The 130,783-nt window shown below is 40.3% G+C and overlaps 1 protein-coding gene across 1 annotated transcript; it reads right to left on the bottom strand.

Moving 5' to 3' along the window:
- Window positions 1-26,481: 26,481 nt before the first annotated feature.
- On the bottom strand, window positions 26,482-106,597 carry LOC145400108 (visual pigment-like receptor peropsin). Its single transcript, XM_080272618.1, has 7 exons — window positions 106,458-106,597; window positions 75,554-75,719; window positions 49,391-49,518; window positions 40,501-40,597; window positions 35,042-35,264; window positions 33,357-33,488; window positions 26,482-26,860 (listed from the first exon to the last, which is right to left on the bottom strand). Exons 1-7 carry the CDS (start codon window positions 106,594-106,596, stop codon window positions 26,711-26,713), a joined length of 1,035 nt encoding a protein of 344 aa, XP_080128744.1. The 5' UTR covers window position 106,597; the 3' UTR covers window positions 26,482-26,710.
- Between the last annotated feature and the right edge of the window lie 24,186 nt (window positions 106,598-130,783).

Genomic DNA, 130,783 nt, shown 5'->3' with positions numbered 1-130,783 from the left:
ATTTGGAAATTTGCGCTGTACATTTGACTTTAGGTAATTTTTGTGGTACTTACTCTCATCACCCTGCCTTAGGGTGGGAAAGGAGGTCCAGATGATGATGATGACCTACTCTCATGTTAATTTCTTCTGTATGATGTTTGTAGGTACACTGTATCTACCATCTGATGTCATTTCAGTTTTGAGGATAGAAACATTCTTCAATAACCCCTTCCATTCCAGATGTGTCATCCTAAGCTAAATAATTGTTTAGCAGTAACAACAGTGAAATATAATAGGGTCATCATGGTGAAGAGGTTAAAATAGGAAAATATGATTAACAAACTTAAACTGCTCATGCCACTGCTCAAATTATTACAGTGCTATACAACATGATGATAAATGGAGGTAGGAGGCAAATCAGATGGGAGTTTGGTGGCTTTAACCCAGTGATGGCTAGTACAGTACAGTATTTTCTTCTACTGAACAAAATTGTCTAGTGTTAGCTGAAATACTGCATAGCTAATTATTAGGTGTACCAGCAGCAAAGAAGGGGTTACTCTATACAACTTTCAATGTCTTTGGTTACTAGGATTTTTCTGGGTTGAACAAAATTGTATTATGGTAGCCTGAGTAAAATATGTTCATCAACCTCAGCAACAGGGTTAATGATTTGGGAGCAATGCAAGAGTCTTAATTTTTTTTTTTTTTTTTTTTTTCTCCAGACCTACTTTCCCACCCTAGGGCAGGGTGAGGAGTAGCAATATCCAGACAGCCCAAGTCTGCCCAGTCCAGTGGGCCATACTTCCATTCACTCATCATTCAATCCCTTGGAATCCGGGCTTTATCTGATACGCCAAAAAACTTTCACCACAATCTGTATCTAGCTATCTATCTATTGCCAGACGCCACAATCCCGTAAGGGGTGGCCATTTGACTTTGAGTTATTTGTTTTACAGGGAGGGGCACTAACCCTCCACCAACCCACTTGTTGACACGTAGGGAGCACGTATGGTTTAGTTATATGGTTACCACCCATAAATGGTTTCTTGGCTTACAGGAAACAATTTGGCTTGTCACAATGTAAAGCCACCTGTAAAGGAGAGAAAAGCATTAAGAAGTGACAGGAAAGATGGAAGAAAAAGGAAGAGAGGAGAGCAGGCACAGAAAAAGGAAGAGAGGAGAGCAGGCACAGAAAAAGAATGATAAAGGCTAAGGAAGAAGTAGGCAGCACTACATCAAATGAGTGGATGATGGTCACCACCACCTACCACTATAGCTTCACATAAATGTATCTGTAAATTACACAAAAAGTTGTAATTCCGTTGCTGCCTCTTAAGCTAACTTGTAATTATTCCAAGTTTATAACACCGTGCCAATTGTGCAGAAAATGTTCCGATGCTTTGGACCACCTCAGTGACATATAACATGGACTATCTGTAGTGCATCAGCTTGGCAAAACTGATGATAAGGTTAGGAGAGAGGATTTCAGGGGAGAAGAGTGACTGGAGGACCTTGAAAGTAATCCATCTGTTATCTGGACATCCATTACCCAGGCAGACCATTACCTGGATGTGATCTGGCTGTTCAAAACTATTATTTGTATGTTTTTTCCATTTTATCTGTACAAAATGCATTGGAAATTATGGTCGCGTGAACATTTTTGCCATGCTGGGCGGGAATATCCCAGTGGTGCTCCCCTGTCTGGCTGGGTAGTTAACCCAGTGTCCACTTGAGACCTCAATCGTTCTCAGTTCCCACGTGGTGACGATGTAGTGAACAGCTCCTCTCAGACAAATGTTACAGCAGTGCACGTGGTGGCTTTGGTTGTTCCCTAACTGCATCATTCCTTGCATGTTCTGTGTGTGATGATGGCCCCTCCACCAGGGAAAAGGAAGAAGGTAGTGCTGACTCTGGAGAAACAAAAGATCCTGGGTAAATTGAAGTAGGATGGTTGAATTTGGAGTGTTGATGTTAATTTTATTCTTGCTTACTGTGCTATACAGTACAGTACTATGATTTTATTCTATTTTATCATGATTTTATTTCATATTACCATGATGCTTTGTGTGCCTGCTGCAGTTTTCTTGTGTAGCTTTTTTTTTTTTTTAAATATGTTTTTTTCATGTCACTGCAGGGTATCGCCCTGTAGTGGTGATTGCTTGTCTATGGTTGATGGGTCTGCTTGACCATTTTATGCTCAGCTGTGGTTTACAGGTCTGCTTAACCAGATAGAGTAGTGTTAGACAACAGGAACAAGTGTTGTAAGGTGTACTGTAGTGACCTTTTACACTGGCTTTCACAGTTAGATATGTCCGAAGGGGGACCAGTGGAGAAGTCCATTATTCGGATGGAGCCATTACCCGGACATATATCTTTGGCTCTATTGCATCGGATAATCAAGGGGTTACTGTATTCTGAAGGCTAGGATAGTTAGTTTTGAGGTATATGAGAATACCGCGTGAGTGAGTTTCCACCGGTGCTTTCATAATGTAAGTTAAAGATTGTACTGTGAGTGACAGAACTTTGTAGTTTGAAGGAAAAAAAATATTCTTTTCTCAGAAAAGTTGCAGGCAAACAGCAGAATCTAGGGAGGGCAGTAAAACTGGAGGAACGTGTTGCAGGTGTTGTGTGTTACAGGCGGCCGATAATCAGAGATAAAGAGAATAAATTATATTGGAGTAAACAGCTAGGATACTTTTCAACTACAGTATTTGCTTATGCACAAGGTGGTGGGGGGGGGAGGGATCCCAAAACCGGGTATATACTTAAAGTATCTCATCATAGTTATTGTGAATGCAATGCAGTATACTTTTATGTCGGGCTTTTATTTGCACATGAACGGTTAACGTAAGCTATCTTGTAACTTGTAAGCAACGTTATTTGGCAAATTTGTGAGAGCTTCAGGCTCTCTGCTTACGTAAAAACATGTTCTGACAGTGGACTGCAATTATGTAACTACAACAACTGTATACATATCTATCAGCAATCAATATGCAAAAATGAATACAGCATATAATGAATACGGAAGCTTTTACGTGGGGAATTTTTCAATAGTTACTCTAGTATCATAGTTTACTAATTCTTGTTTTCTATCGTGACGATGCTGTAGAAAACGAATGATTTTGTGTAAACTATACTAATTATCTAATGAATGTTCCTGTACATATCAGATGGACTATTTATAGTTAGTTGTTTTCATTTAAGAAAATTGGTCCACTCCGATAGCTTTAATACTTAGTCGAGATTGCATGACACAACGAGCATTGGTTATGAGGTCCTTGGTTACTAATCAAATCCCCTCCAGTTTGGCCATCAGTGGGAGAATATGTAAGAAATGGAATTTAAAGGTGAATGCTGGAAAGAGTAAAGTTGTGGTCTTCGAGAGAAATGAAATCACATAATGCACATTGAGGAAATGGAAAATGTAAATGTATTTATGTACTTGGATAGTATTATGAGCAAGAATGCAAGCTGAGAGGATGAAGTGCTCGAAAAGGTACGTGATGATGATGATGATGATGATTGTGGTTAAAAAAAAAAAAAAAAAAAAAAAGGTAACTGAACACTCTTGTATTGCTCTCAAATCATTAACCCTGTTGTTGAGGTTGATGAACATATTTTATTCAGACTACCATAATACAATTCTGTTCAACCCAGAGAAATCCTAGCAACCAGAGTCATCAAAAGTTGTACTGTACAGAGTAACCACATATGTCGCACAGGCAGCAGCGAAAGCCAGCAGTAGACTTGGAGTCATCAAAAGAAACTTCACCGCCCTGAGTAAGGAAGTCTTTGTACCACTTATCTCTCTCTGATGCGTTCTGTTCTTGACTATGGGGAGCAGTGCTGGTCGCCATATTTAGTGAAAGATATCCAGACGCTGGAGAGAGTGCAGCGGCGAGCGGCGAAGCTGGTTCCAGGCCTGGAGGGATGACCATACGAGGAGAGATGCAGGCAGCTCGGACTTTCAGACGTTAAGTAAATGAAGGAAGAGAGGGGATATGATCGACAAGCTTATCCATGGATATGAAGACATTCCTTTCTCTAAGTTCTTCGGACTCAACACAAACCAGCTGAGAGGACACTCCTTGAAACTCTCAAAGTCCGACCACTGGAGAACGACCCTAAAAGGCAACTGGTTTGCAGTAAGAGTGATTGATGATTGGAACTCACCGAGAATATAGTCACAGCACCCACAATAGTCACATTCAAGTCCCGTTAGGACAAATACATCTGTACATGTATTAGAGGTGGGACCATACAAGAAATCCACTTAATTCCCACTAGTTATTCATAGGTAAAAGCAGAAAGGTTGCTGGTTCACTGAAAGCAGTGATAAGAAACAGGGAAGTGATCATGGGTGTAAAAAAGTTGCTGCATGTTAGTATTGTGATACTCACTCCATAACATACTGAAGCGAAGCTTGGTCCTTTCGAAGGACGCAAGTCAAGAGTGAGAGCAGTAGAAATGAGTTACTTGAGAGGAGCATATGGGAATTATATGGAGAGACAGGGTGACAATTAAGGAAGTGAAGGAGCGTTGTGGTGTGGATGTGGATGCGATAGAAAGCTTTGCGAGAAGTACATTGAGGTGGTGTGGCCATGTGGAGAGGATGGAGTGAGAGAATAACGAGGAGAATGCTTTTGAGTGAGGTGGAGGGGGGGAGTGAGAGGGGGAGACCGTGGATATGATGGAGGGATGGGGTAGAGAGGTATATGAGGGAGAAGGGGAGTACAAGTTGGGGGAGGGCAGCATTGGCAGGGGACAGGGAGACATGGAGGCGATTTGTTTGTGGTCACCCATTACAGGATTATGTTGTCTGGCTATAGATAGAATTAAGCTGAAAAGGGGTTTGTGGTCTCTGTAATGACGTGTCCACTTGACAATGATGCCAATTACCTTCGATAGTTCCACTATTTGTATCAAGAAGAAAATAAGAGCTGCGTATGAAAACTTATCGCAGAGAAGGAAAAACCCTAATTTTTAACGATTATTTCTGTATGCATATCTAGAATGTAATGAATACCAAATCGGTGTGTAGCCTAAGTGGGAATGTTAGCAACTAAGAAGGTATACAGCTTGGTGAGATGAAGACACCCATAGAGCAGTTGAGGAAAAGAGGAAGTGACTATAGGGTGAATTTAGGAAATAGGTTCAATGAAAGAAGAGAATATATACTACTCTGAGATTAAGAAGCATGAGAAGAGATTAGTGCAGAGGGAAAAGGAGGTAAACGATGACCCTTGAACAAAAATGAATGTAAATTACTCAGGAAGAGGGGCGAAAATGTAGAAATGAAAATGGAAAAGTGTGAAAGTGTGATACATGAAAGTGGATGAATACTAATCAGTGGAAGTGAAATGGAAATAATTTTTTGAAGGGTTGTAAACATGGCTGGTTTTGGTGGTATGTGCAGAGGAATGCAGAGCCGGGAAATGTGATAATATTAGCAGAAGTGAAGATGATGTAAAATGGCTGAAGAATGGGAAGGCAGCAGGCGTTGTTATGTGTATGCAAAGATGATTAAATGTAGTGGAGAGAATGAAGTGAAGTACTTGTTAGAGATATGTAAGAAAATTTGAATGGGTGATTATGCCACTAGAATGGAAAAAGGCTGTGATTGTATCCCTGTACAAGAATAAAGGTGAGTGATGTAAGTGCAAAAATTATCGTGGCATCAGTCTCGTGAGTGTTGTAGGAAACATATATGAAAAAATTATCATAGAACAAGTGAGGGATATATCAGAATGTTTGGTGAGTGGCGAGCAGGGTGGCTTAGGAATGGTCGAGGATGTGCGGATCAAATATTTGCAATTACACAGATAACAGAGAAAACTTGTGAGAAGGATTGGATCGTAAGTATCTGATATTTATGGATCTGGGAAAGCTTACAAGATAAACAGAGAGTAATTATGAGAAGTTCTGCGTATGCATGGTGTAGGCTAACAGGTAAGGTGCTGAGTGTCGTAGTTTTTATGATGGTAGTAAATATGCATAATGGATGGTGGGCATCTAAGTGATTGAATGGTTTAATATCAGAAATGGTGTGAAACAAGACTGGGTGACGTCTCCATGGATGTTCAGTACTTACACGTAGCCTATATATGCAGACACGGATTTGGGGGTGGGGGGTGGCGGACCGTGGACGTAAGCCTCTCTAACTTTCGGTAGACCAGTGGCTGTTTACAATTCAAGAACAATGTAATCTGCCTAAGTATATCCAATGAGTATCTTACATGCATCACAGTTATTTTATAGACCTGGTAATAACTATGAAAGGTCTCCCCTGAGGCTAATAATAATAATAATAATAATAATAGTAAAAAATAATGAAAAAGAAAATAAAACTCGTCAGGTGGTGGCAATAACCATATGAAGTTTACGCCACTCTGGTTGAACGGGTTAACATATCCTGTCGTCAGGTGGCCGAACACAGGTCAAAATTTACACCCAAATGATGCAATAACGAGACCAGAGGGGCTTGATTAGACCAGAGTTGGGGGAAGTTGATTGACAAACTTTAATTACTGTACCTGCCTAATGATAGGATGGTAGTAGGCTCACTGGGAAGATAGAAAAACGTCCTCATTAAGGCGGCTTTTAATGACTGGTTACATCATCATTGTCATCATCATTTTTTGTCATCTGGTAAATGAGTGTTGTAATTTAGTTTCAGATCCAAAGCCTACCAAATGAAGACAGAGAGAGAGAGAGAGAGAGAGAGAGAGAGAGAGAGAGAGAGAGAGAGAATGGATATGCGGAGATGTAGGACTGAAAAGAGTGTGTGGGGGGGGTGGAGGGGGGGGTGCGCGCGAACTGATTGACAGAGAAATGAGATATTCTGAACTAACATGGAATTATACTTGGATAGTTTCAGCCGCAGGGAGAGCATGAATTCTAATGGGTGACCTGAATACGAGAGCGAGTAATGAATAAGCTCACGTGGCGAGTGAATGCAGGATGCCAGGAATAACTGGGAACGGGACTGCATTGGTGATATTTGTTTAGCAGGAGAATTATGCATCACTAATAGGTTCCATCGTACACAGATTCACAGACTTCATCACATTAAAAAGTTTCCCTATATTTCCTTTCCGGCTGTGGCTATGGAAGTGTTACATGGGAAAAAAATGATAAGTCAAGCTGAAGCAAAAAACAAAACATTGTGAGATGGACGAATATTCTTTTCTTTTTTGGAGGAATGAGAAATACAGAGGGCAGGACACAAGACTGGCTAGGGATTGTTGGTGAACTTTGGCTACTCATTGTACAGTCGAAGTCAGCGTTTTCTTCACACACCCTCAAATCTAAGTCCTAACCTAATGGGAGCTGGCTAAATTAATCAACAATAATAACTTACTGGAGTCTTGCTACATTGGTCCGGAGCCACAGAGGTTTCAACGATGTCAAAACCTAACTAGATTTTGTTACAATAATCATTTGAGGGTTCTGAGAGCCAATGATTCATTGTGTGTGTGTGTGTGTGTGTGTGTGTGTGTGTGTGTGTGTGTGTGTGTGTGTGTGTGTGTTTCAGTCTCTGTCTGTCTGTGTCTGTCTCTGTCTGTCTGTCTGTCTGTCTGTCTGTCTCTCTCTCTCTCTCTCTCTCTCTCTCTTGATGGCGACTGTAGAGTACATATGAATATCCCTCTTATGATTGGAACAGCTATAGCGTTTTGTCCCAGCTAACACACGATAATTTTGTTCAGTTGAAAGAAAGCCACATGTGCCTATGCGTTACTGTTCTCTTGCATGTTCATTAAATTCTTCCACAACTGACACAGTTTCGGTAAATTGCACCAATGAGAATATTAGCATACAAATTCTGATGAATTTTTAATGCTATCTTTAGACGATTTTTTTTGGCTCATGCAAGAGTTTTGAGACTTGGATGGATTAAATTACATCCTTCTCTGGCCTCTTTTCTGCTTGAGGGCTTCCTAAGCTGAATGAAATAGTCAGGTAGAAACAACGACAAGACAGATAATACGTCACCTAACTGTCGTGGTCAAGAAGAGGTTCAGTCATATGCAAAAGTTCACTGACCGTCCTCTGCCAGCACCGTTTTGCCCTCCCTATTTCTCATTCCATCCCAAACGACAGGGTGGATCTTTCTTCTTGATAATCATTTTTTGTGTTTCCTATTGCTATCACCTTATCGGTGAATGAGTGGTTGATATCGCTGACTACGAAGCTGCCAGCCAGTTAGAGACAGGGTTCAAATCCCGGTGCAGGCAGCTGGCGTCACTCCACTCGGGTGTACATCCACCCTTTGTGAGTTGATAGGTATAATGATTATCTAGGGCAACCTGTAGGGGAGGTAACTGGTGACCTGGATGAAGCAGTGAACGTGTATCAAAGGATATTGTGTGAATAATCCAGCATAAGCTCAAAGGCCTATGTTATGGAGATAAGCACAGCTGCTAAGCGCCACATGGCGTCCTGCCCCACCTTTACCTTTGCTTGGAGGAAGATTTTCGTTTTTTATCAGCCTGTTTTCCGTAGTTCTATGGCAGAATGTGTGTGCTATGGCCCTGCATCCTTTCCAGGGCACTATTTCGTGAGCAGCAACATTTTCTAGTATCAGTCCCCTATCGTATTTTAGCACTCAAGACCTAGTTAAAGTAAAAAGAGTATAGTTTATATAACACCTTCGACTGACACGAACGGCAAAGAAGTGTCGGCGAACTTCTGCTCATGGCTGTACAGGAGGGTCTTTCAGCCCACGAGAGCAGAGCCCCTAGGTAACCAGAAATGAGGGGTCACTAATCTAGTCTGACCTACTCTAACCTAATTTGATCTAAGCCTTTGGGGGTCCGGAGGAAAAATGGGGTCTGGAAGTTTTTTTTTTTCTTCGTGTGTTTTCCTTGCCGGTGAGAAGAGGAAAAAAGTGTAGATATACAGATAGACTGACAGACAGACAGACAGACAGACAAAGACAGATAGATAGACAGATAGATAGATAGATAGTTAGACATATATAGACAGACATTGAAGGATTTGAGATGCGAATGACATTGATAAGTAGATAAACGAAGAGGCAAAGAGGAAAGAAAAAATGCAGCTATATATGAAACCAGATAGATTTCGCGTAATAGTTGTGTGTGTGTGTGTGTGTGTGTGTGTGTGTGTGTGTGTGTGTGTGTGTGTGTGTGTGTATTTTTCCTGACATACCAAGTGTACATTAACAGAGGACCATTATATCAAAGACCTGGGTTATATACTACTTTTATTTTCAGCTGATCTAAATTTACCCCCACTCAACTTGAGTGCTGAGTTATAACGTGATATTGACACGAGTATGATGCTAGTCACGAAGCAGTGGTATCTGGATATTCTGTAGATCGTTTTTTGCCGCTGAACTACGTAAAATAAACTGCAAACGACGAAAATCTAGGCCAAGTTAAGGTGAAAAGAATATAGCATTTATTTATCCAATTATTATTGTGTAGAATGTACGATAATACCCAGGAACGAGAACAGTGATGGTCTGGATGATGAGTGCTGGGAGATATTGGTCATTTTTAGATGCTGGATCATCTCTTAGTGCAGCCTAGTCAGTCATTCAGGATTTTCACACTCAAGGTTCTTGACTATTCACTCCTGTAGACCTTACCAACACCCTTAATGCGGTTCCAGTGGTCCTGTATCTGTTTGGGTACTTTTGCATTTGTTAGGGATCATTTTGAATATAGTTCTGCTGCTTTTATGCTCTCCATTTCCTGTATCTGGATCCCTGTTTATAAATCTAATTTCCCACTTCAGTTTGGGATATATATACTGATGATCTTGTTGGCGAAAATCGTCTCCCTTATAATTCACCCATAAGATCACCAGTAATTATATCTCCGCAATAGTTAAGATATGGACACAAGGACACATGGTCAAATATTATTTATTTAAAGATGGCTCATTTATAATTTTCCAAAGTAATGCTTTTTCCTCCCAGGACACGTGACACCCATTATATACTGGAGAGAGAGAGAGAGAGAGAGAGAGAGAGAGAGAGAGAGAGAGAGAGAGAGAGAGAGAGAGAGAGAATCAGTAACATGCAAGTAATTTCTGTATTATAATGTTCGTTGGAACGTGCTGGTCGAAGTATAAATCTTTTTAGAAACCTGTTACCGTGAACGCAGGCAACACTCTGTTATATGATTCGGGTGATCTGCCGAACTACAAATTCCCCGAAACGTCAATATAAACATCCCCGCGCACGCCCACTCAGTACTGATGGGTAAGGTGGTGGTTATGGCGTTATAGCTAGATATGATTTTCGATGGAATATTATCGAAGATTTTATATAACGTATGTCAGAGTTATACACAAAAATTAATACCCCCACCCTTAACTAGGAATATATATTTATCACTCGAGACAGTTTTCGAAGTGCTAAGGTTCAGCACTAAATAGAAGAATCCTACGATAGCAATCATCCCAAAATGCAGAAATATATATATATATATATATATATATATATATATATATATATATATATATATATATATGTATGTATGTATGTATATACTCGTATATATAAACCAAAGAGTTCACAAGTGCTCGTCAGTCTGACACAATTTCCCTTCACTATCCGAGTTTGCTTACATTAGGGTGTCATTAAGGCCAAGTGAACATAATTACTTCCTTATCACGAGTCCCACAGGCCCGTCTCCTGATGTATGACCCTCCTCCTAATCACCTCTGACACTAATGGCACCCAGAAGCCTCACTGTCTGGGTCACTACGTGGTATTCTCGTCAAGCTTATGCTCCATTCCAACCCCTTCATGTTGTAGTGTTTTACAGTTCGACTACCGACTTTGTAATCATAGGATTTTTTTTTTTACAATTCTTAGGCATTTTGCCAATTCTTATGTATTTTCATACCTTTGGGGATTTTGCCGATTCATTAGGTTCTTGTTTATTCGTGGGCATATGTGCTTTTTGCAAGAGTTTGTTAACGTAATTTACCACTTGATTTTTTCTTACTTATTGGTTGTGTCCATTTCGAGAGGATGTGTTGGAAAAAAGAGGTGTGTGCGGTTATAACTAAGATACATACAATAGAGAGCACACACACACACACACACACACACACACACACACACACACACACACACACACACACACACACACACACACACACACACACACATTTATGTACACAAACAGGGGGAAAACCAACCAACAATATTTAAACAAAAAACGTGATACATACACAAGTAAAAAAAAAAGGATAGTATTATGCCATTTTATATATATATATATATATATATATATATATATATATATATATATATATATATATATATATATATATATATATATATACAACGTTGCAGTATCACTTGAAACTCTCTCTCCTACCTTTGTGAATAGTTTTATAATTTTCTCTCAAAAACTTTTACTGATAAGGGCGAATCTGGTAGACTGTTTCAAAATTTCCCCCAAATGAATGAATAACCAAATAAGTAAATACATAAATACTTCCCGATACTTGCACAAACGCCTCCACTTTCGATTCTTTGACAGTTCAGAAAACACTCATTTATAAATACGCCATCCTTTAATATTTCAACTTACGGACGCATATCCAAGTGAGAAACATATAATGACTCGCTACAAAAATAAATATCGAGACTAAAATGCACATAATATAAAATACACACGCTAAAATCACGAACTCTGAAACAAAGGGTGGGGAAAATTGTGGATGACTCGAACGCCTACTGACAAAGACTTCACGCTTTGTTCATCATAATCACCAACATCCTGACTCTCACTTTAACGAGGAGACAAGAAGAATATATTTTATGAGACTAGCCTCAGGGTAAAATTATTTCGCAATGAGCGTGGAGGAAAGAAAACTTTTTGCTATGACTCGTTGGGCGGGAGATTAATGCTTGGGTGCCTGTAGTTGGGTGCAGAGCTGGAAGCCTTCATGAAAGATTCTCTTTTGTTATTTTCCTGTTCTTGGAAAATATTTAGTAAAAGAATGGTCACATACGGCTGATAAGTGTATGTATTTACTTTTTTTTTTGTTTTCCCCATGAGGAGAGTAGGAGTCTGAGGCTAAACATTTCAACCCTGATGTACAAGGCAAGGGTGACCGGTCTCGCTTGCCGGAGAGTGACATTATGTGAGCAATAAACCCAAACATACCTTAGATGGAAACCATTACAGGCTCCATCAACCTGGAGCGCCTTATACAACTAGAACACCAGACGTCATCTTGTTTTATGGTTGTCACCCAGCGTTGTAGCAGGTTTTCTGAGTTACAGGAAACTATTTATCTTGTCATTCTGTGTACAGTCATCTGAAGGCAGCAGTAACAACCGCCTTCTTTGTATACCAACTGATGATACTTGACCTTATCAGTTTTGCACTTGGCGAGGGAAAGGAGGTGGAAATGGCAGAACTCCCCCTCCTTCTCAGATCTTAAAACTCGTTGTGGTTATCAGACCGTTGTGCAGTGAATGGGCATGAATCCAAGCAAAATCCTATAAGAATTAAGTCCCAGGTGTGGGAGGGAGAGATGTTAGGTTTGGCTGTGATAAATTAATGGACACAGACACACAACTGGTTGGGAAAGACAAGAACCAAGCCTTGAGGATAATGACATTTTATAGTATGTCCGTTTCGCGCTACTGACAAAAATGTATTGCGTCCTTTTATACGGGAAAAGTTTCGTGATATTTACAGAAATTTATTGGTTTCCGGGCGCTCTTTATTGATCCTTTATGTGGTGGAGTGAATAAATATTTTCAACGCTGAAAAACAAAATTATCTGTCGCAAAAGCAAACCTCCGAAATGAGACACTATCATGTGTATAAACAAATATGATACACTGCATCACAGAATATAACTCCTGGTTTCATGCCTTTATGCTGCAAACGATAATGTGTGTGCTCTGAAATGTTTATATGTAAGTATTTTCCTCGGGTGCGCTGTGAATTTCTCCCTCACCCGTGACGAATTCTGAGGTAAAAATATGAGAAAAGCTCTGCGTAACTTTCGCAAAGTTATGGCTTACACTGTGGTATACCTGAAAATGTCAACCAGTTTATCAAAAATTGTTCGCACCTTTCCCGCTGCAGTGGAAATTTAGCCTGGTTTGTCATCCGATGGAAGAGGGTTCAAGCCCCAATACGTATATCATGAGAAACAAACCACCCCTGATTCATCCTAACCTAATCGTGAAAGCAGCATCTGTTGATCTGAGACTTAGCAGAACAGGGTAGTACCTTGACCTTTCATAACCTCTCTCCAGTGTAGTTGTGTGTGGTGTGGTAGTGTGAGGTGCGGCAGTAAGAGGTGTGGAGGTATAAAGTGTGATTTGTGGTGAGGCAGTGTGTGGTGTGGCAATGAGGGGCGTGGCAGTATGAGGTGTAAGGTGTGGCAATATATGGTTTGGCAGTGTGAAGTATATCATTATGAAGTGTGGAAATATAGTGTGACAGAGTGAGGCGTGGCAATGTGGGTGCAGCAGTGAGTGCTGTGGCAGTGTGTCGTGTGGCAGTGTGTTGTGGGGAATTGTTGTGTACTGCACAGCAATTTTTCCAGGAAGTTGAATAATCCTAATAAAAGCAATCCGCTTACCTTTAAAAAGCTGCAAAGAATCCCACTGCCGTGATGAATAAATGCATGGATAGCAGAGGGATCTCACAAAGAACAAGTCACTAGAACAGTGTCCACTACACGAAACATATTCCATTTTCACATTATCTGAATATGCATCTTTCCTTAATTAATGTCATCGTAGAAGTCAGTGATATTACTTAAAAAAGAATATTCCCTCAGTCACTTATTCTGAACACGTATCTCTCCTTGAAAATAGGTCATCGCAAGGGTTCATTGTATTTTGTTTATCAGTCGAATGTTATCAATATAGTATCAAGTGTAAATGACGACATAAGAACGCACACCCATCAAACACCACAACACTCAATTCTCTGTTACCGCAAGCGTACTGGCGAGGAGTTCAGGTTCAGAAGCTCTGTAGCATCATTTGAACTATTTGAGACTGTCTTTGGTGTATAGATTTTCGCTCGAATCATCTCGAGCCACACTGAAGACCGACAGTCACATCTTGATTTTAATATTGTCTTACTAAAGTTTTGAGACAGAGGGTGTATACTTGTACAAGCCCTAAATGTCTGACAGTCATCTATGGAACAGTTGTATTAGATATGTTTAGCCTGCCTGCCATTTCACAGAGCGTTTTCACCACTGAGATATACAAACTATACTTACGGTACTTTCAACATTAGTTTCACAAAACACCGTCAGACACTGGGTCTCAGTTTTGATGAACTATCTGTAAGTCTCTAGTCCCTTCCCTATGGCTAAGCATTGTTTCCTCACACCATCAGATGGCACATAGGCCATCACACGTTACCACTGGCACTAAAACCGAACCATACACACTGAAATATGCTGTTTTTGATGGTGGGTCTTTTTCAAGATCAGTAAAGTTAGTCTTAACGAGATCAAGAATTTTATATTGTTCTCTCTCTCTCTCTCTCTCTCTCTCTCTCTCTCTGTCCTAAATATACAAGGGGTATAAATGAAACACCACTTTATTTATAAAGATATATATTTGAGTATACATGAGGGCATAAAGCCACTAGTATCTTACCCACTTGGATAGAGCGCTTGTCCTGAATCCCGGGTAAACCATAAGCTAAGGCAATACTAAAACGAACAGTTACTTTTCTGGGACTACAATCACTTCCCTAGATGGCACGGAGATTTTGCTGTACCCCTTCATTTATGTATGTAGGGCGGTCCACATATTATAACCCTCCTCTTCCAATTTGCTGAGTGGTTTTTCATGTGTTCCAGGGACAGCTCAGTAAGCGACATTAATGCATATCCTACCTCACATATTCATTTCCGACTCCCGTTGCCACATCCACGCCCACACCAGCAGATTCAGCCGTCCCCTTAACACATAAGATCCCGCCAGGTGAGTTTCTAATGGGACACTATAATTACGGGCCACAGTGCAGTTTCCATCCTACATTTTGTCGTATGTAATGTGTGTCTTTTTAAAATCGACGCAGTAACTGACAAGATGATTATTAATGTGCTACGTTGTCCAAAATAAATTGCTAAGGAAGTGACGCCGCGGACTCTCCGAAACCAGCTAGAAATGCGGCCCAATAAGCAAACGCGATATAAATTTAGCGCTCCACTAATAACTCAAAAGCTAAGTGAGTGCTAATATGAGCGTTTATACTACTGAGACCATAGGAGGGAAACTGTAGTACGGACAGTGTTAGTTTAAATGACTGAGACCCTTAATGTATCAAGATAAAAATTTAAAGCTCGTCGTCATCTCAAAGAACTGATAAGGCAAGAAAAAGCTTATCTGTGAGCTTAGCTTGGAAATCAGACACTATGGCAATGCTAAAATTGGGCAACTGCCTTAACTTCTTTGAAACTGTCAGGTTAACAAAGAATTTATAAGCTGTCAAAAGTGAGAGCTTACCCAGGTTTCTGATGCTAGACGTGAGACAACATAAACAAGAATGTTGCTAAAATCAGCGTGGTCTTTAACTTCTCTGAGACCCGTAAGATTAGAATATCGACTGGGAGCTCGTCATAATCTCAAAGAACTCGTAAGTTACGAATAAGCTAAACCGAGAGCTTAAATGAAATACCATAAGCAAAGACAATAGAGAAAATGAGCGTTACATTCAGTTTTCTGAGCCTGTTAGCACATTGGATATAATTTTAGCCCTCGTTGTAACATTAAAAAAGAAAAAAAAAAAGAAAAGAAAGAAAAAGCAGAAATGAGTGTTCGACTGGGAAATCATAAACTACAAAACAGCTAAAGTATATGACAGCCACCCCTAAATTCTCTTAGGCGATAAGCTAAAAGAATAAAAACTTAGCGCTTGTCGTAATCTCAAGGAAATCCTAAAATAAGAGAGTGCTGCAGTGAGCGTTCACCTTAATAACTCCTCTGAGACCATAACAGAAATCATAAGAAAAAAATAAAGCTAAAACGAGAGTTTACGGTAACCCCTTCATTACGATTACGTCATGTCGATTATATTTTTGACAATGCCAGACTTTTACTCAGCCTAGGGGAGCACCTTTAGGAACGAGGATGCTTAGAGATATCTTTACCGGAAGCGAGTCAATGTTGGGTAGAAACTTGCATCTCCCCAGCAGAACAACTTTCCCTAAATTACTTATAATCCTGCCATTTGTATCCTCCCAGGAGCACGAGAGGTACAGCTAGGGATGAAAGTTTGGCTAACATTTTACCTTTTATTCTTGCTTTGCTGGGCCGGCTCATATTGTCTGCGAGGCTTGTATCTCTGCCCATACGTGTAAATCATGTTCTCTGCTAGCTAAAGTTCAATTTTCCCGTACAATACGACACGCAACCATCGAATTTACATTCAGTTGCCTAAAAGAAGAGAGAAACACGGAGGACGTTTTTTTTTTTTTTTTTTTTTTTTTTTTTTTAACCAGTCCGACAGGCTCTTTCATATGCTGCGAACTTTATCCCCTGATTTACCTCCTATTGCATATAAAAATGTCGTATGGTCTCAACAATGAAAGAAAAAAAAATGCATGAATCGTAGTGATGTGGTTAACTTGAGAACTCAGTATTGCAAGTAAAATAATAATAACAACAACAACAACAATAATAATAATAATAATAATAATAATAATAATATGCACTTTCTGTAGCTTTAACATCTCCTTTAGCGCTTTCAATCAGGTGAGACATATTCAAATCTTGTACTGACTAACACCTCTCGGACTAAGGGGTTTATACAAAAGTCCTGGACAGAAAGGAAGAAGATTTACACGCAGGGGGAATATCGCACTCTCCTTAGTCCATCATCGACTCAGAAGTACATTTGTAATCATGTGTACAGTCCCGATTATTAATTCCTTTACATTTTGGGGATTCCGAATTAGCGAAGGGATATTCCAACCCACCTTATCACTGGAAGAGTTGTTTGGTGCCTTGATTCCATATGTAGGTACATTTCTTCCATATAAACAGTTTACAGCGTTGTGATATCCAGACAGTTCGTTATAGTCGGTGACCTTGAAAGATTTCACTAGGTCCCCATTTCTCATACAGTTCAGGGTTTTTAACTGAAGAAGCCAGATTTCAACACATTTAACCTTCTCACTGTCGATATAACTCTGGTGTCGTGTTCCAGCTAACGCCAAATAATTTTATTCAGCCGAGAGTGAGTCGGAATGCTGAGTGCTCATAAACTTGAGACATTTTTATAGGATTAAAGAAGGTGGAAAGGAAGTAATGACAACAACTGTACACCTCAAAATGTATGTTACAGCGTTCTCCAGAGTACATTGCATATTTCAGTACATGCCATCATTCCTTTTCTCCCCATGGGCTGTACAGTGTACACTCGTGGGGTTAGGAGATTCGCTAACAGCTGTATCTTGTAAGGTTATTTCTGCATTTGGCTCGATAACGTGTGTGGTAAAATGTATTATTATTATTATTATTATTATCATTATTATTATTATTATTTTATTACCTATGAGTTTGTCAACGCAAGAGCAGCAGTCTTACTGAAGAAGTTAAAGCTCGAAATATCGATGTTAGACTGATTAAAATCGTATGGGAGTAGCAAATATATGCAAGAAAAAAAATCATACTGCAGGCCTGAGATTTTCCTCGTATGTTATTAAGGAAGAGTTACATGGGAGTGGGGGAGGGGCGGAAACATACCAGGGAGCCTCCTAACACCACGGGAATGAAGGCCTTTGACATTTCCTTCAGTGTTGTGTCAAGCCTTTCTAAGCAGCTGTAGTTTTTAGCCAGCCATCGTGTCTTAATGCTAGTTAGAGTATATCATAAAGTAGTAATACCACCCAGTTCAATCCACAATATACTCCCTAAAAAAAAAAAAGTATATAGTGCCAAGATATACTCGATACTTAAAACACTAAAAAGTATTAAAGGGACTAAAATAATACTTAAAATTAATGATACATAGGATATCAAAACATTCATCAAAGGAAGATATTTAACCCTTTCAGTACGATGGCGTCTCTTATTATTGCTTACGTGAGATGATTTTAGTGTGCTTAGGGAAGGCTATTCATTGCCAAGGAATTTAATGGGAGTATTTGTACCTCGGATCTGGGAGAGTTCGTTCCTATCATGAATCAAATAATCATGTCAGAATAAAGTTTGAAAATATACATCGTAGTGAAGGGGTCAAACACGATAACATAAGGTATATAAAAAAAATGAAAATACCAGAGATTATACGTATTGCAGAAGGGGTCAAAATAGTCAAAACATACCTGATAGATTAAAATAAAAAATACTAAAAAATACCTGAAAGCTTATACTGTACTGAAGGAGTGAAAATACCGAAGCCTGCGTGAAAACAAAATACCAGGTAACACCATGAACTTTCAGATAATATACAGCGTAGTGAGGGAGTCAGAGTACGAGAACATACAAGGAAATAAAAATATTAGAGACTTTATATAGTAGTGATAATGTCAAAACACCTAAACATACTTATAAATACCAAAAGAGAACAGAAACGAGAAAATGTATATCGAATTACGATAAAAGTATACTTTAACGTAAAAAAAGGCTATTATACAATTCGATATGACATAAAATAGACAAAATATAATATACTTAAAGTTTGTATTGGTTCAGCCCGTATAAGAGAACCACACTAATCTAACCCTCTTGCTGCCATGAATGACCCTGAATACTTTTACTGAGGCTAACCAGACGATTTTTTTCAGCTAAGAGCAACCCTTAATTCTCTCTCTCTCTCTCTCTCTCTCTCTCTCTCTCTCTCTCTCTCTCTCTCTTTCTCTTTGCTGTAAAAACACTGCATCTCTTTGGTATCATAATTCTGCTTCATTCTGACTGCCAGAAGACTAGATCAATTTGCTGAGAAAGGAAGACATCTTGGGACTAGAATTAATTTCAACTTTAAAACTGAACAAAGCCTTCTGTTGGTGGAAAGAGGATGCGAAAAAAATATTAATGATATTGAAAGGGTAAGTCGTTATATTCAGGATAATACGAAGCGACTCTGTTTACCTAGTAAAGTCCTGGCAAGTAAAGGGTTAGGACTTAGATTATACCCAGAATTACAAGTTATATTTAAGTTCACTTATAATACACTTATCCTACTCCCAGAAATGTTTTTATTTGGAATGACGGGTCGTTAGTTAGCCTACAGGGCAAGGGAAAATATATATATATATATATATATATATATATATATATATATATATATATATATATATATATATATATATATATATATATATATATATATGTGTGTGTGTGTGTGTGTGTGTGTGTTTGTGTGTCCTTCATCAATGTTATTCGTGGGATTAAACCATAACTGCTTGAATATTTGGCCACTGGAATCAAAAGATCTTTAAAAAGATTAGTCAGAACATGATCAGATATAGCTGTATTCATAGTACTTTGTAAAGTTCACTCCAACCTCGTTAGAGGAAGCCTAGTGCAATATTTAGTGAAGTACGTAAAAGATAAGCAGTTTATAGACTTATAATTATTTTGTCTCCTTATTGACTGATAGGGTTTCATAAGGTATCTTAGCAAGGGAACTGGAGACGTATTCTTGTGGGATTAAGAGGCTCGTGGCACATCTTCCTTAGCTATTTATTTATCCTATCTTATACCTTAATTTTCCCTTGTCTGTTATTTATGCAATGAAATCTACAATCTGTGTAAGTAATATTTAGGAGAAAACTCGAGTGTCATGTCATACCTTTATATATTGTTGTAATTAATTATTTTACATTACTTACACAGCAAAGGAAATGATCAGATTTCCATATACTGAACTAAATAGACGAGGAAGGTGCCAGAGAGACTCCTAAAACCACAAAACACGGCCCTTTACATTACCTTAAAAATTACTTAGGTATATCTTAAGTTAGGTCATCACCCTCATCATCACCAACTTAAAGCTATCCCATATATATTTGGTAGTAGTGGTAATAATAACACTATTCCTTAAGGCTACTATGAAAATACAATTATATATATTTCTTGCAAAATAAAAGAGGATAATATTTTGCACCTCTGATTTGCTAGTCTAGTGGATGGCATGACAGGAATGGAGTGACAGCTGGCTTACCGGGGCTGTCTGCTAAGCTCTGGGAGCTGTCTGTGGCTGTACCGGGAGTTGAAATAGGGATATTTGTTACAGTTTAGGGGGTACCTGGTTGTACGGAAGGTTGTGTTACGGTGCTGTCTGTGAGCATACTTGGAGGCTTTATGTGGGGGCTGTCTATGGCTGTGCTGCAATGATACTGTATATTCTCGGCTATCTCTTGCTGTCTGGGGCTGTCTGTCGGTGTTATAGGAGACTTGATCTTTATATGTCTGCTGGTGTACTGGAAGTCAAACTGGGACTGTCTACAATCCTACAAGAAGGCTATAACTGGGGGGACTGTCTGTGTCAATTCTGGGGGTTGTCTATAGCTGTACTGGAGCTGTTTGTGGCTGTACTTGGGGCTGTCATTAGCTGCAGTTGGAGCTGTCAGTGTCTCTGCTGCAGCTGTCTGTGGTTGTACTTTGGGCTGAGTGTGGTTGTACTTGGGGGCTATCTGGAGCTGTACTGGACTGTCTGTGGCTGTACTGGGGCTTTCTGTAGATATACGGTGGCTGCCTGTAAATGAACTTGGGTAGTGTTTGGAAGTACTGGGGTCTCTCTCTCTCTCTCTCTCTCTCTCTCTGAAGTACTATGGAGCCATAAATTACACACATTAACCCATTCTAACCTATGGCATCTTTTTAACTGTAATACTGCTACGACCAGACGATTTTATTCAGATTAGAGGAGACTTCGAACTGGTGGGGTTTGCTCTACCCTATAATAACCCCTTCAAAATAATAGATCCTTTCTTTAGATGAATAAAATCGTCTTGTGGTATCCTGACTAATACTTTCACTACGGTGACGCCATGTTTCAGTTTCTTCTCGCTATTTCTAGACGATTTTGGTAGTTCAAAGAAGACCCCTCGTAATTAAAGGAAGAATGAGGACGATAATTAACTTGTCGTGTTAAAAAAATCTCTCGCAGGCAAGTTAAAATCGTCTGGATATAAGATAATTGGAAAAGAAATGCGCCAACGTATATACTGAAGGAGTGAAAATTATAAAGATCTCATGATGGTGAAGGGATTAAGTAACTCTGAATACTTACAGTTCAGTACGTCTTATTCCCTTCACTAAAATGACGTAAATTTTGTTTCATTCATTCTTCCTCCTGACGATTTTATTTTAATTTTGGGGAAATCTTTAGCATTGGAAGGTTTTTTGAAGTCTCCATCTAGCCCCCTGAAGTTCAAAATGTTTGTTCTTGGCTGAATAAAATCATCTGGTAATAACGAGAATAAAACACAAAATTCGACATCGTAGTGAAAGTGATATTTTGTCACCCTAGACCTGTACAATATCGTAGTCACTTATTTTCTAATCTCCATCCCATTTCTAGACACTTAAATACTTACTGGAATCGAGAAAGAAGCATTATCCTACATGTATATATATTACGTCTTTATCATCATCATCATCATCATCATCACCACATTTTCCATTTATCTGAAAAACATACTTGCGGAAAAAGCTTACATTTATACAAAGTAAATTAAGAAATTAAGCTTAATTTTAGATAATACTAAGCTTATCTTGGCATATTTTTCAAAATTGAGATATTTACAAACTTCATTTTGGATACATACTTTACTAAATTCAGTTTCTATTATTAAGTCACATTTTTCACAATCCAAATATTCATAAACTTACTTTAAAATATTTACAGATTCTGGGAACAACTTTACTTTTCAATACATAACGGGAACTAACCAGAATTGTTATAGGGAGATGCTTACTTTCCAATGCATTCCGAAATCGGGTAATGTGACAGTTTTTGGATCTGAGAATTTCGAGCTAGCTTCCTTACACGCTAAAAAAATGATAGTTTATTCTTGGAAACACCAATACACTGAAGAATTTGCGTAGCTTCCATTAAAATACATTATCTCTAATAATTTAATATTAGAATAATCAACCAATTGAAAATTGATAAGTATGCTTTTAATACAATTCATATACTCGGAAATAAGCAAAAGTTTGGATACTTTAAAAAAGTTACCTTCAGATTTTAAAAAATGAGAGTTTAGTTTCAGATTCTTAACAAAAGGAGGAGCGAGCTTACTTGTAAACACTTTACAGTAAAAGAGAGACACTCTTAGATATTCTGCACAATCGAAAAATCAGTACTCTCCCATCAGCCTGTTTCCCCATTTCCAGACTCAATTAATCCACTTCTGGCTGGAACAACTTCAGTAGCGGCATTTTAACTAACATCAGACGACTTTATTAACATCAGAGCCAGTCTGACGAGCCTCAGAAAGCTAATGCTGCCACCATTAACTCTCTCATTATCGAAACAGCTCTATTATACTTTCTCAGCTAACACCAGACGAGTATATTAATCTGAAATTGAGTCACAGGATCCCTATGACAGTACTTCTTTCACCATAAACCCCATTATGGTTGGATCTCAAGGATTCTCTTCCAGGTAACGGGGGGCGATGTTATTCAACTGAGAATTAACATAAGCATTCCCTTCAACTATAATGTTGCTGAAGGTGCTTCTGCTGGTTGTGTTCTCTTTTTCCATCTCTTGATTATTTATTTTTCTCCCAAACATTTACTTTTCATAAGCTAACACAATTATTTCTTGGTCTATTCTTTTTCTCCTTGTTTTTCTTCCAGCCACTTCAGTCCCAAACACCCTACCTCATTTACAGACACTCCCCGCTGTGTAAGGGATATTTTCCATAATATCACATTTTACATACTGGTAAGAACTGAATTCTGGTGAACTGGCAAATTGACTTTATACGCAGCAGTGGAACCTCAATAGGCAGTCTGTTTGCAGTCATCCCCTATAATCGTTTTTTTTTATTTTTTTATTCATGATGCCTCCGGACAAATTTTCATCTTTCGATAGAAGTAAAAAAAAAAAAAATCGTATGAACAGATTTAAGGAACTAACAACAAAACTTATATATATATATATATATATATATATATATATATATAAAATGAGAAACTGAGTTCTTCACTTTGTCGTTCCACCACGTTGTCGGTCAACATCTCCTTTTTGACTTGTCGTACCCCTTTGGTCTACATTGCCTTCTCCTAACCATTTTAATCTCATGCACTCCCTCTTGTTGGAGTCTATTATTTTATTGTCTCAATTTGGGATTAAACTAACTACCGTCAGACGATTTCACGCAGCTAAAGGAAACTCGTTGGCGTGAGAAGGACATAAAGATTTTAAATATAATTTCTACACCTAATTATAATTAGTTCTGATTATCGAGCAGAGGCAGAGGAGAATAAATACGCTGCGTTCACCCCTTCATTACGAAAGACATCCTTCGAGCTGAATAAATTCGTCTGGAGATTGTAAGAACTAAGTTAACAAAAACGTCACCGTACTGAAGGGGTTAGTATTGCAAAAGCGAGACGACAGAAAATGATAATATGGTTATGGGTACAAAGCAAATTAACTCATGCATGGTTTGAACAGCTTTAATATTCTACTCTAGCCATGACCAGACGAGTTTGTTCAGCTGAGTGAATCACAGGAGCCTGAAAGTGTTAATACTGTTACCACAGAACATCTCAGAATCAGGACAACTCAATGTATTATTCCAGCTACCCCCAAACGATCGTATTCAGCTGAGAGTCAGTATTGTTACCTGCAAATGTTAATAAAAATACTAAAAGAAATAGTGCTACTTTATATAAATTCAAGCTGGAAAATATGTACATCCTGCGTTTCCAAAAAAACTTAAAAGACAACTAATTGTCGCTCCACAGCGGCATCTCGATTATAGAACGAAAGTATGGAACGTTAAATGTCGCATGAAAGTATCCATAAATCGTACCCACCAAACATTACACCATAGTATGTCTCCAGGATCGTACTGAACTGCCGTAACTTTAAAAATATCCTAAATAGTGTACCTTTATTTTTCGGAGCCTAAATACTTTAAAACTGCTCTTAAACATTTAATTTAATCATATTACTTTAATACCATACCAGATACTCATAGGCTATACTGAAATACCGTACCTACAATTCGTATATGATTATCGAATCCAAATCTTTCCCCTGAGGTTAATGAATATCGTACCTAACCATCCCCGACAGATAAAAATATAGTGCTTCTAGTATCGCACTTTTTAATGCCGACAGGTTCATACAGTATATCTCACCAAATTACCCAGCCTCAAATTTCTGTCAATATCCTATGTGTAATATCATACTCTCAAATACTGTAATCTATATATCATGTCTAATTACCGTGTTTTCGATAGTGTACTTCTCATCATTACATAAAACATCATACCTCTTTTCTCTCTAATCGATGTACTTTCTATTCTACTGCTTTCATGTCGTGGTTAAATAGTATGTGTAATTAGGGGAGAGAGAGAGAGAGAGAGAGAGAGAGAGAGAGAGAGAGAGAGAGAGAGAGAGAGAGAGGCGTTATATTTTCATTTCTTATTTAAAAAAAAAATCGACACACAAACAGGCAGATAAACATACTGAGACATTTCATTTACAATATCATGTATATATTTACAATGTTCTGACCTAATGCACTAAACACTGACCTAAGCTCCGATGTCTTGACCTGAGATAGAAAACATTGACCTAACCTGCCCAAATCTTTGACCTGAGTTGCAGAGTATTGATAGAATGTTGACCTAATCTTGACCCAATCTTGACTTGGGTTAGTGTTTATTGACGTAATTATGACCTGAGCTGAGGAATTTAACCTGCATTGCCGCATATTGCCTTGACTTCTAAAATATGTCTGAATCTTGACTTAAATCGTGATTTAAATATTATAATCTTGATCTGAATTGCTAAATGCTATTCTAATCTTAATCAAAGTTGCAAAATCTGAAATCTGTGCACAACTGTGACCTTATTTATGATTTTTTACGTAATCTCACACACTAAATCTTGACCTGGGCTGAGAAATCCTTAATTGAACTTCAAAATTCTGAGCTCAGTTGATAAGTTTTTACCTAAACAACAGGTATTTTGACTTGAATTGGAAAATGCTAAATAGATATAAAACTGATACCATGAAAAGCTTTCATCTTGTATGTTTATGTTTAGTTACTTTAATATATGGCAGCTTTCCCAGAATCAATAAGAAATAAAATTTTTCACATGTCAAAACAGTGCAAATTTTATACCATGGATTATTTTCATTCTTGTATAATTATTAACGTGTTTTTTCCCATTTTATAATACACCGGTAGTCTCAAGGTTTGTGTCGACATGTCTTCTTCATTATCTAAAAATCTAACAGTGACAGCCAGTGTTATAATTATTACCTTTAGGTAGACTATGATAATCGAGAACATCTTAAGAAGAGGTGACCAGCCTACGCTCTTGGTGACTTCGATAAGCTTTTTAGATCACGAGACCGCTACGTATTTTAGTTTCTCTTTATTATTTTTTCTCTAAGAGTATACTAATTTCTCTTATATTTTCTCTTTAATCCATTCAATAAGAGCAAGACCTTTTAAATTTTTTTTGTACCGGCAGAGTATGTCTAAGAGAAATCGATAATACTGAAGGGCTGAATGGATATTGTTTACCTTTCCACCACGAAGTCTCCCTTAACCTGAATGAAATGAGGCGTCATCATACTGAAGGGGTTAAAAACTTTCTGAAATTTTCTGCTTAGAAATTTCTCCCTAATAATTTTCCTCAGTTTAATCTCTCCTTAATAATAACTCCATTAATTATCAATAATACTTTTAACAGGGACTCTCTAATATTCTCTCAATAAAAATACCAAATAAAGTCTAAGTACTTTTCGTATAAGTTCTTCCTCTTAATTACTCTAACAGTTTTCAGCTGGGGTCTTCAGTCAGCTGCACCTCAAACAGTCCTACTCTCCTGAAAAATTGTCATGCAAAATGCGAAACAAAAAAGCAAGGAAGTGATTTAACCCTTCAGTACAATGACGTCTTTATAATTTCAATCTTGCTACCTGACCATTTTATTAGAAGTTTAGGCGAGACCTCTTGTAATGAAAGGGTTTAGGAGAATCTTCTAAAGTTCAGATTCAAAGACTATTCACTAATCCATCCTAAGATTATTATTTTGTTTTATATTCTGTTCATGAAGAAAGAGTCCAATAATTCAAAGGAAACAGTTCACCGTTCAGAAAGTTTTTTTTTTTTTTTTTTTTTTTTTGTATGAACGTGCATTTTAAAATTATGTATAATAATTACACGTTTGTAGATTTCTGTTCTTTCTTCAGAACGTGAGTATTTTTTCATTAAGAATCTGTTGTCTTCTTATTACGAGCATTTCTTGTAGACAGTAAATAAGAATCTTACAATTTTTTTTTTTTTCATTTTCTTAGTGTTACCTATTTTGTTGTCATGGAGCCCCACAAGAGGAGGCAGCCAGTGTTACCAACCAGGATGTCTACCCAAATACCCATCCTGATGAACCCAGTGTCTCCCAGTCACTGTAGCCAACTCACACATCTCCCACCTCGCCGTCTCTTCTTCCTCCTCTTCGCCATTGCCTGCCCATCGCGAGAGGGATATTCCTTGAGACATTCCTCCGAGCGGGCAGTGGTGGTGTTGGTGGTGGACGCGTCACTTGCTCTCCGTCATGCTCTTGGTCTCGGGCAGTTCCAGAAGCTCCGGGGGCGGGTCTCTGAAGCAGCAGGTCAGGGTGGCCATCATGCCCTTCCTCAGGCGGGGGTGCGAGTAGAAGTAGATGATAGGGTTCAGCACGGGAGATAGCTGTTGGGGAAAATGGTGGTTACATTATTATTACTACCTCCGCCAACGAAATTGGAGGAGGTTATGTATTCACCCATGTTTGTTTGTTTGTCCACACGATATCTCCAAAAGTTCTCAATGATTTTCAATGAAATTTTGTGAAAGGGTGGGCCATGGGCTAAGAGAGAATTGATTAAATTTGGGGACGGATCCCGATCCGGCATTGAAGGAGGTATGCTGTCTCTGAGTGCTTTCAAGTTATTATTATTATTATTATTATTATTATTATTATTATTTTTATTATTATTATTATTGTTATCCTTTCCTGGCAGTGTTAGCTCGTGTTGTTCGAGTTAGTCAGCTTGAAATTTTCAGTTAAATCTTCAAAATTATAGTTACCCGTTTGCATTATGCACCAGTCATGATTTGTTCATGCCAGTCCACTTACTCGATCACGTCAACATCCACTGTATACACACCAATATATGACTCCCACTTATATACCCATTCATTAGAAAAACTGAATATTTTCTCTGGGGAGGCTGTCGCTGCGACCCTTTTCCCAACATCCAAACTTACTTCCTATACCTACTTAGGTATCTATGCACAAAGCGAAATGTAATACCTTCATATCGATAATTGTGGCTGTTATCCTGGGGGGTGTAGCATGGGGATTGTGTGCTCTCCCCAAGTACCAAAGTGCAGTTGCTGTGATGCATACAGCATCATTAATCCTGTTTAATATACCCAAGCAAACCTTTCACTCTTTCATCTTAAAAACTGAATTCATTCTGACGGGTCATAACTGGGGGTCAGAGGCTATGCTCTTTCCCCGAACTCCTAGTCTTAGTTTCTTTGAACCAAACAATTACTTTCGGTTTGGTCTATGGTCACGCAAAACAAGTTTTTCTTTAACTATTTACAAATTTCGGCGGGGAGTCGGGGTAGTGAGCGATACCCACTCTCCTGTGTATGATGCTAATAGCTTTCCTTTGGGCCAAAGCTATGACAATACAAGTATTCAACACTGTAGTTAAAAAAAAAAAAAGCCATGCATAGCTGATAACAAGGACCTAAAGATGGTGGCTGAAGAGGAAAACGACGCAACACCTGAGCTTTGATACTGATGTGTGACCTTGGCCTTCAGTCGGCCTACACCAAAATCAAATCAGTTCTTCCCTTCATCACAAAGAGTCCATGTATCTGTTCTTATTTAAATCGGATCAGACATTCACAAGATAACGCCGCACCCCGGACTTTGATCCTAACCCAAGTCCTTTGACCCTGACATTTGATCGACGAGCATAAAAAATATATCACTTTTTTCAAGACTCACATACAATGCATGTACCAGTTTTGATTCGAGTAGGATCATTCAATCACTAAGCAGATAGACAGTCACTGTGAAGTTAATATTCAGAAACAAAAGCAAGGAGCCAAATAAATAAAGCGCGTGGTTTTACCCGATCTGAACATTAACGTCTCTTTCATTAGCGGAGAGGGAGGGGTGGAAAATGCAAGAAAATATTATGAGAATTGAAAAGGTGCGAGCACCAGTTAAAGTTAAGAATAACTGATACAGAGGAAGCAACAGCGGTCGTATAGCATAAAAGCTTCCAAAGTGGAGACTCAAAGTTCAAGATTCAGGACTGGCAGACCATTTCAAAAAGGATATTTAAAGTGGTTCAGCGTAATAAGAACAGACGATCCCGTTCATGATGATCTTTCGAGGAACTCAATGTAAGCAGCATAAATTAGTGGGATTCAGCATAACAGGCTCAAAATGGGGAGGCTCATAGCAGAGGAGACATTTGAAAAGGATAGTTGAGGGGGTTCAGAGAAACTGGTTTCTAAATAAAGGATTTACTGTAGAGTGATCTGCATAAGGTTCTAGGAAGGGAACTTGTAAGGATGTGAGAAGTAGGGAAGCAAAACTTTAGGGATTTTAAGGAAGACAGAAGAACATGATTAAACTTTAACACATCCGTTGAAAAACAGATGTCAAGAGCGAGAGCACTGGAAATGAGTTAACTGAGAGGAGCAGGTGGGGTTACATGGAGTTAGACAGACAAAAGAGGAAGTGAGGAAGGGTTGTTTTAATGTGAATGTGCTGAAAACCACCAGAAGTGCACCTTTAAACAGTCTCGCCATGTCGAGAGAATGGAAAATGAGAGGCTGACTATGAAAGTGTATTTGAGTGTGGAGGAAAGAGAGAGGGGGTGGGGGAAACCTAGGACAAGATGGAGAGATGGCATGGAGAGATGTATTAGTGAGGGAGTTGGAGAAAGAGCTACCTGATGGAGGAGGGTAAAATCACTTGGAGCCAATTTCTTCTTAGCCACCCCACCCAAGATTCAGGCGTCTGACTATAGACACGTAGCTTGACTGACTGCCTAAATTACTAGCAGCTGTCTTTGTAGGAAAACCGCTTAATGTTGTGCAAATTGAACTAGGAACTGTCGCACAAATTACACTAGCGGCTTCAGCATCAACTGGAGGTTCAACATGGAAGGGTCAATTTGTGGAGTTGTTGTCAAAGGGCTGAGGTGAGCCGGGTGCTTTGAGGGACGCCAAACATCATCACCGGAGTTATAACGAACTTAAACACACACACACACAGCACCATGACACTCTCGGCACACACACACACACACACACACACACACACACACACACACACACACACACACAGATCTTTTGCTTCACCCCACTTCGTACACATATATCCCTTCCTATTAACCAGACCTTTAGTTTCACCCTGCCACTTCTATCTCTTCCTGTTAATCATAATCTTTGCTTCATCCAGCTTTACTCTCCCTTTTCAAGTAATTCATGTTACCGCCAGATATTAAATTTTTCACCTTGCTTCCCCTATGCTTCACGTGGCACATCTCCCTTAACCCTCCCTTGCTACTGTCCCTGAAACTAGGTCACAAAGGGTCATGGTCTCGTGGGCTTGGTAGGCTCCCCGACACCTCTTCCTGAGTAACTAATTTCCGCAGGTCACCCCTTCAATCCGATGACATCCTTTCCAACTTCGAGCGATTTGACACAACTCAGGAAGAATTTGTAGTAATAAGGGATTATTATAGGCTGCATCTAACCCATCCAGTATGAAAATTTTGTCATAAACACCATAATAGCCTATTAACCAGCAAGACAATAATAAGAAACATATTATCGGAGTGGATGGCTTAATATTCTCTTCCGTGTTATTAACCTCTTCTCTCTCATGACGTATTCTTTATTTTAATCAGGTGGTTTTATTCAGTGATATTATTGACCTGTGACGGCGAATGCATTAAGGCTGTATCTAACGCCTTCAGTTCAAAAAGCTTCTTCTAACCTGAATAAAATCGTTTGGAGGCACTGTGTTTAAAGGGTTAATGCGGAATACATTACCATTTTAAAAACAAATACGGTACCATACATGAGAGCGTTAAGGTGTAATATCGTACGTGAATATTCTACTGTACGTTCTTATATATTGTGTATGCAAACATGTGTAAATATCATCCAAGAGGTTACTTTGATGCACTATGGCCCCTTAATCTCACTGTATGTTAGTTATGCACATTGTCCGTGTTAAAATGATACGGATGATATTAAAGAAAGTAACTGGATGTGCAATGCTTGATGAATAGTTAACTCCTTCAGTCTGATTTTTGTTGTTGTTGTTGTTGATTCTTGCACCTTTCAGATGATTATTATTTCGCTGAAACAGTTTCCTCAAGTGATATCCTCAAGCAGACTATTTTCAACCCCTGTAGGTTAAAGCAGTCCCTCCTAAAGTGAATTATATCGTCTGTAATGGCATATCAAGAACTAGTAGAAAAAGACGTCACTGGGGTGAAGAGAATGAGGAAGAGGTGTTGGAAATCACGCTGAGCAAACTAGAGAATATTGACCTCAGTTAAGTCAAAAGGCATCCGGCACCCCACCAATGTCAGGGCAGGCAGAGACGTGACCCTGAAGTAGATGTAACATGTAAAAACTTAAAATGAAGGTGGAGCCGCCTGAAGATGACGATGAGGAGATAGACCACGTGGAGGTGAGACAACGCGATGAGAGAACCTGTCGTGCACAAGAAATCGATGCTGAGTAAGGAAGGCGTTATACAACAGACAGTGTACATTGAGGATATTTAATAATCCATAATAGGGCACGATGATGAGGTGCAAAATTAGTAAGAAAAAAAAATCACGTTTCGGAGTGAAACTGATCGTTGCTAAATAAAGATAATATACAAATTGGATTCAGTAATTATGAATGTGTACGATGATGTGATCTGGGAAAAAGTACAATAATTCAGATACAGTGTAGGTATTATTTCTCCCGCTGTAAACAAACCATACGATACATCCACTGGTAATGCAGTTTACCGCACCAATAGAAGAGTAATATTTCTCTCTGTGATGTCTGTACATTTCAGTATTAAAAGAAAAAAGTAATTTAAATTCGAAATATCTCGTAGTGTGCGAGGGCCACAACTTTTGGTGTAAACACAACATATGATACATGCGCTTAAATACCAATGATCATTTTTCCCTGCAAAATATCCTGCCTTTGTGTGCAGCTAAATAAAGCCTGACAGTTTTCCTCGGGATATAAAAATCGCATACAGTCAAAGGGTAAAGCATGTTACTGAAGTCTATACGTCATTTGCATATAATATCGTACGGTAGGCTGCAAGCAAATCATGTTACAAGAGCTACTATTTCAGCAACAGTTCTCTCCTGAATACCTTTACTTTTTAATACTGAACATACTCAGTTCTTGTCCCAGTGCCTTATCTTTTTATACTCAATTAATACTGAACATACTCGGGTAAACTAATTTCAGATATAATGTACTGTACAATAGTCATTATTCCCGGTACGAGAGAGAGAGAGAGAGAGATTTCGGCAGTAGTTCTCCCGAATGCCTTTACTTTTAAATACTGAACATAGTTGGATAAACTAATTTCAGGTATCTGTCTGTCTATCTGTCTATCTATCTATCTATCTATCTGTAGCCAGAAACCATAATCCCATAAGGGGTAGACGTTTTTCTTTTAGTTGTTTTACGGGGAGGTGCACTAACTCTCCGCCATCCCAACTTGCTGACACATAGGGAACACTTATGGGTTGATTATATGGTTACCACCCAGCGCTATAAATGGTTTTCTGGCTTACAGGCAACTATCTGGCTTGTCACTGCTACAAACGGTAGCAAGAATAAACCAAGTCAAAGGACACTTTCGACAGCCACACCCACCCCAACCGTATCCACCTTGCCAACACATCCCCAAAAGTGCCGTCCGTCTTTGGATGCACCCTTAAGACACACTCTGACACACCGCAGATGCACACCACACACACCTCAGACACACCCCAGATGCTCACCACACACATACACACCTCAAACACCCCAGACCCCACCCTGTGAGTGTAATAAAAATTGTTGGAATTGAAAGTGTGACGTCTGTTACTCTACGACAGCACCTTGCCAATATCATCCTTCAAAAAGTAAAGTGACCCGGTGAGGGAGTGAGTGGCACAGTTAGGGACACACAATAGATTCGGCGACCTTCTGTGGGTGCGACAAAGAAAAAAAAATATCTGAATTCAAGGAATCAGCAACAACTTAATACTTATCCACTACTCAGTCAAGTACCACCAAAACAAATGGAACTGGAGCAAACTGTGACTATCTCAGCGAGGAGGAGGGGAAAGTGAAGATAAAATAAAAATGAAAATGCCATGATATTAAAAAAAAAAAAAAAAAAAAAAACGAAAGAACGCAGTCAACAGTGAAACACGTAAAGCAATATCCCAAACAGGAACTCCGGGGTAACACTACTGTCGCTCGGTAATAGCTGAAACGCTTGTAATTTTGGCTAGTGCTGGCAAGAACCAGGTGAGACGCGGTAATAATTAAATAGGGGAGGGAAGTTAAACACGAAGCCTTATGAAACGAGATTAAAATAATGAAATTCTATTAAATAATTTGGCGCCTGAGCTTCTGGAACATGAATAAAGCAGTACTGAAATATATACTGTATAATTCGACACGTATCATGCCATTGAAACACACGAAATAACCCGTAAAACAACAATGAAATACGAAAAAAATAACGAAACAGGTGCTAAGACAATAGGAGAGATGTAGAGAAACGCTAGTTTGGGAGAGAATTTTCTTCCTCACTACTTTTGCCAGATCATTCCTCTGGTGCAGCTCTTTGGCAAAGCGAGTCAGAACAAAGCCCTTCAATCTAATGACTAATTTCTCATTCTGTCTTGGCACCTACCGACGAGTTTATTCAGCACTGGTTACAGTTCTTACAGCAAAGGAGTACATTAAAGCCAGATCTAACCAGTCTATTAGTAATTCTCACTGGAGCTGAAAAAAGTCGCTTGGATACAGAAAGAACGCTCAAAATATACCTTATTGGGTCAAAGAGGTTGAAGGGTTTGTTTCTAATTGTGTTTATCAAAATTTCCCTCCTGTAATCAAACCTGGGTGAGACTGTGCCTACCTTAGCGAGGAGCGGGGGAAGGAGCGTGAGTATGAGGGGCACAGTGTAGGGGTGCCTGAAGACCGTCCATAGGCACACAACAGCGTAGGAGGACCAGCACAGCAGGAACGTTAAAACCAGCACCACACCCATCTGTGGGAGAGAGTGTGAAAGTGAGTGAGTGAGAGAGAGAGAGAGAGAGAGAGAGAGAGAGAGAGAGAGAGAGAGAGATGGAATTTGGAATGTCTGATGAACAATGGGAAAGGAAAAGAACGAGACAGTGTATGAAGACAGAGAGAGTGAAAAACGAGATTTTTTTAAGGGGCTGAGTAAGTTAGTGAGGGATGGAAAGCGAGAAAGAGAGAGCCAGGGAGAAAGACAATAACAATGGACGAGGAAAAAGTAAAGTTACAACGAAAACAGAATCATGAGAATACTGAGAATTTCAAAGAGAGAGAGAGAGAGAGAGAGAGATTAGTTCCTAGAAAAACTGAGAGGGAAAAACAGTAGGGGAGTTAAAATATAAATGCTCAATAAAGGAATTCCTTTCACCAAGGAAACATTCATTTTTGTTGCCCAGCATATTCACCTCCATCGTCAGTTTGATGCTGAGAGGCAGGTAGACAGTTATACAGAGAGACAGACAAATATACAAAGGGATAAATGGATAGATAGAAACACACACACACACACACACACACACACACACACACACACACACACACGCACAGTGAAAGAGAGAGAACACCCAATCGTTGCATTCAGGAGCAAACAAAAAGCAATACAGCTGCAATGAAGACTGCAGTACAGAAAACTGAAAAATGTCTTATTGTTAAAATATGAAAGAATGTTTGGGCCATTGATTCCCTGACTGAGAACGACGGACCCCAGGCCTTTCTCGACAAGATATTAGTCTTTACAGTGAGACAGCAATAGTTGGAAATTTCTTATGTAAACAACAGGAAAAACGAAACAGATAATTGAAGCTGGTTCGTCCAAATCATAGAGATGTGTTCTGAAGTAAGCTGCATATATCAGATGTACAGATTTGCAAATTAATAAGTGGGACATATTATGCTATAGAACAGAGTAATGTATTCACTTCCAACTTAATATGCGTTTTCCTTACCCCTTGATCAGAATAGTTTATTGTTCTTAATGATTTTTAAGAGGCATGCGATAGAATAAAGAGAGTCCAAGGGTTCCGATAAAAGAAAAAGGAGAGCAAAACAATGACGAACTGCAGTCACTAATTACCAGGGACCAGAGAGAGAGAGAGAGAGAGAGAGAGAAAAGAACCAAAACAACTAGAATACAAGAACACTAAGGATTGCAGAAAATATTGAGGCAGAGAATAAAATACCACCACCAAAGAATGCCTCCGTCACAACTCACTTTGTCTCAGTCTTTTCAGTACCCGAATCATGTGTAGATAGACTCCCCAGAATTCCTAGCATGGTGGAAGAACCTTGCGGCCTTGTATTAGCAACTGCACATGAGGATGGGGAGCATCAGGATGACAGACAGACAGACAGATAGGTAGAATGAGAGACAGATGTATACTAAGACAGAGAGATAGAGAGACGGATACACAGAAAAGGCAGAGAAACTAAGAATTAATTATGAGGGCAGAAGATCGCTGAACAATCAAGAAAATCTGGGGACTGGAAAGAAATCCCCTAAAATATATAATCAAAATTACTCACCTTAGTCACATTTTTCTCAGTAGCCCAGTCATACGCGTAGATGGACTCGCCAGAATCTCTCGCCTGGTGAAGGAACCTGGCCGCCTGGTAGTAGCAACTGCACATGAGGATCAGAGGCACCAGGTACACTAGGACACACACCAGCATGATGTACCACTTGTAGCCGGCGTCGTTCTGTTGCCAGTCGATTGTGCACGTCGTCACGGAAGGTTCGTAACCGTAGCTGGGGTGTGTGAGAAAGGTTGTGGTTAGGTTTTGTTAGGCATGGAGTTGGTATCATTTGGAACTGGTTAGAAAAATAAGTCTCCTTTACTCATACCCTTTAGTTTTACAATACCAAGAGCCAGATATATGTAATATGGTTAAGTTTGGTCAGACCAGATTAGGGCTGAGTAAGGCTGAGTTAGGCGAGGGTCAGCTCAGTCTGGTTAATTCAAGCTTTACAAATATGCTCTTTCATACACTTGTAAGACTCCTCGTTCTGTTGCCAATTATTCGTACACTTCTCCACAGAGGTTCCGTAGCCTACTAGCCGTAGATGGGGAAGTGAGAGAGGCTATAGTTAGGTTTCGTTAGGCTTGAGTTGATTTCACTTAGTATGGTTGGAAAAATAAATATTTGCGCGCATCGTTTCAGTTGCCCAGAGCCGGAAACACTTAACATGGACCGGTTTGGTTAGTTCAAATTAGAGTTGAGTGAGGCTGGACTAGTTTAGGATAATTTCAGAATGGTTGTCTAGTAAAAAATAAATCTTGTCCACTTTTCTTTTATACACTTGCAAGAGGCGTTGGTCTGCTGTCAATTGGTAGTCCATGTCGTCACCGAGGGTTCGAGGGGAATAAAAGGGGCTTTAGTTAGGTTTTGGTTTGGCTTTGGCTTTAGAAATATACTTGTCGTTTAGTCGCACAGTACCTAGAGCTAGGGACACTTTATATTGCTAGGTTTCTTTTGATTTGGTATGAGTAGGTTTGTCCCTTGGTTGGTACTTTCAGTGATTGGTTAGGTCGGTGGTTAAGTTTGTTTAAAAAAAAAAATGTCTTGTCCACTTGTTATTTGTACACTTTAAAAAGGCGTCGTTCATCGTAGCCGTAGCCAGAAATTATAAGCGTCAATTAGTTAGCTTAGGCAAGTTGATTTTTTTTTTTCGTAACATGTAGCCATGAATAAGAAATGAAAGAAAAATAAAAGGCAATATACAAAAGAAAACACTAAGATAGGTGTGTTGGAATGCCTCTTAATCAACCATTCCAAGAAAACATTTGTTATTTACATCAGCCTGCCATCATGATTGAATTCAACTTGGGAAGGATGTGTAATAGTGGAGAGCTTAAGGAAGGCTAGACCTCTCCAGTTCGAAATTTACCTCTTATGATGAATAAAATCATCTGATGATGGCAAAAATGAAATACAAAATACATCATTAGGTTGAAGAGGTAAAGCATACTAAAATACGGACTCAGATGAAGACAATGGTAATGATGATAACATGATTTGACGATGATGATATTGTTATTGATGCTGTTGTCGTTGTTGTTGTTGGTGGTGGTGGTGGTGGTACTGCCAGGCACACGATCCGCTCCACCAGACTCCAGGGAATTGCAACAATGATCAGCTGAGACTCACAGATGCACACTGATTCATAAAAGGGATAGCCTGTTTACGGCTCACATGGAGGTGAGGTGGTATATTTACTCATGTCGCTGTCTGTATCTGTCTATCTGTCTGTCTGTCTGTTTCCCCTCCCCCCTGTGTGTGTGTGTGTGTGTGTGTGTGTGTGTGTGTGTGTGTGTGTGTGTGTGTGTGTGTGTGTGTGTGTGTGTGTGTGTGTGAGTATGTGCACTTATCTACCTCTGTGTGTATTCAGGTCTGACTTTAATATTTGGACAGAAAGTCTGGTAGCTAGTGAATATATCTAGGTTCAGTTTGAATATGACGACCATGAGTCAAGATGAAGGTTGCTGGGGAGAATAAAAACCCATTCCAATCTGGCAGCTAGCCAATGTGTCTCGGGGGTATCTGAGTTATTTTATTTATATGGGAGGGGAAACCTAGAGCGACAATGGTGCATCCTCTGTTTAATCTATACTAGGAAAACCAATTATTTCGGGGAGATTGTTAACATGTAGGGATGGAATAAGTGCAGATACAAAATATGAAAAAGCACAGAAACAAGAGAGCATTTGGGACGGGAGGAGATTCAGAGTTCTATAGCCATTACTAGATTCTGCACTGTATTCACTGAACGTTTGTAGCTGGTTGAATGTTGTCGTGGGTTTAGACCTCAGAATCTCCTCTCTTCCCAAATGCTGTCTAGTTTCTGTGCTTTTTAGATCTCTTATATCAGTATTTTTTTTTTTTTCCATCCCAGCATGTTTACTTTTGTTTTATGAGTTTCTGATCTTTTTATGAATGTTAGCTACCAGATACATATTACTTACTGTTACTATATAAAACCGTTTCAGGCTACTCCCCATAGGTGAAACCCCCGCCTACCTGTTTCTCCTCAGGGATGTGTTCCTGCTTTGAAAATTTTTCTCCCTTGGACCTATTCTTTCCATGGACCTATTTTCCCCTTGAACCTCTTTCTCCACTGGACTTATTTTTCTCCCTTTCACGTATTTTCCTTCCTTGGACCTATAGTTCCCCATTGACATTATACCCGTGGGCCTATTCTTCCCCTTGGGTATATTTCCCCCCATGGACCTATATTCTCATACGGACATATTTCACCCATGGAGACATTTTCTTTCATGGGTATATTTTCTCCCATGAACCTAACCCATGGACTCATTTTCCCCTTTGTCCTAGTTTCCATTTACACGGTTTCCAGCCTTGATCAGTGTTCCACCATAGATCTATTTTCCCTCTTCTGGCCTCATGTAGAATGGAGCAACATTGATCCGTGGAGTCTGATATATATGAAAGACGTCCGAGTGCTGTAGAATGTTTTTCCGCTGTAACTCGTATACTGCGTCTCGAGTGCAGTTCTAAATACTTAGGAAACATCTCCCATTGTTAAGAAGCGTTTTGGTGACTAACACGCTCGTGTATGATTTTTCGTTTTGGAGGTATGGTTGAGAAAGAAAAAAAAGAAACAGAAAGCTGTGTCAATATTTTTCCGACTCGAGTTCGCGACTCCCATGAAAGTCAGCGGGACTTTGCAAGTAGCTCTGCACTTGAATAGCGAAAGTCTTTTGGTTCGTATGCATAAAGCTGGACGTCACAAGCGTTATCGTGGCTGGATCCCGATGCCTTATGAACATGATGTCACTGGAACCTGGGCCATCCCTATATGGCAAGGACTACCGAGCTTATAGATGTAAGTGACAATGTGTTCGGTTTTCGCTGGATATTTTTCAAGGGACAAAAGCAAATCCTTAATCTGTGCAAAAGATACTGGGTTTCATCTTTCAGTAATACTTTGGGGAGACGTGACAGACATAAGAGCATCAAAGTTCAGAGTCACCCTCCTTTATACGTACCATGCGAGGGATTCAGTGCCAGTCTTATATTGGATATTTTTATTTTCAAGGGTCAGTAACAAACACCTTCCTCATATGGTCCTCTAGTGCTGGAAACTTTTAAGGAACGTATAGGAATAAAACGAGCACCACTTTTCTGTTCATTTTCATTTCCATATGTGGGAGTGTGGATACTTTCAATATATAAGACCAGATATATCCTTGATTTTAGTATAAAGGATACTGTGCTTATCTTTCACTGGAATTTTTCAAGGGTGGAAAAGAGAAAGAAGCAACCATGAGTAAAAGTATGCTGACATTTCTTAATTGGCTGTGGCAATGCAAGGTGTTAAATGAAGTATCTTTACGTGATAGCAATATTTAATACACATGAAAGGAGTGCGTCAAGGAAGGAGTCTCTATCGTTCCGAGATGGAATCAGAAATGTGGTAGGCAAGAAACAATTCTGACAGAGGATTTTCGAGCAACTTTTGTCACGACCATACAAAAGAAACTGCGTTTACTGTTAAAGATTTTTCAATACCTGAAAAAAAAGAAAATCTGTCTCCTCCCCCCCTTCTCGTAGGTCCTGTAGGCGGGATACTGTGCTGCTCCATTTATAAATATTTTCAAGGGACAAAAGTAGCAATCTCTCCACTCCACCCGCCCCCCCAAAAAAGGAACAAGAAGAGGAACTGTCCACACTACAATCTTTATTTTCAAGGTCCGTCAAGAAACAAAGAAGCATCACTTCTCTCACCCAGCCTAACTTGTAAAAGGAAAACTGTGCTACCCTTTTGTCGGATCCTCTTAAGAGACAGTATCAATATCGCCTTAATTTATACAAGGAGGATTATGTTCTTGTCGTGGGTGTTTTCAAGGGAGGAGGGAAACAGCAAGGAGTATCCATTTTCTCCATAGCCTCATTTGTGCCCAGGTGCTGACGGAAGCTTCTTATATTGGCTCTTTTTATAGGCTCATTAGCTTCATCCCACGAGATCGCGGTACACTGTAGACTCTGACACACACACACACACACACACACACACACACACACACACACACACGTATTATGTCACCTTACTAAGTTCAAAGTAATTATTATGTCTACAGTAATTTACAGGATGATTGCCTATAAAAGTCGCACTGTTACCTATTAAGCTGATATGCCAGTTCCCTCCAATTTACAGCATCATTTGTATGAAAAACTGTGTGGCCCAAAAGGGGTCACATCCGCTCGGGAAGGATTATTATAGTCACTCTGGCCATACGTCTGGATCAGTATTCTAGCGCTAGTGAGGGGACGATAGGGGATTGCATGTGAGACAGACCGATAAAATGATAGATAGGAAGATAAATAAAAAGATAGATCATGGACATAAAAAAATGGTTCCTTGTACTAACCTATCGTCAGATTGCTTTCACCAGATGGAAATGGATCACTCCCACAAATAGAGCAACAGTTCTGGGATGAGCCCTAGTTATGAGATGGGTATGAGTTTTCTTGGTTCCTAGTCAGGTCGATCCACCACTCTGACCACATTTATTCATCAGCTGAACAGAGAGAAGCTATTGGTCACATTCATAAAGCGTAAATAGTGAGGGGAAAGTCATGTTTTTAGTTTTCTTAGCCTGATGCAGCTGGAGAAGATAGGAAGTGCCTGGGGATTCTGTGCTGTAGCTGACTGTTCCCTATAAAATGGGATGCAGTCAAAAAAAAAAAAAAAAATCCATTACCACAGACTACCTGGGTCTCCTCTGCTATATCTCTCTGCTCTATGTAAGGTGGGACGCAGACTGAAAATACCCAGTACCACAGACATACCATAAATGACCGTCAAAAATGTGTGTGTGTGTGTGTGTGTGTGTGTGTGTGTGTGTGTGTGTGACGGGGGGTGGGAGACGGGAGTTTGCCCTCTTCCCTGATACACTTGTTAAACAGGGACCTCTGGATCTTAGGGAGGTTGTAAATAACTTGATACAGCCTCCAGCACTTACCTAGCCCATCCGAGGAGGGGACAGACGGACCAGAAGAGAGACCACGTCCATATAAACACTATCATCTGGCAGTAGCGGCGGTAGGTCAGCTTCCCTCCTGTCGTAGAGAGATATGTTAGTACTCGTAAAAGCTGATGTGATGGGGCTATGGCGAAGTTACAAGTTAAAGAAATAGGTGTGTGTGTGTGTGTGTGTGTGTGTGTGTGTGTGTGTGTGTGTGTGTGTGTGTGTGTGTGTGTGTGTGTGTGTGTGTGTGTGTGTGTGTGTGTGTGTGTGTGTATGCGTGTGTGCGTGTGTGTGTGTGTGTGTGTGTGTGTGTGTGTGTGTGTGTGTGTGTGTGTGTGTGTGTTTTAATGTATCTGACCCAAGAAATCTATTTACTGTAACTCAACTCATGTCACCAACTTGGGTACTGACTCACGCATTACATTTCTCTAGGTTGTAAATGTCATGCAGTATAGTGTAGCAAGTACAAAAGAGTACTGAGGAGTTAAAAGGAAAGCGAGGAAAGCAAACGACAACAGACCAATTGATCCTTTCCAGGCTGTTTGTTTTAAGATAGATTATAACTACCGTAACTATTCTATGGGTAAAAGACAAGGATAGGAAAACATGAAATACACAACAAGAGTATGTTTGTGGCGTGTCATACCCTATCCATTTTAATTTGGCCTGATACTGATATCTTTCCATCTTCAATGCTGAGTTATAACTCGACATTAACGCTAAAATATGGCGCTAGTCACAAGAAAGGGATGAAGAATTGTGGTAGTGTCGCAGTATTTCTTATTCTGTCACTGAGACACGCAAAATAAACTGCAAAAAGGACAGAAATCCTCGCCAAATTAAGGAGAATGAAAATAGAAAGAAGACATTCGAAAGAACTTGCCTCTTTCTCTAACATTTCGAACCACAGAAAATCCGTCCCTACAGAGACCCAACCGGAAGAGAAAGAAAATCGGAGACTTCTGTACTGCAGGCGGACCTCATATTTCCAGAGCCAATCACGTTAATAATAGGACAAAGGTACGGTTTGCGCCACATTTAGAAATGGCCCTAATTCTCTCTCTCTCTCTCTCTCTCTCTCTTTCTATGTATGTATATATATACCGTATATATGTGGTACTAAAAGTTGGAGAAATAAAGAACTTATCCTCATTATTTCGATTTAAAAAAAAACGAAGGCTGCGATATATATCCTGCTGCGATTTTATTGCACCATGTTCTGTATATATATATAAAAAAAAAGGTTGAAATTGGGGAACTGGTTATTTCTAGCTATAAATAAATTTCTGTATTGCGGCCAGCCGTACCTTACTTAAGTCGTGTTCTGAGTAGCTGTTTTTACAGGATATAAAGTTTGAGGTAACCCACTCGATTTGTTGACAACAGCTTTCGATGGAGAGTTTCCAGAGTTTCAGTCTAATAATTCTTAAATCATTGACTAATCTCTCTCATGTCAAACGCCTTAATCCCATAGGGTTGGGGGGGAAATGTGTCACTCTTTTATAAGCCATATATACAGTATGTATACATATACATACATACACACATACATTACTTATCTATCTATCTATCTATCTATATATATATTTATATCTATATTCATATCTATATCTATCTATCTATAGATAGATAGATAGATAGACAGATGGATAGATAGATAATAAGAACAGTGTAGAGAAGCAAAGGCCTGGAAATATGCAATATATATACAATACAGTTGTGTACTAAAGTTACTGAACCCTGTCTGCCGAGAGCTATGTTCAACAAAGTTTGGATGCACTGCTCGACTTCCCTCCCCGACAACCACCTCTCGTATAATAGCGCTCTTAACCTTTTCCATTCGATGATATTTCTTATTAGCGCTGCCTATATACAGTTATATTAATCTTTTGAAACGATCTCTTGTGGTGAATTGTTTCATTAATTCAATATGAAAAGCCACCCTCCCCCGACGAGTTCGAGAAGTTTCTCCTAAGGTAAAAAAAAATATCGTCTGGAAAGCCATTAATTGTAGTAGTAGTAGTAGTAGTGGTAGTAATAGTAGTAGTAGTAGTAGTAGTAGTAGTAGTAGTAGTAGTAGTTGTTGTTGTTGTTGTTGTTGTAGTTGTTGTTGTTGTTGCAGTAATAGTAGTTGCAACACGAGGCTCATCTGAATGAGAACCCGATGGACTGCAGACTGAAGCTTCCCTTATTACTTATTCCACAGGCTACCATCCTCCTTTCGGGGAAATGAGGGAGAGGACTGAGGGACGTTTGATTTACTGGGCCGCTCCATCGCCTGACCATATCGGTGCCACCCCATGAAGGCACCACAGCGAGGAAAAAAAACAATTAAATACGTTACTGGATTTAAGCCCTTAAATAAGCAGTAGTTCGTTGTTACGGATATGAAAGCAATGCAAGACTGTACTCTACTTTGTTTTGGCCCAGATTTTCGTCCTTTTGCAGCTTATTTCACGTAGCTAAATGACAAAAATACGAAACTGCGGTTTTACATCTTCCATAGAATTTATTCTTGACTATCATCAAAGACTAGTGCTAATGTATTATTGCAACTCAGCATTCATGACGGAGAGAAGGCAGTTTTATTTATTATCGCAGACGTGCAAAAGGATTAAGTATCAAAGGAATCGTATTATTTATCTGTCAGTAGCTAAGTGTATTTATAAAGGAAAGCGTGGTCACAGTCGAATCGCATCCATTTCACTCTCTCCTCCACAATCGGGCTGTTTTATCTCCAACTCACATCTTTCTCACTTGATACTTTTCCACCCCATCCCTCCATCTCATCTTCTGTTTCCCTATCCCACTGTCCCCTTCCAAGTACTCAAATACATTCTCTACACATGCAAATATAAAAAAAAAAAATGACAAAAAAATATTGGTACGGTCTTAAATTTCTGTAACAGGAAAATTGATACTCACCCCACGTGTACTCTGCAGCGTGAAAAAGAAAATAGGTTTTTTATATTATAGAGGGATGTGTAAAATTCAAATATTTACATCACACCCATTAATGACTGTAAAGAACCCCTTCAGCTCGGTGACATGATTTCATAGTTTATTCTTGGTACTGTCAGAAAATATTAAGATTTGAAGAGAATGTTCAAACTGAAGGGGTCGGATACGGTGAGTCAAATACTGTGTAGAATTAGCCAGACCAGTGGTTCTCAACACTTTCCTTCCCTCTGAACTATCCCTTGAACTTTTTCTGCATTGGTAACATACTCCCCTCCCCCCCAAAAAAAAAAAAACATGAAGAAAATATATACGGCTTGATAACTTTATTTTAAATTACTTTTTTTTTTTTTTATGCGAGGAAGAAGGAACCAAAGGCCATGAGCCCGCAGTAACAGTTCCCTCCAAGAGAAAAACAAAATACAATATAGAGAGCCAAATTCAAGATCCGATCATTTTGAGATGCCTGGACACACTACGTTTGAAAGACTGGATATCATAGGCAGCAGGAAATATTGCTTACTAATATAGGGATGCTATTGTATGACCACTAGGTTTATAAAGTTAACGAGATGGTGGAACTTATTTCTTTGCTGCCAGTGAGTTAATCCTCGAATTGTGAAAACTGTTGCTTACCTCCATTATTCCTTCCTCGTACCCCTGGAGGTAGACTCGACCCAAGTTGAGAACCACTGAAGTAAACCCTTCAGCAGTAAAGACCCTAGCTTAAATAAATATCTTTTGGTGGCTGTTAGAAGAAACTAAAAAAAAAGTCACCGGATTGAAGGGACTGAGAATTTCGTAGGCGTGGATGGTGATTGGATTGTGGTGTGTGGCCCATTTTTGCAGGACACTATGAAGACAGTTCCTTAATTTTTGTATCTGTTTTCTCTGTCTCTACATATTGTCCGTCCCATTTCTAAAGTGGGAAATAGGGCCGGGAATTTGTTGATGCTTCGGATGATGATGATGAAGACGACGACGACGACGATGATGATGGTGAAAAATAATAGCAATAATAATATCTAAAAGTAAAAATAATAACCATGATGATGATGAATATGATAGTGATGACGATGATGATGATGATGATGATAATGATGATGAGGCAGATAATGATATATAGTGGTGATGAAAACGATAATGGTATGAAATAGTGAAGATAATACTACTGGAGAATTAATATAAAGATGATAACATGATAGTAATGTTGGAAGTTATTAAGGATTATAATACGAACCTCACAAAAATCTATTATACAAAGGACCAATTAGAAGTGCAAACAAGATCTCTTACAAACGCCCCTGACGCTTCTCTTGTCGTAGTCCCGATCGCCTCTCTGTTACCTGGGACGTTCAGACCATCTTCTAAAGTAAATACAATGGTTTGGTGGTGATAAAAGTATAGTGAAAGAAGTATCTGTATAGTAGAGATGCTAAATATATTCATAACTCCCTGAATACACACATCCCTTGATCTTTGAATATGGGTAGGTTGTGTGAGTGTGGAAAAGAGAAAAAGATGTGAAAAAGGGGAAAGAAGAGGATGTGAATGATTATGTGTGTGGGAACGTGCAGTGTGTGTGTGTGTGTTGTGTGTGTGTGTGTGTGTGTGTTGTGTGTGTGTGTGTGTGTGTGTGTGTGTGTGTGTGTGTGTGTGTGTGTGTGTGTGTGTGTGTGTGTGTGTGTGTGTGTGTGTGTGTGTGTGTGTGTGTGTGTGTGTGTGTGTGTGTGTGTGTGTGTGTGTGTGTGTGTGTGTGTGAGAGAGAGAGAGAGAGAGAGAGAGAGAGAGAACTGCAGTGTGTGTGAAGCATCCACCTATCCCTTTGCTTTGGTCAACAGAACCACCCATCTCATCCTTGAAATTCTCTTCCCTTCGCTCTCTCTCTGGCTGCTGTCCTATCTCAAAACCTGCGTATGGAGAGAGAAATGTGCCTATTTACTGTTCTGAAGGAGAGACTTATCTACTTCAATCTGACTAAAGGGAGATGAATATACCAGCCTTTGGGAAATCTGGACCTTTCCTCCTCCAGTCGTAGTCTTCACATCACCCCAATTCATCTTCTGTTTAACTCTCCCTCTTCTCTCATTCCATCCCATCCCACCTCGTAACATACATTCTCATTCTTGGTCTATTAGATCTTCTTTAACTGCAGCCCTACATTCCACCCCAGTCCACCTACTACCATACTCTTCTCTTACAGTATTGCTCCACCCCTACTCACATTTCATTTCAGTCCACCTTCTGGCGTACTATGCATCATGTTTCCTAGTTCTTGGTGAAACTCTCCGTCCCCTCACATTTCAATGTACACCACCTTCCAACCCATACCCTTCCACATCTCTCTCTCTCTCTCTCTCTCTCTCGTAGCCGACTATGGGTGTGTCACACGCCTTTGTCTCACTCATACGTTGATACTGAGCCACTCACATATACACCCATAAACTTCTAAACATGCATCGCTTCCATTAAAAAGGCAATTACAACATTCAGCACCACTTCTTCATTAGTACCATGCATACGTAAAATCTTTCATAACTCATTTCTGTCATGCTTTATTCAGGTCCGAAAATGCAATAAATAACTAAGTTCTATCATTTTTTTCTCTACTATATGCCTCACTGCAAATACTTTTAATCGCACATCTCATACACTACTAAAACGGCTGTGTTCATCCCTAACCAGGCAGTCTTCCATTTCCTTCACCCCTTTTTTCTAACGTGTTTCCTTACATTCTCATACCCTTTTCCACATTAATTCTTCAATTTCCACACCTCATCTCAGCATGGTGTCCTAATATCAGAGCAGTTTATATTAATCTTGCTCGCAGTTTCATCTTTTGGCTATGGAAATACACAAGATTATTTTAAAGTATAATATAATGTAGACAGCTTGTGAATATTCTCGTGTATTCAGCGCATACAGCCTGTGTCAGTTATAAAAACAATAACATGCTGGAATGCATGAACTTGTAAGGCATGAAAAAAATGAGAAAAGTACATGAGGTTAGGTAACATCCTAACCAAGGAAATATCCCGCTGTTCCCTTTATACAATGGCTTCATTTATGTTAATGCCAGCAAGTTAATTCCTGGAAGGGCAAATGCACCATGATCAAGATTTGCATGCCATTAGACTCTCTCTCTCTCTCTCTCTCTCTCTCTCTCTCTCTCTCTCTCTCTCTCCATACATATATATATTATTATATATACTGTACATATATAGAAAGTAAAAGATGATTATGAAGCAGACACAGTAGAAGGTGAAATGGCAAGGTGGGTGAGTCTATGAGTATTGGTGTATATAATAGAGATGGGTAGAAGGTAGGGTAGACTGAGAGCGAATTGGAGGAACGAGGGGGAAATTATGTAACTGAGGGTATTCGAAAATGATATGCTTGGGGGAAGAAGAGGCAGGCTGTGAATGAGGTGGAAAGCAAAGTGAGAAGTCTGTTAAGGAAGCGTGTGAAAGTGAAGTGGGTGAAAAGTCCAAAAGAAGTAGAATCAGCACAAAATGGAAGGACAAGATGGAGGTATCGTGTCGTGGATAGAGGTAGTTTCAGCTTCTTGAATTCGACGACGCCCATTCAATTCGATTTTGTTCGTAAACAGACGAGTTTACTCAGCTTTCAAGAACCCCTCTTACTAGAGAAATATAATAATTGCATCCCCCCCCCTCTCTCTCTCTCTCTCTCTATGTCTGTTTCTTTCTCTGTATCTCTATCTCTCTCTCTCTCTCTCTCTCTCTCTCTCTCTCTCTCTCTATGTCTGTTTCTTTCTCTGTATCTCTATCTCTCTCTCTATCTATCTGTTTATCTCTATCTGTATATCTATCTATCCATCTATCTATAGGTAGACAGATATCTAGACAGATATAGCTCGATAGATAGATAGGTAGATATAGATAGATAGATAGATAAACCTCAATTCAAAAAAGATTCCCCATAATATACTCGCACATAAAAGCGCTTACCAGTGACAGTAATAGAAAGGAATGGGACATCATCATTCTTAAAAGTTATCTGAGAAGTTATTATTGAAATAGGTACAGTATTAACACTCTCGCACTTCTGCGCTCATTTTCACCTGAGTATAATTGTCTGGTATAAAGAGAATACGAGAGATGTTCCGACACTATGTGGGTTAATTGTGGCAGGTAACTTTGAGAGACATTAATTGAGACAGGCATTATTCGAGACAGGTGTCAGTTTTGGTAGACATTATATGAGGCAGGTAATAAATGAGGGTAATATTCATTCAGGTAGGTACTAATTGAGGCAGGTATTAACTGAGCCTGGTACAAACTGAAGCAGGTATTAACTGAGGCCAGCATTGATTATATGGGTATTAACTGAAACAGGTATTAATTAAGGCAAGTATTAACTGAGACAGGTGGTAATTAAGGCAGGTATTAAATGAAACAGGTATTAATTGAGGGAGGTATTTACTGAAACAGGTATTAACTGAAACAGGTATTAATTGAGGCAGGTATGAACTGAAACAGGTATTATTGGGGCAGATATTTACTAAGGCAAGTATTAACCCTTTCGCATTAAGGCATTACACTCAGCTTGCTGCAAGGAAACTTTGTTCGACTGAAGAAAACTCTAGCAGGTCACGAGATGAAGACTGTCTCCATCACTCTTTGGAATACTGTTATTTACGTTACTTGAATATTTTTGCCTGAATTTATTGGCATTAGGTGGCTTTAACCAGGTGATGTTAATGTATTGATTTATGTTTAATTTTTTTTACTAGACTGGATTGAGTGACATAAAATTAGACTTAGCTGATGGATTAAATCGACAGGGATACAAGTTGATTCGATTTATCTAGCTGAATAAAATCAGTTAGAGTCAGTCTTGAATTTTATGCTCTCTCTCTCTCTCTCTCTCTCTCTCTCTCTCTCTCTCTCTCACGCAGATTCGCTGATTAGGTTTATTCTAATCGTGTTACCCTGACCCGCTTCACCTCCACGCCTGATCCTGCCCAAATCTCGTCTACTCAGCCTGGAATTAGGGATTAATTTGTGTGTGTGTGTGTGTGTGTGTGTGTGTGTGTGTGTGTGTGTGTGTGTGTGTGTGTGTGTGTGTGTGTGTGTGTGTGTGTGTGTGTGTGTGTGTGTGTGTGTGTGTGTAATAGAGAGAGAGAGAGAGAGAGAGAGAGAGAGAGAGAGAGATTTGGAAGAAGTGTGAGTGAATGAGTAAGGGAGCCAGTATGAGCAATTTCTAAGCTGATATATGATAACAGTATGAAAATATTAGTGTGTAATCGAATAAATGAAGATTCTTAAAGTGTGACACGTATGAGTAGTAGGTGAATGAACAAGCAGAAATCAGTATGTATGTAAGGAATCAGAATATGAGTGAACGGTGATTGAATAGTGAGTGAAATTTAGCCTATGAATGATTGAAAATTATGACTGCGTGTGGAATAAAATAGGTCTAAGTACGATACGATAAAAATACACACAAACTCTTAAGTGCATGTACAAATGACTCGATATCCCGTTCAAAATAATATTAATGAGTCAAAATCGTCATAATATGAATTAATATGGACCAAAAAATATGGATGCATGAGAAAAAGTTAGTGATCCTAGTGAACATATCCGTTCTTCAAAATCTCAGTACCTAAATTAGTTAAATCTATAAATGTCCGTAATGATGAATTAAAATGTAACAGGATCAAATGCAGAAAAAAAAGGTGAAACTAAATATTGAGTTAAACAGCTTAACCCTATTAGATGTGGATGGATATAGTTCGAAAACAGTAAGTTTAAATAAAAATGACTGACACCCATACAAACATGAGCAGATCTTGACATAGAACAAGGCAGAATAAACAAGCTTCATTCCCAGTAAGGAAAACAGAAAGAAAAATACAGCAATGAAGTGCGAGAAACATATGACTCGTAAAACTACTCACGCAGATCCTGTCGGCATGTAACAAGGTAGCGGTCTAAGGCGATCATGAGTAAGGTGGTGAGGTTCGCGATGCCCATGAGGAATCCCATGAACGCGTAGTACTGGCACCCAAAGTCACCGTAGAGCCACCTGCGGGAAAGACAGATAAAGATAGATAGATAGATAGGGAAACAGATAGAAAAACAGATAGCTAGACAGAAAGATGGATGGATGGATAGGCAGGTAAACAGGTAGATAGGAACAAATAGCCGAGGAAGGAGTAGTACTAGCACCCGAAGTCACCGTAGAGCTACCAGCGGGAATGATAGCTAAACAGACGAATAGATAGGCAGACAGAAAGGTAGACAGATAAACAGATAAACAGATGAACAAATAAACCATGAAGACGTAGTTCTGACACTCTGAGCCTTCTGAGGTGATCACAATTGAATAGTTACATTACCCCCTTCAGTCGATAGTGCATTTTTTATTTCATTCTTAATATCCTCAGGCAATTTTACTCAGCTCGAAAGGACATCTGGATATAGACAGATTAAATACAGCGTTCACTTACCACTTCACTACAGGAGGTCTGATAAAAACTGAATAAAATCGACTCGAATTAGAAGGACTAGATCAATACAACACGGAAGAGGTAAAGGGAATGACGATAACAAAGGTAAGAATAGTTAGAAAATTAATATTAAGGCACATGGGTCAAAACATAAATGCATTCACCACAATGATGTCTTTTTTGTATCGCAGAATGGGGCAAATCCGACAGCTCTTAACACATTTTTAAACGAATGTAAAAGTATAAAGCAAACATAATATATAAACAAAAAATACTAAAGATAAATATAAAAAGGAAGATTAGACATTTCTGTATATTTATCTAAAACTATTTCAAACCAGTCGGAGTTGCACCAGCGGCCGGATCTGCCTTATGTTAATGCAGTATATTCTTTCCAGTACTAGACAGCTTTAGTAAAGTTAAGGAAAGCCTACATATGTGAAGATGTAAATATTGGCTATAGCTATTCCAATTCTCCTCCTCCTAGTGCTACTTTTATTACCACTACTACTGCTATTACTACTACTGCTACTACTACTATTACTACTACACCTAAGTATCCTGAGGTGAATAAAATAACTTCTGGATAGCATAAGCGAATACGAAAATGCGTTATCAAGCTGAAGGGGTTAAAGGACAGATCGTAACTGACTCACCTACGCAAGCCAGGGAGTTGAAAACAAGAGTAATAATTCACCACCATTAGATGACTTTAAATTAGAATTGTGAAGTTTATAACAGGGCTTACCCCACCCGTCTTTTACGTTGGACTTAAAGCTGGGATGATGATGATGATGATGATGATGATGATGATGATGACAGTAGTAGTAGTAGTAGTAGCAGCAGCAGCAGTAGTAGTAGTAGTAGTAATAGTAGTAGTAGTAGTAGTAGTAGTAGTAGTAGTGTACGAGCAACAATAAAGTGATAATGATGATGAAGAGTAGGTCACACGGATCAGGTTTAAAGAGAGAGAATTACAAGCAACACAGACAGGGAGGGACAGAAATACTCCATCCTCATTAGTCGTTTGTGATTTTAAAAGTTTTCATGGCTAAACATTACTCCCGATGCTACGACAATGGTTTTTTTTAAATCTTATTGTTCCTCCCACGAATAGATATATATAATTTTTCTAGCTTATGACAGAACAAATTAGGGGTTATTATCATCTCTGTTAAATAGGTATAAAATTACCATCTCCCTGTCTTGAATATTGAGCTGTAACAAGATATTTACACTCTTATATGGCGTTAGGCAGGAAAGTGGGACTTAAAGCAACAGTCCAACATCATTATTCAATTTTAAAGCTGTTAGTAATCTAGAACGCTTTCCTAAAAAAAAAAAAGGGTTATTTTATTTGTTTTTTATCTTCGTTACTACCATATTCAGCCTATTAGAGCTGAAATCGTAAACAGGTGAGCTTAAAAACAAAAGACACTTCAACACCATTAGTGGCCTTTGATCCCCCTGCCACAACAACTCGATCGTTTCACCACCACCACCACCACCAACGTTATCGCCATCATCATCACAGCTGCCCCAATCCCCACACCCACCTCACCATACGAGTACCACTACTGTCACATCACAACAACCATCGTCACACTAACACAACCGCGTCCCCCATTCCACACTGCATCCCTTCCGTCGCAGCATCATTCCTCTCACCCTCACCCCCAGCACAGCATCACCACCATCAACACAAAAACACCACACCACCAAGACCCTTAACACTCCACATCACCACTACCAACATTATATTACCACCACCACACTCACCCCAACCGCACCACTACCGTCTCACCAGTATTATTCTCACCCTCACCCCCACCACATCACCACCACCACCACTACCACCACCACCACCACCACCATCACTCTTACCCCCACCACAACACCACACCATCACTCTTAACCCCACCACAACACCACACCATCACCACCATCACTCTTACCCCCACCATAACACCACTCCATCATCGCCCTTACTCGTCCCCATCACCATAAGTAACACCACAACACACCATCACCACTCAACCCTACCACACCACCACCACCGCAACCACCACCCCACCAACCTAACCCCCACCACAATACTACCACCACCGTCACATCACAATCATCACCCTACCACCACAACCAGCACCCCTACCACCCCATCCACTTCTCTCAGGGGAACATCTCTCTATCCAGATCTTTGTTTTTAGAATAGGTCACTCAAGGTACAGTCCCGGGCAATTATTCCTGTACACATCTATAGTCCATTCACTTCCACTCGTCAGAAATTGTCGTGCTTTTACTGCCTATTTTCCTCAAACAAGACAATACTACAGTTCTATAGCCTTCTCATAGCATTTCTTTGGCACCACATTCTAGTGTTAAGTTCTTGTTACAGCTCAGCATTCAAGATGAAAAGATCGCAATTTTACACCAAATTTAGCGAACAGGGCATAGTGTCCTTCTATACGCAACAGATGGCGTCGCACCTCATCTCGCCGCATGAGTGTACATACCTACCGTTCATACTGGATGCATCCTTGGACTATCTCTTTCAGGACTGGTGTAATGGTGTTAGTGGATGTATGGAAAACTTGGTAAGACTTCTAACCATTCAGCACGAGAAATATTTTACATTTTTGTCTAAGTAGCGCCACTGAGACAAAGATGCTAAAGAAATTCATATCAAAATAATTTACTGCACCAGTCTGAAATTGATCTCTCGTCCTTCCAATCAACAGCCCACTTCTCTACCGCTGGGCCACCACCTCCCCTGTCTATCCATCTATCTATCTAGTGAAGCGAGATTCCAGTACGCTTGATTAAAGGCAGTTCCGTGAGCACTCCGGGTAATGTGATGGGAACTATCAATTGGCTGGACTTAACAGCTTTATACCCTTTAGTCCGGCGATGTATTTTCTATTCTACTCTTCCTGCCACTGGACGATTTTATACAGCTTAGGACAGACCTCTAGTAGCGAAAGGGTTCAGTACTGTATCTATCTCTCCCAGTTAGAAAAGTCTCCCTCAAGTCTGAACATAAAAGTCTGGAAGAAGTTAGAAAAAAAAAAAAAAAGGTCAGCGGATTGAGGGGATCAGCATTTTAGTTCGGCGACGTGTTTTTTATTTTGCCATTCTCTGTGTTATTTTTCAGAAGAGAAGGAATTTTTCAAACGAAGTGTAAGATTTGGCCTTCAGTAACCCCTTTAATACGAGGGTGTTTTCTTAGATTAAAAAAAAAAAAAAATCATCTGGAGGTAGTAGCAGTAATATAAATTCTATTGTTTATACTCTAACTTGATATAAAATTGCCAACTCTACTTCAGTGTTCGGTTCTGGCAATAGATTAACACTTGAATACGATGCAGGTGACAATGAAGTGGTACTGAAAGGATGTAGGGTAGCAGTATTTTCTTATGCTACTTAGCCACGCAAAATTAGTTACAAAATGACAAAAATCTATACCAAGTAAGGATGACAGAAGTCCACAATAGACTCTCAAAAAGGAACTCTCGAACCCACCTATGAGTTACACGGTTGAAATGAAGGTGGTAAGGGACGGACTTATAACGTTGTCCTTTGACCTTAGACATGTGAAGATAGGTAGCGCGTAGGAGGGTTGGTGCGCCTTAGGGAACGAGGTGTCTTGTCGATGCCCTGAGTCGAATACGTAAAGGAAAATGGAAATTCAAATCTGTAACTACATTTCGAGTATTATGTCGGTGGCCGATTTGGAGGACTGACAACTAGAGGCGAATCTTCCCCAGTCTCATTCTCTCGGGGGGAAAAAAAAAAAAAAAAAGAAAAAAAAAAAGGAAAATTATCATACCTGTTATTTGATTCTGATGGAAAGATACAAAAAATAGAACAACAGAAACTTTCCACGTTTCTAATTCTTCCCGAAAAAAAGTCTTATTTACGAATCCAAATGAACTGTACCTGCATTTGACTAGCAACCCCGAATTCAATCAAAACTTTCTTAAGTAATATTCCTGAAGCTCCACCGACGTTTCATAACCATTCTCCCCAAACCCTCCTGGCCTCCTCCCCTCTGCTCATACCATCACACGAGTCCTGAATGAGGCAGCTCTGGCGTATCTCAGTATTGATGGCTTGGTATTAGCGCTTAAACGGTGATACAGGAGAGAGAGAGAGAGAGAGAGAGAGAGAGAGAGAGAGAGAGAGAGGAACAGACCCTAGCTTCATCAAATATTAACCACAATTACCTGGAGTCGAGTTGTTGTTGTATTAGGGTGGGTGTTGTCTCTGGGAAAACAAAGCAATAGATAGATAGAAAAAAGACAGATAGATAGATAGATACATCCATACATACATAGATGGATGGATGGGTGGATAGATGGATGGATGGATGGACATACTGACAAATGCTGGCTGAATGATGGACTGAGATGGATACACAGACGGACAGCTACTATGAAATCAACATGAGAACCAACGTTTATTTGCCCGATGCACTGAAGGTATGGAGCATGAACCCAGTAATGGAGAATCAGCAGTTACCCTCCATCTCGCTTGGCTACACACACACACACACACACACACACCCTAGACCCCCTAGCCAATATTCATCCCGGTGCCATACAGACGGTAACACTAGTCCCATCACTTTCAAGGCACATATCTCACTTTAAATAACTTTTGCGGAATGTCTGTTGTTATTATAACCCTCTACTAGATTATTTCATTTTGCATAATACAACTAATAAAAGAGTAAAGACAAATCTTCATTTACCACTCCAGTACCATTATGTTACCGGTAATATTAATGTGCTTCAGTAAAGTGTGAACACAATGGGAGGAACCTGAGGGAGTTACGACACGAGTTTCGGCGCCTCCAATTGGCGGATTATAAAATGGGAGGAGCCATGATTGTGACGTCACTTGTTGTCATGCATCCCATTGGATGGTTAGGACAGTGGGAGGAATATGACTGAAAGTGATATTATGACTGGCCTCATGAGTGTATGGCTATAAGCGTGAGTGTATGAGTAAGCATGAATATGACTGATAGCATGAGAGCATCACTGAAAGCATGATAGTACCTGTGTGCCTGAAACAGTGAGAACATGAATGAAAGTATAAGTGTGACAGAAAGCATGAGTGTGTAACTGAAAGTACAAGTGTGGCTGAAAGTACAAGTGTGACTGAAAGTGAGCAAATGAAGGCGCATGACCAATATTATGTGAGTGGATGAATGCATGAATGAAAACATGACTGACAGAAAGAGTACCTGAAAGATTGAGAGCGTGACTGAAAGAGTCAGAAGTCGCAAGTGCGTGTGAAACGAATATCGAATGCTTTAGGACCTAACGCATTTCTGGTGGAAAATTGCGTATCCAGGAGGCGTGAAATGAGAGAGAGAGAGAGAGAGAGAGAGAGAGAGAGAGAGAGAGAGAGAGATCCAGTACCACTCCCGAAGATGAAACTTTAATGCTGTGAGGTGAATGTTGTGAATGTCTAGAGAGCCGGATAGAGAGAGAGAGAGAGAGAGAGAGAGAGAGAGAGAGAGAGAGAGTATGGATAGTGCACACTTTAAGGATGTAGGACGCTATTCTCATTTCTGCACTGATAATTCAGATGTCAGTAAGATATATAAGGGTTTAGATCGTCGCGCTCACCCACTAGTTTGCCTTGCTGGGGTCACGAAGCTGCCATGTAAAGCTTATAAAACTCTACGCTAACAACTACCCACATTTCACATCCGTCGCAGTTGCGTCCAAAACACCCATGAGAGGACATCAATCTGGATCAAACTCGAAATGTTGGTTGCTGGATAACGATGGCCGCCTGTGCAAAATTTCGTTAGAATTGTTTGTCTGAGTTCCGAGTTTTGCTACATACATGCATACATTTTAATTATCAACCGCGTGTGTACAGGATAATTGATTATTAAGTGGATGTGACTCTAACGATTTAATGAAACTGTCATTTCGTGAGAATTCGTCAGTTTCGGCCCTTCTTGAGAGAGAGAGAGAGAGAGAGAGAGAGAGAGAGAGAGAGAGAGAGAGAGAGAGAGAGAGAGAGAGAGAGAGAGAGAGATTTTCCTTTATAAGTTAATTAATCTTTATACACAGATTATCACTATTATAAAACTGAACATAGATCTGCATTTGTAATATACATGCAATAAAATTTTATACTCAAAGTAATTTAGAGTAGTTGTAGGAATTATACTCATTACACTGATATTACATTACATTAAATGCTTAGGAGCTGGGACTGAGGGCAGATCAATACACTCACAAAAAAAAGAAAAAAAAGAAAAGTAAGCATCAAATATAAATCTCAGTGTGATATGATAAATAACTGTCACATTTGTTTTATAAAAATATACACTGATTTTCACTGCCTATATACAGGATGAAAGTGAAGTAGAGATGGGATCTGTGGCAGTGTGAGGTGTGGCACTGTGTGGTGTGCCTGTATAAGATGTGGTAGTATGTAGTGTGGTAGTTTGTGGTTTGGCAGTGTGAGGTGTGGCACTGTGTGGTGTGCCAGTATAAGATGTAGTAGTATGTAGTGTGGCAGTGTGTGGTTTGGCAGTGTGAGGTGAGGCAGTGTGTGGTTTGAGGTGAGGCAGTGTGTGGTTTGGCAGTGTGTGGTTTGGCAGTGTGAGGTGTGCCAGTGTAAGATGTGGTATGTAGTGCAGCTGTGTGTGATTTGGTAGTGTATAGTATGTCACTGTCTAGTGCGCGGTGTCAGAGGTGTTTCAAAGTTAGATGTAATGTTAAGTGTGAGATGTGGCAGTGTGAGTATTAGAAGTGGGGCAGTGTGTGTTGCTTTAGTGTGAAGTATGATGGTGGCATGTGGCATTCTGAGGTACAACAGCGTATTGCGTAACAGCTCAAAGTATGACAGTGAGATGTGGCAGTGTGAGGAGCAGTAATATGAGATGTACTTGTGAGATGTGGCGGTGTGAAGTGTAAATGTGGGGTAGTGTGTGGTCTAGCAGCGTACAGTATGACAGTATGAAATTCCTAAGGCCCTGAATGAACGGTCTCTGTATCAAACGCCTCGGAAAATTTAAAACGACACCTCTCTTATAACAATAGGCGGAGTGAAGGCGTCTGCAGTTTAATTAAAAAAAAAAAGACGTTCACGCTAGAGAAGTCTTTCCTTTGTATGTCGTTTTACGTAATTGAGAGAGAAGGAGAGAGAGAGAGAGAGAGAGAGAGAGAGAGAGAGAGAGAGAGAGAGAGAGCAACATGGCACGAGTATAGGAGTCTGGCGGACACTAAGAAACTCCGTGAAACCTGCAGTCGTAAACCTGACAAACTTAGACTCCACGTCGGTTCGGGGGCGAGGCGAAGAATATTAAGGAGAGGCAGACTGAGAACTATACTTATTTTACTCATATTTGACCTGCTGTTACCATCTCTCTTCCTTGAATGCTGAGTCTTGATAACAATTTACACAAAAGCATAATGGTAGTCTTGAAGCAGTTGTATGGAAAGGATGTAGAACCGTAGCATTGTCTCTATATAGAACCGAGATACGTGAAATATTCTGCAAAAGGACGAAAATCTGGGAGAAATCAAAGTGAAAGAGCTGTAGACTGAGCAGTGTAGAAGTGAAGTGGGGTAGTTCACTGGCGACCGCTTCACTACGATAACGTATTTATATATTCTGTTCTTGCTACCTCAAATCGGGTTCATTGAGCTTGTACTGAAAGGTTTAATGAAGGTTGCATGTAAATCACTTATTCGAAAAGCGATCTCTTAGCTGAATACATAGTCTGCACAGCATACATACATAATAATAATTGAAAGGTTTTAGCACATTCGGGACGATGACACCTTCATATTCATGTTTTTCTTGCTCCTAACAAAATCAACTATACTCCTAAGCTGGATCAAATCACCCAGACAGCAGGAATAAAATATGAAGTGCGATATCGTACTGAGAGGACTGTTTATCTATAGTTTTCATAAAAGACCAACAGACTGAAGAAGGGGACCAGGAATAAAGTAAAGTAAGAAATCATTATTATATAGTATGTCTCAAATTCATGTCAGTCCTATCCCTAAGGTCAATTACTTTACCCAAGCACCAACAGCTGAAAATTCCCACTCTCTCTCACATGGCACACGTGGGAGAGTATTGTGTCATGTCTGGAGTTGTCCTTACTGAAGAGGAATTAGAAATGATGTTTATCTTATTTTGTTGCAGTGACTCCGAACTGGATGGGTCATATGAAAGTAGATCGATAGACAGGTAGGTAGAGAGACAGATAGGCTACTAAGATGGATAAATATGTAGATATATAGTCGGATAGATTTATAAAGCAAATAACTGTAGTTCTGTAACGAGGGAGGTGAGTAATGTTGACACCTTTTTTATATATTAGACTCAGAGATATCAACATTTATTAATCGGCAGTTTTTATCGCCTAACGGCAAGAAATCTAGCCATTTACGAAACGTTTGTACAAAGCTCGAGGGACATTCAATAGATTATGGTTGTTTTTTCTGGCAACTGTATGGAGCTCTTTGTGCACAGTAATAATCTTGCGGGTGTTGAAAGCAAGTTTAGCAATATCTGTGACTTCTGGTGTCGGCGACCGTAGAGATGGGAAAGAGGTTTATATGACGAGATATGAAAAAAAGGAGGCGGATATCGCAACACATCCCCTCCTTAAATCTTAAGTTAATAGTTACTATCTGTCTTACTGATCTTTGTGCAATCAACAGGTATTCAAATATTATAACTAATCTGACATAGGGTTTACGACTCAACATTAACCCCCAAATAAAGTTATGTTTGGCACTCTTTTCTTGAGAGACCCTGTAAGACTATCAACAACATTGCAGTCGTCCTGTTCTCCGTTCACTTTAACTTGGCCTTAAATTGCCAACTCTTCATCTCGAATGCTGATCAAAATATCGCGTTAGTCAAGAAGAGTCGTTATAGAATAGTTGTAGGGCCACAGTAAGGTGTTATTCTGCTACTGAGCTAAGTGAACGAAGCTGCAAAGGAATTAAAATCTCAGCCAAGTTAGGTGAACGACCTTTAATTTTGTGTTTCTTTATGACACTCGGGCAGAAAAGTTAATTAATATTTTCGGACACAAATCAAAGGACGTAACCTTCACCTATACTGGCAATCAAAGAAATAACACTGCCTTTCATAAGTTCTGCGAGCGACTTCTATCTATCTATCTATATACCTAGGCTGCTTCCCCCAAGGAAAGGGAGGTAGCCGAGACAGGACGACTCACTCTCCATTTACTCATCCATTCAAACACATTCATTCGCATCTTAGCTCCAAAGGGGAGAACGGACAGATCCTCACCGCATCACACCGCACAAGGGTCAACTGCGCTATGCAACCAGTGACATCCGCAGCAGGGCCCGACAGCAGAACTGGTTTACCCCTGCCACATCATAACAGACCCATCCCCTTACCCGCACCTGACCTGACTAGCTGATCAGACCAAATGCGGGAGAATATCCCCTCAGGGCTGCGTCATCACTTATTCATTCACAATTTCTCTCCATTTATTTCTGTCACGCACAGCCACTCTTCCTTGCTCAACAGACATCCCTCTCGCATCCAGCGCTCTCTTCACACTGTCCATCCATCCTATTCGTGGTCTTCCTCTCAGCCTTACACCTCTCACATCAGATCTAGTTATCTTTTTCACCAATCGCTCATTAATGAGCGAGCGACTTAATCTATATAAAGCATTGGAGTGGATGCTTTTGGATGTGGACTGGGCTAGAGAATTTTGAAGCCATTGGTTAACTGTGCGGGACGGCCTTGCAGGAGCGATTGCTTGCCTGTAGTTGATGGATCTGCTCGGCCTGACAAACCGGGGGCACTAAACAGCAACTATGTCTGCATTTGGATTCTGCCTTCCTCAGTACGGGGGATAAGGTTCTGTCAATGCTGATAATTATGATGCTGACAACGACGATGATGACGATGATGAGATAGTGATAATAATGATGATGCAGATGAGTGACGATGCTTAAGATGACGATGGTGATGACAGTGGCGATAATGATGATGTGACAATAATGGTGACGCTGCTGCTGTTGTTGATGAAAATAATGTTTCCAACCAACCATCCCCTAAAGCTAGTTCCCTTCCCTTCCTCTTTAACAGGTTGATATCTGTCCTCTTAGTCTTCCTCCCCACCCTCCCTCTTCTTCCCTTTCCACCAGCGCGCCTCTCCCTCCCTCACCTCACTTCTTAACCTTCCTTCATCTTCACCTTCTATCCTTACTCCCTTTCACCATCCACTTCCCTTCCTTCCTTCGTTCTCTCATCTTTCTTCGCTTCCCTCTCCCACTCACTCTTTCCCCTTCCCTTTCCTCTCTCCCTTTTCCCCTTCCCCAATTTCTCGTCTTATCTCCCTTACCCCTTTCCCTCCCACTCATCTTTCTCCCCCCATCACCACTTCCTTCCCCCACTTTTCTTCCATCACTTCTTCGCCCATCCGTCCATCCCTTCCCTTCTTTATCTCTTTCCTCTTATCTCCTTTACTTTCTGAAACTTAGATTGGTTTTTCCCTCCATCCTCCTTTTCTGTATATATCTAATTTTATCTACCTATCTACCCATCAGTTACTCTAGTATCTACATTTCTATCTGTCTATATTTTCCCTGTGTCTTATCTCTGTCAGTGATTTCTGTCTGTATATCTCTGTTAGTCGGTCTGTCTGTCTCGGTTCACCCTTGTTTCGCTGTAGGTCAAGCCTGTCAATATCTTACCAGCTCCTAAATGTTCCACGGCTTCAGAAGAACAGGTCAGACACCGTCCTTGACCCCTTCACTACGGTGCCATATTTCTAGTTCATTGAAGCCCGTGGTTGATCTGAAACGTGAACCCGGTGGACTGCAGGCTGATGTTACTCTTCTGTAGTTCACCATCGCTTTTCAGGGGATAAGGAGGGAGTTAAGGAATATTTATATAACCCTGCAGTTCTACCACCCGATTATATCAGTGCCACCACATGAAGGCACCGCTCTCAAGAATCACGATTATATTTAATTAGGAAAGATCTCTAGCAGCAAGGAGTTAATGAAAGTTATATGTAAGCCTTCCATATCGAATACCCTACTGTAGGTTGTATATATAGTAAAAGAATGGACATAGCAAGAATCATTTTAAAAAAAGGGATCATTGTACAGAACAGCTTAATGGAGTTTATTTTTAGTCATCACTGGAATAAAATCGTGTGGAAGGAGACATAATGAAAAATTCTGTCATCGTAGAGAAGGAATTAAGCAGTAAATAAAATCCTGAAATGTTTTACTCTTTCCATCTCACGTGCTTCACCTCGACAGTGCAATGTCTTATTTTATTTTTGCCACCGTCAGAGAATTATTAAAGTTCAACAGGGACAATATATAGTGAAGGAGTAAGAAATAGTCCCCTTTAAATTCTCCATGCCGGTATTTTTGCTTCACCCATACGGTTATATTTACGTACCAAAAGACTCCAAAAATCAGTTTCTCTTCATCTGACGGGTTTGAGCCACTTCCCTTACCTGAACACTTAGCCGTGGTTGCATGATATTCAGTAAGCCTTAGTTATGAGCCAAGAATGAATCTCCTTGGTTACTAGTCAAAATTCCCCTCCATTACGACTACCCTAGGCTATCAACTTGGCTGAAAACAGTTAGGGGTCCTTGTCAGATGAAAACAAACCCTCTAGAACAGTGATGAGGTTAAAGAGTATTTAGGATATTTAGGGTATTTAGGTCCCCACAAAGAGACGACCCCTCCTCCATCGATACTACATCCACCGTCACATACTCCACTTCCTTGCTCCCCTGCTTGGGTTTCGATCTACCTCTTCTCCTTGCCACCTTATTTTTTTACATTGTTTCAGTTTCTCTTCACTTGCCCCAGTTCACAAAGCGGTACAATTGGGGACCTGGATGTAAATTTGGTTGTTGGATGTCGTATTTTAAGGGGAAGAAAGGATTTAGCAAAAACTGATTGTCTGTCTTTATGACCCTCGTGCAGCTCATAGGAATTAATTATAAGCTTTTCTCTCCTCCTTCTCTTTCTCTTTCTTCGTCTTCCTCAGTAGTTGTTCCATCTAGTTCTCATAAAGTATCCTAATCAGTTTCTCATATTCAATAATGACCCCTCTTCCCATGACACTCTACCCTCTCTCTCTCGCTCTCTCTCTCACATACTCCCTCTTCTTGCTCTATCACCTGCTTTTGAGTCACCTCCTCTTGTCCCCGTCGCCCCACACTCATAAATTCCTCGCACAACACCACATCCTTTTTGTTTATTCCACTCTCTTGTCCCCTTCATCACATTCTCTCTCCTTACCCAAGTGACTTACCCTTCCCTCATTTTCGCTTCAGTTCCTCTTGCCTTTCCCCTTCTCATCCATCTCAGTCCCCTCTCCTTTCCCGTCAAGTCTTCCAGCCCTTTCCTGCTTCACTCTTTCTCTCCCCTTCCCTCTTCCTTTCCTTCCCAGTTCCCAATATCACCTTCTCTCCCTCCCTTCCCTTCCTGCCCATCCCCAGTCCCACAATCCTTCCATCTTTTCTACCTTGCCCATTCTTTCTCCCTCCATCATCTCTTCCTTCCCTTTACCTTCCCCCTCAGTACCCAACACTCATAAGCTCTCCTCCTCAACCTCGCGCACTTCATTATCCTCGTGTTATATTTTGATACACGATTATCCTCTGGTTCGCGGCCTGCCTCTTATTCTATCCATTCACTGTCTATTACATTTTGATGCATGGGACAGGTATTGGGCTGTAAAAGTAATAGGTCACTCGAAGCGAATATATAATCAGTAGACATGGTGTAACTCTGTGTGTGTGTGTGTGTGTGTGTGTGTGTGTGTGTGTGTAAGAGAGGGGGGGTATTTAGGGAAAGATGCAGAGGTGCGGGTGAGTGAGGGTGACAGGTGTGGTGTGGTGCCCTCCCCTCCCTCTCCTGCCTAGGGCCACAGGTGTTCTGGACTCTCCTACCTGTCCACCAAACTCACCTCTCATTATCTCCACCCAAGAAGAAGGCCAGGTGAGAGCTAGGGTACACATAATAACCTGCCATAATTTTTACTTTTCTTATCCAGGACACAGGATTATTCTTACTGTCCTTCCCATGCCTCACCGTTAAAAAGAAGTATTAGTTAACCCCCTTCAATCCGACGACGAATTTTTTGGTTTATTCTCTTTCCCTTCAGACGTCATAGGATTTAAGGAGTTGAGTATGTTTGTAAATCTACATCCAGAGCCACACTAGCCACCCCTCACTCCTTCTAAGTATTCTCGTGGATATGAGGCTTTTTTTTTTCTTTATTAAAACAGATTTTCTGCTATTTCATACCCTCACGGCGAGAGATCTTTCTTTAAACGCCTGGTGAAAAAAAAAAATGGGAAGGAGGAGGAGGAGGAGGAGGAGAGGAAGAAGAAGAAGAAGAGCAAGAAGAAGGCTTAGATTAATACCTATCTATTACAAGAGATTCATTAACGCAGACACCGAACTTTTAGTAAATCCCAGTTTTCTCCTGAACGATGAGAAGCAACCATCAAATTCACAACTCAAGTCCCTAAAATCAGTGTTAGGTGCGAGCATAATGAATTAAGACTGCCCTGTCCAAAGAGTCTCATGATCAGTCCGGAGACCGAATCCAAAAATTATCTGTTTCTGCCTGATCTTGTTCCCAGTTAGACTACCACCACCTCACAAAAGCGGCAATCCATCACTCTCCATTTATGGCTCAGGGAGGAGGGGCTGAGAGACGTTTGTACAATCGGGCAGTGGAACAGCTTGGATGTATCGGTGCCACCATCACACAATAAAAAAAATATTGGGCAATCCTTAAACAGCACTCCACTAGAAACTCATTCGTGATATTTTTGTGCTGCGGGGACGGCTCAATCTGTTGGTGTGGACATAGGTTTAAGAGTGGGAGTAGGAGGGTAATAAATGATACAGGACAGACATTAGAAACACTGACTGAACCGTGGCTGCAAAATGGAAGAGGAGTAATAAATATATGTACATCCCTTTATAAACATCATCGTACTGAAGGGGTGAAAAGGTAAGATGAAAAAGAGCCAGCTAAAATCACGAAAACAAGACCCCTGAAATTCGCGCAAAACATGAAGCGCAGAACCCGGTAGCTTTCAGTTAAATAATTCTGTTTACTTCAAAATTCAGGATGTCTTAAGGCGGAAGACAAAGATGCAGGTCAGGCTAGTGAGTTTTTGGAAATAAGAGATTATTGCCGTGACCTTTCCGATATTCCAGGCTAATTCCAGTCGGTTTTTATTCACGCAAACATCGGTCAATTTTATTCGCGCTAACACCAGTTTTCTTATCCAGGCTGACACCAGTCTGTTTTATTGACGTTAACACCAATCGATTTTCACTCATGCTGACACCAGTCTGTTTTGCACGCTAACACCAGTCTATTTTATTCACGCTAACACCAGTCGATTTTATCCACAATGACACCAATCTTCTTTTCTGACAGTAATACCAGACTATTTTATTCACGCAAACACCGGCCTATTTTCATTCACGCTAACAACAGGCCGCTTTATTCACGCTGGCTAACGCCAGTCAGTTCAGTCTGTTTTCATACATAGTGATTTGGTCCCTCGCACACCTTGAATGCTAAATCGTGGTCGCATGAAATTCAGTGACCCTTGGTTGTGATGTGGGAAATGAGTCTCCTTGGAAACTAAGCAAATTTAGATATTCACTGACAATACTTGGCCATATATATATATATATATATATATATATATATATATATATATATATATATATATATATATATATATATATATATATAGCCTACATTTCACTTTGTACTTCCACTTCATATGTTCAACCTACTCTTCCGCCTCAGTGAGCCTGTTGTAATATTCACCATCTCTCTGATTTCCTGTCCAAGGACAGAGGAATAGATAGATCGATGAACAGATAGAGAGAGGGATATATATTTATAGACTGGGTGATGGATAAACAGATATATACATATATTTTTACCCTGTATTTTTTGTATTGTACTTTCCTGTTATTTGCACTATATGAAAATTTTCGCTTTCTATTTTAATTTCCCTCCACTGTATTTATTTTTCTTCCCCTTTAGAGTCTGCAGTTTCCCAGTTCTGTGCCTCTTTATCATTTTCTTATATGTATTGTATTTTTCATATACTGTAGTATTATTATCTTTCATTCTTATTATCAGTAAAAAACTTTAATACTGTTTTTGTGTTTGTTTTCTTTCTCTACGTTTTTTTTTTTTTTTTCTACTTTTCTCTTCTACCGTCCTCTTCATATACTTCCGCCTTCTTGTTCCCCAGTGAAGCGTGTTACAATATTCACCAGGTCTCTGTCTTCCTGTCCCCTTCCCTGTTACATCACTCTCAGCGTAATCTTTTCCTTGTCTAGTTCGGCTGTCTGTCTCTCATCCTGCCATCAGAATTTCTTCCCCATTTTCTCTGTGTCGGTCTGTATCTCTGTCTGTTTGTCTAATGTCTGAGTGTCTGTTTTCATCTGTATGTCTAGGCTATCTGTTTGACGATCCATCTGAGTCTCTGTCTGATTATGTTAACTATCTACCTGTCGATCTGGCAAGCTGTCACTCTGTTTGTCTGTCTATTTAACTGAGTATCTTTCTGAATTTCTTTTCTTTTTATGTATTTTCTGTTCATGTCTCGATAAAGATATATGCGTAGACAAATAGATAAGAGTTAGATGAGTGAACAAATTTAAAGTTGGATAAAAAGGAGAACAGATAGACAGATAGACAGATAAGTAATTAGATAAACTGAAAGATAGATACACAGTTAACAGAAGTGCCAAATTCATTATAGAAAACGTCACTACCAAACCTACCACCACCCACTACCACAACTACCACCACAACCAAAACATCACTTTCCCACACACCACCCCTGCCAAGACCACTACCTCAACTACCACAATTCACAACCAAAACTACCACTACCATCAAACCTGCCAGTAGCTATCACCATTCATAACCAAACAAGGACCATTCACAAGGAAACTGCCCCCACTATCATCCCGAACAGTGACTACCCAATCAGTATTCATGGCGAGCTGAAAAAAAAAAAAAAAATGAACTCTCTCTCTCTCTCTCTCTCTCTCTCTCTCTCTCTCTCTCTCTCTCTCTCTCTCTCTCTCTCTCTCTCTCTCTTTCTTCATGATTTACTTTCTCTCCATCTCTTTTAAACTAACACTACTTCTGCAACCTCCAGACGATTTTATTTTATTCATAGTGAAGGGATCTGAACGTTCTCGATAAATCCTTCAATAAAATATCATCTATATCAGTCCATTACCACTACTGCCAGACGATTTTAATCAGCTAAGGGGAGACGCCATGAAGATAGAGAGTCATTTGCCTCCAGGTTATAATATCTTCTTTAACAGAATGTGTGTATTTGGTTCGCTAAATTTATCCTTTGATTTGTGGAAACTAAGGCGACATAGAAGAAATATGAGCATAATGCACGATAATATTCGGGAGTTTTGTGTAACGTTAATATTATCCTGTTCACAACTTATGCTAAATAGAGGTAAGCGTTTCAGATTCCCTTGTCCTGTGTTAGTGTTAGTGTATAATTGGTTAACTGCTGTGAGAGTGGAGTTTATGTTTAATTTTGGACTTTAGTTAATCATTCAGAATACCTCCAGTTGATTTTTTAGGCTTACGACAGTCAAGTTTTTAGTTCAGGTTAATGATCATGTCAGCCACCTCACAGTACCTTATCACGTCACTGCATATAACACCAAAATACCACTACTATACAAAACGACACAACACCACTGTTAATTCCATCACTGGCATATTACTACGACACTACATCACCACGACCACCACGATACAACTTCATCCATCACGTATCAGCATACAAAGTCCACCACTCGAGTAACATACAGCACCACACCACACCACACTACACAACACCACTATCACTCCCATTATTTTTAAATTTAACCTTCACTGTTACCCGTTGCAGTGAAGTGGGGCACGAAATCTGACAAAGCAACCTTATTCACTCACATCAGTCTTTCATCCATCCTATATACCGATAAAGATCAAAGCAAGCGTGAAACTAATCCAGAATCAGGCTCCGATGATAGCTTTGCAATTTGCCTTAGTTATCTCTCTATCAGTCACTTCATTCCAATATGATCTCCCTGACACATCCCTCATATTGGTGTAATTTTACGCCGCAGTTCAACACACAACGGTACCACACTATGTATAATTTAATATACCGCTCTACGTCGCAATTCAGTTTTGATGACAACAGCTCTGCACCACACCCCTACACCCACACCCCACGCACACACACACACTCATACACGACACCACCATCCCAGTCACCACCACAACCATATTACACCATCACCTTACCACACCACCTTAAATTTATCCTTCCCCAACCAACACCACCTCACGAAAATCAGGAAGACCACACCACCACACCAGTATCACATCACAGTTTCCACACCACTACCACAGCACACACCATCATCACCACTACACCCGAGCAAGATCAATATATTCCATACGTCAACACATCCCCACCACCTCAACTATACTACACTATCATAATACCACATGATTATTCCACCTCTAACACCATATCTCATACAGACAATACCACACCCCTACCAGACATTGCCACATCCACACACCACGACCACATTGTCACCTCTCAACCTCATCCCACACAACCACACACCATCACCACACCACTAACATCCCACATCTCCACCACACACAACGGCCACACGTCACAAAAGCAACCACAGTCCACCCTAGTTAACACACACACACACACACTCCCACCATTACCAACATCCAACCTCTCCTCTCCTGTTTACCACAAGAGAGATGGTATTAATTCAAGATATGCTGATTACTCCTGTCTCTTCCCCCTCACGGGTAACTCAATCAGCATATCAGAGTGACGCCAGTTAGAAGCCGGGGAAGAGCAGGGTAACAGGATAACACTTTTGCTGCTGTCGGATGAATATGCTGAGGAAAGACTGACAAGGAGAATGGGATGAAAGGTGGACGAGCAGTGATGAAGACTGACGGATACAATTTTTCTTCATGTGAATAAAATCGCCAACAGAATGAATAAATGAACTAAGTGTATATATGAACTAAATAGAGGTCACCTGTTGCAGCGTGATTCATCATTCTGCGGGCTCTGAAAAATGTCGATATATCCGTTATTAATGAAGGGATTTATATGAAACTCTGTACTTAAAAACTTCGGTGTATGCCAGTCCTATACTAAATTGGAGAAGCTTGCCGAGATTACGATTTAAAAGTGACATGGTGGAATTGAAATGGTGCTCTCCCACAACCGCGGCGCAGAATTGTATCAGGTGGTCAACTGCATTAATCCAGCAATTATAACTATTCTTTGGAATTTTCCTGGATAAGCGAGAATTTGTTTTCCTAGATGGACGGCCACCTTTAGAGAAAAGGATTTAAGAACAAGCCTCGTAAGCCTGATTAGCAGAGAGAGAGAGAGAGAGAGAGATTGCAGCCTTTCCAGTGACAAGGTTTCACTGAAAATTCGGTAGTTCGGTATATCAGGTTCAGTTATATTTAAAACGTTGGTGGGACTGCTTTTCAAATTTGATGTAAGATCTTGATCAATTGTATTCAGCTGGAGGAAGTAAGGACCGAACTTGATTTAAACTGGTTCATTTATAAGGAAAATATTGAAACTGGTCTGGGGTTCGATTTTTTCGTCTATAGCCTTTTTTCTTATTGCCTGGAAGGGTCAGATAAAGCCTTCATTCACTCCACGACTTTGAAAAACCCTCCTAAGTTTAGAAAAAGTCGTCTGGCGATAGCAAAGACAACAATAAGGAGCCTAATGGTACTGAAAGAGTTAAAAAGCTACTTCTGTTAACACTATCAGGCATCTATGACTCACCCACAGTTGAATTCAGTCGCATGGATTTAGCTGGAGTAAAACAACCCAAAAACGCGACTGAAACCTTACTCTGCAACTTCCCATTTATTTAACCTTAATGACTCGATAACTCTAGTATTTGTCTCCAGCTGATGTCAGGCGATTTTATTCAGATGAGAGTCAGTGATATTGGCCTGAATATTTAATGCTGGTATTACTAACCCTCCTATGGTCAGAACAATGTATCTTATCTGCTATTCTTGCTGCAACCAGACTATTTTATGCTATTTCAGGGAAGACCTCTCGTGTGTGTGTGTGTGTGTGTGTGTGTGTGTGTGTGTGTGTGTGTGTGTAAAATGGATAATGGAAAATATATCTAACTTCTCCACCTCCATATGTCATCCATTAAATGCATAAAATTGTGTAGTGACAGCAAGAACACGATAAAAATAATGGGGTTGGAGGAGTTAGGAAAGGGTTAAGAGAGACCCATTGTGGTAAATGGGTAAAACTTCCCAAACTCTCTTTTATTTGACAATTAGAAAAGTTTATCTGAGTTAGTCGGTCATTTAGAGATGTTAGGCAGGGTAGATCTCGAATTTGGCTCTCTCTTGTATTTTGTTTTTCTCTTGGAAGGAACAACAATTGCGGGCTCGCGGCCTTTGGTTCCTTCTTCCTCGCATAAAAAATCTCTCTCTCTCTCTCTCTCTCTCTCTCTCTCTCTCTCTCTCTCTCTCTCTCTCTCGTATTATACTGGTACATGTCATCTTTTCATTCCTAAAGAGGGTCCAAGTCGGGCATAGATAGTAAGCACAAATATTCCGGTTTGCGTGTATGATTTTCCTATTCCTAAACCCTCTTTCAATTGTCACTTTGAAGAGATGAGTTGGTAAGTGAAGTAAAAGTAATCATGATAAATTACTCGTTCTTTCGAAGTGGATGGCTTCATTTTATTTTGGTAACAGGACACTTCATTAAAGCGAGAGAGGGAACACACACACACACACACACACACACACACACACACACACACACACACACACACACACACACACACACACACACACACGCACACTAACTGAGTAGACACCTCCCACAAGTATGCTGCAGCGAGGTGTCCTGAGCAAGGCGTCTGTACCATGAGAGTTGGAGCTCTTTGATGGCTCGTGAAAGTCAGGTAACAAAGGACACAGTTTTATACCGACGCTTCAGTACGCTTCGTTGCTTCTCCCTCACTTTCACTCCTCTGGCGCTTCTGGTTTGTACTTCCTCTACCTTTCTTCTGGAACTTTCTTGCCCATCCTTTCCATTCTCCGTTACTTAGGTCGCTCTCATCACCTCCCCCCCTTTTTTTTTTCACTTTATTTTTCACGACCTTTTTTGCTGTTACTTCTATTCTTATCACTTCCCCCTTTCTCTCTCACTTCACTTCCCTGTCATTCTTTTTTTTTTTCTTTTTGCAACTTCCTTTCACTCCCCTTCTGCGTCCCTTAGTACTTTCTCATCAAATCATATCCTCATTGAGCTCCTCTAGCATTCGCCCCCCGCATTATTATTATTATTTTTTAAGTGCACCTTAAGTTCCCATCACTTACCTTGTCCGTCCCTAAACTTTCCTTCTCACCGCCTCACTTCCCGTCTCGTTCATTCCCTTCCTACCATCTCCCTTCCTGTCACTTCCCTTCATCCCATTATTTCCCTTCCTGTAACTCGTTCGTCCCACTGTTTCTTTTCCTGTCACTTTCTCTTTTCCGTCACTTGACTTCCCTTCACTTCCCTTTGTTACTCCTCCTGTCTATCCTTCCCTGCCATTTCCCCTTCCGTCATTTTTCTTCACTTCCTTTCCACTTCTCCATCCCACGGTTTCTTTTCCCCGTCACTTCCTTTCCTGTTACTTTCTCATCCCTGTTTCACTCCCCATCGCTTGCTCCTATTTCGTCCCTCTCTCTTTACCTCATTCACTGGCGCAATTTATCAGATTTTCTTACTATCTCAAGAAGAATAAATTTGGCTTCAGAGAGACTTTTTGAAGTAGAAAGGTCAGATTCAGCCTTCATGGACCCCTTCACTACGAGAGGTGTCATCTAATAATAAAAAAAAAAAGTATGCTAATGGAGGACAGAGATAAATATAAATGACTTAGAAGGGCTGGCGGGGTTTGTGCCTTCAGGCCAATGATGCAATTATTTATTTATTTATTTACTTCTCTATGTATTTATTATTATTTTATTATTATTATTATTATTATTATTATTATTGAGACGATGATGATGATGATGATGATGTAGTGAACTTTTTTTTTTTTTTTTTTTTTGATGAAGCATCGCCAAATATGTAAAATGTAAAATGGAAATATATATAATTAAGGGAGATGCCTGTCCGCATAAAAAAAGCTGCCCATAAAAAACCCTGGAATTAATGAATGTAAGTATATGGCTTAAAGCTGTTTAATGATATATAAGGCTCTAAGCTTATTAGGTGTGTGCGTGTGTGTGTGTGTGTGTGTGTGTGTGTGTGTGTGTGTGTGTGTGTGTGTAGGGGAGGAATTTAATAAAAACTTATGTTGTAACTACTCCCTGCCCAACACACACACACACACACACACACACACACACACACACACACACACACACACACACACACACACACACACATGAAGAGAGAGGGTTGGTCTGGCGGTTAGAACACATATCACCCAGGACAATATCAAGCCCAAGATAAATATTGTAGTAGATCTGTACGACCGTTTATATATTTACCATTGCCTCACAGTATCATTTTTCTCTACTCCAGTCTTTTCATCTCTAACTGGAATAGGGACATGGAGCATTAATAAGACGGCAGCATGTCGCAGGTTAGGAAGAGTCTTGGGGTTTGTATAAAAAGGGAGGGGTCTGTTTAATTTGCTCTCAGTTAGTCAGCAGGAAAAAATAAAATCGTTCTTTTTATTCTAGTTCATTTTGGCTTAAGAGAGGCATTTGATAGTGGTCAGGTTTCTATCTTACGACGGTAGAAATCTTTAGCCACGTTGAAGGTGTACCTGTTATGATCGAGTGTTTTTGTGTTACGTTAATGTGTATGAATGAATGAATGAATGAATGAATGTATGTAAAAATGTATGTATGTTAGCCAAGTAGCACATCAAAGGCTAATTGGGTTTGGATAAAAACTGGCACATGCATTGTGTGTTGGTCTGAAACGATAAGCTTCTGTTTTGGCGCATGTCATTCAAAGCTCAAAGGTCTTAGTTCAGTTTCAAATTTCAGGGTGCGGTATTATCTCATGAATGACTAAGCTGATCTGGATGAAAATTGGCATATACGTTCTTTGTGGATGTGGAAAAAATGATACGAATTTGGTGATAATAGACGAAATGTTAAGGTCAAAGGTCATGGATCAAAGTCAATGTTTTGTTTTCTGAGCATTCTTTCTTGTCGTAATATTTATTATCATCAGACCATTTAGTCCAGCTTAGAATTTCCCTCTAAATTGGGAGTTTCTGTTAGCATCCCACGTACCTCATTGCTACAAGAGGTCTCCATGATGATTAATAAAATAGTCAAGTGGTAGCAAAAACATAACGTATATCGCCATCATACTGGAGGATACACTGGAGATTATTTTTGGAACTGGATATAGCAGGAATAAACCATATCATAACAAGAGGGAGAAGACTCAGGTTCCTTAGATGACCAAATCTTACCCCGTATTCCTCTCTAAAAATAGTAATAACAATAAAATAGAAATACTCGTAAAAATAAAAATCGTCTGGTGTTAGCCGTGCGAGCATACCACGCTTGTCTACCATGAGAGTGTTACTTGTGATACTCAAGTTTCTAGGACTTACTCTCAGCGTTAAACAGTTATCTGCGTTAGACGGAATATAGTTTCAGAGTTATCTTGATCATGAATGGATTAATGAAGATTGTTTCTAACCCCTTGATTACAAGAGGTTCTTTACATCTGAATAAAATGCGCAGGACGAAGAAAAATGAATTATGAAAAGACGATATCGCACTTTCGAGGATAATATTCACTGCTCATACAATCTACATTTAGATGCATAATATAATCTGGAATTATCTGGAACAGAATATTAGACTTGTTGTGACCAAGAGAAGCTTAAATGTATAATCAGGGTCTAAGGTCATACAAGAGCCGTCAGACTTCCCCCACCAAAACGTAGGCTGGACATGTTCTGGTTTATGGAGCTGACTTGGAAATAGATTAGGCTTACAGTGAATCCAATAGGCCACACAGTTTCGATCCGTTTTGGACCAAACTTGCTGGTAGTGTTAAAGGTCAGGAAAGGATGGAGTATTTCGATTTTGAGAGTAACTGTTCGATGGGGAAACTTACAGGGGAAAGTCAGATGCTTGGCCCGTATACCGTTTGGTGGGTGCAGGTGCTACACTGAGTTTTCCCTATTGTTACTTCATTTTGTGAGCAACTCTATTAACTCCTTTATTACACTGTTGGGTGATGTTTTATTTTCTGACTAAAAGTATCTTAACGTCCTTATTGTAGTGACGTCTGCTACTTCATTTTCTGAGCAACAATCTCTTTTAACGCCTTGAATACAATGATGATATTCCATTCTTTCAGCATCACCGTTAACTGCTTGAATATGGTAGTGTTATTTCCTTCTTTCAACAGGAGCCTATTTTAACGCCTTCAGTATGATGTTATATTCTTTCAGGAACAAGCTCTGTTGATACCTTCACTAAACTGATATAATTATTTTCTAGACCCTACACCAACTGATACATATACAGATTGAGATGGGTGGACCTCCAGCAGATAAAGATTTTAAGCAGACCACTCACATATTCCAGCAATCAAGTTTCACACAGATCCATCGCCTTTAACCAATCAAGCAATAGACGTGACATTTGGCAATTCCCTTTGACACAGATGTTGCCTTTCATCAATCGGGTGTCACTAGTGAGAGGAGAGACTGCTTGTTATGGAAATGGCTCTCAAAATACAGCACGCTTCTCACTATGATTCCAGGATTTTAACTCTCTCATTACCAAGACAGTCCTAGTTTTATATTTCCGCTAGTGCCAGAGGATGTTACTGATATGAGAGTGAGCATAAAGGCCTGAGGGTGTTGATACTGTCGCCATTAATTCTCTCGATCTGGACAATAATTCTAGTATTTTTTTGTAACTTACGTCAGACGATTTTATTCATCTGTGAGTCAAAGGAGCCTTAGTGAAGTGTTGTTACCGTTAGCCCACTCATGATCGGGATAACTCTAGTATTTTATTCCAGCTTACGTAAGACGAGTTTATTCAGCTAAGTGAGTCATTGGAGCCCGAGTGTTTATTCCCCGTCAAACCTGCCATTAATTTCTTGTCATTCAGGACTATAACTCACAGATAGTCTTTCAATTAATTACATGTCATAACCCTAATATCATAACCTTTATTCGGAAAATGACCTTATATTCCACATCGTAACAATGATTATTTTCACAGGTGAGGCAGTGGAAAGGAGAATGCAGACTGAATTCATGCTTTTGTTCTTCCTACATGAAAAATTTTTAGTTACCAGGGGAAAATTATAGAAGTTATTGTTATTATTAATATTATAATTATTGTTATTATTATTATTATTATTATATTATTATTATTATTATTATTATTATTATTATTATTATTATTATCAATGTCTCAAACCAAACTAACAAAAGTTGCTTTCAGAGTTTTTTCCTCATTTCTTTTGTTTCAGTCTCTTGATTTTTTTGTCCTGTCATGGTCAGACTAACTATAATATTTAATCTAAGGCCAAATAATCTTTTTTGCTGACTGAATTAAAGGAACCTAAGAATGCCAATACTGCCACCATAAACTCTTATATCATTCTATCAGCTTCAATATTCTTCTCGAGTAAAAATCAGGCGAATTTGTTTACCTGGGAGCATAAAATTATAGGAGCCCAAGGAAGTAAATTCAATAACCCTCACGTGGTCAGGACAAATCGAGTATTTTTTTTTTCCACCTATTGCCATATTATTTTCTTCATCTGAGTGAGTCATAGCAGCCTGAGAGTGTTAATGGAATGGCAGTGTCCGTGGATGAGAGTTGTCCGTGAGTGAGAGATGGTCATGCTCTCGTTGGCTGTGGGGGCTTCCTAGGACCTTTCTCGTGGTGATTTATTTTGCATATTCCTTTCTTATATCATCCTTATCCTTTAACGTATAGATACAGTTTATTTCAGTGAGATAAATATAAACATCTCCGTTATCATCATCATCATCGTCGTCGCCAAAAGGCCAAATTCTTGCTATAAAACTTACTCTGGCTTGCAAGCATTATCCTCTGACCCATCGTACTTATCGTCAAAATCATCATCGTAATTACCAGCATTAACATAAACGTAAGCATCAGTAGTTACGTTAACATCAGCATTAACATCAACATCACGTACCATCACTATCATCATAATTAGCATTATTTTTGCGATCACCATCATCGTCATCATCATCAACAAACAAGTGAGCCTGCTCTTCCTTCTCCTCCTTGTCATCATCATTATTGATTTTATCAGTCATCATCATCATCATCATCATCATTAAAGTCTCAGTTCCTGACATAATACCCAAAAGTAAGGATAAAAGATGAGAGAGAGAGAGAGAGAGAGAGAGAGAGAGAGAGAGAGAGAGAGAAATACGCATCACTCACTTTCCAGCCAGCGAAGACACGCCACTAAAAGGAAATCCACCAAGAACACAGATGCCGAGGTCAGTGATGCACAGGTTTAGAAGCAGCAGGTTGGAGGGCGTCAGCAGGAGGCGGAACTTGAGGAACATGGCCACCACCAGGGCGTTGTCGAAGGTCCCCAACACACCTGACGGAGGGAAGGTGCAGGAGGTGTAAGATAATTGAGAAAAATCGTATATATTTGAAGATTTTTAGTTTTTTGTATATCTGTAAGTGGGAGAGATGGTGGTATTATTATCGTTTTTTTTTTCCTTGTTCTCTGGTCTCCTCCTCTGAACGTGTAGCTGCTTTTTATTTATTTTTTATATTTCTATGGAGGAAGGAATTAATATGTGCCAGTAAATGGGTATGTTTGTAGTAGTAGTAGTAGTAGTAATAATAATAATAATAATAATAATAATAATAATAATAATAATAATAATAATAATGATAACAACGACAATAACAAGAGCAATACTAAATCTATCTATCTATCTATTGTCAAACGCCATAATCCCGTAAGGGGTAGCCATTTGACTTTGAGTTATTTGTTTTACGAGGAGGGGCGCTGACCCTCCACCAACCCACTTGTTGACACGTAGGGAGCACGTATGGTTTGGTTATATGGTTACCACCCAGCGTTGTAAGTCGCCACCACGTACCACCAAATAGCTAAATCAATAACAATAATTTTAACTCATTCCTTTATCTTTTACATTTATCTCCTACTTCCTTCATATTTTTTTTCGGCCTCCGTCACTCTATATAACTAAATATTTTTCACTCACGTACGACACAAAGGAGAGACCAAAACTTCAGGAGCAAGAGAACAGAATTATTACTATTTTTTTCTCCCTCTTCCTCTATCTCGTCCTCGGCCTTCCTCTTCTCCTTCCTCCCAGCTCATTCCCACGTTGACAAGGGTACGAACCTCGGCAAAGTTGAGGAAAATACGTGCTGATTCTCGCCTTCATCTGGCTTGGAATCTTCCACATTTATATGAGAGAGAGAGAGACAGACAGACAGACAGATAGACAGACAGACATAGAGAGAGAGAGAGAGACAGACAGACAGAGACAGAGACAGAGACAGAGAGAGAGAGAAATGAAATAGTTAAAGAGAAATAACAGGGAAAAGAGATGGATAGATAAACAGAGAGCCAGAGGGACAGATAGATAAATAAACAATTAAATGGACACACATTAAGGACAGAAATAAGATAAATAGTCCACAAGGAATATGAAATTAAGAGAGGCCAGACGGGAAAGAGATTTATGGTGTGTGTGTGTGTGTGTGTGTGTGTGTGTGTGTGTGTGTGTGTGTGTGTGTGTGTGTGTGTGTGTGTGTGTGTGTGTGTGTGTGTGTGTGTGTGAGAGAGAGAGAGAGAGAGAGAGGGGGGGGGAGAACCAGCAAGTGGGGAGAGGAAGAATGCAATATTAATCTGACGAGAGAGTTATGTCAGACCAATTCTTTATCTCCTCGCCTCCCACTTTCTTTGCCCTGTCATTTCCTTTTTCCCTGTTTACCCCAGTTTTATCTTCTGTCTGTCTGTCCGTATTTTTTTTTTTTTACTTACCACTGTGATTTTTCTTAAGCTTCTCATATTTTCTACCCCGAGTTTCCTGTTTTCCCCTCCTCTCTCTCTCTCTCTCTCTCTCTCTCTCTCTCTGTACCCGGCCTCTTTGGTGCATCCTCCAACTTTCCTCTTTTCCTTTCCTCTTCCATTTCTAACTCTCATATCTTCTTGACTTACCAGTATAATTCTTCCTCCACTGCTCGGATTTTTTGCCCTGTCACTCTGCTTTATCCTCTCGCTTTCTCCGCCACTTCTCTCAATTATTTTTTTTTTTAATTTTTTTCCTTCGTTTTTTCTTTGACTCTTTTCCCCTGCATCTTACTTCACAATCTCTGCATCTTCTCCAAACTTTTATATATTTTTTTGCTTATTATTTTTCCATTCTTGCTTCTGTTGCCACACCATTTGTACTTTTCTTCGTGCGTATAATCCTTTGTCCTGTTTTTCCCCCATGTCTCTGTTTTTCTTCTGATTTCTCTTTCACTTATTGCCTCATCTGCCTACTTGTCAGTCTTCCGTTTTCCTTGTCTGCTCATCTTTATTTTCTGCTTTTCTAACACCTGTTCCCGGCAATGTTTCAGTTTCTCCTACTTCTCCATATATTTCTTTCCTTTCCAGCTTACGTGCCTCTTCACCTTTTTTTCACGGCCTTCCGGTCTTTTTGCCATACCTCTCGGTGTTTCTCCATGTCTTTCTATCCCTGTCTTTTTATTTTTTATCTATGCCTGTTCAGCCTTTTCTCTGCCTCTGTCTTCCCTCCTCGTCCCTCCATCTTTTTTCCACTGTCTATCTACATTTTCCCCAGCCTCTCCAGCTTTTTCTTGCCTCTCCAGTACCTTTCCTTGCTTCCTATTTTTTGTCATCCTATCTATATTTTTCTTTGCCTTTGCAGTTTCTTTCCTTGCATCTTCATCTTTTTTCCTACCTCCAATTTTTTCTTATATTCTATGTTTTTTCCGGCATCTCCATCTTCTTTTTTCCTGGTTCCCCATCGTTTTTTCCCCTCTCTGCTCATATTTTTTCACTGCTTTCTAGTCTTTATTCCATGTCTTTCCATCGTTCCTCTCCGCCTTTCCATCTTTTCCCACCCAACTATCGAACACTCTCTCTCTGCCTGTCTGCATCTCTGTCTCTGTCTCTGTATCACTCTCTCTCTCTCTCTCTCTCTCTCTCTCTCTCCCCCCACCCCTCTGCCCACTCCTATCTTATTCAGGACGTAGGGGACGAGCTCACCGCAGGGCAACAGGAAATATTCCCAATAGTATTAATAACTTATGAAGCCACGAACCTTTTCACCGAAGCTCCATGTTTTTCACCGAATTTTGTCCTTTTCCCCCTACAGTTTCCCTCACTGAAACTTTTCCCACATTTTTCCCTAATTTTATACTTTCTCCCCTGCCCCTGCTTCCTCTTTGCACCTGAACCATTTTTTTTTTTCTTCCTGGTTCTTCAAAAATTTCCGGCTCTCCGAGAATTCCCTGCGTTTTCTCAAAGCCTTTCTTCCTTTTTCACCGTTCCATCGTCTTCTCCTGCATATATTTTTCTCCCTGAATTTCCTCATTATACCGTCTCCTCTAACTTTTTCGGACATTTTAAACATTATTTGTATTATTGTTTCTCATTTCTCTCTTTTTTTTTTCTTTCATTTCTCGTTGCTTAGCCAACATTGTTTATCTTTCGTCTTTGCTCTCATCTTCATTTTCCTTGCCTTTTTCCCCATCTCATTTCCATTTTCCTTGTCTTTTCCCATCTCACATCTCCATTTTCCTTGCCTTCTCATCTAATCTCTCTCTCTCTCTCTCTCTCTCTCTCTCTCTCTCTCTCTCTCTCTCTCTCCTTTGCCAAGACGTAGTTTGTATTTAAGTTTTGGAACCTCCTCACGGCACTTGTCTGTTTTGTGGAGACTTATCAAGTTAGGGAAGTTAGATATTGCCTCAGAAAAAAGTCCTTTCGTGCGAGAGGCTTGTCCTAAGTTAAAAAAAAAAATCGTTTGGAGGTTGGAAGGCTAATACAAGAAATACGACATCAGACTGAAAGGCACTGGACTGAAAACGTTAAACGAAATGTGGAAAAGTTCAAGGAAGCCCCTGATTTTTGATGGCCATGTCAAACACACGTGAGGAGAGGAAATAGTTGGCATGTCCTACACTCTACACAAAGAAATTAGCAACAGCATTGAGAGATTTATGAGAGAGAAGTGTTAGGGTGGGAAGGAGGGCACCCAAATGGCAGAGGGCAAGGCGGCGTGGAGTGATTTGTGTGTGGCCACGCTTCCGGGTTTAAGACATCTGAGACACTCGTGTGTGTGTGTGTGTGTGTGTGTATATATATATATATATATATATATATATATATATATATATATATAGGTAGATAGGTAGATCAAACGTCATCTATCATCGATTATTTGTAATGCATATGCGATGGGGGACAGAGATAAGAGTTGTAGAATACACCTCCCCACCACCTGATTTAGTAAGTACTGGACGAAGCATTTACTCGTACCCCGGGAAAAGTCATAAAGAAGACCCTCTCTAATTTAATATGAAAAGGTAAATAACCTATTATATATATATATATATATATATATATATATATATATATATATATATATATATATTGCAAATTTTGGGAATGAAATTTAATATATACCGATATACTTATTCAGGGAGAAATTTCTGGGGAAGCGATAATATATCAAACTGAATTGAAGAAGGAGAGTTCTGCTCAGTGAAAATTTGATATTCTAGAAAAGCAACATTAGTGACTTGGGAGGGAATTTAGACTAGTTATGCTAAGAAGATATGAGCAATAACTTAAGCTACATCATGAGGTAAGAACAACAGCTTAAGATGCGAAGTAAGAAAATTAACTTAAATACGCATTCATTGGTGTTCTCTGTGAAATGAATAGGATGAAAAAGTCAAACTGAGGAAGAAGAGGTAAAACCAAAATATATCACCGACCTAAATCTCATGCCATCACCACATGCAAATTATTTAAATGAATGAATGAGTGAATGAATGAATGAAAAATGAATGTACTAAAATAAATAAATGAAATCTAGTCTCAAAGGGTAGCTGTCCCATTTAAGCTGAGTGCTGACTACATTATACCCAAGTCATAATAAGAGACATGGAAGCTTTATGTTGATGTGGGGTGCTGGGAAGTGTTGGGATGAGTACCCTAGATGGTTTGGCCACGTGAAACTTACAGAGTGTGAGAGATTGACTGGGAGGGTACACATGAGGGAGGTGGAAGGAGAGGGGGGGGGGAAGGAGATTGAAGATGAGGTGAAGTTTAAGGCGCCTGGCTATAATAAAGGCAGACAGACATGCACCATAACATAAAAACCATTAAAGTAGCCATTCTCATCATCATCATCGGTCTAGATACTCGTGCCAAAGGCGAGAGTGACTAGTTGCTAACCCATGAATAGCATCACATGATCAATAAGCCCCATCTGACCCTGGGAAGGACACTTCTATATGCCACATCCGATTGACGCGCCTTGACTCATCCACCAGACGTTTAATTGTATGAAGGCAACGGAGGAGAGTACACAATAGCAATAAGTTACACACCACGATGGCCTACCCTTGATCTCCCAACGTGCATACGGATATCTAATTAATCCCTTGAATCCGCGTGGCGTCCTGTTTAGTTACTCTTCTTGATACCAGACGATTTTCTTCTAATGAGGAAAAGACTCTCATACTGAAGGGTTAAATTATATATCTAACTCTTCCGGCTCGAAGTGTCTGACTTTGATCTGAATAAAATCGTCAGGAGATGGTAAGAATAATATGGAAAAAGCATGCCCAGATTCAGAGGGTTAATTTACGAGTGAAACTATACCAGAAACGTTGAGAATAACTTGTCGGGACAGATATCAGAATTTTTTATACAGTGTCAATATCATAAGGAAACGGATAATATGCAAGAACAAAATACAGAAATCCATAAATCTAGAAATTATAAGCATTTTGCGTCTATTATGAAGGTTGATCTAATAAACCCAAGAGTCTGGTAATTCCCTTCGTCCGATTTTAAGAAACTCTAATACTGAAAAGGCTGGTTGTGCTAAAATCTGATTATTCAAAAGGCTACCTTATTCCCACAAACACCAAATGCTTTTCTTTGGCTGAGAATGAGTCACGGAAGCCTGAGTGCACTTATGGTTAACCCTTTCACGCACACATGGTTAATTTAATGAGACTTGCAGGGAGATTAACTGATTCGAAGCCTACAGTCATTGCAAAAACTTTGGGTTTCCAAACTTTCTTAGTTTATACAGCGTTTTCACGATAGGCAGAAACAGAGAAAGCTCAAATTTCGAGTTGGAATTTCGTCCCTATTGGAGAGGAAAAAATTACGCACAAAATATGTTACTTCTTTGTTCTTGTTCCTTCAGGAGTATTATTAGGTAAATGAATATAATTCTGGCGCTGTAGGTCACATTCACCGGACTCACCATTTCACTTAAGCAACAGGAAAGGAGTAATTATTTTTCCTTCTCCTGGCTAAGTGCGAAACAGAACATTTTACATCTAGATCCATTAGCAGCGAGAAAGCCCCTCTGCGTTCCAGTCAAATATTGGTCTTCCCCTTGTCTCTCTTCCCTTGCTTCATTTTCCTGGTAGAATGTCCAATACCTCCCCACTTCCCAAATGCGCACACACATTCTCTCTCTCTCTCTCTCTCTCTCTCTCTCTCTCACACACACACACACACACACACACACACACACACACAGATTCCGCAGAAATCTTAATGGCTGCCATCCACATATTGGAGAATACCTGAGATCCCTTCCATTCCCTCCATCTCACCTTTGCCATTTACCTTGACGCTAGTTTCTCTCTCTCTCTCTAACATTCACACGTCACCCATTTTAAATACAGCCACACCACTCTTTCAGCAGACACCTTTGAGACCCATGAATATTTAAGACCAGATATACCCTGAACGCGAGCTAATATTCCTTTCTCACACCCACCGGAGAGAGAGAGAGAGAGAGAGAGAGAGAGAGAGAGAGAGAGAGAGAGAGAGAGAGAGAAACCTTCCTAGGCAGAGAATTATGTCTGAATAGATATAAGAATGGAAATTACAATGCATAAAAAAATGATGAGAGGCCCCATAATATCCCAGAACCAGAAGTTATAAAATCAGAGATAGTGTGTGGAACGGATGAGGGAGACTGTCTTCTTTTACCCTCATGAATCAGTTGATGTATTTTTTTAATATCACTAGACGATTTTATTTCTTTTTGGATTCCTTTTTTGAACTGAATTGGTTAGATAAAGCTTTCATTGATCCTTCCACCCTTAGGGGTCCTTCCTACGTTGAATGGAATCGTCTGGAGGCAACAAGAATTAGTCAAGGAGAAAATAAAATAAAATAAAAATAAATAAATAAGTAAATCACGGCACCATATTGAAAAGGCCAACACATCAAGCCTGTAAATGAAAGAAGCTGAGTTCAGTTTTTTGGCCGATGGTACTGGTGGACTCGGTATGTTTCTCCCTTGTCTCAGTGTTCACCCAAAAGTACAACAGGGGACCTAAATGTGAAAAGTCGTATTGTAGGGGAAGATTGAAACTTAAAATATATTGCCCCTTTGCCATAATGACCATCGTGCAATCGATAGGTGTAATTCTAAGCCTTCTTCTCTTTGCAGCGGAATTGAATACCCTGATAGTGCTTCAAATTACGTGGATGTCTCGTCAGTTTAGCGTTAATAATCACTTCAGTTCTACATCGTGTTTTTCCTTTTGTTCCTGCTATCTACTGACGATTTCATTCAGCTCAGAAGAAAATTATCGGATGGGAAAAAATTGATATGCCTTCACCGATCCCTTCACCATTAAAGGACATTCGTAATTTTAATATACTCTCCATGTGGTGGTCTGAGTAAAGAGATACATATGACGTTATCGGATTGAAGGGATTAATTGCTTTACTGTCCTGACGCATTGTTTTTTTTAACTCCTGATACCTTCTGACAACTTAATACAGTTTATGAGAAAAGTTTTTATCTGGAGGAGTTCGATATAAACTCAGTACTAGTTAAAGAGAGTCGTCTGGTGGTGGCAGAATATAATAAAAAGTAGATTACCAGACTAAATGGGGAAAGAGTGGTGATTTTAAGTTAAGGGCTTTTATAAAGAGTAAACACACACACACACACACACACACACACACACACACACACACACACACACACACACACACACACACACACACACACACACACACACACACACACACACACACACGCACAAAACTTTAATGTAAAAGTTATGGTGACCCTGCTTTCATGTAACTTTTGTGACAACGAAAATGTTTGATGTGAAAATTTGTAATGATAAAGTTTTCGTGATGCCTATGCCAGTCTTGTGTGAATATGACGACTGTGAAAACGTATTTAGCAATATGTTTAGAGATTTCGTATTTAGTGGAAGTGGAAGCTTTATTATGAAGCTTTATAATGACGAAAACGTTGTGAAGCTTTTGTGTTTCTTGACTGTTAATATTCTTGTGTGTGTGTGTGTGTGTGTGTGTGTGTGTGTGTGTGTGTGTGTGTGTGTGTGTGTGTGTGTGTGTGTGTGTGTGTGTGTGTGTGTGTGTGTTCCTATATTAATTCAGTTTTTATTTGTCTATTTAATTACCGATACATGAATTTGATAGCCTGTTTCCTGAGGCCACAAAATGCCACAACATTCACTCAAAGACTTACGGCTCATTTGGAATACATACAATAACTGACTCATTTAGTGGATCTGTGACACTCAGATGATCAGACTAAACATGAAGACACTGCTCCAAAGCATTGCAGAAGAAACCCCGGGCTTCTCCACTCGCCGCCATAGAGACTGGTTTGATGAACATGGTGGAGGCATACATGAACTTCTTGCTATGAAGAATGGAGCACATAGCAACTGGTTGGCTCATCCTAACTTCTTAACCCTAAAAACTGAATTCCAGAATCTCAGGAGTGAAACCCAGAGAGAACTTCATGACATGGAGAACAAATGGTGGACTTAGCAAGCAAAAGAGCTACAAAGACTGGCTGATATTAACATCTATAATGGGTTCTACAAGTCCATTAAAACCATCTATGAGCCAACCAAAAACAACATAAACCCTAATCTATCAGCCGAAGGAGAGCCCCTGAAAAACCAGGAAGCAATCCTAGAGAGATGAGTTCAACACTTCAATTCCTTACTGAATCGAAGAAACCCGATGGGGCACAGTATCTATGTTAACATCCCACATGCTCCTCAAGCGGCAGACCTTGATGTCTTACCCGCACTTGCAGAAACTGTTCAGGCCATCCGTTCTATAAAAAACAAACAAATGCTCTGGCCCTGATGACATACCATCTGAACTGATCAAAGAGGGTGGCCAGTTACTTCCCCAGCGCCTCCATAATCTCATACTGTTTGGAACCAAGAAGAAATCCCACCCGAATGACTTCCTTCTGATATTATAATCATCTACAGGAAGAAAGGGGACCAATCAAATTGTGATAACAGTAGAGTTACCTCCCTCCTTGTGAATGCTAGCAAAGTAGTAGCCAAAATAATGTTATTTAGACTGACAAAACATTTGATTGAATCTACACTTCCTAAAACACAATGTGGATTTCAGGAGGTACGAAGTACCAGTGATATGATCTTTTTTGTTCAACGGATACTACAGAAATGCCATGAACAGAGCCGTGACTTGTACATTTCATTCATCGATCTTGCAAGAGCATCAGACACCGTCAACAGAGAACTTTTACGGAAAACTCTTTCAAAATTTGGAGTTCTAAAGAAATTTCTTACCATCCTAAATATCCTACATTACAACATGAATGGTCATGAGTCCATAGGTGGATGCAAATCCGAATCAGTCAATGTGGATGTGGGCGTAAAGCAAGGATGTGTCCTGGCTCCTGTCATTTTCAACATCTGCCTCTCTGCAGTCACCCTTTTAAGTCTCCAACAAACGAACCCTGATGATGAAATAAAAATCTACGTCCGTCTAGACTGCAAGTTACTTAATCACAGATGTCGTCAAGCACAGTCGGAGACTGAAACGCTCATTTCCTAGAGCTACAGTAAACTGATGACTGTGCTGTCCTTGCATATACCCCAGCATCCCTACAGCAGTCTCTCGCCATCATTTTCAACATAGGCTATACCATGCAATGAGGCTTCGAGTATAAGGTCAATAAAACAGAAATAATACATCATAGAAGCAACCCAGTATAGCCTCTTGCATTTCAGATAAATGGCGAAAATGTAAAACAGGTGGAAAATTTTACCTACCTTGGAAGTATGCTCACAGATAAATATAGCATTGATGCAGAAGCCCTTGCACGAATCAACCATGACTCAGCCTCTTTTGGGCGACTCAGATTCAGAGTCTTTGAAAACACCAACTTGAGAATCGAGCCGAAGGCATCAGTACATGCAGCTGTATGCTTCTCCAACCTTATTTCGGTACTGAATCATGAACTACATACCAGCTTCACATCAAACAGCTTGAGTCTTTTCACATCGGATGCTTACAGCTCATTCTAAGACTCACATGGTAGGATAAAGTCCCTCACTCACAAATTCTCCAGCAAGCAAAGCAACCCAGAACAGAAACCACGCTGGCTGAAAAACAGCTTAAATGGGTCGGACATTATTATGTTCTGCATGCTTGAGTACCGCCTTCCCCGCCAGGTTCTGTATAGCCAACTTCCTGCAGCACGCCCCAACCCAGGGGGACAGAAGAGATTTAAGGATCATATAAGGACAACTCTGAAGAAATGCGGCATCATACCAAAAGATCTTGAAACTATTGGCTCTGACAGAAACCAATGGTGAGCCCTCTGCAGCAAAGGAACCATTCATCTCAAAGAAAGTTGGAACCTGGCTGCAGAGAAGAGCGAGGATAACGGAGGCACAACCAAAACAAAGTTCTCCCAGCAAATGGTGACTGTGTGGCAAAGTTTGCGGATTCAGAACTGGTCTGCACAGTCACACACGTTGGCACCAAAGACTGAGAAACACACCATCTTAGTGAGCATAGTGGCTGTCGCCTTCTGTAGGAGAAGGACACCTTTAAGTGTGTGTGTGTGTGTGTGTGTGTGTGTGTGTGTGTGTGTGTGTGTGTGTGTGTGTGTGTGTGTGTGTGTGTGTGTGTGTGTGTGTGTGTGTGTGTGTGTGTGTGTGTGTGTGTGTGTGTGTGTGTGTGTGTGTGTGTGTGTGTGTTTCATTCCCTTTTCCCCGCCTTCTTTCTCCCTCTTACCTCTTTCCTCATATCTATTCTTTGCCTACTCCCCCTTTTCCGTATTCTTTCCCTCCCAGCAACTACCTTCCCATTCATCCCCTTGTACCCTTCCTTTCTTTCATTCCTCTTACTTTTCCTCCTCCCTCCCAAGCATCAGAACTCTCTCTTCTCTCTTTCCCTTCTTCACCCCGTCATCCCCTCCTTCTTCACTTCTTACTTCCTTCCTCTTCCTCTCTCTCTTCCTCTACCTGCCTTCAGTACATCTCCTTTTCCCTTTCATTGCTCTCCCCTCTTTCCCTTCACCCTCCATCATTTCAGTATTCCTCTTTCGTCCTTTCTCCTCCTCATTTCTACTGCTCCCCATCCCTTCCCCCTTCCCTTCCAACTCCCTACCCTCCCTCCTCACCATCTCACACAGCTAGCGTACATAAAAGTTAAAAAGCCTGACTGCAGTGCTTGCTTGTTTTGATGTTAGTGGCTCAATATTCCTTGCTGTGGCTCTACTTTAAGCATGAGAGAGAGAGAGAGAGAGAGAGAGCACTTACACTTGATTAACCTTTACACCATATACCCTCTGGCTCACAGATCATATTTCCTCCTCCCTCTGTAATTGTTGGAAACTCTGAAACAGCTGAGGTGGGATCGTTACTGAGTAGGGAGATGAGATGGTGAAGAGGACTTAACGTTACTCTCTACCAATTACACGAGGGTTATAGAGGTAGACATTCAGTTTTTTCTTTTCTTTCTTTTTTCCTTTTTTTTTCTAAATCTCAATCTTCCCCAGACTATGACGAACAACCATCGAATTAACCGTCAAGGTCCCTCTTTTAGTTCTAGGTACGAAGAGATTGGATTGCACAATTTGCCCACTCGAACCCTGGACCTTTAGGACTGGAGACAGAAAGGCTCGTAGATCTTTCCTATTCTTTGCTTTCTCCAGACGATTTTATTCAACCTAGGAGAGATCCCTAGTAGTGAAGGGGTTAATGAAAGCTATATCTAATACCTCCAGTTTTAACAGCCTCTGCCAAACTGAAAGAATTCGTCTGGAGGAAGCAAAAATGAAAAATATATTATCTGACTGATGGACTTAATCATGGGAAGACGGATCATTAGTGTGCAGGTACAGTCCTTTATCTAATATCTATATCCACAGAGTCAGCTACTGTATTTTGCTGGGAGGAGTCGTTGCTGAGGAGGGACAGACATGCCAGGAGCTCCTAAAGTATGCCATCGTAGGAAAAAGACGTTACTTGATGGGGTCAGCAATACCATTCAGGTGAAAGGAGGGTCGTTACTGTGTAGGGGAAAAACGCCTGATGATGCTTTTGTTTGATGTCATAGGGATAAAAATCCCTGGACTTCCTTTTGCAAATGAAACAGAATCAACCAAAATTTGTAATTTGGCTTAACAAAGGAGTGCTGGTCTTTGTGAAGCTTAAATGTCACATGGTCTGGACAACACTAGTATTTCCTCAACATAACGCCAAGCTATTGAATTAAGCTGGGACTGAGCACAATAGCGTTATGACTGGTCCCATTATCGCTCTCACTGATGAATAAACTCCAGTACTGCATTTAAGTAACATCAGCCGATAGTGAGTCCCGAGAGCCTAAGAATATTAAGCGTAGCATTATTGATTTTTGTACTCCCTATCCTGACTCATGCAGCTGCTCATAACTTCACAACCAAACTAAAATGAAAAATAACGCGAAATAATACCAGCAGATAACAAGATATCCGATAATATTTCACTTTTATGGAGACCTGTTTATAGGGAAATGGATTCAGATTATTTATGGAACCAGATGCCCTAATAACACAGTTCTTACCCTCATTAGATGAAACACACGCGGCAGTCCTGGATAGCTTCATGTTTCACCGACAACCCCTCTTTCCCCACTTCGTCTTCACCTCTTCTCCCCCAACACCCCCTCCACCTGCACTTCCCTACATTCTCCCACACCTTAACCCAAAATAGTGGAGTATTCGGGGAAAGATGATGAGTTACTGTTTCATTACATCTGCTTCACACTTAATGAATGACCGTCACTTTCCTCCCTAAAGCACCATGCAAGGAGAATAATCTATGGGCAGAGAAATATACTGTCAAGCCTCTCTCATCTTAGGAATACTTACAGGAAACGCACCAAGCCTTTCTCGGTATAGGAATAACAGCCAGTAACATGCCCAACCCCTCTCGTCTTAGGAATATTAGCCAGCTGAGAAATGTGAAAGGCAGAAGAGGTGAAAAATTAGTCTGACTTTTACCCTCGATTGTACAGCTTTTCCCTTTCCTCTCTCATTTCCTCTCCATTTTCTTTTTTATTCACTCCACTTTCCCTTTCCTTTTTTTCCCTCGCCTTCTCATTTCCTCATCGTTTCCCCTGCACTCTGTCCTTCTTCCACTCATTGTCACACAAGTTTTTCCCCATCTCGTCACGCTCATTTCTCTCTCCCCATCATCATCCCTCCCTTCATCGTTCATCGCATTCCTTTCACTATTTCCTCCTTCCCCCTCATCTCTTCCACTTCTCTACTCACTCCTTACATCCCTCATCTTCCCTACTAACCTGTTCTCCCTTCTATCCCCCCCCCCCTCTTCAGTCACCTTTCATTCCATCTCCTTCATCCCTTACATTCCCTTTCTTCATTTCCCCTCCCAGCCATTACCCTTCCCTGTGCTTTTTCATTACTTCTTTTACATCCTTCGCTCTCTCCCTTTTCCATCTTCCACCGCTCTCTCTCTCTCTCTCTCTCTCTCTCTCTCTCTCTCTCTCTCTCTCTCTCTCTCTCTCTCTATCAATCTCTATCTCTCATCACACACACACACACACACACACACACACACACACACACACACACACACACACACACACACACACACACACATACACACGCTGAAAACTGCACATCGCCTGAAATAATTAAGGCTTCAGTGCTGCAGGGAATGACTCTTCCTGCCAACCCACTCGATTCTGAATCAATGCACACGTTTCAGATTTTGCCTCGTGTGTTTGTATTAATCATTCATAGTAGTAAAACACACACACACACACACACACACACACACACACACACACACACACACACACACACACACACACACACACACACACACTTTAGGACACCAGCACTTGTGTGTGTGTGTGTGTGTGTGTGTGTGTGTGTGTGTGTGTGTACAGGCTTGGATAGAACTTTTGATGACATTTTTGATTGCTTCATTTTCATTTAATTAGATCGCACGGACAAGAGCATTAATTGGTGGATAGTTCATTTAATTGAGAACTGTCAGTATATTTTCTCCAAATATATTATAGCCATGTATGTCTTGTTTTTGGCTCTAATTCTCCTCAATGATAAATGGGAAGCTTAATTTTAATGATGATGATAACTTTTACAATGGCGATCATGCTCATATGTCGATGATGTTATGATGCAGGTGTGATGTTAGCTGTGATGGAGGAAAGCGATGTCGATGATGAAGATGACGATGATGGTGATGGTGATGGGGAAGAGATGGAGGAAAGCGATGACGATGGTGATGATGACGATGATGACTGTATTTTTATCATCATCATCCTTATCACCATCATTTGAAGTCCATATTCGAGAGCTTAATTGGCTGTCTCTATAAGCATATTTGATATACGTGAACTAAGTTGTTATTAAGGACATTATATGCAACTCGAGAGAAAACATAACCCTCACATGACCGGGAGAACTAATTATTTTCTATTCCTGCTAAAGCCAGACGATTTAATTCAGCTGTGGGTGAGTCAAAGGAGCCTGAGTGTGTTAGTACCGTCACCTTTCGCTCCCATGGTCAATAATTCTCAAGTACTCTATTCATGCAAACACCAGATGGGTTTATTTATTTTTAGGTGTGTCATAGGAGCCTGAGACAGTAAATACCTTCAGTACGATGGCATCTTTTGAAAATGTATTCATGTCAGCACCAGACAATTTTCTTCAATATAGGAAGGATGTGTAATAATGAAAGGGTTGATTTACGCAAGATCTCTCCCATTCATACAAAAATAGAATCCCCATAGATGAATATTATCGCCTGGGGACAGAAAGTAAAAAAATAAATAAATAAATAAATAAATAAATAAGAAACTAAACCATAAGAAAAAATATACATATATTCAAGCTGAATAAAATCATCTGTGGATAGCAAATGTCTCCAGAGTTATGGAGCTTAGCCAACGAAAATCCGAATATTGTTGTCAAAAAATAAATAGATAAATAAATAGACCGAACAGCCATATTCTATTACGAAAAGGCCTTCCTGAGCACGATACAAATCACCGAGTTTTAGCATGAGCAGAGGAAAAGTATTATCTCTGTAAAGACGTATTTTGTATTTTATTCTCGTCTTTGAAGCGATTTTATTCACCCCAAGAGAGACTTTTCCAACTGGAGGGGTTGGATTAAGCCTTCATTAACCTCTTCACTACTAGAGCTAAGTCGAAGTAAAAAGAAAAATCGTCTATTGGTAGCAAAATTAAAATGTAAATATACGTCATAAAACTGACTGTGTTAAATCCCTCCCAGTTTCAGAGGTCTTTCAAAAATATTAATAAAATTGTTCGATGTAGCCACAGTAAAATACAGGACGGAAAAGGTGATTATATGAGGAATTAAGCCAGAGCTCCTGCACACACACATACAAATTTGTTTTGAGTTTCTCTTTAAACACAGACACACACACACATACACACGCACATACGCACACACACACACACACACACACACACACACACACACACACACACACACACACACACACACACACACACACACACACACACACACACACACACACACAAGCATAAATACATATACATCATACATACTCGTACATACATACACATTTTTCTTTCTCACACACACACACACACACACACACACAAGCATAAATACATATATATACATACTCGTACATACATACACATTTTTTCTTTCTCACACACACACACACACACACACACACACACACATGCACGCGCACGCACGCCTATAGATTCTTTTCTCCACACACAAAGGAAAACCGAGCAGTGTAGCATGTTAAGTAAACTTTTTTCTATTTTGGTGAGAGAGAGAGAGAGAGAGAGAGAGAGAGAGAGCTATGGAAGGAGAAAATGTGAATGAATAGAATATGAGGTTATTTTTTCATTTATACCCTGATAATACTACTGCCTGACGATTTTATTGAACTTAGGAACCTTCCCCGTGAAAGACAGGCGAAACTAAAGACATATAACCCTTCCAGGTCGTTAAGTATCTCCCAAGTAGAACAATCATTGGAAAGGAGCAAGAGAAATACAAAAATACATTATCAGAGTGAAGGGGTTAAGGGAAAGGAAGAAAAATGGGCGGGAGGGTAGAAACAGGTTAAGAATGTAGAATACCATGAGACAGAAACAGTTATAAGCATAGACTGACAAACTTTTTTTAATAGGTTAATCTTGGAACACGATTTTTTTCTCCTGTTCGTGTTGCCTCCGAACTGTTCTATTCTGTTTAGGGGAAGCTTTTCGGAATCGAGGGATTAGATAGTTGTAGTTAACCCTTTCGCTACTATAAATCCTTCCGAAGTTCACATAAAGTCGTCTGGTATTATCAACAGAAAACTGAAAAAATTCGTCACCAGGTTCTGAGTGTTACGGGGGAAGGAGGTGGAGGAGGAGGAGGAGGGGGGGCGTGAAAGTTGAGAGAGAGACAGCTTGGAAATGTGGAAAATAGTGAGAGTTTGTAAGGTTGACGGGCAGGCCGTCACCCTTTCTTTTGTTAGTGTGTGCGTGCGTGCGTGTGTGTGTGAGTCTGTGTGTGTGTGTGTGTGTGTGTGTGTGTGTGTGTGTGTGTGTGTGTGTGTGTGTGTGTGTGTGTGTGTGTGTGTGTGTGTGTGTGTGTGTGTGTGTGTGTGTGTGTGTGTGTGTTACTCTCTTGCAACCACCACGCAAAAACTGACGGACAGATCGACAATTTGATAACCATTTAGAAAATAAAGAGTTACCGGTGTATATATAGACTGAACAAGGAACAGTCATTATGCATATATTCTGATGAACAAGAAATTTAATTTTTCCATTACTTGAGGAAGCGAGATCACTTTTTTTTGTTAGAAGTGAAGATTTTTTGGGCTGTGTGTAATTCGCTCTCTCTCTCTCTCTCTCTCTCTCTCTCTCTCTCTCTCTCTCTCTCCACAGTTATGGTCCTGGGAGCCTAGCTAATATGAACATCATTCTGGCAATCTCTGTGTAGCCTATGTTCTTTTTCTGTGTGTGTGTGTGTGTGCGTGTGTGTGTGTTGCTTGAATTTTGCTGCCCTGAAGGTGTGTGCAGGGGGGGGGTGAGTATGAGGGAGGTGTATTTGGGAGGTGTGTTATTGGCATGTGGGGGAGGGCATGTCATGTCAGCCATCCATCATCTCGGTCTTGTGAGGCTTTCAAATGATTTTGCACTGAGTGACGAGACAAATGGATTTGTTTAGCCCAGAATACCATTTATTGCACTGGGTGTTAACCAGTGTGTGTGTGTGTGTGTGTGTGTGTGTGTGTGTGTGTGTGTGTGTGTGTGTGTGTGTGTGTGTGTGTGTGTGTGTGTGTGTTTCAGACACTAACACATATCTACACATTCTCACTTTAGCATTGCAACCAATTTCAGTCCTCAATTTTCCCTTTCTTTCCCAAACGAATAATCCTCGAGCATTCGATCATGAAAAAGAGTATATGCCTCCCTTCACCCTCGTCCTGCTGAGAATAGAAAATTAGGTCTGGAGCACGAGAGAGAGGGGAACTTTTGAAAGCGTAAGTTAATCAGTGGCCTTTCACCTAGCTCCACTATCATTCTCTACTTAGCTGCCCTCTGTCGTTTCCTTATTCTCTTTGGTCTGCTCTCACTGGCTACTCTTTTTCCTCATTCTTGGGCCGGATGCTTGGTTGTAAGCTGGGAACACGAATAAAAATGCAAATGAGATGTATTTACGTAGCTCCTAGTAACTCCTGACTCACACACTTCAAGTCTCTCCGAGGGTTTTTTTCCGGAAAATTTGGAGCCAAAGTACCATTAGGCTTATCCTGAAACCTCATTCTCACGACTTATATCCCTCTCCAGTTATCTAGGGTAGGCTTCTCTGTTTGTGCCGAGTGCTCCAGCCAATACTCAGAACTGCACGTAAGTTTCGGAGTAACATTAATCTCTTCCTCTACATTGTTGGCAAACGTTATCACAACATGGGTACAAGCTTTGACAACTCGCAGATCAAGAAATTTATAGACATGAAACTTATCTATCTTGGGGTATATCATTGTTAACCATACTTGGGACTGATGATTTTTGTTCCGTCTTAAGCTTTCCTCTTCAGTATTTTCATGAATAAATTTCTGCACCTTCTCGGCTTTATCTTCTTACCTCGTCCCCCATTTAGTCAGCCGTCATATCCACTTTTTATTGATTAATTTATTTTTACTTTACTGCTTTTAATATGGTGGTTATTACGAAGGGAAGGGGTTTGGTCAAGGCGGTACAGTGAGTGAAACAGGAAATAGTGTCCGAGTATATCCTCATGGTGTTAGTTATATGTTATTGTTGTTAGTACTGGGGTGGAGTGATTTTCGTTACCTGAATTATATAACCCCAACATACCAAGGGTGAGTCTGTCTTGTTTCTTATATGTTCTTAAAGTAGAAAGTCTTAGTTAAGCTAGAGACTCTGTCCATTAAATCGCGTGATTATGGTGCTGTGGTGATTCTCCATTTTTTTTTTTAAAGTCTGGAGGAACCACGAATGCCGCATGTTGTAGCTATGTCTTAGTGTAGGCGTTGGATATTATCGAAATTTATATCATCACTTGCTTCACGCTTCTCCCGTACCTTGAGAACAGTCTTTCTGAGGCTGATGTTTATGAGTTCAGTGAGTGTTGGTCCTCTGTACTGTCCTTGTGGGTACTCATATGTTTCATTTTTTCTTGGAGGGAACAATCTTACTGGCCTCTAGCCTTTGCTTCCATCTCCCTCGCATTAAAAATAAAATAAAATAAAATAAACGGAGAACTATATTTCGTACTCAGGGTAGTTTGAGTATTCGAGTTCTGGAGTCCATTTGTGTGGGGATGAGTAATCTAATATTAGAAGTAACGCCGGTGTGACCAGGTGGAATAGAATTTTCCCCTGAAAGTTCCGGAATATATATAGGCGTATGAAAGTTGTTTTTCCCAGAGTTATTCGTTTGCTTACATGCTCGGTGATCTTTCTTGCTGATGTTAATGCACTCCCTAAGACTCGAAAGTTGTTATCTTCTTCTATTATTCCTGCATGTTGATATCGATGGATTTAATTTAGCCCAGCGCTACCATGAATTTGTCTAAGTTTGTCTCTATATATGTTCAGTAACATCGCCTCTGTCTGAAAGGCTGGTCATGTTCGATATAGATATCATATCATACTTCTAAATGGGTGGTGTCATCTGCACAATATAAATCTGGGGACTGTAGCTTAACCGAGCCAGGCATGTCCCTTGTGTATCTAATAATTACGGTTGGGCTGAAGACGGACCACTGTGCTCCCATCTGTGGAGTGGAAATGTAGGTGATATGCCGTGGTTTATTTTGGCTTCAGCAGGTTCTCAGGGAAGTTAGGTAAAGGCATCTCTCTTATTCAAAGGTGTTTAGTTGTGGTAGTTTACAATTCAGTGCCATCGTTCATACTCTAACAAAGGCTTTGCTCATGTTATTTTCTATTACGGTACAGTTTGTATTGTGGCCATTAGCGAGCGCTACTTTTCTGTAGCAAAAGTTAAAACTATCACATATGGTGTATTGCTGTTATGTTTGAGGCCTTATTGGTTTGGACTGTATAGGTTATTGTCCATTGGGTGCCAAATAATTTCCCTAGAGCCTCCGAGAGGAAAATTGGATGGCAACTTTTAGGGTCTGCGCTAAGTTTTATAGCTTAAGAGGTCAGTCTTAAATTTTAACTACTTCTTCAAATTATATAGGGAGGTATCTAGTGTTTAGCTCTGCACTGTATATATTTAGCAGGTAAGTCACTTAGTTGGTAGGATTCGCTTTTATAGACTCTATTCGGTTTTCCTTTTGAGCTATGATTCTTGTTTTTAATTGAGTACGCCCTGTACGGAGTTCGCTGTGTTAATTTTCATTCCCTCCCCCTCCCCCCACATCCCCACGTTTGTCGCTTTGAGGTTTCCTTGTGTCCTGGCAGCTTTACTGTCTGTACATTCACTCTTTTCTTGGTTATAACGCTCTTCCTTTCTGTCTCCTATCCCCTGATTTACTCCAGTACTTGTGCTGGTTCAAAATAGAGCCATAAGTCACCGCTTCTGGTCGACCAGAATACCAAGTAGGTGTACTGAGCTTGTTATATGCCCTGTTTCTAATACTACTCATATTTTTGGTGTCTGCTTTGGAGAGATGTCCGACCATGTCTCCCTTCCCTGTCCTGACGTCCTCTCCATTACCTGTCTCTCTTCCCTGTCCTGACGTCCTCTCCATTACCTGTCTCTCTTCCCTGTCCTGACGTCCTCTCCATTACATGTCTCTCTTCCCTGTCCTGACGTCCTCTCCATTACCTGTCTCTCTTCCCTGTCCTGACGTCCTCTCCATTACCTGTCTCTCTTCCCTGTCCTGACGTCCTCTCCATTACCTGTCTCTCTTCCCTGTCCTGACGTCCTCTCCATTACCTGTCTCTCTTCCCTGTCCTGACGTCCTCTCCATTACCTGTCTCTCTTCCCTGTCCTGACGTCCTCTCCATTACCTGTCTCTCTTCCCTGTCCTGACGTCCTCTTCATTACCTGTCTCCCTTCCCTGTCCTGACGTCCTCTCCATTACCTGTCTTCCTTGTCCTGATGTTCTCTCCATTACCTGTCTCCCTACCTTGTCCTGACGTCCTCTCCATTACCTGATGCGTCGCTCTCTAGGGTAAGACTACAGCCAGGGAGTAGCCGCCACGCCCAAAGAACTCAGTAACGCTCTCCCACCTCAACCACTCTCCCATCATATTGTCATTTATCCAGCTGTCGACCACTTTAGCCACCGTGGTTTATTACTAATTTTGTTTGCTTAAGTATTTCATTGCTCAGCTTGTTGTTTGAACCTCCTCAGTCCAATAAAGTCTTCTTCCATTTTATACTTGCATTTTATGGGCGATCTTATTCGGCTTAGGACATACTTTCCTAATGTAAAAGTCATATGCAGCCTTCCTTCATTACTATAGGACTCAGGAATTTATTCGAAGTTCAATGAATCGTCTGACAGTAACAAAAACAACCTATAAAATACAAAATCGGCTCGAAGGGGTTAAGAGATATTCTCTCTCTCTCTCTCTCTCTCTCTCTCTACCCTTAACCCTTGATTTTATCCCTTTATCCGTCCCTGGCATTGTCCTACGGCGCTCAGGCTCCTATAACTTATTCTCAGCGAGAAGAAAGTGTCCGCTACATCAGTCCATCCATCCAACCACCCACAGTGTAGAAACTAACTGTGCATCCATCCATCTATCTGTGTGTGTGTGTGTGTGTGTGTGTGTGTGTGTGTGTGTGTGTGTGTGTGTGTGTGTGTGTGTGTGTGTGTGTGTGTGTGTGTAGCCAGTCACAAGGCACATTTCACTGACATTACAAGTAACACAGCGCGTTATCATAAATCACAAAATTAACAAAAAGTCCTTGAGAAAGAAAAAGTTAATGCTATAGGTTGTAGGACAGAAAAAGAAAGTAAGAAAAATGTAAGATGAACTGAGAGACAAAGCATTATGTTAATTATAAGTTTTTGTATGGAGAAATAAGGGACAGGTAGATAAATTCGTGACAGATAGATACATAAGTAGGTAGATAGACAGAGACAGATAGATGGGGTGGACAAAGAAGGATGGCTATATGGATGGATGGCTAGATAGATGAATGGCTGACTGGATGAGTGGATGGCTTGATGGATAGGCACAGATTTACAGTTATACCGGCACAGATATGTAGGGATACAGATTCACAGATAGATAGATAGACGGATAGCAGATAGATAGCAAGATTCACAAATACAGTAGACAGACAGGCAGACAGACAGACAGACTGACAGAGAGATAGATAGACAAATAAACACTAAACAGACAGATATAGATAAATAGTTAGATAGATAGATAGATAAAAGATGGCTAGATAGACACATACGAGTATACATAAACAGGAAGAGAGAACGGGATACACTTGAAAGTACATTAATTTTAAGATGGAAAAGCTGACAGAACACAGACGAAGGGAAGCCAGGTTCACCCTCCAACTGACGTAAGGATGGAGAGATACCAAGCTATATATGCAACTGAGAGAGAGAGAGAGAGAGAGAGAGAGAGAGAGAGAGAGAGAGAGAGTAAAATGAACCATGAACACAGTCAAATTAAGTAAAACATAGAGAAAGCTTCCGTTAGCCCAAACACACAAATAAAACAGCCTGAAAACCAGTGAGAGGAAAATTAAAGCTAGTTCTAGAATCCTCCAAGGCCCGCGAAAAGCAGCCATATTTAAGGTCAAAGGTCGAGTTTGTGAGTGGTGACGTCACGAGCTTAAAATAACCAACAGGACGCCTTGATGCCAACCAGCCAGGTCACGTGATCTGTGGGGCTGTGACGTCATTTACTCGCGTGCTGTCTGGCTCACGTGTGGATGGAGAGAGAGAGAGAGAGAGAGAGAGAGAGAGAAGAGGAGGAGGAATGAAGGATTACATAACATCATCAGCCATATACAGTACCTATATATTTACATATATATATATACATACTGCACATGTATGCATACTGAACATATATCATCATCGTCAGCATCATCCTTATCATCATCTCTGTCAACAGCTGAGAAAGTCCACTACAGGAAGAAAGCTTCTCCCATCTTTCTCTACTCCGATAAACAGTGTGTTACCCTGTTCCATTTGTTCCAGTATATCATATGCGACTTTCATCTCGCCAGGTTGTATCCTGTCTGACCAATCCCATCTCTCCATATCTGCGCTGCTACTCAGTAACTCTTCTTATCCGTCTATTATCTGTTCGACCAAAACATTATCTGTCCACATCTTTTTTTGCTACTTAACTCCTTCAGTCCGAAGGTGTTATTTATTATTTTTTTTTTTTCGGGTGTTATTAGATAGATGAGATTTTGTTTTTTTCGAGCTTGAGGAAACACAGGGAACATTATTAACGTTATCACCGCCAGGATGCTCTGTTCTGAATAGAATTGTCTGGAAGTAGCAAAAAATATATTTCAAAAACGTTATGCGGACTGTGGAGGTTAATGACATCCATTCTCTATCTATCTATCTATACATACATACATACGTACAGTACATTTACTGTATTGCCAAAGATAAACACATATACGGAGAGAGAGAGAGAGAGAGAGAGAGAGAGAGAGAGAGAGAGAGAGAGAGAGAGAGAGAGAGAGAGAGAGGTTAACAAACATACCGATAACAGATTATTTGTGTGTCCAGAAAAAGAAGTAAAGATAACCTGCAAATAAAGTTGTTAGACAGAAAAAAAACAGATAAAGAAAGACACAGAGACGAAAGACAGAAAGACAGCCATGAAGCCGGACAAACAGGCAGAGAGAGAAAATGATAACTGGGACGAAAAGCTGAAGAGTGATGACTGAGTTTGAGTAGAGTTTAGAAAAAAATAACGCAGGATTAATGACGTTTGTATATCAGGGAGAGAGAAAGAGAGAGAGAGAGAGAGAAAGAGGGGGGGGGGAAGTAATGAAAGAACAAGAGAGGGACGGAAGTGAGTTGTTAATATCTACTCCTTAATGGATGGAGGAAATGGATAGATGGATGGTTTGGGAAAGAGACGGATGGACAGAGAGTTACATGTTGATATATGCACAAAGGAAATGGATAAAATATGTGGAGAGAGAGAGAGAGAGAGAGAGAGAGCGTAATGAGTGCTTTATACAACACATGCACCCAAAGAGAGGGACAGATAAGATGATACTGTGACAACCAGATCTTAAGGACTTGCTCAAAACCCATGGCCTTATCTATGACCCTTTCACCTTCTACGGACTCATTAACCTCTTTATTCCAATGACTCATCATGTCATATCCTTTCTGTCTCCAAACGATTCTGTGGATATTTTTCTGACTGGGTTCGAAATACCGGTATGTTTCAAGGACTCCTCTGTTTAACCCTATTTTTTCTTACTATCTCCAGATTTGTTTCTTTTTTAGTCCCAAGGATAGTTGTTCGAAATGTAAGGATTAGGTGTGCCCTTCATTAATCTTTTCTAATAATCTCTGTTTTGTTTCTTCTGTCTCCAAGCCATTTTGTTGTTTAAGAGCGTGGAGCGAGGGAGAACGCTATACTTCAACCAAAATCTGGTGTGCAAAAATCCTTCCTCGTACGGCTCGTAAAATTTAGCATTGTTACCATAGGAGTCGGGAAGTGTTGATAGTCATCATTAACCCTCTTACAATATTTCAGCTAAAGCCAAACGATTTTATTCAGCTGCGAGTGAGTCATAGGAGCCTGGGATTGTTAACCGAGTGATATAAGTAAAAAAAAAAAAAAACACCAATGTGCATAAAGAAACATCTCCCGTCGCAAGAGCACGAGCGATGAAAGATTAACAGAAACAAACTGATGGGTCCAGAGAGGATAGGGAAAACTGTATGGAGAGAGAGAGAGAGAGAGAGAGAGAGAGAGAGAGAGAGAGAGAGAGAGAGAGAGAGAGAGAGAGAGCACGAGTAAGATAGTGTTAGTTTAAGCACGGCTGATGAAGAGGCATACGAAATAGTACCTTCTCTCCCTTGTCTCACATTCTGTTTGTTCCTCCTTTGCCATCCTGCCACCCATCCATCCAACTATCCTTCCTTCTTCCTTTTTTCTTTTCTTTTTTCATTTTTTTTCTTTCTTCCGTGCAGCAGGGCTTCAATAAACCGTCCCATAACCGGAACACCTCAAGCGTTCTAATATATTCCAGCTAACGACATACAATTTCCTTCGCCTGACAGAGACTAACAGCCTGCTCTCGTTAATAGTACTGTCTCCATCAATTCTCTCATGGTAGGTACAACTGCAACAGACAGCCTACTCTCGTTACTACAGTCACCATCAATTCTTTCATAGTAGATACAACTCCAGTAAACAATTCCAGCCAACGCCACGCCATTCTATTCATCTCAGAGTACTGTGAGGCTAGGAGTTTTTCACCATTAATCCTCTGAAAGTCGGGATAACTCTCGTATTTTATTCCACCTTAAAACCGTTTTTTTTAATTTTTTTTTATTAGAGTTGGTATGCGAGTCGGAGGATATTAATACACCGTTACAGAGGCGACAACTCTATATTATATTCCAGCTAACTACAGATGATATTATTTAGCTGATTTAGTCACACGAGCCCAAATGTGTGCTAATTCTGTCACCATTAATGCTCTCCTGGTCGGGACAACTCTAGTGTGTTATTCCAGCTAAAGACAGACGATATTATTCAGAAGAGGGTACAGGGAGCATGAGTGTAAGGGACGTATGCTTAAACCTGAAATCGCCAAGTGGACGATGATTTTAGAAGTATTTGATGATGATGGAACTTATTTGGCCATCCCTTATGATTGCTGACTGCATTTTGTAGTATGGGATGCAGGCTGGCCATACCTAATAACCACAGGTGTTACATAAATCGCCTTCAGTAATTAGGGGTTTGCATTCCGTTTTGCAATTTAAGGATTAAGCATAGGATTTTTAATAACGTCAGCATTAGTCACCCCTTAATTAGGACTGCTCAAGTGCTCCGTTTCATCTAAGGTCGCTCAGTGTCACTCAGGTGAGGTGGGGCATAAGAGCCTGCTAATGGTAATAATTGTCATGATTCTCCTATTCGGGGAACTCAGCAAGCAATTCAGGCATGAGGTACTGGAGAATCAGATCAAACAAACTTCATGCATCAGGGATGACAGCTTTGAAATGGCATGAAAAATTGACATCAGTGCAATAATGAAGAAAAAAATATTAAGTTCATTCTCTCCTCCCACTCTCTCTCTCTCTCTCTCCCCTAACTTTGGTGACAGGGAGTTAAAATGAGCCGTTAATCATCTCTCTCTCTCTCTCTCTCTCTCTCTCTCTCTCTCTCCTAACTTTGGTGACAGGGGAAGTTAAAATGAGCCGTTAATCATCTCTCTCTCTCTCTCTCTCTCTCTCTCTCTCTCTCTCTCTCTCTCTCTCTCTCTCTCTCTCTCATAATTCATGGCAGGTCATGGCCCCTCTCCACTAGTTTTTAATGCACGCTTAATGAACTGAGACAAAGGCGACTCTCAGTTTTATCATTTATACGAATTTCTCATTTTTTGCTTTGACGTCTTCATCATAAAAGTGGAAAATGAGAGAGAGAGAGAGAGAGAGAGAGAGAGAGATTATTATTATTATAATTTAGGCCGGGGAGTAAAAGGGAATCATTTTTCTTTTTAACCCTATAATTTTGGGGAAACCTTTCATTTTAAACACATATTTCACGCACCCACTCAACACCTTTCTATATAAGTCCTGTAATTCCATGAAAGCATTACACATTTCATTCGTGTTTTGGAGAGGATTAAATTCATTTTACTGGAGACTTTTTATAATGGAATGGTTAGATACAGACTTACCTGAAATTTTCAAAACTAGTGCTTTCCTATGAAAAATAAAATCGTCTCTGGAAGTTTGATTAAAATGAAAAATAATAATTCTGAAGGGTTTTCCTGTACACACACACACACACACACACACACACACACACACACACACACACACACACACACACACACACACACAAACTCCCTTGTCCTATTGTATTGTGCTGTTGAGCTGCCAGTGTTCTATGGTTTTCCACTCCAACGTGCACGGTTTTATTTGTACAGAGCTGTTTTATATATTTATTTATTTTTACATACGTGATATTCCAATTATTTTAAGATGTATTTCTTTTTTTATGCAAGTGATTTCTGCTCATGGTTTTAGTGACAATTAAATATTTTGTGAAGGATTTAATTTTTATTTTCTTGACAGGAATGAATTTTTGCTCACCCTTTTCCCACCAACCAGCTATCACTCCATACTGTCGTGTGTGGGGTTGGCGTACTGTTAGTGTTCCCTTAACTACTGCACTTTCTGTAACTTTTATTATTCGTCTCTCACCTGGGCATTTTCTTCACTTCAGCGGAGACTGTTTATCTACTAGAGTTAGACATAGCCTCCACTTTTCCTCTCACCACGAGCGGGTTTGTCTAAGTTGAATAAAATCGTCAGGTATTAGCTAGATAAAACGTCAGCGTTTATATTAGGTCAACCTGGACACTATAAGAAGTCCATTTTGAGCTCTACGAAATAATCCGAAAATAGTCCGACTGAAACAGGAAAAAATGTCATTGTAAAGAAGGGTTCCACTGACCTACTCTCAGCTACATGAAATCATCTGACGTTAGCTGGAAAAGAATATTAGAAGTATGCCGACGATGGTGGAATTAAAGGTACCAGTACTGACACCCTCAGGAGTCTATATTAATTCTTATCTATATAAAGTCTCGTATTAGCCGCAATAGATGACTGCTAGAGCAGTCTTGAACGTGAAAAAGTTAGTCAGATGAGGTTAAATTTATCCGAGAACGTATTTAACTCTGATAACATATCTCTCAGCTGAACAACATCGCGTGATAGTAGCATGGGCAAATTACTTACGTGCACTTATAAGAGAGGAAAGTTTAAATGAAGATAATTTATTATCTTTTCCTCGAATTTCTCCCAGCTGAACAAAATCGACTGGTCATTGTGTTAATAAAATGCCTAAATATATTCATACCAGTTGTTGTTGTTGCTTTACCCTGGTCTGTTTGGCCATGCAGTCTCATCTGCCAAAGGCAGCCGCCTTTCTAAGGCAGACAGCGCCTCTGCACAATCAGTGCAGGGCCCTCCCACATGGCTAGGTGCAAAGAAAATGGAGGAGGCATAGCCTCCAAAAGGATGAGCTTTGTGTAGGAGATATGTAGGAGTAGTAGTCATTCCGAACACTGATTACTTGATAAATGTGGCTGAGTTCCCGACCCGGGAGTGCTGTGCATGGCCAGCTTCCTGGCCTTGGACTCATGTTACTCCCATGGTAGTACCTCCCGGGAAGATGATTATTATCTTTCATCAGTAAAAGGTTCTGAGCGAGATACATTTTAAATTCTTGTTTTTACGATGTCTCTCAGCTGAACAAAACCGTACAGTAATAACCTAAATACAACAGTCTAGTGGCAACAGATGGGGTCGAGTTGTCTTACTGGGAGCTAATTTTGAGCCAGAAGGGATGTAATTGGTGCTGGAATAACCCATAATTAGAACCGAGACAACTACCTGGCGCTCCCTGGAACATTAATACCTGGAAGCGTAGGTTGCTGGAATGTGTCTGTGGTGGCTTAAGTGGCTTGTGTGGCTTTCAGAATTGTTGGTTAATTATGGCGGAATTAACGAGGAATATAATAGAATTTGCTCTGTGGGAAGAAGAGGAGTTTGTAATTTGTCTTTTAGCTTGTAATTTTTCTTACTTTCTTACTGTACTGGAATGAAGTTTATAGCTACTTTTAACTTTTTCTTTCAATCTCTGCTTCATCTTTGTCTGAGAACCTACATATGATAGAAAGGTGAATGCATACTGTCATCTTCTTCATCTGGTTGTGGAATACTTTGAATAAAATCTTCGTCACGACTATATATGCAGACCAATACCTATTTTCACAGGGTGTACTGTCACTGTCTTACCCCACTACCAACCACCAACGCTGTGCGCCTTGCTCACTTCTTTTTCACTCACTGCACACTTTTCCTACCACACACACACACACACACACACACACACACACACACACACACACACACACACACACACACACACACACACAACGCCTACCCATGCCGTCTTATTTTGTCCAAATTCAAGGCGCCCATTCCATCCTTTCTATATGTCTTTTAGCACTGGGGAGGTTTTAGAGATAATAGTTTTGTACACTGTCTTTCTTCTTTCATCAGAACTGGAAATAGGTCAGAGATAAAATGGGAAGAACGATGATAATGATGATAATGATAATGAGGGGTGACTATTCTGTCTGTCTGTCCGTCTGTCTGTCTGTCCGTCTGTCTGTCTGTCTGTCTGTCTCTCTCTCTCTCTCTCTCTCTCTCTCTCTCTCTCTCTCTCTCTCTCTCTCTCTCTCTCACAAGGAGTATTAGGTTGAATCTGTAAACAAATGGAGGATTACAGCCTTGATGCCAAAAATCTTTCAGCCTTGAACTGAAGGATGGGGATACTTGAAGGATCAACCCTTCCAGGCAGAGGAGGTATTTTCTAAGTTATAGCCAGCGTCAGAATACTGAATTTTGCTTAGAAGACCACCACGCTCATAATAAAAGGGTTAATGAAGGTTTTTAGGTGATATTCTCTCCAGAGCTGAATTTAACCTATCTGTCTATCGAGAAAGAATAATTTGTAAAAGATGTCATTACTGTGAAGAGATTAAAAGAAGCTATGCAGAAATATTCACGTTCAGAAAGTCTCTCCAAACGAAATAATACCATTTGGTGATAAGAAAATAAAATATAGAAGACGCCATTGCAATGAAGGAGTTGTATAAAGACGAAAACGTTTAATATAATTTTATTTTTAGGTGCAAAATGTAGTACTGTATTATTGTCTCCAGCTTTTGATGAGTCAGGGAAATACTGGCATTTATGCTCGATGAAATTGGACCTGAAACCGTATTTGTTCATCTTCATCTACAAAAATTGGATATAATATTACTTTAATCTTCATAATTAGAGGTCCTCAACACCTCACAGTCAAATCTGAGTGAAGAATTGAGCTGACATGAAAGAATATCCTGTGTGGTAATAGGCAGTTGTTATGTAGGCCTGTTTGTCCTGTTAAATGGCTGACATGCAGAACATTAACTAATATGACCAAATGCGAAAGCCAAAACGAACTGTGATGTTAGTCAACTGTAATGGGCGGTTGTGTGTCCCGTAACTGGTAGGAATCGTTTATAATTGCCGCCCTTGAGCGATACTTCTCTATGCTATGAAGTGCCTGTAAATGTGTTCATGAATCTGATTCCTGGTATAAACTAGACAGCCCATTCCCAAGGCCTAGTGGTTCTCCTACATGCACTCCCATTCTCAAGGCCTAGTGGTTCTCCTACATGCACTATCATCTGCCTACCTCTCTACCTTTCTACCAATCCAGAGCCGCCTGTCTACCTGCCATCCTTCCCTCCCTTCTTCCGTCCATCAAAAAATCTACCTATCTGTTTGTCTGTATTTATTTGTATTTCTTGATAATGTGGTCTATGTCTGCGTATTTGTCTATCAGTCTATATTCTTACTCTGTATCATTGATCCTACATCATTCTGTTCTTGAATACTCCTCTTTCTCTCCCCTCTTGCTTATGCTCTATCTGTCTGTCTCTCAGTTCAAGCTTTTGTTTCTTTCATTAATCAACGATCTACCTACATATATACTCCTTGGCTCTGCATCATTGACTGAGCTTAAATCTTTCCTTCCATCTGTCTGTCCCTCACTCCTGCATTAATTCCTCAGCCATTCATTCCCACTTCACCCTTGGTCTGCTTCTCGGCCTCCCTCCCATTCCAACGCTGAATATTAATTTGACGTCCTCTCGTGTTTTGTCCGTGAGTCATGCAAACCACTGACCGTATGGAAAACGGAGATGGGAAAAGTTTGGTCATTCTTGTGATTACTGTATGTCACCTGCCGGGCAATAATATCTTGCGATTTACTGGGTGGATTTAAACCTTTATCCTTCTGGGACGTCTTATATATATAGCCTATATATATATATATATATATATATATATATATATATATATATATATATATATATATATATATATATATATATATAGCCTATATATATATATATATATTTGATGGGGTAAATGCCTATACTGGAGAGAGAGAGAGAGAGAGAGTTAATGCCATTACATTCAAAGAAGGTACAGACAGCGCCAGTACTTACCGACAATGATGAGGTAGATGCCAATATAGGTGTGCTGCTGGGGCGACACGGGGTCCCACGGCTTTGGCTGGTGACCCGAGGCATTGAGCACGGCCAACTGAGCTGCCATCAGGTCAACCTCGCCTCTGTCATCACCCATTGTGTCGGGGGCCAGGCACTGCAAGGGATGTAGTGGTGGAGTGATTAGAGAGAGAGAGAGAGAGAGAGAGAGAGAGAGGGGGGGGGGGGATAGGCACATTATTTTTTTATGCATCTGTATGTTACTTATAAATTGTAATACACATACATCACTACATACATAAACATTATGTATGCACAAATCATCGTCATTATCATCATCATCATCATCATCATCATCATACTTTTCTCTAACGTATGGGATGGGAGATACCCAGAAATAGCAACGCAGAATGAAATGGGTCGTCCATTCATACTCACATTAACTAACTTTCAAAATTCATTTCTTATCTCATCACACACATTCGTAAGTGCAAGACCAAAAGACCTGACGAAGTTAGGAAGAAGTAATAAAACGTGGTATTTCCGCATCAACTGAGTCAACAATATACTACTAATAATAAAATAATAATAATATTATTAATAATAATCGACTAGGAATACTAAGTAATTAAAACAATATCGACAGCCATTTATTCTATGCTGCTGTAAACGGAATTTTCGCAAAATCTGAACACACACACACAAAACAATATTTAGCGGAGGGTGTAAGAATGTAAGACTGGTGTGGTCTGGGTGGTGAACGAAGAAAAAAAAGAACCGTAAAACACTGAAGCATACTAAGCACTACCTTCGAATAAGAATAAAAGAGTAACAGTTAAGTACGATGAGGATAATACCGTGCTATTTAAACGAAAATGTGGAAAAACAAGCAGAAAAAGAAGAAATATGAAAAACAGGCCAACAAGCGAGGAGGCTGAGACGATAAAACAGAACATGATAGGAATGGCAGTAAAGCGCCCACATAACCACAAAAATTTTAGTAGCAAGAGAAGAAACAAAACAAAAGAATTACACCTCCGTAAAGCTAAAAATTAAAAGAAACGTGGCCTTAATTGAATGGAAGGAACTGAGAGCAAAAAAACATAACTTGAGGTCAGTCTGAGAGGAAAAGTAAAGAAAAACAGGAACTGCAGGAAAGAACACACTTAACTTGTGCATCCGCTCTCACAGCAAAACAATCCAGCTGATGGTATCTTAACTTCAGAGCAGTTCCGTTCTAGTTGAACTTCTGTCTCTAGAGTTGTGTGTGTGTGTGTGTGTGTGTGTGTGTGTGTGTGTGTGTGAGAGAGAGAGAGAGAGAGAGAGATTTTCTGCCTTATCAGCATATCCATCCCAGTTCACCTTCAAATATCTCGGTTCAAACCTGCTCGTGCACCTCACTCTAAACCATCCTCTCTCCTCTTTAACTGCTGGGAAAAATTTCCAGGAGGATCAATATCACAATGTCCCTCTCTCACTTTTTTTTTTTTTTTTTTTTTATGAAATGTGGAAAGGGGATGCGCATTTTACAGCTTAGTGCAAACTCCATGACGATTTGCTGATAATTTGGGTCGGGTCTGCTTGTCTGTCTGTCAGTCTCTCTCTCTCTCTCCCCCCAAAAAAGACCAAATATAGAATTCAATTTCCCAAACAGCATGAACAGCTGCCAAAGCAAAATAAAATCAGACCAAATATTTAAAAACAAGTCACACGGGAAAAAGCCTGTGAATATGAAACGGAAAGCAAAATGAACAGAAATAAAAATATAATTTAGAGAAATAGAATAGTTTGTGCTCTGGAAATTCTAAGTGTTTACTGAATAGGATGGCATGTGTGGGCGTGTGTATGAAGGCGTGTGAAGCGTGTGGGGATATTTTTTAGCAGAGTCCATTAAACCTAATCTGCACTCATTAACACACCTGTCTTGACCCACATTTACCTGACTAATGCACCAAATTTACAACTTTTAATCCTTTCACGACTTTTCACCCATTTAACAACTCCGCTGCTAGAATTCCTCTCAGTTAAACTCAATGGGGTGGTATTAGTTTAAGTAATGTTACCCACGTTTCAGAAAAGTGAAAAGTATATGTTTACAAGAGGTCCTTTGCGATTTTTCTTCTATTATTTTTGTATATTTCTTTCATTTTTTTTTTTTTACATGTCTGCCATCAACTTTTATTTATTCTTTTAGTCTTCTCTTATATCATAACCATATCTAATACATTTATAAAGTTCTTGTCTTCAAAACATAAGATTAGTATATCTTTACCGGGTTGTGAAAGCATGTGAGATGAATGGAGTTTTTTTTTTTCTATAATATTTTTTTTGTATTAAATTTTCTTCCGTCGTACCCCTTAACTCCCATCCACCAACCACCCTGTCCTACCATGCCACAACCCACTCTATCACCACCCAATCTGCCACAACTCACCTTACCAGAGACCATTTCATTTGCCACAACTCACATGGCCACCCCTTTGCCACAGCCAACCACATCACCACCCACCCGGTCAAAGCTCACCCCTTACACCATGTACCCTGCCACCACCCAATCTACCTCCATCCACTCTGCCACCACCCTGACACTTCTCACCTTATCAACGCCTTGCCACCACCCTACCACCACTCACATCGCCACCACCCACAAAGCCGCCGCCCTACCACCACCCATCCTGATACCACCAACTCTGACACCACTGTATCCCATGCCACTCCATCTTGACCCACCCTGTCACCACCCATTCTGCCACATCACATTCCGTCACCACCCACCCTGCCACCCCCCACACTGCCATTACTTTGCTACCACCCAAAACACTTATCCCTTCACAACCTTACCACCGCCCACCCTGTCACCAATCCCCTGCAACCAGCCACATTGCCATCGCCTTCTCTGCAACCATGCGCTTTGTAACTGCCAAGCTACCATGTGCCCCGCCACCACCTACCCTGTCAACACCCTGTCACAACCTTGCCACTATCCTGCCACCATCTTGCTACTTACCTGCCCAATCCTTGCCACCATCTTGTCACTGCCTTGCCACCACCCTGCCACTGTCCTTCCAACACTCTTCCACCACCTTCCACTACCCTGCCAGCGCCCTGCCACCACCTTTCCACTACCCTAACAATGCCCTGCCAGCACCTTGTCACTACCCTACCATTATTCTGCCACTACCTTGCCAGTACCTTGCCAACACTGTGACAGCACCCATCCTTCCACCACCAAGCCACTCTGCCACCACCCACCCTACCACCCTGCCACCACCCACACTGTCAGAACCCTGCTAACACACTGCCACCATCTTCCCTTGCCAAAACCCACCCTTCCACCACTCTGCCATGATCCTTCTCTGCCAACAGTCAACTCTTCCACCACCCTGCTATGCTCTTTCCCTGCCACCACCCTGCCACCAAAGAGCTCCTGGTGCTCCGCTTACGCCCTTAAGACAGAAGCTATTGATCCGGGAGGAGGAGGAAGCAGAGGAAGAAGAGAAGAAAGAGGGAGGAAATGAAGTAAAGGAGGAGATGGAGGAACAGGAAGAAAATGAAGAAGGTGAAGGCGGAGGATGACTAGATGAAAAAGAGGAAGAGGAGGGAAGGAGCAATAGGAAGGAAAGGAGGTGGAGGAGGAGTAAGAACAGAAGGAACAGGAAGAAGAGGAGGAGGAGGAGGAGAAAGGGGCGAAGAAGAGGAGGGGGAGGAGGAGGAAGGGGACGAAGAAGAGGAGAAGGAGGAGTAGAAGCACGAGGAAGAGAAAGAATAGGAAGAAGAGGACGAGGAGGAGGAGGAGGAAGGGGACGAGGAGGAGGAAGAAGAGTAGGAGTAGAAGCAGGAGGAAGAGGAAGACCAGGAGGAGGAACAGGAAGAAGACGATGAGGAGAAGGAAGAGGAGGAGATAGAAGAAGATGAAGAGGAGGAGGAGAAGGACGAGAAACATGCCGATGAGGAGGAGGAAAAGGCAAAGGAGAAAGAAGATTGACATAAACAGAAGGAAAATTATGTGAAGGATTATGAAAATGATAAGGATGTTAATGATGTGATGATGATGATGATGGTAATTATGTTATTCATGGTGGTGATGATAATTATGTTGCTGGTGGCGATGGTGATTATTATCATGGTAATGATAATAATGATGATGGTCATGATGAAGATGTCAGAAGGTGAAGGAAGAGGGAAAGAATGAGGAGGTCAAAGAGGGGAAGAAGAAGAAGGGCAAGATAAAGAAATGACGATGATGATGATGATGATGATGATGATGATGATGAGGAGGAGGAGGAGGAGGAGGCGGAAGAGAAAGAGGAAGAGGAGGAGGAGATGGAAATGGAGTAAAGGAAATGGGGGAGGAGGAGGAAGAGAAGAAAGGTGAAGAGAGATGTGCGAGGGCAGAAAACACATTAGGCTTCAGTAATCACGTCACACACACCCTGGAGCTGTCTCTCTGTCTGTCTGTCTGTCATTCTCTCTCTCTCTCTCTCTCTCTCTCTCTCCCCTGGGCCCTATAAAAACAGAAGTACCTCATATCTTTTCATTTGAGAGAGAGAGAGAGAGAGAGAGAGAGAGAGAGACAGAGAGAGAGAAGAGAGAAAAACACCAACTCAAATAAAATAATTATAAAGAAGAATGAAAGGATGCATAAAAATTCAAGTGTCAACCCAGTCTTCCCTCCATGAGTCGTATGCCACACTTCCCCATATATAAAACATAATATTCCTTCTTTCTCTATACTGTAATACTCAAACCCTGCATTAGATGTTTGTCAGTGAAGGATATTATCGAAGGATGTAAGGATAAGTGACTGGGAGAGCGGTTTCTTTTCGCTGGGCACTCTGATGGTAGCTTCCCTTGCAATGTTTTCCTTGTAGCTGTTTGTGCCTTCGGTCTTCTCCATCCGCAGCAGTGGTAATAGGATGATGATGATGATGATGATGGTGATGATGATGATGATGATGATATTAATGGTTACAAAATAGCGATATTATAATCACGACGACGATGGTGATGACGATGATGATGATGACAGTGTTGTTTTTGCTGCTGATGATGATATTCACCCCGATGGTTACTGCATCAATAGCATAATGACAACAATGACTTGATGATGCTGATGATGATGATAACTATAACGATTACGCCAGCAGAGAGGATTAGGGAAAAAACGCCTGATTACGGCCAGATTAACTAAATTACCTGGTAATACGTAGATCAAGGTAATCTAAATGGTTGGCGAGCCGTGCAATAGGGGAAGGGAAGCAGATTAGTTGTATCAGGAGAGAGAGAGAGAGAGAGAGAGAGAGAGAGAGAGAGAGAAGAAATCCATAAGCACAATAAATATCATGCTCAGATTAACTCCCAAAGAAGGATTAAAATACAGTAATCCCCATTAATCCACAAGGCCCAGTAGACATTACTTTTACCAATATATTGAGCCTTACATCAAAGCTCAGGAATATGGGATTAAGCTGAGTGATGTTGTTACCGTAATTTGGCTCACACTACGATTCATATTAAAAGTATGGTGTTAACTTGGCTCATACTACCATTCTAACTATATGTATGGATGTGCTTTTATTTAACCATGAATATTTCTGTGCAAAACAAAATGTATCTGATTTATGGTCATATTTCAGAATAACTTATCTGATCATCGGGAAGTGATGGAAGTTGCCTGATTGTAGGGAAGTGAAGGAAGGAAGGAAGAAAGGAAGTTGTCTGATTATGGGAAAGTGAAGGGAGAAATTCGTCTGATTATCGGGAAGTGAATGAAGGAAGTTGTTTGATTATCGGAAAGTGAAGGAAATTGTCTGGTTATTGGGAAGTAAAGGAAGTTACTTAACTATCGGGAAATGAGGGAAGTTGTCTGTGTGAAGGAAACTGTCTGATTTTTAGAAAGTGAAGAACATTATCCTTTAATACTAAAATGAGATAAGTTGTCTGAGTGTCCAGAAGTTACGAAAGTGAAGTGAGTTTTCTGACTTGCTAGAAGTTAGGAAAATGAAGTGAACTGTGTGGTTTTTGGGAATTTAAGGAAGAGAAGTGAGCTGCTGACTGTCCATAAGTGAAGGAAGGAATGAGACTGGTTTAATTTTCCGGAAGTGAAGTGATGTGAAGTGCAATGAGGGTAAATGGGAGAAGTGAAGCGTGGTGTCTGTTTACCCGGAAGTGTAATGAACGTTTGCGAGCAAACGGATGATCTGACAAACGGTTCAGTGAGGGATGTGGAAATTCAATTGTGATGGAGAGAGAGAGAGAGAGAGAGAGAGAGAGGTGCCTCAGTATCACACCATACACACCATCAAAACAGGCGTCAGCACCTATTAACGCTTATGCTTCGCTGGCTTTCTCCGTGGCAAAATAAATTCGTCTGATATCAGCTGACTCAAAATTTCAGTTCTCGGGCAAAGCTTTTAGATATGAACCAAGTTTCCAGGATGCGTTTCTCTGGGCAAAGAACTATCGGATGAGGTTAGGTGAAATAAAATACAAACTTCATATAGCACATTCGGATGGTTAGGGGAGTTCGCTGTTCTCTCCTTCCTTAGGAGAGGTCTTTGCTAATGCTGAATATAAGCGTCCAGTAGTAACAAGAACGAGAAATAGACTTATCTTATTTCAGAGGCTTAGCGCACCTTGACACCACTGCTTCTATTGGACAGCAGTACCATAGCACTACACAGCACCAGCATCTTCAACAGCACTATGACAGTTGGAATACCTACTCAGCATCACATCTGAAGAACAAAATATACTGTGACTGAAGGCAAACAGCACAATATCATACCGCCAACACTTAATACTTTGTCTAACACCATCACGGCACTCACAAGTTCCCACAATACTCACCCACTCAGCACCTGAATTGCAAAATACAGCGGACTCGGACGAAAGGATATAACAGAACACCATACCTTAATACGAGCACCACAGCCCATCACTTAGCACCAACACAGCAGCAACAGCACCATGGGAATATTATAGCTCCTACTGAGCACTAGACGTGTAAAATATACGGGTTTGTGACAATCATCTATATATCTATCTATATACCTAGGCTGCTTCCCCCACGGAAAGAGAGGTAGCCGAGACAGGACGGCACACTCCCCATTTACTCATCCATTCAAACACATTCATTCGCATCTTAGCCCCAAAGGGGAGAACGGACAGATCCTCACCGCACCACATCGCACAAGGGTCAACTGCGCAATGCAATCAGTGACATCCGCAGCAGGGCCCGACAGCAGAGCTGGTTTACCCCTGCCACATCATAACAGACCCATCCCCTTACCCGCACCTGATCTAACCAGCTGATCAGACCAAATGCGGGAGAATATCCCCTCAGGGCTGCGTCATCATTTATTCATTCACAATTTCTCTCCATTTATTTCTGTCACGCACAGCCACTCTTCCTTGTTCAACAGACATCCCTCTCGCATCCAGCGCTCTCTTCACACTGTCCATCCATCCTATTCGTGGTCTTCCTCTCAGCCTTACACCTCTCACATCAGATCTAGTTATCTTTTTCACCAATCGCTCATTATCCATTCTCTCCATATGCCCAAACCATCGCACCACCCTCTGCTCAACTCTACCAGCCATCTCCCGAACAACTCCAGTTCTCCTTCGCACTTCATCATTTCGCACTCGATCCATACGAGTCACTCCACACATACTCCTCAGACACCTAATCTCCATTACATTCAAACTTTTCCTCTCTGCTACACCCATATTCCAAGTTTCAGCCCCATATAACGCAGTCGGTACCACAACACCCTCATACAGCCTTCTCTACATCCATTCTAAGCGAACGACATCTAAACACTTTTTTCATTCCTCCCAGCACCTTTCCTACTTCATTTATTCTGAACTTCACTTCTGCATCTATTCTTCCATCCACAGCAACATGTGACCCTAGATATTTAAAACACTCTACCTCCTCAAGCAACTCACCATTCAAAACTATATTCATCCCCCTACCATCTACCAACCTCGTACACTTCATCACTTTACTCTTATTCTCATTTACTTTCAATTTCCTCCTTTCACACACCCTTCCAAACTCCTCTACCGACTGTCTCAGTCTCTCCTCTGAATCAGCCACCAGTGCAGTATCATCTGCAAGCAGCAGCTGTTTCAGATTCCACTCTCCACCATCAACATTCACCAGACTCAGACCTCCACCTAAAACTCTTGCATTCACCTCCCTTACAACACCATCCATGTAAATATTAAACAACCAAGGCGACATCACACATCCCTGTCGCAGCCCCACTCTCTCGGGAAACCAATCACTCACAGCATTTCCCACTCTTACACACGCTCTACTATTTACATAAAAACTTTTCACCCCTTTTAGTAACCTACCATCAAGTCCATACAATCTTAAAACAGTCCACAAAGCCTCCCTATCAATTCTATCATACGCTTTCTCTAAATCCATGAATCCCCAAAACACATCCTTGCCTTTCGCTAAATACTTTTCACACACTTGTCTCACAGCAAACACCTGATCCACGCATCCCCTCCCTTTCCTAAAGCCACACTGCTCATCACCAATTACTCCCTCTGTACCCTCTCTAACTCTCATAATTAACACTCTACCATAAACCTTACCTACAACACTCAACAGACTTATACCCCTAAAGCTAGTACATTCATATTTATCACCCCTGCCTTTATACAACGGGACCACACAAGCACTTCCCCAGTCAACTGGCACCATACCTTTCACAAAGCACACATTCAACAATCTTACTAACCAGTCAACAATAGTCACTCCACCACCCTTCAGGCAATCATACATCGGAATAAAATAATACCAAGAGGATCACAACACCTCGCAATACTCATAATTTTTTACAGTTTGTACTGCCTCACACTTGCAGAACATGGTGTATTGTGAAGGAGGGATAGACTACAACACCACGCACCACCGCAACACATTTCTAAGCTTCTTTTACAGGACTAAATCACCTCCTCACAGAACATCATACCATCACCACATCACCTTATAGAGCACCGTTGCAACACTATCACCACCACTACAACACACCATTATGCCATCACACACACACACACACACACACACACACACACACACACACACACACACACACACACACACACACACACACACACACACACACACACACACACACACACACACACACACACAAGTAACATAACGGCACCACAACACACCACGAGGACCCCACACAAGTATCATCAAAACAGTGTCAGCAACACCACAATACGTTATTAAGCGGAGACATGATACCAAAGCACATCAAAGCCTACTGCATCTCAGCACGCTATAGCAAATTAATATACACGACCACAGCATCAAATCCTCATAAATCCGATGCATTATTAATCACATGAAAACAGAGCCCCTACAGCATTACACTTCCGGCATTAAATTACAGAGTTCAATGTTGTTATTACAGTATTTTTTCATACCAGCATAGTGCCGCCAAAAAGCAACCTGACAGCGCATACTTCCTCATTCGTGAATTAACACCAACACCATCATTATATCACATCACCATACAAGTCACAAAACATCAGAACACCACAATCATACCACTGCGTCAAACCACCAGTATGACTTAACACCAGAGTCGCTCACAACACTGCAGCACCACACCAGCGCCACACCAGCACCACAACAGCCCTTAGGCACATCAAATACACCACTGCCCAATGTTGCACCACCACCAAACCTTTTAAAATACCAATTTCACCGCACCGAATACCCACCACTTTATCCCAGAGCACTTAAGCTACCAGTATCACTGCACCACCATTCACTTACACCACGACCACCCCCAGTACACAAGTACAACTCATACCACCAAACTACCTACACACACCAGCCATATACTACATAAGATTACCTCAAAGCTACACTAACCCAAAGCACTTCATCACAATCATCCACAACATTGCACCACAACCACCCACACGCGTACCACACCACAACTTGCGCATTCATCTTTACTATTACACCACCGCACCTTAATCACCTGCACCATACTACATCTGAATCCCGCACAGTACACCCCAACCCTCACACTACCAAGTCACAGCCCTCCACATCATACAACAACCATCCACATTCCCACATCCCGATCTCCTAAATCACACCACCCACATTACCAGATTACCACACTACAAATCAAAGCACCACATCACAACCACCTGCACCACACCAACTCACCCACACCACCAAATCACACCACACCCGTATACCACACCTCATTAGCTCAAAGAACTTCAAACCACCACACTGCCACAACATACCCTCTACTCCAAGCATACATTACATTAAAAGGCTGTTAGTGCTCTATAGTTCCGGCATTACAGTTCATTGCTGTGTACTGGGTTTACGTTTCTTCCTGCACCAGCAAAATTCCGTCAAAATACACCCAAACAGCACAGGATCATTCATTCATTTACCAACACCACTTCAGTCACTATGATACCACACAAGAAATATCAGTCTCTAAAACCACAACTACTCCTAATACTACGGTATACCAATGCACCACAACCCCCTAAAACACACCATACCAGGCCCAAAGCACTTCACCAGCACAAATATCCACACCACCACGTCACAGCCGTTCACACTTCCATACCACTACACCACATCCACTCACACTACAAGTACCCACCTACATGCTACATCCTCCCCACACAGTACTACAATAGCCCTAACCACTTAACATCAACACACCATAACCATCCACACTTTGACATCACAACCCCCACACCACCCACAATTCCATACTGCAACCCCTACACCTCCCAAGCAACAATCACCTACCACAAGAGTACCACATTACTAGCCCACAACAACACAACCCCACACCAAGCCCAAAGCCTTCAAACCACCACAGCACCGCAGCCTAACTTCCTACTCACAGCATATTACAGCACATATTATGGGGCCTCTAATGTACTACGGTGGTGACGCTACAGCACACAGTTACAAGAGTACCTGGTCGTGTAAGTCCTGGGATGTACAGGTCATGGCACACAACACCACCAGTTCTGAAAGTGAAAAGTTTTGTGAGGTGATGTTTCAGGCTGGTTATCTTCTCACGCCCAGTCCTAGAGGTCATTCAGAGTGTCCATGAGAACTGAGACCTCTGAGCTTCTCCGACACCATCCATCACCAATTAAAATCTCATTTCCACATCTACTCCTCACTGTTTCACCTTGTCTAATGAATGATAAAAAAAAAAAAGTGAATATTATTGTACGAACTACATTCACACGATTAATCCCAATTTTCACCAATAGTGGTCACACACACACACACACACACACACACACACACACACACACACACACACACACACACACACACACACACACATTCCCTTTGTAAGTACCTGTCATCCCTCCAAACCACCATTCCTAATATACTCTGAGTTGTCTTTTATACCCTGGCAAAGCGAAATATTGACCTGCGTCTCATAATCCAGTGTTGTTTCATATTTCACTGTCCTTCACAATTAATAGTAGGTTCCTGTTAAGTTCTTGTTACACCACTTGGTAACATGTGAGTGCTTGTGAACCGACTCAACCGCCCTGGGGATCGAACGGCTAAGCAAGATATTGTCCTACGTCATAGTCACTTTCCATATTTTCCTGCTCAGTAATAGGCAGGAGGTTTTTGTTCCAGTGTTTTCTAGGAGGCAAAGTTGAGTCTCCACTTGGCAATTGCTGGTGCTTTGTTACAGTGGTTTTAGAGGACAAAGCTTAACCTACGCTCGGTAAGGGATGGAGTTTTAATGGCTTTAGGGGGCAAAGTTGAACTCCACTTGGAAATTGCTGGTGCATTTTTACAGTGGTTTTAGAGATCAAAGCTGAACCTCCACTTGGTAACATCTGAGTGCTTGTGGACCGACCCTGTCTCCCCGGGGATGGAACCTACACAGTCCAGCCACCACCTCCACTCATCCATCACCGCGCTATCACATTTTCTGCAGGGATAAGGTGCCGTTCGTTTCCTCACCCTTGCAGCATTTCAGACAGGGGTTGTGGCGATGGCTGGAGGTCAATGTGCCAAAGATTCAGCAGTATATTTTCCAGTCATCTTCGTCTTGGTTTGTTTATCTGTTTGTCTGTCTGTGCATCTATCTGTCTATCTGTCTATATCTCTTCATCTATCTCACAGTCTGTCTGTTTGACTGTCAATCAATCAATCAGTCAGTCTACAACAAGACGTGTAAATCCTACAACCAGGGTAGCCGTGACAAAGGACGCCCCCATCTCTGTGTGTCAGTACTGTTCAGCATCCTTCTAAGTACTTTCAACTTTTTCCTTCCCAGTCACAAAAGTAAACAGAAAGTGAGATGCGAATTATTTTAAGACAAATGCCTAGTTCCAGCCTTAGATGGGAACAGAGGTCTAAGTTATGATGATGATGATGATGATGATGATGATGACGATGATAAATGCCCACGTCCAGAGTTCAGTTCACAGTGCTTGTAGCAAAAACGTTTCCCTAAATCTTTGTCTCCATCCATCACTACACCAGGTTACTTTCCCTTATATGCTTCCTCTTTCCTATCATTTTCTCTTACACGTTAGTTATATCTTAGCAGAATAACCTTTTATTCAAAGGGATAACCTCACCATGGGTCAATGGGCCTCCTGTTATCTGTACTTCCCATATACTCCTATGTACTCTTATGTACAGTACCCCTCACAAAATGCTGAATGAAAACGATTATGAGATCCAATTTCTATGAGGTCTGAGAGACGTAAATCCGTCGTTCATCCAGGGTGAAAAAAAGAGAAAGAAGACAAAAAAAAACTCTAAAGTCCCACTGTAAAGACTTAACACCAGGCCGCGCCCATATTATCATAATAACTTGGTTTTCGTCTTTATATTTATCTTATATATACTGGTAAGTACAAGATGAATAGGCAGACAAACGCCAAGTTATCTATCTGTCTATCTATGTAGTGAGACTTAATGGAGGTTTCTTGTGAACGGTAGGCCTTGATTTTTTCCCTTTTTCTCACTTTATGCGTTACTTTCCAGTCAGGGGTTCTCAGAAAATGGGTTCAATTTCCTACTCTCCTAGCCAACACATCGTCATCTACAGGAGAATCTAGAATCATCATTTTAAGGCGATGTGGCTGGAAGAAGGAGGAGGAGGAGGAGGTATATAAAAAATGAGGTGGAGGGAAGAAGGCAGGGTGTAAAATGGGTTGTGTTGGAGTGACTAAGAAGGTAAAGGAGGTGATGAACGAGATAGAGGTGGGGGAAGGGTTTAGTTGGAAGATGGGTTGGGATGGGAAGTAGAACCAGAGTGAAGTGTAGGGAAGAGTAGCCTACAGCAGAGGGTGGACTGAGATGGAATGATGAAGGTGGAGAAGAGGTAGAAAAAGATGAAGGAAGAGGAAAGAGGATTGATTGGATTACGAGATGCGATAAAATAAAGGAGGAAGAGGAGGAGGAGGAGAGGAGGGGGGGGGAGGAAGAGGAGGCGAGGTAAAGCGAAAATGAGATGGAGGGCAGGATGTGTGATGGAATGAGGGTTGGGATATGGAATGCAGGAGGAGGGGAAGGAGAAGAAGACCAAGAATGAAGCTAAAGAAAGAGGATAGGCCGAAAAGTAGGCTGGGTTAGAATGACTGAGGAGGAGGAGGAGGAGGAAGAAGAAGAGGAAGACGAGGAGGAGGAGGAGGAGGAAGAAGAGGAAGACGAGGAGGAGGAAGACGAGGAGGAAGAGAGATAGAGCGAGAATGAAATGAAGAGAAGAGGAGAGGCTCAGTATTGGAAGTGGAATGAAGGAGATGGAAAGGCAGAACGTGAATGGGGTGGAGGGAAAACGATAGACTGGTACGGTGAACCTGTGAAGAAGAAGAGGTAGAACAAGAATGAAATGAAGAAAATGAAGGAAAGAAGACTGGATAAAATACAGACTCCAATGCAATGACTTAGGATGACGAGGAGAGGGAAACCGAGAAAGAACTGGGAGGATGTGAGGTGGAATGAAATGATAAAGGAGATGAGACAAGGTATGAAGTGGATGAAAGGGTATATGACAAAAGGTGGGTTGTGATGGAATGCAGTAGGAAAAACTAAGAATAGCAGAGAAAACTTAAAATGTCCTACCTTTGCCTGTTTACTACCTATAACTAATCGTTCTCTCTCTCTCTCTCTCTCTCTCTCTCTCTCTCTCTCTCTCTCTCTCTCCCACAGTTGTTGATCTAATCCCAAACCTTGTCTACTTAATCGAGACATAATCCTTGGAGAGACCCGTCCCTAACAAGGTGGAGGAGAGAGAGAGAGAGAGAGAGAGAGAGAGAGAGAGAGAGAGAGAGAGATACAGAGACAGACAGACAGACAGACAGACAGACAGAAAAAGAGAGAGAGAAAGAGAGAGAGAGAGTTTTTACTGGACACAAAACAAATCAACAAAAATAAAAAAGGAAACTGTAACTAAAAGGTTTGATTTATATGACAAAAAATAATTGGGTTTGTTTATTTGTGGTTAAAAAATGACGAATAATCTTTCACATCCCGAGTTTAAAAGAGAAATAAATTTGCCAGGGGAAAAAGCGAGGCTAGGTTTCAATTGACATTGATCTGAAATATGTCTGGCAAATTATACATATATATATTTTAAACACCAAAAGCCTGTATTAGTCACTTTTTTTTTTTTTTACCGATGAAAGTGAAGGTAGTTTTTGCTTTCTTTCCTTTTTTTTGTTTGCTTAATTTGACCATTCTTTCCCCACCACTTGTGTACTCTTCAAAACTTTTTTTTCTTTATAGTGTTCTACAGTTGAAAGCGTAATTAATCTGCGAATTGTTTTCTTCGGTCCTAGTTTTTAGAAATGCATGTACAGTATTTAATTGCCTACGATTAATAGTATATACCATTCGTGTGTGTGTGTGTGTGTGTGTGTGTGTGTGTGTGTGTGTGTGTGTGTGTGTGTGTGTGTGTGTGTGTGTGTGTGTGTGTGTGTGCATTTTTAAAGTTTATATTATCAAGGCAAATTCAGTTTCTCGCCATTACTCTGAGTTTTCGAAAGGTGTGTTAGCAGTTTAACTTACAGGAACTTTACAGAAGTTTTATATTCTTGTCCCCTTGGCCTGCATATCTTGACTTTGGCTCTTTTTTCTTTTTTTTTCCTTTTCTTTTCTTGGAGGGAATAATATTGTGGGCTTCCGGTCGTTGGTTCCTTCTACCCTGCATAAAAAAGATATAATTTACTTACCAACCATTGAAACTATATATCTATTATTACTGAAATCAGACACATTTTGGACATCGAGTAATGCTGAGAAGAGGTATACCAGAGTGAGCTGCCTTTTCTTGTATGACGAGCACACGGCATCCGTCTACCTACACCGTCTTACTACTTTTCTCCCAAGTGCTCTAATATCCAGCCTAAAATCTGCATACGCGTACTCCGTCCTTAAGGTCCAAAACTGGTAACTCTGAAACAGCCTTTCTCTTTGTCTTTCACGCTGCTTACACACCGCCCGTTTATCATATGTAAATGAGTGAACCCATCCCAAAGTGAACGGGTCTAGAAAATAGCTCTTTTATTCAACTTCATTAGAAATATATCACAGTTGCAAGCCTCAAGCCACACGTTCTTTTTCCTTTATGAATTTAAAGTCCAGCGTTCATACCGAGTGAAATATGTTATAATGAAGGGATTAGGTATAAATTCCACTAATCCATTTTCGTGCAAAGTCTGTTATAAACTGAAGAAAATCATATATGAAAAGCGACAATAAAATTTTGGAAGGCGTCAATGCACCAGAGGCATTAGAAAAAAAATCATTTTATCCTCTGCTAAGTCTACGTCTCGTGTAAGCAAAATATAATTGTATGGTGGTAGCAATAATATATTATTCAAGGGTCATCGTACAAAAGGAACTGAAATATGCGTTATTCATTCAGTTTCAGTTTCCTCCTCCTCCTCCTCCTCATCATCATCATCATCATCATCATTATCATCATCATCCATCCTCTCTGACCCATAACTTTTTCTCCACCTGCGCTTGTAACAATAGAGCTGTGGGCAGAACGGGACATGTCAGTCACTCTCCACTTTACTATTCAGCCATTTAGCCTGACTGTGTTTAATTAGTGTCCATACAATGGAGGACAATGTTGGGATGTGTGTGTGTGTGTGTGTGTGTGTGTGTGTGTGTGTGTGTGTGTGTGTGTGTGTGTGTGTGTGTGTGTGTGTGTGTGTGTGTGTGTGTGTGTGTGTGTGTGTGTGTGTGTGAATATACATGGCAAGACGAGGGTGAAGTGTGTAAAAAGATAAATGGTTTCAACAGAAGGAATGCAAAATAATGCAGAGCGATACGATTATATATTCTGGAAGGTGCCATGGGATGAAATAAAAGACTGAAGAGTCCGAAGAGGATCTCAGTTTGTTAGTTCTGTCTACATATAGCCAGATGTCTTAATCCTGGAATGGGTGGCTACAAACAAATCTCCTCCATATCACACCTCACTCTTATCCCTCTCCACCCCATTACTCCACCTCATCCTCGGCTTTCCCCTTTCCTTCTCCCTCTCTGCTTCAGTCATATACACTTTCTTTGTTTAAAAAAGTTATTCCATTGTCCTCACCAATGTTTGTAAGATTAGTAAGACAAAATTTCAATGGATTTAAGATTTGAGGAGTTGATGTTTTCCGACCTTCACGTCTCCCCAACAGTGCACGGCTGAGAACTGACACTGGCTGCCTATCAAACTCCTGACAAGAAAAAGCTTAAAGAGTATCGGGAAAAATTAAGGTAAGCGTCTTTATCTCAAACACTGCTTCAGCCTTGTTCTTTTTTCTTTTCTTTTTTTTTTTACGCTTCTGGAGATCTGTGCCAGCTCAAGAGACAGAGCCGACTTTGATCCCTTCACCCTGCGTACGAATTCTTCTATACTTCCAGCCATCAGACAGCGAAAGGGTTAATGAAGACCATATCAAACCTCCCTGTTTCGAAAAGTCTATCATAAGGTAAATACAATCGTCTGGAGATAGATTATTTTTTGGAGGGATGGGTCACCGGAATGAAAGAATTCCGACTGTCATGAATGAGATGCGTTGGAACCAGAAATGTACACACACACACACACACACACACACACACACACACACACACACACACACACACACACACACACAGGAAAACTATATGTAGATAAAAGAACCAATAAAAGTGGACAGAATTTCTCTATAACTATCATCATCATCATCATCATCATCATCATCATGATTTTATGATCCTGTTGCTACTTAATGAAAAGGGTTAAAACGAACTATCATCAATATGTGGACAACTTAATCGAATAAAGTGTATAGAACTGAACTTCAATTACTAGAGGTGTGCCAGCCATGAGAGGGTTAACATTACCAGCACCGTACTAAACACCCTCAGACGCCTGTTAGTCATTTTCAACTGAATGTGATTATCTAGAGTTAGCAGGAATAGAATACTAGAATTGTCCTGGTCATGTGAGGGTTGACGTGTCCTACCCAGAAATAAATACACTCCTATTCCTGTAACGTGATATAAAATTACCATCTCTCTATTTTGACACTAGAGCCACTTGATATAAACTGCAAAAGGGATAAGCATCTGAGCTATAATACAGTGAAAGAACTATACTATGGAATGCAGTGTCAGGGAGACTCCGAAATCCACAAAGACAAGGTTCTGTACGCTTGTTCAAGTTGCATTTTTTTTTTTTTTTCGGATATTCAGTAAAGTCAGCATACTCGGGACTAAATACCTCCAGGGCTGGATATTTTTTGAAAATCGACGGAAAGGAATACCGAGAGTCTGGAATCCGATTTGTGGATGAATGGATTTGGAATCTAAGGGTGGGGGTAGAGAGAGAGAGAGAGAGAGAGAGAGAGAGAAAGAGAGAGAGTGTCAGATCAAGCGTGTACATTGACTGACGGACGGTAACAACACATGACGAATTCTTTCAGCTCATTTCATTTCCTTCAGAATTTCGGCAGACAGTGACGAGTAGCCACGATAGAAAAACAGCTAGAGATAAAGATAGACGGGTAGTATCTTTATCAGTTCGTATGAGGTCTGAAGCGGCCCGGATCTTCTCGGCGGGTGAGGGGTACAAATTGAGAGGTGTCTATAAGAAGTGCTGTGTGTGTGATAGTCTGTGTCGTGATGGTTATGTTTATGTGTATTAGAGTGTGCACAGGTCCGTATGATCAGTCAGAGTACAATTATATACTTGGATATACGAGGAAATGGATATACAGCAAAAGCCCATGTTAAATATTCACGGTAGCTTAATTGGATCTCATTCATTAGGAGCATACGGGCTTGGAGCTAGGTTACTGTCATTATATTTAACGCGAGGATGACCAGTCGCTCTTCCATGAGTGGCATTAAGTGACTAAGGAACTCTAACCTCCCCTTGACTGTAAGCCTAGTTAGAGTGCCACTAAACCACCAGGTGTGTATTTGGTTATAAGTTTCCTGAGTTGTAGGGAACCATTTTCCTTTCTTTTCACTGTAGTCACCTCAAGACAGCACTAAACTGAGGGAGCAGATGGCGTACCTCTACCTATCACTGTTATCTGTCTATGTATTTATCTATGTACTTATTTATCTGCCGTCATCTGTCTGTCTATCTAGCCTACATGTACAGACACTCTCTCTCTCTCTCTCTCTCTCTCTCTCTCTCTCGCTCTTTCTCTGTCTAGGTTAAAAAATACGAGATAAATAAGTGGTGCGTGAAATAGGATAAGAATAAAAAAACACCCTCCTCTATTAACCCCCTCAGTCCGGGTATGTTATTTTTCCTTTATGCTTACTAACCCACAAGGATTTTTGCTCAGCTTTGAGGACACTTTTTGAACCGGAAAGATTAATTGCTCTCTTCATATTTTCTTTCATTATTAGATGTCTTCCGAAAACTCATTTCATAGCTTGGAGACAGTAAAGGTAAAATGAGCTGAAAGTTATTTAATTAAAGATGGTAGCGACTTCATTTTCTCATTTATTGCGATGACGTTTTCTAAACTGTACTTAAAAAAATATTGACACTTACATCAATGTATTTTAACCTCATTCTTTTTCTCTGCAAGAGTGTGTTGACAAAGGCAAATGGAGACTATGACTCACTGAAATTATGAATATGCATTTTTACCATGACTTGCTGTAATGTCAGTTCTGTTCAATTGAACTGTATATCTGTGTAAGTGTTACCACATTTTTAATTCTCAAAAACAAGAAAAACATTTGCATCACGTTCATTCTAATAAAAACGTTAGTCTTTGTATATCCTCCCTGACTAGGATATATATATATATATATTTTAATTACTCTGATATCTATTTCAGTGTGTCAGACAAGTGTTTCTGCTACGACACCTGTTTTACCTTTTCACCATATATATATATATATATATATATATATATATATATATATATATATATATATATATATATATATATAAAGCTAAATTGACATCTTTATTTGTTCCTTCTTCCCGTTGTCCAGAGCTTTTATTTATCTAGGGGGAGACTTCTTATGGAGGTAGTGTTATAACTAATAAAGGCTATCAAATTATTTCCCTTCGGCCAGAGAAATTCATTTTACTCACATTCTTGCCATCTTACGACGAATTTATTTAGCATAGAGACTTATTTGAAGGAGATAAAGCCATAACTGACCTTTTCATTAAGGCATTCCCCTAAGTAAAAAAAAAAAAAATCATCTGCCGAAAGGAACAGTCTTTGGTCTGAAAGGATTAATTATAAAAACTGAATAGATGTTTCCACAGTTATGGTAATTTTTTGATCGGTACAACTCTTTCTATTGCACAAAAGCCAGACGATTATATCCAGCTGAGAGATGGGACAAAGGAGCCATTGTTATTACCGGCATCATTAACCCATTCATTTTCAGTACAACTCTAGTACTTTCTTTAGCCAACGCCAACGACAATTTTCAGCTAATAATGAGCCATAATAACTTGAGAGAAGAATAATCCCATAATCTAGGACGTAGCTGAGTCGGGAGGTTGAAAGGCGAAGAAAGAGGAAGCCCTGAGCCATGTTTTCGTTAATCAAGAATATTACATATCACCTGTTCTATATCAGTATAGTTATGTATATATATTCAGTTATAATTCATTTGTGTTCCATCAAACATGGTATTGAAAAAGGCCTTCACAGCGTACAAGTGAATAATGAAGTGTAGTTAACAAAATAAGCCCTAAAGAACTTGTGTTAGAAGGCCTGGTTAACCCCACTTAGAAAACAACCCAAGAACAAAGTGGAGAGGTCGAGTAGAAGGTATATGTGGCAGGGTGGTGTGGGATGGGAAATTGGATTGTTACTCAGGAGGCATGGAAACGCCCGGAGGTAATTTTAGTTCTGGGTCATGTAATTTGATGCGGCGTTGGGATGTAAATAGATAGCTAAGTAAAGAAACAGATAAATAGCCAGAGAAATAGAAAAGTAGAGAAGCAACTATTAGAAAGAGATCATATGCAGACAGATAGATGGATGGACAGAGATATACATATTGCTAGAAGTGTAGGGTTTCAACAATTGCTTAATCTTTTTTAAAACTGACTTTTGCATACAAAGTGAAATTCTAACGCAAAGTACTTTAAGCAGACGATTTAGTTTTCCGTATATTTACAGTGTTTGATATGAAGCATAAATTGCTTATAAAATTCTGGTTCAAACACACAGACTAGGATAGAAATGACAACAAGTTTTTTTTAAATATTCACATATATACATTCATACATACAAAAATAATTATATATATATATATATATATATATATATATATATATATATATATATATATATATATATATATATATATATATATACGCGCGCGGGGTGTGTGTGTGTGTGTGTGTGTGTGTGTGTGTGTGTGTGTGTGTGTGTGTGTGTGTGTAAAAAAGTATATTTTTTAAGACAAAATTTCCACGGACAATGTAAGATATTTATGCCCATTGACTGGTACAAGTTTAAAGGTAATAGGAAAGAGAGAGAGAGAGAGAGAGAGAGAGAGAGAGAGAGAGACTGAGGATGCCAGCGGGCGAGGAAAAGAGTTGCACCGAGAGGCTGAAAGGCAAACTTTGAGGGACGCCGTAAAAAAGAAGTTATCCAATTTGCACCTGATTGAAAGGAAAACTATGAATGGAAAAATGAATAACTGAAGTCCTGAAAAGGGATCCAGGAATGAAAAGAGGTGAAGGAAATGATGGAATTAGGAGTAAATGGAAAAACAATACTTGCAAAGTTAAGTGACTACTCTGTACACATAAGCTACTTAGAACTGTTTGTGTATTAGTGGTGGAAGGGCTTCGGCGTACATCATAACATGACTGCTTTAAACTCAAGGATTTAGCATATATGAGTAAGTATCTATCTATGTATGTACGGTATCGTCTCGTTTTGTTTCGTTTTTGAAAGCCCCAATGTGCTTGTATGCGTAGGCCTTAGTCACCTAATGGCGGCTCTCCATGTTGCTCGATCTCTGGCAGATTCCCTATTCAGTCACACTCTCTAAGGTCACATTCAATGACCTCGTCCCAGGTCTTTTTCGGTCTATCTCTCGCAACCCTACCCCTAACATTAACACTTCTCACTTTCTGCACCTGGTTAAGATCCCCTATCCTCTCCACATGCCCAAACCATCTCAATCTACCTCTCCTCATCACAAAACCAAAACACTATAGTCCCATCCCACCCCTCAACTCTTCTATCATAAACATAGCCCCCCCAGGCATCACACTCAGGGACGCACTGCACATCCACCTAATCATCATCATTTCTGTACGTCTGAGCCTGCAAATATCCTCTTCCTTTACTGCCCTGGTCTCACTACCATACAGCATTACATTCCTAACATGCTGGGTACAAAGATCTCCTAGCAGAGAGAGGGAACCCTGTCTCTGTCAGAAGGGGCAAAAGATCCCTGAACTTCATCCAACCACTCTTCGCTCTAGCCACCTCCAGCATATAACATGTCTTCTAAATAAGAAAACTCTTCCACACACTCTAGAGACTCAGCAGCAAGTTCATTCCTTTCACGCCTGATAATCTCCACCTGCTCTCCCCGACACACTGCACACGTGAAATCAGCATTATCTCGAAGTCTACCTTTAATACAACTACATCTCTTATGCACCCACTTATCACTGACACTGAACGCCCCTGTGGCAAATCGCACATGGCCAGAGAGAGAGAGAGAGAGAGAGAGAGAGAGAGAGAGAGAGAGAGAACTCTTTTCCCAGTATTGTAATCGGCTTTGACGAGATCTCTAGCAGTAAAGAAAGAAAAGAAAAAAAAGAAAAAAGGCAATATCTAACCTCTATAGCTCGAAAACCTCTCTTCCAAACTAAGCAATATTATCAAACAGATACTAGAAATAAACGAAAGGAAACAAGTACAAAATAAAAAAACGCCATCGTAGTGAAGAGATTGGCCTCCCGCTCAGGATTAGGCCATTGTGTTTATTATTGTGTTTGTCTTTTATCTTTTGTTGCCTTGGTCGCTGCTGTGATTGTCTTGCTGTTGACAGGAAAGGTTTGCAATTTGGTAGGTCTGTTTTGGTCTCCCTGTGTGTGTGTGTGTGTGTGTGTGTGTGTGTGTGTGTGTGTGTCCTTTTTATCATAAGTTAGTTATGGAGAGAGAGAGAGAGAGTTTCCTTTTGTCATATGTAGTGCGTGGTGGATGGTGTGGAAACATTTTTGAAGTAAACAACATTTTGAGTATTTGCATCAGAAAGGGACAGACAATACTACATCTCCTGTTGTATTACACTATATTCTAAACTATTGGAATCATATTTTATTTCCGCCCATTACGTCAAGCATACGTCACCTGTCATATTGCACACTCTCACTTCTATGCAGTCCAATTTTCTAATCCAAGAGCTAACAGGTAATCTTCATTCTTCATGCACATAACTTTGTACGCAACTGGGCATTTATGGATTTGTCTTTCTTAGTCTGTCTTTCCCTTTGCCTATGACCTCCATTCATTTTAAGGCAGCGTCTCTAGGCATGTAGAAATAAACGGGATTTTCTTTTAGACCACTTTTACTATGGTGAGGTTTGAAAGGCTCCCAGCACTTTACTTTTTTTTTCTTCTATGTTTCTCTCATAAATCACATTATTTTGCATACATCAGATCTGAAAAATATCAATCCTCGCTCATTACTACCACCTTCAGTCATACACTTTGACAGTACTCTCTACTCTTACATTATCCATGACAACCGACATAAAAATCTCACATAGAACTGAAGGCATCATTCTAAATGGAAAAAAGAAAGAAAAAAATAAGAAAAAATAATCATAGCACCTATTCCATGACTATAAATTTTGCATAATTCACCTTATCACTCATTTGCATAATAATTACATCATTTTAATACTGGCATAGTTTACAGCTCTGACATGCAAGAATAAATTGCTGAAGACCAGTCGTTTGTTACAAAATCTCTAGAGCGATCGAAAATACGCCTTTCTACAGTTCTACAGTCCCTCCCATATTACTTCCCCAGCCTTCCAGCCATTTCCTACAGTACCCATGTCAAACCCCTTGAATTGAAATCTCGCAGTGAAATAGAACCTTATCGACGCCTCCTTCACGAGTAGATAAGAACGTACTATTATGAAACCCTTCCCTCCCTCCGGTAACCTCTGTGGGCGACGAGGATGGAAATGGGTACTATGATATCACGCGGGGCTTGTCTGTGCCAGTATTTTGTCGTTTTACATATGAAAACGTAGAATTCTGTTATGTCTCGTCTGTTACTTGAAAAAGAAGACTTCAATTTTTTTTTTTCTTCTGGTGTCTGACAAAGAAGAATTCAGTGATTTTTCGTCTTGTGTTTACTATTGTAGAATTCGGTGATCTTTAGATTAGTGTTTGAAAATGTGGAATATAGTCACATTTCTTCTTGTTTGTGAAAAAGTAGAAAATAATAACGCTTCGGCTGGTGCTTGAAGATATAAACTTCAATTAATTTTCCCCCATTCTCTGAAAATATGAAGCTTAATCATGTTTTGCCTGATACTTTAAAATGTTGAACTTAGCCACTTCATCTGGTGTTCCGGAATACATAATCGAAAGTGTAAAACTGTAGAATATGAATTAGCTATAGGCAAAAATACAGGGTGGTCCATATATAACGCCCCTCTTCCACCACACTCAGAGCTATCAGTTACAATTCTCCACCACTTATTTATTTCTTCACTCCCACAGCCACGCTCAGGCAACAGACTTAGCCGTCCCCGCAACACATGACACCTCCAGCTCGG

This window comes from Coenobita brevimanus, chromosome 51 (genome assembly GCF_032717465.1).
Source record: "Coenobita brevimanus isolate Jiangsu-jjx chromosome 51, ASM3271746v2, whole genome shotgun sequence".
Taxonomy (NCBI): Eukaryota; Metazoa; Arthropoda; class Malacostraca; order Decapoda; family Coenobitidae; genus Coenobita; species Coenobita brevimanus.
Note: the sequence above shows the minus strand (reverse complement) of the source record. Positions and strands in the feature narration are given on the sequence as shown.

Bases quoted from the DNA above. Each gene is read 5' to 3' on its own strand.
- LOC145400108 (XM_080272618.1), bottom strand. From the start codon at position 106,596: ATGGGTGATGACAGAGGCGAGGTTGACCTGATGGCAGCTCAGTTGGCC. The intron at 75,720-106,457 runs GTAAGTACTGGC...TCCCTCCGTCAG, and splicing joins CATCTACCTCATCATTGTCG to GTGTGTTGGGGACCTTCGAC. The intron at 49,519-75,553 runs GTGAGTGATGCG...TCTTTCCCGCAG, and splicing joins GTGTCTTCGCTGGCTGGAAA to GTGGCTCTACGGTGACTTTG.